Genomic DNA, 144,179 nt, shown 5'->3' with positions numbered 1-144,179 from the left:
CAATCTGGGAATACTTTTCACATGTCCCGTTCCCCCCTCACGTATTTTTATACAACCTTCTCCCACATATATTGCAGCATGGAGGGGCTCAGTGAAGGTGGCAGTGAAGGTGTGGAGGTGTCGGATCGGAATATCCAACTCATAAAAAGAGAGACGCCCCGCCTTATAATCCAGACACACCCTGACTCTGTGCATTGGGATGTTGGCCAATATATCTGATTGTTTGTTATGTTTCCATAACAGATCACCGTTCCTCTCCAGACACCAGGACTTCTCATTACATCCAATCTCTGACGCTTCTCCTGTCCTCTCTATACTGGGGTAACACATCCCGACTCTCCAGTGTGACGATCCCCCAACATCCACATCCCAGTAATGTCTCCCTGAGGAGAAACTCTGACTGCTCATCACCTGAGGAGACATCACATCCTTGTATTGTGGAACATATCCGCGGAGATTATAATTATAAATACTGCCATTTACTACTTGGTAGTCCTGAAATCTCTTTTCTGTAACAGGCCAATTTAGGTTTTTATTTGTCATGTGTGCGGTCTTCCTATCATCCGAGATATTTAGATAATTATTTGCCGTGTCTAAATCCAGTAATATTTCTGCAGGTACCGGTATAATCCCTGTTATTATATCAGATAATCCTGTATATAATATGTGTGAGATTGCGATTACATCCACATCCCCCCCACCATGAAGGAGTTTATCACGTCTCTCTTTGTCCTCCTCATCCTCATCCTCAGTATCACACAAGTCACCTGTGTCTGATTCCTGTAGGAAAGTCAGTGGATCCGTCATGTTACATATCTCCTCGATGTGACGAATCTTCCTGGACAGATCGTCCTTCTTTATCTCCAGCTCCTGAATTAAATCAGAGGCTGGGAATGAGACTTTCTCTACCTGCCTGGATATCTTATTAAGAACTCTCCTCTCCAGGATGTCCAGTTGTCTCCTGATGTCTCTGAATATGGCGGTGACTCTCTTGGTTACACTGTCTGCACCGTCTTGTACTTTTCTCTTGTACTTCTGCAGATTCTTGATGCTTTCCTCCATCTCCTCTCTCTTTTTCACCAACTTCTGCAGAGCATTGGTCAGGTTCTCCTTCCTCTTCTCAGAGGCCTCCTCCAGAGCCTCCACCTGGTGTTCCTGATGGTCTCCATGCAGCCTGCAGGACCCACAGAGACAGGCCGAGTCCTCGGTGCAGTAATACTCCAGGATCTTCTCATGGACGGAGCATTTCCTGTTCTTCTGGGGAGTGGTGAGGTCAGATAGGACATGTTGGGGTGACTTGCTGTGGATTCTCAGATGGTCGTCACACAGAGAAGCTTCACACATCAGACAAGATTTAACAGCGGGTACAGGAGAGTGAATACATTGCGTACAGAGGATCTGGCTCTCCTCCTCCTTCTCTGGCTCCGTAGATCGGAATCTCTCTATTATGTTGCGCAGTGTAATGTTCCTGATAAGTTCAGGCCGCCCCTGGGACTCTCCTCGGCATTCAGGACAGCAATAAACTCCGGACCCCTCCTGTGTATCCAGAACACCTTCTATACAGTCCTGGCAGAAGTTGTGTCCACATCTCAGTGTCACAGGATTGGTATAAATGTTCAGACAGATGGAACAGTCCAGCTCCTTCCTCGCATCAGAGAACGCCATCGCTGACTGCAGAAGAGAGAAACGAAACTAAGTCGATGTGTGTCAGAGGGAGGGAGTCTGAGGGAGGGAATCAGAGGGAGGGGGTCGGAGGGAGGGAGTTGGAGGAAGGGGGTCAGAGGGAGGGAGTCGGAGGGAGGGAGTCGGAGGGAGGGAGTCTGAGGGAGGGAGTCCGAGGGAGGGAGTTGGAGGAAGGAGGTCCGAGGGAGGGAGTTGGAGGAAGGGGGTCAGAGGGAGGGAGTCGGAGGGAGGGAGTCGGAGGGAGGGAGTAGGAGGGAGGGAGTCCGAGGGAGGGAGTCCGAGGGAGGGAGTTGGAGGAAGGGGGTCCGAGGGAGGGAGTTGGAGGAAGGGAGTCGGAGGGAGGGGGTCGGAGGGAGCCAGTCCTCGGAGCGAGGTCTGGCTGCAGACTGGAGCTCAATTTTTGACAGGAAACATGTGACCTCCTCTCCACTTTTTTTTTTTTCTCCATGAACTTTAATGTCACAAACATTAAATAGACACAACTTGTAGAAGTGAAGGCCACATGTTTCCTGTCACATCTGCACTTTCCTACGGGTATCTGGCTGCAGACTGGAGCTCCACTCTCCACAGGAAATATGTGACCTTTTTTTTTTTGTTTGTTTTTATCAAATTTAACCCTTTTGTTGCCAGAGCTGTTTTTGCTAATTTTTGGCCCAAAGATTACATAAACTCACAAAACATAATATATTTTCTGGAAGCAGACACCCTAGAGAATAAAAAAGCGTTAGTTTAAATTTTGATATTACCGTAAAGGTCTAGGAAACACAACATTTCAGTAAAGAACACACTTAGGCCTCGTACAGACGAGCGAACATGTCTGCTGAAACTGGTCCGCGGACCAGTTTCAGCAGACATGTTCGGTCGTCTGTACGGCCGAGCGGACAGGTTTCCAGCGGACATTTGTCCAGCCGACCGTTTTGCGGCGGACAAATGTTTCTTAGCATGCTAAGAAACATGTCCGCTGGAAGCCTGTCCGTCGGATATGTTCGGTCGTCTGTACAGACTCACCGTACATGTCCGAGCGGCCACCATCCCTCGCATGCGTCGAATCACTTCGACGCATGCGTGGAAGCATTGAACTTCCACGTCCACGCGGGGATTTCTGTCTGATGGTGTGTACAACCATCAGACAGAAATCTCTGGCCGGACATGTCCGCTGAAAACGGTCCGGCGAGGCCTAAAGTGAATATAAAGGGGAAACAAATGCAATAATTTACCCCGATTTTTGGTAAAATATAAGGGATGAGCACTAAGTAAATACAACCCCTGGCAAAAAGTATGGAACTTTTGGAAAATGTGCATTCATTTGTTTAATCACCTCAATACAGCGCACTTAAACCACCTTCCTGCCCAGGCCATTTTGGTATAACATGCTTTAAATGAACAGGTTCCATTTTTTTTTTTTAGGGTAACAAACGCTATAACCACTTGCTTACTGGGCACTTTTACCCCCTTCATGCCCAGGCCAATTTTCTGCTTTCTGCTCTGTTTCAGCGCATTTGCACTATAACGCTACACTGTAACCATGTAAAATTATTATCATTTTCTTCACACAAAAAGAGCTTTCTTTTGGTGGTATTTAATCACTCCTAGGTTTTTAATTTTTTCCCCAAAAAATACCAAATTTAAAAAAAAAAAATATTTTTCTTATTTTCTGTCAGTAAATTTTGCAAATAAGTAATTTTTCTCCTTCACTGATGGGCGTTGATGAGGCGGCACTGATAGGCTGCACTGATGGGCACTGCTGATGGGTGGCACTGGGCACATATAGGCGACACTGGTGGGCACAGATAGGCGGCATGGATAGGCGGCACTGATGGGTATTGATGAGTGGCATTGATGGGCAGCAGTGATGAGCATTCATGGGCAGCAGTGATGAGCATTCATGGGCAGCACTAATAGCCAGCACTGACTGGCATCACTTGTGAGCACTGATTGCTGGCACTTATGTACGCAATGCTTACGTCTGTAAATACATGTCACTATTGATTAAAAAAAATGACTGTACAGCAGCTATCGCGCTAGCACAAGTCTGGAGGTTGACACAAGGGCCTCAGGGAAAAGTCCTCCCCAGGAGGGCACAAACATATGTGGGGGTCCCAAAGATTACCTTCAAATATGCTTATGATGGCGTTTCATACCGGTGGTTCCATATTTATTTATAAAATGAAGGATCTGATCACTTGCCACACTACTGGGGTGGTCTATGCATTACAATGCGAGTGTGGACTTGAGTATGTTGGGAGGACGTCCAGACCCCTCCATGTGAGGATCGGTGAACACGTCACCAACATTAAAAAGGGTCTTGTTAGGCCGAGTACTCACGGCAGGACATGTCCGATGAAAACGGTCTGCAGACCGTTTCCATCGGACATGTCTGGCCGGGGACTGCCCGGGGACTTCTGTTCGATGGCTATACACACCATCGAACAGAAGCCCGCGCGTAAACATTACGCGGGGCGTGTCCGCGGTGTCGCCGCGTCGATGATGCGGTGTCGCCGCGACAATGACGCGGCGACGTGGGCGGGCCGCCTTAAAAATGCTTCCACGCATGCGTCGAAGTCATTCGACGCATGCGAGGGATGCGGGCGGCAGGACATGTACGGTAGGTCTGTACAGACGACCGTACATGTCCGGGCGGACAGGTTTCCAGCGGACTGTTTTAAAACAAGTCCGGGAAACAGTTGTCCGCTGGAAACCTGTCCGATCCGCCCGAAAATGGTCCGCTCGGGCCTACACACGGCCAAACATGTCTGCTGAAACTGGTCTGCGGACCAGTTTCAGCAGACATGTTTGGTCGTGAGTACGGGGCCTAACACATAATGTATCAGTGTAGAAAAAATGTAGCGCCAAAAATTTAAAATGATCATAAATCTCCTGAAAGGATGATGTGAAAGTGCTTATGACAATCAAACGACTGAGGACACTGAATGCTCTAGTGACACAAAAATTATATATACAAAACCTGTGAGGTAAGATCAAAACAGATGCCACTCAGTTATAAATACCAATGTGAATGGTGCAAAATAACATGATAAGTGATCTGATCAAATATAAAAATGAGATAGAGCATCTAGTCTCTCATAAACACCCACTGGGTGTTGGATGAAAAAATGCAGGTGCAAAATCCATACAAATGTGAACTAAAAAGTCCTTTGGAAGTACATGTAAGTTTCTTCAGATATTGGGGTGGAGCATGCGATCTTCAACACAGATAACTCTCTTCAAACTTGGACAACAATTATAAAGATGGGTACTCTTACCAGAAAAGGTGGACCCTCAGCCTCACCATACGGTGGGAGGGTCGTCAAGGCTTTAACAGACTACCGTCTGAATCTGGGAGTCTCCCCTTGGGATGATACGATCCAAAGATGACCATACAAAGTCTTGATTGTCCGGAGAGAGTGTTGTAGATGAAAGTCAGCCCGTCAAGGTTGCTCCAAACACCCCGATTGTTATGCAAAAAGAGAACAATATAGAGGTGCTCCTCATAGTGTAAAAAGTAATTTATCACCCGACCGGTTTCGTCACGAGAGGACTTCAACTGGGGTTTTGAAGTCCTCTCGTGACGAAACCGGTCGGGTGATAGCTCTCTTACTCTACGGCTGACTTTTTTGGAAATTCTCCTTTACCTTTCAAGGTGGGAGCGCTTGCTGCTTTTTTCATTTGTTGTGTTTTTTTACTGAATTTTTTTTAGTTTGCTGTTGTTTTACAACTGTTCACTTAAGTGTGGCTTTGCTAGCTTTTCACTTTCATTTTTATTTCATTTTATTTTTTGCCACTGTGTGTGCAATTTTTGAAAAAGTTTTTAAATAAATTACTTTATAAATAAATAAATAAATAAATAAATAAATTACACCTCTATATTGTTCTCTTTTTGCATAACAATCGGGGTGTTTGGAGCAACCTTGACGGGCTGACTTTCATCTACAACACTCTCTCCGGACAATCAAGACTTTGTATGGTCATCTTTGGATCGTATCATCCCAAGGGGAGACTCCCAGATTCAGACGGTAGTCTGTTAAAGCCTTGACGACCCTCCCACCGTATGGTGAGGCTGAGGGTCCACCTTTTCTGGTAAGAGTACCCATCTTTATAATTGTTGTCCAAGTTTGAAGAGAGTTATCTGTGTTGAAGATCGCATGCTCCACCCCAATATCTGAAGAAACTTACATGTACTTCCAAAGGACTTTTTAGTTCACATTTGTATGGATTTTGCACCTGCATTTTTTCATCCAACACCCAGTGGGTGTTTATGAGAGACTAGATGCTCTATCTCATTTTTATATTTGATCAGATCACTTATCATGTTATTTTGCACCATTCACATTGGTATTTATAACTGAGTGGCATCTGTTTTGATCTTACCTCACAGGTTTTGTATATATCATTTTTGTGTCACTAGAGCATTTAGTGTCATCAGTCGTTTGATTGTCATAAGCACTTTCACATCATCCTTTCAGGAGATTTATGATCATTTTAAATTTTTGGCGCTACATTTTTTCTACACTGTTTTTTCACGAAGTATCCTGCTTTGTTATGTTGGCAGCCTGATCCACGACCACTTGTGGTTTGCGCAATATTTTTTTGCTACACATAATGTATCAAAACACTTCAGGCTCGTCCTTAACCGTAAGCCCGCAGGGTTGCAGTTCTGGGCGATCGAGAAGGTTGCGAATCATTGGCTAGGCACCCTAGCCAACGTGAATCATTTTGGGTCTATGAACTCAAAGTAGGGGTACCATTGGGGTTGAACGTCGAGTCCGACCTTAAAGCATACCTCCCAACTTTTCAACTTCAGAATGAGGGACAAATGAGCATACCCCCCCAAATGAAGTTGTTGAGCAGGGGGGGGGGGGGTTCCGGGTCCGCGGATCAAAGTTGGTGAGCGGGGGGGAAATTCTATGAATCGGAGTTGTTGAGTGGAAGGGGGGGCGCAGATCAACGTTTTTGAGGAGGGGGAATCTGTGGATCGGAGTTGTTGAGCGAGGGGGGGGGGGGGTTGTCGCCAATCACGGGACCGCGGGACACCGTGATTCGCGGGGGGCGTGAAATCGAGGGACAATAGTACTGCTCGTGGGACCGTGGGAATTACCGCGAATCGCGGGACATTCCAGCAAAATCCGGGACGGTTGGGAGGTATGCTTAAAGGGGTTGTAAAGGAAATTTTTTTTTTTTTTTTACATAAGCGTCCTTTACCTGCAGACAATCCTCTTTCACTTCCTCATTGTTCGTTTTTGCTCAGAAGTTGCTCTATTTCTTCTCTGTTCTGTTCACTTCCTGCTTGTCTGATTTTACTGACCACCGTGATGGGAGGCTTTACTGCGGTGGTCAGCAATGTGCTCACCCCCTCCTGGGAACTACATCTGTGCGGCAGGACGCTCTCTACGTGTTAGAGACTTCAAGGAGGTGTGGATTACTGGGCGTGCCGCAATGCATACTGGGAAATGCAGTTCTTACATGAACGAGCGCCGCAAACCAGGAAGTGAATGAGAGAACAGAAACTAGAACACCGGAGGTGATATAGATGAAGGAATTTTATAGGTATTTACTCGTTTTTTAACAGAATCATTACACTATTACACTAGACGTTAATTTTAGGCAAAAAAATGTTTTCCTTTACAACTCCTTTAATTGTTTTATTTCAGATCGACGATTTCTTCTTCTTTCTATGTTTCCTATTCAGATTATGTATTTATATTGTTTATGTATTTGTTTATTGTAGACAGGTTGGGTGGCTGTGCTGACGGTCATTTGCATTTTTATTTTTAGGCTTTTTGGCCTTCTGTCTTTTAGAGAATTCACTTACCTTGGGTCCTATGTGCAGGTTCGCATTGTACTATATTAGCCGGATTCAGGTAGGGGCGCGTAACTTTCAGGCGGCGCAGCGTATCGTATTTACGCTACGCCGCCTTAAGTCAGAGAGGCAAGTACTGTATTCACAAAGCACTTGCCTCCTAACTTACGGCGGCGTAGCGTAAATGGGGCCGGTGTAAGCGCGCCTAATTCAAATGAGGATGGGGGCGTGTTTTATGTTAATTACTCGTGACCCGACGTGATTGACGTCTTTTACGAACGGCGCATGCGCCGTCCGTGTACATATCCCACTGTGCATTGCTCCAAAGTACGCCTCAAGGACGTATTGGTTTCGACGTGAACGTAAATTACGTCCAGCCCCATTCACGGACGACTTACGCAAACAACTTAAAAACTTTCAAATTTCGATGCGGGAACGACGGCCATACTTAACATTGACTACGCCTCCTAGGGGCAGCTTTATCTTTACGTGGCGTATCTCTTACGGAAACGGCGCATCTTTACTGCGACGGGCGCACGTACGTTCGTGAATCGGCGTATCTAGTCATTTACATATTCTACGCCGAACTCAACGGAAGCGCCACCTAGCGGCCAGCCTAAAAATTACACTTTAAGATACGACGGCGTAGGAGACTTACGCCGCTCGTATCTGAGGCCCCATACACACGAGAGGATCCATCCGCTGGAATTGATCCGGGGACCGGCTCCAGCGGATAGATCCCCTGGTGTGTACGATCCAGCGGATCTGTTTCCGCGGATTTTTATCCCCTGGGATGGATTTCCAGCGGATAAAAATTTGAAGACATGCTTTCAAATCTATCCGCTTGAATCCATCCCATCGGATTGATCCGCTGGTCTGTACAGACTCACCGGATCAATCCGTCCGAATCAATCCCCCGCATGCGTCGTAATGATTCGACGCATGCGTGGAATTCCTTATATGACCGCGTCTCGCACGTCGCCGCGTCGTCATCGCGGCGACGGCGCGACACGTCATCGCGATGGGATTTCGGCGCGGATTTCGATCCGATGGTGAGTACACTCCATCGGATCAAAATCCTCGAGAGGATTTATCCGCGGAAACGGTCCGGTGGACCGTATCCGCGGATAAATCCTCTCGTGTGTATGGGGCCTTAGCCTAATTTAAGCGTATCTGGTTTCCAGAATACGCTTAAATTAACGCAAACGTAGATTCAGAGTTACGACGGCGTATCTACTTATACGCCAGCGTAACTCTCTATGAATCCGGCTATATATGCTGATTTTTTGCTTGCTGTGCCCGTGATTTGCAACTATCAGTATATGACCATTAGTATTGATTGGAATCATTTGGCCTATGTTATTATTTTACTGATCTATGTACTTTAGTCCCCCTTTTTTTGCCCATTAGCTGTTAGAGCTTTTATTTTGATCCCTTCTATGGTGGGTGGGCGGTTTTGCATTGCCAGGCTGAAAGGGTTGCGCCTGCATGAAAATCTGTTTCTCCTCTCAGTGTTGCTCTCCCATGTTATCAATGCTCTATTGCAGGGGTCTTGAATTAAAATTCAAGGAGGTCCGGTCACTAAAATTTTCTTTGGGCCGAGGTCCGAATCTCAAGTCCCCATTTGTCCCCATCACAGTGGATCTTTACATCAGGTGTCGCTATCACAGCACCCCTTTACAACAGGTGTCCCTATCACAGCGCCCCTTTACATCAGGTGTTCCCATTACAGCGCCCCTTTACATCAGGTGTCCCCATCACAGCACCCCTTTAAATCAGGTGTCCCCATGACAGCACTCCTTTACATTAGGTGTCCTCATCACAGCGCTCCTTTACATCAGGTGTCCCCATCAGAGTCCCCCTTAACATAAAATGTGCCCATCAGCATGCCCCTTAACATAAAATAAGGGTCACGCTGATGGGCACATTTTATGTTAAGGGACACTCTGATGGGCAAATTTTATGTTAAGGGGCACCCTTATGGGCACATTTTATATTAAGGGGCACTCCAGAACGTGTCCCTTAACATAAAATTTGCCCATCAGAGTGCCCCTTAACATAAAATTTGCCCATGAGAGTGCCCCTTAACATAAAATATGTCCAACAGCATGCCCCTTGACATAAAATGTGCCCATGGGCACATTTTATATTGAGGGACACTCTGATGGGCACATTTTATGTTAAGGGACACCCTGAAAGGGGAAAAATTTATATTAAGGGGCACTCTGATGGGCACAACAAAACATGGCCCTTAACATAAAATCGGCCATTTAGAGTGCCCTTTAATACAAAATGTGCCCATCAGTGTTGCTCTTAAAATAAAATATGCCCATCAGAGTGCCCCTTAACAAAAAATGTCCCCATCAGCAATGTCCCTTAACATAAAATAAGGGTCACGCTGATGGGCACCTTTTATGTTAATGGACACTCTGATGGACACATTTTATTTTAAGGGGCACGCTGATGGGTATATTTTTAATGTGTACACAGATGGGCATATTTTATGTTAAGGGGCACTCTGATGGGCACAACAAAATGTGTCCATCAGTGTGCAGATTAAAAATATACCCATCAGAGTGCCCCTTAAAATAAAATTTGTCCATCAGAGTGCCCCTTAACATAAAAAAGGTGCCCAATAGCGTGACCTTTAAACATATGACCAGCAGTGATCACTAAGAAACATGTCACATACCTTGAATGCAATGCTGCGAGATAAGGAGCCCGGGACCGCGAGTAGCAAGGGGGCAGGGCGCGCATGTGACAACGTGCTCATACTCGTAAGGAGAGCCAGGAGTGGACCCGCGAGCAGCAGGGGGCGGGGCGCGCATGTGACGTCAAGCCCCTACTCGCGGTCCGTGAGTGCAAGCTGGTCAACTCCGAGACCTGCGGTGCGCTCACAGCGTCACTGGTTGCTGGGGAAACCCGCGGCCCCAGCAAACCAACGCTGACATTAAAATTATACTGGCGGCATTGCGGTCCGGGCAGAAGCATCACTCGGGCCGGACTCGGACCGCGGGCCGCCATTTAGTGACGGCTGCTCTATTGTGATGGGTGTCATGTGACCGCTTGTCCACTAGTTGGCGTGCGGTTCACGCTTCTAAGACGGTGATGTGAGAAGCACTTCCTGTATTTTTGTTTGCTCACCATGGTGACGGCTGATCATGTGACTGTGTCCAGTCACGTGGTGTGTGGTATGAATAGTGTGTACATCATGCTGCTGTACAGTGGAGGTGCAGAGTTCAGACAACCTGCGGTGAGTAATAAGATATGATGAGTGAGTGACCTTCCCTAGTCACGGCTTTTTATGGACACACTGCTCCCTGGGATGGATCACATATGGTTTGCACTTCTGGTGGAGGAGATTTGTGGTGATTGGTTTCAGCTCTCCCACCACCGATAACGGTGATCTTGCGGCGAATCCGCCGCGGAGACCACCGTTATCGTTAACAGGACCGCTCACAGGAAAGATGGATACCTCGGTTGTGGCAGCAGCTCCCTGACCCGTTAACCCCGTCCCACAGCTCACCACCGTCTGCCGCTGCCTGACCTGCCACCAAGATGGGGTAAGTGCCAGTCAGACAGGGAGTGGGCAGGGGGGTGCTGGTTAAATGCCGCCGGGAGTCACAGTGTCTGCAATTGATGGCACAGCGCAGCTGCAATTCATGGGCACAGTGAAGCTGACATTCATGGGCACAGTGAAGCTGACATTCATGGGCACAGTGAAGCTGACATTCATGGGCACAGTGAAGCTGACATTCATGGGCACAGTGAAACCGACATCTATGGGCACAGTGAAGCTGACATTCATGGGCACAGTGAAGCTGACATTCATGGGCACAGTGAAGCTGACATTCATGGGCACAGTGAAACCGACATCCATGGGCACAGTGAATATGGCATTCATGGCACAGTGAGACTGGCATTCATGGGCACAGTAAAGCTGACATTCATGGACACAGTGAGGCTGGCATCACTGAGCACAGTGAGGCTGGCATTCATGGGCACAGTGAGGCTGGCATCACTGGGCACAGTGAGGCTGGCATTCATGGGCACAGTGAGGCTGGCATTACTGGGCACAGTGAGGCTGGCATTACTGGGCACAGTGAGGCTGGGATTACTGGGCACAGTGAGGCTGGCATTACTGGGCACAGTGAGGCTGGCATTACTGGGCACAGTGAAGCTGACATTCATGGGCACAGTGAAGCTGACATTCATGGGCACAGTGAGGCTGACATTCATGGGCACAGTGAGGCTGACATTCATGGGCACAGTGAAGCTGACATTCATGGGCACAGTGAAGCTGACATTCATGGGCACAGTGAAGATGGCATTCATGGGCACAGTGAAGCTGACATTCATGAGCACAGTGAAACCGACATTCATGGGCACAGTGAAACCGACATTCATGGGCACAGTAAAACCGACATTCATGGGCACAGTAAAACCGACATCTATGGGCACAGTGAAGATGGCATTCATGGCACAGTGAGACTGGCATTCATGGGCACAGTAAAGCTGACATTCATGGACACAGTGAGGCTGGCATTAATGGACACAGTGAGGCTGGCATCACTGGGCACAGTGAGGCTGGCATCACTGGGCACAGTGAAGCTGGCATTCATGGGCACAGTGAGGCTGGCATTCATGGGCAAAGTGAGGCTGGCATTCATGGACACAGTGAGGCTGGCATTACTGGGCACAGTGAGGCTGGCATTACTGGGCACAATGAAGCTGACATTCATGGGCACAGTGAAGCTGACATTCATGGGCACAGTGAAGCTGACATTCATGGGCACAGTGAAGATGGCATTCATGGGCACAGTGAAGCTTACATTCATGGGCACAGTGAAACCGACATTCATGGGCACAGTGAAACTGACATTCATGGGCACAGTGAACCCGACATTCATGGGCACAGTAAAACCGACATTCATGGGCACAGTAAAACCGACATCCATGGGCACAGTGAAGATGGCATTCATGGCACAGTGAGACTGGCATTCATGGGCACAGTAAAGCTGACATTCATGGACACAGTGAGGCTGGCATTAATGGACACAGTGAGGCTGGCATCACTGGGCACAGTGAGGCTGGCATTCATGGGCGCAGTGAGGCTGGCATCACTGGGCACAGTGAGGCTGGCATTCATGGGCAAAGTGAGGCTGGCATTCATGGACACAGTGAGGCTGGCATTACTGGGCACAGTGAGGCTGGCATTACTGGGCACAATGAAGCTGACATTCATGGGCACAGTGAAGCTGACATTCATGGGCATAGTGAAGCTGACATTCATGGGCACAGTGAAGATGGCATTCATGGGCACAGTGAAGCTTACATTCATGGGCACAGTGAAACCGACATTCATGGGCACAGTGAAACTGACATTCATGGGCACAGTGAAACCGACATTCATGGGCACAGTGAACCCGACATTCATGGGCACAGTAAAACCGACATTCATGGGCACAGTAAAACCGACATCCATGGGCACAGTGAAGATGGCATTCATGGCACAGTGAGACTGGCATTCATGGGCACAGTAAAGCTGACATTCATGGACACAGTGAGGCTGGCATTAATGGACACAGTGAGGCTGGCATCACTGGGCACAGTGAGGCTGGCATTCATGGGCACAGTGAGGCTGGCATTCATGGACACAGTGAGGCTGGCATTAATGGACACAGTGAGGCTGGCATTAATGGACACAGTGAGGCTGGCATTACTGGACACAGTGAGGCTGGCATTACTGGGCACAGTGAGGCTGGTATTCATAGACACAGTAAAGCTGACATTCATGGGCACAGTGAGGCTGGCATTAATGGGCACAGTGAAGCTGGCATTAATGGGCACAGTGAGGCTGGCATTCATGGGCACAGTGAGGCTGGCATTCATGGGCACAGTGAGGCTGGCATTACTGGGCACAGTGAGGCTGGCATTACTGGGCACAGTGAGGCTGGCATTCATGGGCACAGTGAAGCTGGCATTCATGGGCACAGTGAGGCTGGCATTACTGGGCAGTGAGGCTGGCATTAATGGACACAGTGATGCTGGCATTACTGGGCAGTAAGGCTGACATTTATGGGCACAGTGAGGCTGGCATTCATGGGCACAGGGAGAAAGGGGGCGGGACGAGGCAGAACGGATCCGCCCCCTTCCATTCGGCTTTGCTGGACACAGACTGTCCGCTCAGAAGCAGGGAAGAGCGCAGCCCTGTGATTGGACAGCACTAATGTTCCTGCGCACCTCTGGGCCGTTACCCGGCCCTGCCAGTGTCCCTCCGCACATCGGCCGTTTTTACAAGTAATGAGAGCGGCCTGACACTGGGGGTGTCAGGCCGGCGCCCCCCCCCCCCCGTGACTGAAGCAGCGCCGCCGCCCCCTCCATGACTTTAGGCAGTGGCAACTACGGTAAGAGCTGCACGCAGATACAAAGGGGGAGGGGTGACACCGCGGCTGCACTCCTCCTTCCCTCCTCTCACGGCCGCGGTGACACCGAGCGGAGTTCGGCACTTCAGAACACCTGACGTCACACAGCCGAGTGTGTACCGAGGGGGAGGGGACCTTCTGTGCAATGTGCCCGCCCGCTCACTGATCTGAGGTACTGAATGGGGGGGGGGGGGTGTACTACTGAGGAGATTTTGCACTGGGGGGTTTGTACTGAGGAGTTTTTGCACTGGGGGGTTTGTGCTGAGGAGTTTTTGCACTGGGGGGTTTGTACTGAGGAGTTTTTGCACTGGGGGGTTTGTACTGAGGAGTTTTTGCACTGGGGGGCTTGTACTGAGGAGATTTTGCACTGGGGGGTTTGTACTGAGGAGATTTTGCACTGGGGGGGTTTGTACTGAGGAGTTTTTGCACTGGGGGGTTTGTGCTGAGGAGATTTTGCACTGGGGGGTTTGTACTGAGGAGATTTTGCACTGGGGGGTTTGTACTGAGGAGATTTTGCACTGGGGGGTTTGTGCTGAGGAGATTTTGCACTGGGGGGTTTGTGCTGAGGAGATTTTGCACTGGGGGGTTTGTACTGAGGAGATTTTGCACTGGGGGGGTTGTACTGAGGAGATTTTGCACTGGGGGGTTTGTGCTGAGGAGATTTTGCACTGGGGGGTTTGTACTGAGGAGATTTTGCACTGGGGGGTTTGTACTGAGGAGATTTTGCACTGGGGGGTTTGTACTGAGGAGATTTTGCACTGGGGGGTTTGTACTGAGGAGTTTTTGCACTGGGGGGTTTGTACTGAGGAGATTTTGCACTGGGGGGTTTGTACTGAGGAGTTTTTGCACTGGGGGGTTTGTACTGAGGAGATTTTGCACTGGGGGGTTTGTACTGAGGAGTTTTTGCACTGGGGGGTTTGTACTGAGGAGATTTTGCACTGGGGGGTTTGTACTGAGGAGATTTTGCACTGGGGGGTTTGTACTGAGGAGTTTTTGCACTGGGGGGTGTACTACTGAGGAGATTATGCACTGGGGGGTTTGTGCTGAGGAGATTTTGCACTGGGGGGTTTGTACTGAGGAGATTTTGCACTGGGGGGTTTGTACTGAGGAGTTTTTGCACTGGGGGGTTTGTGCTGAGGAGATTTTGCACTGGGGGGTTTGTACTGAGGAGATTTTGCACTGGGGGGTTTGTACTGAGGAGATTTTGCACTGGGGGGTTTGTACTGAGGAGTTTTTGCACTGGGGGGTTTGTACTGAGGAGATTTTGCACTGGGGGGTTTGTACTGAGGAGATTTTGCACTGGGGGGTTTGTACTGAGGAGATTTTGCACTGGGGGGTTTGTGCTGAGGAGATTTTGCACTGGGGGGTTTGTACTGAGGAGATTTTGCACTGGGGGGTTTGTACTGAGGAGTTTTTGCACTGGGGGGTTTGTGCTGAGGAGATTTTGCACTGGGGGGTTTGTACTGAGGAGATTTTGCACTGGGGGGTTTGTACTGAGGAGATTTTGCACTGGGGGGTTTGTACTGAGGAGTTTTTGCACTGGGGGGTTTGTACTGAGGAGATTTTGCACTGGGGGGTTTGTACTGAGGAGATTTTGCACTGGGGGGTTTGTACTGAGGAGTTTTTGCACTGAGGAGGGTTTGTACTGAGGAGATTTTGCACTGGGGGGTTTGTACTGAGGAGATTTTGCACTGGGGGGTTTGTACTGAGGAGATTTTGCACTGGGGGGTTTGTACTGAGGAGTTTTTGCACTGGGGGGGTTTGTACTGAGGAGATTTTGCAATGGGGGGGTTTGTACTGAGGAGATTTTGCAATGGGGGGGGTTTGTACTGAGGAGATTTTGCACTGGGGGGGTTGTACTGAGGAGTTTTTGCACTGAGGAGGGTTTGTACTGAGGAGTTTATGCACTGGGGGGTTTGTACTGAGGAGTTTTTGCACTGAGGAGGGTTTGTACTGAGGAGATTTTGCACTGGGGGGTTTGTACTGAGGAGTTTTTGCACTGGGGGGTTTGTACTGAGGAGATTTTGCACTGGGGGGTTTGTACTGAGGAGATTTTGCACTGGGGGGTTTGTACTGAGGAGATTTTGCAATGGGGGGGTTTGTACTGAGGAGATTTTGCACTGGGGGGTTTGTACTGAGGAGATTTTGCACTGGGGGGTTTGTACTGAGGAGTTTTTGCACTGGGGGGTTTGTACTGAGGAGATTTTGCACTGGGGGGTTTGTACTGAGGAGATTTTGCACTGGGGGGTTTGTACTGAGGAGATTTTGCACTGGGGGGTTTGTACTGAGGAGATTTTGCACTGGGGGGTTTGTACTGAGGAGTTTTTGCACTGGGGGGGTTTGTACTGAGGAGTTTATGCACTGGGGGGTTTGTACTGAGGAGTTTTTGCACTGAGGAGGGTTTGTACTGAGGAGATTTTGCACTGGGGGGTTTGTACTGAGGAGTTTTTGCACTGGGGGGTTTGTACTGAGGAGATTTTGCACTGGGGGGTTTGTACTGAGGAGATTTTGCACTGGGGGGTTTGTACTGAGGAGATTTTGCAATGGGGGGGTTTGTACTGAGGAGATTTTGCACTGGGGGGTTTGTACTGAGGAGATTTTGCACTGGGGGGTTTGTACTGAGGAGTTTTTGCACTGGGGGGTTTGTACTGAGGAGTTTTTGCACTGGGGGGTTTGTACTGAGGAGTTTTTGCACTGGGGGGTTTGTACTGAGGAGATTTTGCACTGGGGGGTTTGTACTGAGGAGATTTTGCACTGGGGGGTTTGTACTGAGGAGTTTTTGCACTGGGGGGTGTACTACTGAGGAGATTATGCACTGGGGGGTTTGTGCTGAGGAGATTTTGCACTGGGGGGTTTGTACTGAGGAGATTTTGCACTGGGGGGTTTGTACTGAGGAGTTTTTGCACTGGGGGGTTTGTGCTGAGGAGATTTTGCACTGGGGGGTTTGTACTGAGGAGATTTTGCACTGGGGGGTTTGTACTGAGGAGATTTTGCACTGGGGGGTTTGTACTGAGGAGTTTTTGCACTGGGGGGTTTGTACTGAGGAGATTTTGCACTGGGGGGTTTGTACTGAGGAGTTTTTGCACTGGGGGGTTTGTACTGAGGAGATTTTGCACTGGGGGGTTTGTACTGAGGAGATTTTGCACTGGGGGGTTTGTACTGAGGAGTTTTTGCACTGGGGGGTTTGTACTGAGGAGATTTTGCACTGGGGGGTTTGTACTGAGGAGATTTTGCACTGGGGGGTTTGTACTGAGGAGATTTTGCACTGGGGGGTTTGTACTGAGGAGTTTTTGCACTGGGGGGTTTGTACTGAGGAGATTTTGCACTGGGGGGTTTGTACTGAGGAGATTTTGCACTGGGGGGTTTGTACTGAGGAGTTTTTGCACTGAGGAGGGTTTGTACTGAGGAGATTTTGCACTGGGGGGTTTGTACTGAGGAGATTTTGCACTGGGGGGTTTGTACTGAGGAGATTTTGCACTGGGGGGTTTGTACTGAGGAGTTTTTGCACTGGGGGGGGTTTGTACTGAGGAGATTTTGCAATGGGGGGGTTTGTACTGAGGAGATTTTGCAATGGGGGGGGTTTGTACTGAGGAGATTTTGCACTGGGGGGGTTGTACTGAGGAGTTTTTGCACTGAGGAGGGTTTGTACTGAGGAGTTTATGCACTGGGGGGTTTGTACTGAGGAGTTTTTGCACTGAGGAGGGTTTGTACTGAGGAGATTTTGCACTGGGGGGTTTGTACTGAGGAGTTTTTGCACTGGGGGGTTTGTACTGAGGAGATTTTGCACTGGGGGGTTTGTACTGAGGAGATTTTGCACTGGGGGGTTTGTACTGAGGAGATTTTGCACTGGGGGGTTTGTACTGAGGAGATTTTGCACTGGGGGGTTTGTACTGAGGAGATTTTGCACTGGGGGGTTTGTACTGAGGAGTTTTTGCACTGGGGGGGTTTGTACTGAGGAGTTTATGCACTGGGGGGTTTGTACTGAGGAGTTTTTGCACTGAGGAGGGTTTGTACTGAGGAGATTTTGCACTGGGGGGTTTGTACTGAGGAGTTTTTGCACTGGGGGGTTTGTACTGAGGAGATTTTGTTTGCACTGGGGGGTTTGTACTGAGGAGATTTTGCACTGGGGGGTTTGTACTGAGGAGATTTTGCAATGGGGGGGTTTGTACTGAGGAGATTTTGCACTGGGGGGTTTGTACTGAGGAGATTTTGCACTGGGGGGTTTGTACTGAGGAGTTTTTGCACTGGGGGGTTTGTACTGAGGAGATTTTGCACTGGGGGGTTTGTACTGAGGAGTTTTTGCACTGGGGGGTTTGTACTGAGGAGATTTTGCACTGGGGGGTTTGTACTGAGGAGATTTTGCACTGGGGGGTTTGTACTGAGGAGTTTTTGCACTGGGGGGTGTACTACTGAGGAGATTATGCACTGGGGGGTTTGTGCTGAGGAGATTTTGCACTGGGGGGTTTGTACTGAGGAGATTTTGCACTGGGGGGTTTGTACTGAGGAGTTTTTGCACTGGGGGGTTTGTGCTGAGGAGATTTTGCACTGGGGGGTTTGTACTGAGGAGATTTTGCACTGGGGGGTTTGTACTGAGGAGATTTTGCACTGGGGGGTTTGTACTGAGGAGTTTTTGCACTGGGGGGTTTGTACTGAGGAGATTTTGCACTGGGGGGTTTGTACTGAGGAGTTTTTGCACTGGGGGGTTTGTACTGAGGAGATTTTGCACTGGGGGGTTTGTACTGAGGAGATTTTGCACTGGGGGGTTTGTACTGAGGAGTTTTTGCACTGGGGGGTGTACTACTGAGGAGATTATGCACTGGGGGGTTTGTGCTGAGGAGATTTTGCACTGGGGGGTTTGTACTGAGGAGATTTTGCACTGGGGGGTTTGTACTGAGGAGTTTTTGCACTGGGGGGTTTGTGCTGAGGAGATTTTGCACTGGGGGGTTTGTACTGAGGAGATTTTGCACTGGGGGGTTTGTACTGAGGAGATTTTGCACTGGGGGGTTTGTACTGAGGAGTTTTTGCACTGGGGGGGTTGTACTGAGGAGATTTTGCACTGGGGGGTTTGTACTGAGGAGATTTTGCACTGGGGGGTTTGTACTGAGGAGATTTTGCACTGGGGGGTTTGTACTGAGGAGTTTTTGCACTGGGGGGTTTGTACTGAGGAGATTTTGCACTGGGGGGTTTGTACTGAGGAGATTTTGCACTGGGGGGTTTGTACTGAGGAGATTTTGCACTGGGGGGTTTGTGCTGAGGAGATTTTGCACTGGGGGGTTTGTACTGAGGAGATTTTGCACTGGGGGGTTTGTACTGAGGAGTTTTTGCACTGGGGGGTTTGTGCTGAGGAGATTTTGCACTGGGGGGTTTGTACTGAGGAGATTTTGCACTGGGGGGTTTGTACTGAGGAGATTTTGCACTGGGGGGTTTGTACTGAGGAGTTTTTGCACTGGGGGGTTTGTACTGAGGAGATTTTGCACTGGGGGGGTTGTACTGAGGAGTTTTTGCACTGAGGAGGGTTTGTACTGAGGAGTTTATGCACTGGGGGGTTTGTACTGAGGAGTTTTTGCACTGAGGAGGGTTTGTACTGAGGAGATTTTGCACTGGGGGGTTTGTACTGAGGAGTTTTTGCACTCGGGGGGTTTGTACTGAGGAGTTTATGCACTGGGGGGTTTGTACTGAGGAGTTTTTGCACTGAGGAGGGTTTGTACTGAGGAGATTTTGCACTGGGGGGTTTGTACTGAGGAGATTTTGCACTGGGGGTTTGTACTGAGGAGATTTTGCACTGGGGGGTTTGTACTGAGGAGATTTTGCACTGGGGGGGTTTGTACTGAGGAGTTTTTGCACTGGGGGGCTTGTACTGAGGAGATTTTGCACTGGGGGGTTTGTACTGAGGAGATTTTGCACTGGGGGGTTTGTACTGAGGAGATTTTGCACTGGGGGGTTTGTACTGAGGAGATTTTGCACTGGGGGGTTTGTACTGAGGAGATTTTGCACTGGGGGGTTTGTACTGAGGAGATTTTGCACTGGGGGGTTTGTACTGAGGAGATTTTGCACTGGGGGGTTGTACTGAGGAGATTTTGCACTGGGGGGTTTGTACTGAGGAGTTTTTGCACTGGGGGGTTTGTACTGAGGAGTTTTTGCACTGGGGGGGTTTGTACTGAGGAGATTTTGCACTGGGGGTTTGTACTGAGGAGATTTTGCACTGGGGGGTTTGTACTGAGGAGATTTTGCACTGGGGGGGTTTGTACTGAGGAGTTTTTGCACTGGGGGGTTTGTACTGAGGAGATTTTGCACTGGGGGGGGTTTGTACTGAGGAGTTTTTGCACTGGGGGGTTTGTACTGAGGAGATTTTGCACTGGGGGGGTTTGTACTGAGGAGATTTTGCACTGGGGGGGGTCGTTGCACTGAGGAGGGTTTGCGCCGACGAGTTTTTGTGCTGTTGGGGTTTGCACTGAGGGGGGGACGGGACGGGACTGCACTGGGGGGGTTTGCACTGAGGTTTTTTTTCACGGGGGGGGGGGAGTGTCACTGCACTGAGGGGGGTTTGCATGGGTACTGAATGGTTTTTTTTTGCACTGAGCAGGGTTTGTACTAGGGGGGGGGGGGATTGCACTGAGGAGTTTTTGCACTGGGGGAGTCTGCACTGAGGAAGGTCTGATGTAAAGGGGTCCAGAGGTGCAGGGGGCTGTGTAATGTAAAGGGGTCCAGAGGTGCAGGGGGCTGTGTAATGTAAAGGGGTCCAGAGGTGCAGGGGGCTGTGTAATGTAAAGGGGTCCAGTGGTGCAGGGTGCTGTGTAATGTAAAGGGGTCCAGAGGTGCAGGGTGCTGTGTAATGTAAAGGGGTCCAACACCCTGCACATTTGTCTAATGTAAAGAGGTGCAGGGGGCTGTGTACTGTAAAGGGGTGCAGGGGGCTGTGTACTGTAAAGGGGTGCAGGGGGCTGTGTACTGTAAAGGGGTGCAGGGGGATGTGTGATGTAAAGGGGTCCAGAGGTGCAGGGGGATGTGTGATGTAAAGGGGTCCAGAGGTGCAGGGGGCTGTGTGATGTAAAGGGGTCCAGAGGGCTGTGTGATTGTAAAGGGGTCCAGAGGTGCAGCAGGCTGTGTGATGTGAAGGGGTGCAGGGGGATGTGTGATGTGAAGGGGTGCAGAGGTGCAGGGGGATGTGTGATGTGAAGGGGTGCAGAGGTGCAGGAGGCTGTGTGATGTGAAGGGGTGCAGAGGTGCAGGGGGCTGTGTGATGTGAAGGGGTGCAGGGGGCTGTGTGATGTGAAGGGGTGCAGGGGGATGTGTGATGTGAAGGGGTGCAGAGGTGCAGGGGGCTGTGTGATGTGAAGGGGTGCAGAGGTGCAGGGGGCTGTGTGATGTAAAGGGGTGCAGAGGTGCAGGGTGCTGTGTGATGTGAAGGGGTGCAGAGGTGCAGGGGGCTGTGTGATGTGAAGGGGTGCAGGGGGCTGTGTGATGTGAAGGGGTGCAGAGGTGCAGGGGGATGTGTGATGTAAAGGGGTCCAGAGGTGCAGGGTGCTGTGTGATGTGAAGGGGTGCAGGGGGCTGTGTGATGTGAAGGGGTGCAGAGGTGCAGGGGGATGTGTGATGTAAAGGGGTCCAGAGGTGCAGGGTGCTGTGTGATGTGAAGGGGTGCAGGGGGCTGTGTGATGTGAAGGGGTGCAGAGGTGCAGGGGGATGTGTGATGTGAAGGGGTGCAGAGGTGCAGGAGGCTGTGTGATGTGAAGGGATGCAGAGGTGCAGGGTGCTGTGTGATGTAAAGGGGTGCAGAGGTGCAGGGGGATGTGTGATGTAAAGGGGTGCAGAGGTGCAGGGGGCTGTGTGATGTGAAGGGGTGCAGAGGTGCAGGGGGATGTGTGATGTAAAGGGGTGCAGAGGTGCAGGGTGCTGTGTGATGTGAAGGGGTGCAGAGGTGCAGGGGGATGTGTGATGTAAAGGGGTGCAGAGGTGCAGGGTGCTGTGTGATGTGAAGGGGTGCAGAGGTGCAGGGTGCTGTGTGATGTGAAGGGGTCCAGAGGTGCAGGGGGCTGTGTGATGTGAAGGGGTGCAGGGGGCTGTGTGATGTGAAGGGGTCCAGAGGTGCAGGGGGCTGTGTGATGTGAAGGGGTGCAGGGGGCTGTGTGATGTGAAGGGGTGCAGGAGGCTGTGTGATGTGAAGGGGTGCAGAGGTGCAGGGTGCTGTGTGATGTGAAGGGGTGCAGAGGTGCAGGGGGATGTGTGATGTAAAGGGGTCCAGAGGTGCAGGGGGCTGTGTGATGTGAAGGGGTGCACGGGGCTGTGTGATGTGAAGGGGTGCAGGGGGCTGTGTGATGTGAAGGGGTGCAGGAGGCTGTGTGATGTGAAGGGGTGCAGAGGTGCAGGGTCTGCACCCCTTCACATCACACATGAATGAATGAATGAAAACTTATATAGCGCAGCACATGCAAATTTAATCCCCCTCGCCGCGTGTCCTCGCCGTCTGTCCTCGCCGTCTGTCCTCGCCGTCTGTCCTCGCCGCGTGTCCTCACCATGTACATAGCGAGGACACACGGTGAGGACATAAACACCTATTACACGTCCCTACACACACCAGAAGTGGAAGAAGTAGCCATAGAGCCCCTTCCAGCCTTGCAAATGTGGCCTGGGCATCCAAGTGGTAATGAGTCCTGGTCATGAAAGGATTAAATAAAAGAGGAAACAATTCAAATATACCAAATCTTTATTGTGTGTTTATGAAAGTAGAATTATGGATCTATACACATTTTTTCCCTTTTCTAACTATATATACCGTATTTTTCGCCGTATAAGACGCACCGGAATATAAGACGCACCCAATTTTAAAGGAGGAAAATCTAGGAAAAAAAAGATTCTGACCCAAATACTAATAAAGAAGAACTGTCTGAACTAATCTATCGAGGAAGAGAAAGAGGTATTCTCAACAAAAGAGAGGAAAAATACCTGATTCCAGAAGTATGCAGGGTTCCAATCATATACACAATACCAAAAATTCATAAGGATCAAACTAGACCACCTGGGAGACCCATTATAAATGGGATACAATCTATAAACTCCCGTCTGGGAGAATATGTTGATAAGTTTATTCAGCCCTTAGTTCCTCTCACCAAGGCTTATCTGAGAGATACTAAGCATCTTATTCAGATCCTTGACTCATTAGTGATAAATACAAGTGAGAAATATTTGTTAGCCACAGCGGATGTGGCATCACTTTATACCATAATTAATCACGAAGAGGCAATTGGGGCAACTAAGTGGGCCCTCAATAAGTATGGTTCTTTAATTTCCAAACAGAGACGGTTTGTCCTGAGGTGCTTGGCCTATGGCCTTCAGCATAATTATTTCTGGTATAGATCCGATTTTTATCGACAACTAAATGGAATAGGGATGGGCGCAAAATATGCGCCAAGTGTCGCAAATGTGTTCATGTCCGAATGGGAGGAAATGGCTGTCTATGAAAATATGCCGCATCACCTAGTTCTGTACAGAAGATACATAGATGATTGCATCATCATCTGGAGTGGTGATGAAGCCTCCCTTATACAATTTTTTGACAATCTAAACCAGAATCAGAAGAACATCAACCTTTCATACTCAATTAGTGATAAATCTATTCAATTTCTGGATTTGGAAATCACTTTGGAACCCCAAAAAATAACTACAAAAACATATTTCAAACCAGTAGAAAGAAACAGCTATATACCAACAGATAGCTGTCATCATGATCCTTGGTTGATCAATATCCCTAAAGGACAAATGACAAGGATCCGGAGAAATTGTTCAGACCCTAATATCTTCTTAGAACAAGCTAATATGCTGGGGAAGAAATTTGTGAATAAGGGATATGATGAAGAATTTATCCAAACACAAATCTCAAAAGTATATGATACTCCTAGAGAATCCCTCATACAGGATAAGATTAAAAATCAGGCAGTTGGAATGGAACTACCCATTATTTTTAACCACTTAAGGACCACCCCATGTACATATACGTCCACAATATGGCACGTACAGGCACATGGGCGTATAGGTACGTCCTCGCCTATTAGCGGGTGGGGGGTCCGATCGGGACCCCCCCCGCTACATGCGGAGGTCGGGTCCGCTCAGGGAGCGATCCGGGACCACGGCGCGGCTATTTGTTTATAGCCGCTCCGTCGCGATCGCTCCCCGGAGCTGAAGAACGAGGAGAGCCGTGTGTAAACACGGCTTCCCCGTCCTTCACTATGGCGGCGCATCGATCGCGTCATTCCCTTTATAGGGAAGACACGATCGATGACGTCATTCCTACAGCCACACCCCCAAACAGTTGTAAACACACACTAGGTGCACCCTAACTCCTACAGCGCCACCTGTGGTTAACTCCCAAACTGCAACTGTCATTTTCACAATAAAGAATGCAATTTAAATGCATTTTTTGCTGTGAAAATGACAATGGTCCCAAAAATGTGTCAAAATTGTCCGAAGTGTCCGCCATAATGTCGCAGTCACGAAAAAAATTGCTGATCGCCGCCATTAGTAGTAAAAAAAAAATAAAAAATAAAAATGCAATAAAACTATCCCCTATTTTGTAAACACTATAAATTTTGCGCAAACCAATCGATAAACGCTTATTGCGATTTTTTTTACTAAAAATAGGTAGAAGAATACGTATCGGCCTAAACTGAGGAAAAAAAATGTTTTTATATATGTTTTTGGGGGATATTTATTACAGCAAAAAGTAAAAAATATTGCTTTTTTTTCAAAATTGTCGCTCTATTTTTGTTTATAGCGCAAAAACTAAAAACCGCAGATGTGATCAAATACCACCAAAAGAAAGCTCTATTTGTGGGGAAAAAAGGACGCCAATTTTGTTTGGGAGCCACGTCGCACGACCGCGCAATTGTCTGTTAAAGCGACGCAGTCCCGAACTGTAAAAACACCTTGGGTCTTTAGGCTGCATATTGGTCCGGGGCTTAAGTGGTTAATTATAGTGTCCAGCATAAACAGTTAGAAAAGATTTTTCGAAAATACTGGCCTATTTTACAAGCTGACAGGCAACTACAAGGTATACTTCCAAGTATTCCTAAGATGATATATAGAAGAGCTCCTACCTTACGGGATCTGGTAGCGAAAAATGTTCCGGACCCCCCAACAAAACATAATCAATTAACCTTCTATCAGGGTAAGGGGTTTTTCCCCTGCAAGCGTTGTTACGCATGCAAAAAAACGAACCTTAACGGACAAAAATGTTCAAAATTCGTGTCCCATGTTACCCAAAAAGAATATGAGATCAAAGATCTTATTACCTGTCGAACAGAAGGTGTGGTGTATGCCCTTCAGTGTTCTTGTTCACTCCAATATATAGGTCGCACAAAAAGACCAATGTGGAAACGCATAAGAGAACATGTGCAAAATATTGAAAAGGGGTATCCCGATCACAATGTTTCGCGTCACTTCGCATTATGTCATAATAAAGACCCTAAACAACTTAAGTTCTGGGCCTTGGAGAAATATAAACCCCATTGGAGAGGCAGCCACAAAATTCGCGAGCTTAGTAAAAGCGAATCCAGATGGATACACGAAATGCGCTCTTTAGTGCCAAATGGGCTCAATGTAGAATTTGATTTGAATTGTTTTATTTCAGATTTTTAGTTTTTTTATCTTATATGTTCCGATTGTGTAGTGATCGGATTGATTCAGGGATAAGAAGAATTTTTTATATAAATTATTTTTGTGTAAATAATTTGTGCATTTTTTGGTTATCACCTTGCATCTTGAATGGGTGTCTTCCTCCCCTTTATGGTGGCTTATGTTTTTATGTTGTTATGTGAGTGTGTTTAAACAGACACAAGAACTCACTTTTTGCAACTTATTCTTATTATTAATACATTTTTTAACGTAGATTAAATTTTTTACAAAATGCAGCACACTTGGTATTTCTTTATGACACCCCCTCAGGATGCATGAATGTATAGAGTATGGGCCAGATTCTCAAAGGCGTTACGACGGCGCAACACCATTTGCGCCGTCGTAACACCTCATCTGGCCCCGGGTATCTATGCGACTGATTCTCAGAATCAGTTGCGCATAGGTACCCATTAGATCTGACATGCGTAAGGCTCTTACGCTGTCAGATCTTAAAAGTAATTTTTTTTCCCGCCGCTAGGTGTCGCATCGTCGCTTTTCCCCGTCGTCTATGCAAATGAGGTAAGTACGGCGATTCCCGAACATACGCGAGGTCGACGCAGCGAATTAACGTCGTTTGCGTAGCGTACCCGACGCGTAAGGTTGCCCCTGCTAATTAGCAGGCGCAACCAATGTTAACTATGGCCGTCGTTCCCGCGTCGAATTGAATAAAAATAACGTCGTTTGCGTAAGACGTCCGTGAATGGCGCTGGACGCCATTTACGTATACATCTAGGCAAATGACGTCGGGGCGACGTCATTTAGCGCAATGCACGTCGGGTAATTTACCCGACGGAGCATGCGCAGTACGCTCGGCGCGGGAGCGCGCCTAATTTAAATGGTGCCCGCCCCATTTGAATTGGGCGGGCTTGCGCCGAGCAATCTAACGCTACACCGCCGCAAGTTTACAGGTAAGTGTTCTGAGAATCAGGATTTAAACCTGTAGACCTGCGGCAGTGTAACGTAGAGCTCATACATTACGCTGCCCAGGAGCAGCGCTAATGTATGAGAATCTGGGCCTATGTTTTTTACGTCTCTATAGTATATCTTTTGCATGCAGTATGTATTTACCATATGAAGGGGGCGATGTGGTTGCTTTTTAAACTTACTAAGAAGGCAGGTCCTCCTTTTTTAATGGTTCTAGATATTTTAAAACATTATTTTAAATATTCTGTTTGTTTTTTATCAACAAGATAGTCTAATTGAGTCTGTGTTGATAGATTATATATATATTTTTTCCCTGTATTAAAATACTATTGTATTGCACAATGTTGCCAAATGTAGCGAGTGCTATAATCTGCTATTTTTTGCACAGTGCTCGAGGTTGTTACCTGCAATGATGTAGATGTCAACCCCCTCTCCTTTCTGTGGTTTCACTTCCTGTTTGAATGACACGCAACGGCTCTGTTATAAGCTCAGCCATCTCCCATAGTCATTCAGAGACCCATGACTAAGTCACGTGCCTAGTGACGGAACGCGTGGGGGAGGAGCCTATGTTTGACGGGACTTCGATCCTAGTGAGGAGATCAACATACTGAGCGGCAATCTATCTCAGAGCCTGTTTTGTGAGTTCATTACCGTCGGTGTAGTCTCTTGTCCATTGTCCTCTGTTATACAGTATTGTGCTATGAGGCTTGTCCTCTTTCTTTTTTCTTCCCTTATATTGAGGTTTTCTGCTTGGATCTCTTAATGGGAAAGGTCATTGTCTGTCTAATGAGGAGGAAACGCCAGCTGATCACCATAGGGCTGCATATGGGTGTTAACCCATAAGGAACTCATTCCAACATCTCATTGGACTTAATAGTAATTTTTCATAAGTGTTGCTATTTACACTCACTATGTATGTTTTATATTACTAATATTTGCACTGTACTCACTCAGCACTAGTTAACACTAGCGCTATCACTTACTCATTTCATTGACCCAAATACTGTAGTAAAATATTTGCCCCCCACTGGTCATCACCATCACACCACCCCCACATAGTAATAGCCAGTAACATTGCCCCCACATAATATTAGCCAGTAACATTGCCCCCCACATAATATTAGCCAGTAACATTGCCCCCACATAGTAATAGCCAGTAACATTGCCCCCACATAATATTAGCCAGTAACATTGCCCCCACATAGTAATAGCCAGTAACATTGCCCCCACATAGTAATAGCCAGTAACATTGCCCCCACATAATATTAGCCAGTAACATTGCCCCCACATAATATTAGCCAGTAACATTGCCCCCACATAGTAATAGCCAGTAACATTGCCCCCACATAATAATAGCCAGTAACATTGCCCCCACATAGTAATAGCCAGTAACATTGCCCCCACATAGTAATAGCCAGTAACATTGCCCCCACATAGTAATAGCCAGTAACATTGCCCCCACATGCCAGCCAGTAACATTGCCCCCACATGCCAGCCAGTAACATTGCCCCCACATGCCAGCCAGTAACATTGCCCCCACATAGTAATAGCCAGTAACATTGCCCCCACATAATATTAGCCAGTAACATTGCCCCCCACATAATATTAGCCAGTAACATTGCCCCCACATAGTAATAGCCAGTAACATTGCCCCCACATAGTAATAGCCAGTAACATTGCCCCCACATAGTAATAGCCAGTAACATTGCCCCCCACATAGTAATAGCCAGTAACATTGCCCCCACATAGTAATAGCCAGTAACATTGCCCCCACATAATATTAGCCAGTAACATTGCCCCCACATAATATTAGCCAGTAACATTGCCCCCACATAGTAATAGCCAGTAACATTGCCCCCACATAATAATAGCCAGTAACATTGCCCCCACATAGTAATAGCCAGTAACATTGCCCCCACATAGTAATAGCCAGTAACATTGCCCCCACATAGTAATAGCCAGTAACATTGCCCCCACATGCCAGCCAGTAACATTGCCCCCACATGCCAGCCAGTAACATTGCCCCCACATGCCAGCCAGTAACATTGCCCCCACATAATATTAGCCAGTAACATTGCCCCCCACATAATATTAGCCAGTAACATTGCCCCCACATAGTAATAGCCAGTAACATTGCCCCCACATAATATTAGCCAGTAACATTGCCCCCACATAATATTAGCCAGTAACATTGCCCCCACATAATATTAGCCAGTAACATTGCCCCCACATAATATTAGCCAGTAACATTGCCCCCACATAGTAATAGCCAGTAACATTGCCCCCACATAGTAATAGCCAGTAACATTGCCCCCACATGCCAGCCAGTAACATTGCCCCCACATGCCAGCCAGTAACATTGCCCCCACATGCCAGCCAGTAACATTGCCCCCACATGCCAGCCAGTAACATTGCCCCCACATGCCAGCCAGTAACATTGCCCCCACATGCCAGCCAGTAACATTGCCCCCACATGCCAGCCAGTAACATTGCCCCCAACTCACTGTTGCAGATCGCTCTGGTAGGAGCCCCCACGCGAGCCCTCTGCTCTGCTCTGCGCGCACCGCCGCCGGGTGTACCAAGATGGCCGACCGCTCCGGAGCTAGGCCAAAGCCGCGGCCTTTCCTAAGACCGCAGCGGCGGTGCGCTGATCGGATCGGTCGGATCGGTGAGTAAAAAAATGGTATCTTCGTCTTATAAGACGCACCAACTTCCCCCCCCAGTTTTGGGGAAGAAAAAGTGCGTCTTATAAGGCGAAAAATACGATACTCTGATTAAACCAAGAGTCCTTTGGTAAAATCTATTGGTCAGAAGTGAAGATCTAGTGATCCTCTCGCCCATTCGCTGACACACTTTTGACCAAGAGATTCCAAGCCTGCCCACCACGGCAAGGTAGACTCTTCTAGGGCAGGACCTACACTGACCACACTAAGCTACCCTACTGGATGCTAGTCATCCTTTCTCTAATGTTGGGTGTATGTTTGTAGTACGGCCTCATCCTATAATCTGTGTGTGCGATCTACTCTCTCCTAATGTGGTTGTGTATGTGTGTGTACATCTATCTAAAGTATGGAGCGGTCAGTTTATGTACCCCCCCCCCCTTCACTCCCTGATTCCCCCAAATCCCTCCTCCCTGCACAAAACCCTCCTAACTCAACCCCCCCTCCCCTCCTAACTCAAATCCCCCTATATGCCCAAATCTCCCCACCCTCTCCTAGGTGAAATCTCCCTTCTTAGCCCAATTCCCCCTAAATCCCCCCCTCCCTGCACAAATCCATCCTCCTAACTCAAATTCCCCTATTAGCCCAAATCACCCCACCCTCCCCTAGCTCAAATCCACCCCCCCTCTTACCCCAATTCCCCCTATATGCCCAAATCTCCCCACCCTCTCCTAGCTCAAATCCACCCCCCCCCTTACCCCAATTCCCCCTATATGCCCAAATCACCCCACCCTCTTGTAGCTCAAATCCCCCCCCTCTTACCCCAATTCCCCCTATATGCCCAAATCTCCCCACCCTCTCCTAGCTCAAATCCCCCCCCTTACCCCAATTCCCCCTATATGCCCAAATCTCCCCACCCTCTCCTAGCTCAAATCCCCCCCCTCTTACCCCAATTCCCCCTATATGCCCAAATCTCCCCACCCTCTCCTAGCTCAAATCCCCCCCCCTCTTACCCCAATTCCCCCTATATGCCCAAATCTCCCCACCCTCTCCTAGCTCAAATCCCCCCTCTTACCCCAATTCCCCCTATATGCCCAAATCACCCCACCCTCTCCTAGCTCAAATCCACCCTCTTATGGGGAGATTTGGGATAAACAGGTGGATTTGAATTAGGAGGAGGATTTGTGCAGGGAGGGGGGATTCCCCCAAATCCCCCCTCCCTGCACAAATCCATCCTCCTAACTCAAATTCCCCTATTAGCCCAAATCACCCCACCCTCCCCTAGCTCAAATCCACCCCCCCTCTTACCCCAATTCCCCCTATATGCCCAAATCTCCCCACCCTCTCCTAGCTCAAATCCCCCCCCCTCTTACCCCAATTCCCCCTATATGCCCAAATCTCCCCACCCTCTCCTAGCTCAAATCCACCCCCCCTCTTACCCCAATTCCCCCTATTAGCCCAAACCACTCCACCCTCCCCTAGCTCAAATCCCACCAAACCCCCCCTCCCTGCACAAATCCCTCCTAACTCAAATCCCCCCCATTAGCCAAAATCTCCCCACCCTCTCCTAGCTCAAATCCCCCCCCCTCTTACCCCAATTCCCCCTATATGCCCAAATCACCCCACCCTCTCCTAGCTCAAATCCCCCCCCCTCTTACCCCAATTCCCCCTATATGCCCAAATCTCCCCACCCTCTCCTAGCTCAAATCCCCCCCTCTTACCCCAATTCCCCCTATATGCCCAAATCTCCCCACCCTCTCCTAGCTCAAATCCCCCCCCCCCTCTTACCCCAATTCCCCCTATATGCCCAAATCTCCCCACCCTCTCCTAGCTCAAATCCCCCCCCTCTCTTACCCCAATTCCCCCTATATGCCCAAATCACCCCACCCTCTTGTAGCTCAAATCCACCCTCTTATGGGGAGATTTGGGATAAAAAGGTGGATTTGAATTAGGAGGAGGATTTGTGCAGGGAGGGGGGGATTCCCCTAAATCCCCCCTCCCTGCACAAATCCATCCTCCTGACTCAAATCCCCCCTATATGCCCAAACCACCCCACCCTCTCCTAGCTCAAATCCACCCCCCCTCTTACCCCAATTCCCCCTATATACCCAAACCACCCCACCCTCTCCTAGCTCAAATCCACCCTCTTATGGGGAGATTTGGGATAAACAGGTGGATTTGAATTAGGAGGAGGATTTGTGCAGGGAGGGGGGATTCCCCTAAATCCCCCCTCCCTGCACAAATCCATCCTCCTAACTCAAATCCCCCTATTAGCCCAAATCTCCCCACCCTCTCCTAGCTCAAATCCCCCCCCCCTCTTACCCCAATTCCCCCTATATGCCCAAATCACCCCACCCTCTCCTAGCTCAAATCCCACAAAATCCCCCCTCCCTGCACAAATCCCTTCTAACTCAAACCCCCCCTCCTAACTCAAATCCCCCTATTGGCCCAAATCTCCCCACCCTCTCCTAGGTGAAATCTCCCTGCTTAGCCCAATTCCCCCTAAATCCCTCCTCCCTGCACAAATCCATCCTCCTAACTCAAATTCCCCTATTAGCTCAAATCCCCCCCCCCCCTCTTACCCCAATTCCCCCTATATGCCCAAATCACCCCACCCTCTTGTAGCTCAAATCCACCCTCTTTGGGGAGATTTGGGATAAAAAGGTGGATTTGAATTAGGAGGAGGATTTGTGCAGGGAGGGGGGGATTCCCCAAAATCCCCCCTCCCTGCACAAATCCATCCTCCTAACTCAAATCCCCCTATTAGCCCAAATCTCCCCACCCTCTCCTAGGTGAAATCTCCCTTCTTAGCCCAATTCCCCCTAAATCCCCCCCTCCCTGCACAAATCCATCCTCCTAACTCAAATTCCCCTATTAGCCCAAATCACCCCACCCTCCCCTAGCTCAAATCCACCCCCCCCCCTTACCCCAATTCCCCCTAAATCCCCCCCTCCCTGCACAAATCCATCCTCCTAACTCAAATTCCCCTATATGCCCAAATCTCCCCACCCTCTCCTAGCTCAAATCCACCCCCCCTCTTACCCCAATTCCCCCTATTAGCCCAAACCACTCCACCCTCCCCTAGCTCAAATCCCACCAAACCCCCCCTCCCTGCACAAATCCCTCCTAACTCAAATCCCCCCCATTAGCCAAAATCTCCCCACCCTCTCCTAGCTCAAATCCCCCCCTCTTACCCCAATTCCCCCTATATGCCCAAATCTCCCCACCCTCTCCTAGCTCAAATCCCCCCCCCCCTCTTACCCCAATTCCCCCTATATGCCCAAATCACCCCACCCTCTCCTAGCTCAAATCCCCCCCCCTCTTACCCCAATTCCCCCTATATGCCCAAATCTCCCCACCCTCTCCTAGCTCAAATCCCCCCCTCTTACCCCAATTCCCCCTATATGCCCAAATCTCCCCACCCTCTCCTAGCTCAAATCCCCCCCCCCCCCTCTTACCCCAATTCCCCCTATATGCCCAAATCTCCCCACCCTCTCCTAGCTCAAATCCCCCCCCCCTCTTACCCCAATTCCCCCTATATGCCCAAATCACCCCACCCTCTTGTAGCTCAAATCCACCCTCTTATGGGGAGATTTGGGATAAAAAGGTGGATTTGAATTAGGAGGAGGATTTGTGCAGGGAGGGGGGGATTCCCCTAAATCCCCCCTCCCTGCACAAATCCATCCTCCTGACTCAAATCCCCCCTATATGCCCAAACCACCCCACCCTCTCCTAGCTCAAATCCCCCCCCCCTCTTACCCCAATTCCCCCTATATACCCAAACCACCCCACCCTCTCCTAGCTCAAATCCACCCTCTTATGGGGAGATTTGGGATAAACAGGTGGATTTGAATTAGGAGGAGGATTTGTGCAGGGAGGGGGGATTCCCCTAAATCCCCCCTCCCTGCACAAATCCATCCTCCTAACTCAAATCCCCCTATTAGCCCAAATCTCCCCACCCTCTCCTAGCTCAAATCCCCCCCCCCTCTTACCCCAATTCCCCCTATATGCCCAAATCACCCCACCCTCTCCTAGCTCAAATCCCACAAAATCCCCCCTCCCTGCACAAATCCCTTCTAACTCAAACCCCCCCTCCTAACTCAAATCCCCCTATTGGCCCAAATCTCCCCACCCTCTCCTAGGTGAAATCTCCCTGCTTAGCCCAATTCCCCCTAAATCCCTCCTCCCTGCACAAATCCATCCTCCTAACTCAAATTCCCCTATTAGCTCAAATCCCCCCCCCCTCTTACCCCAATTCCCCCTATATGCCCAAATCACCCCACCCTCTTGTAGCTCAAATCCACCCTCTTTGGGGAGATTTGGGATAAAAAGGTGGATTTGAATTAGGAGGAGGATTTGTGCAGGGAGGGGGGGATTCCCCAAAATCCCCCCTCCCTGCACAAATCCATCCTCCTAACTCAAATCCCCCTATTAGCCCAAATCTCCCCACCCTCTCCTAGGTGAAATCTCCCTTCTTAGCCCAATTCCCCCTAAATCCCCCCCTCCCTGCACAAATCCATCCTCCTAACTCAAATTCCCCTATTAGCCCAAATCACCCCACCCTCCCCTAGCTCAAATCCACCCCCCCCTCTTACCCCAATTCCCCCTAAATCCCCCCCTCCCTGCACAAATCCATCCTCCTAACTCAAATTCCCCTATATGCCCAAACCACCCCACCCTCTCCTAGCTCAAATCCCCCTCCTCTTACCCCAATTCCCCCTATATGCCCAAATCTCCCCACCCTCTCCTAGCTCAAATCCACCCCCCCTCTTACCCCAATTCCCCCTATTAGCCCAAACCACTCCACCCTCTCCTAGCTCAAATCCCACCAAACCCCCCCTCCCTGCACAAATCCCTCCTAACTCAAATCCCCCCCATTAGCCAAAATCTCCCCACCCTCTCCTAGCTCAAATCCCCCCCCTCTTACCCCAATTCCCCCTATATGCCCAAATCACCCCACCCTCTCCTAGCTCAAATCCCACAAAATCCCCCCTCCCTGCACAAATCCCTTCTAACTCAAACCCCCCCTCCTAACTCAAATCCCCCTATTGGCCCAAATCTCCCCACCCTCTCCTAGGTGAAATCTCCCTGCTTAGCCAAATTCCCCCTAAATCCCTCCTCCCTGCACAAATCCCTCCTCCTAGCTCAAATCCCCCCCTCTTACCCCAATTCCCCCTATATGCCCAAATCTCCCCACCCTCTCCTAGCTCAAATCCCCCCCCCTCTTACCCCAATTCCCCCTATATACCCAAACCACCCCACCCTCTCCTAGCTCAAATCCACCCTCTTATGGGGAGATTTGGGATAAACAGGTGGATTTGAATTAGGAGGAGGATTTGTGCAGGGAGGGGGGATTCCCCAAAATCCCCCCTCCCTGCACAAATCCATCCTCCTAACTCAAATCCCCCTATTAGCCCAAATCTCCCCACCCTCTCCTAGCTCAAATCCCACCAAATCCCCCCTCCCTGCACAAACCCCTCCTAACTCAAATCCCCCCTATTAGCCAAAATCTCCCCACCCTCTCCTAGCTCAAATCCCCCCCCTCTTACCCCAATTCCCCCTATATGCCCAAATCTCCCCACCCTCTCCTAGCTCAAACCCCCCCCCTCTTACCCCAATTCCCCCTAAATACTTCTAACTCAAATCCCCCCTATATGCCCAAATCCCCCCACCCTCTCCTAGGTGAAATCTCCCTTCTTAGCCCAATTCCCCCTAAATCCCCCCCTCCCTGCACAAATCCCTCTTCCTAGCTCAAATTCCCCCCCTCTTACCCCAATTCCCCCTAAATACTTCTAACTCAAATCGCCCCACCCTCTCGTAGCTCAAATCCACCCTCTTATGGGGAGATTTGGGATACAAAGGGGGATTTGAATTAGGAGGAGGATTTGTGCAGGGAGGGGGGGATTCCCCAAAATCCCCCCTCCCTGCACAAATCCATCCTCCTAACTCAAATCCCCCCTATTAGCCCAACTCTCCCCACCCTCTCCTAACTCGAATCCCCCCCCCCCTCTTACCCCAATTCCCCCTATATGCCCAAATCACCCCACCCTCTCCTAGCTCAAATCCCCCCCCCTCTTACCCCAATTCCCCCTATATGCCCAAATCACCCCACCCTCTCCTAGGTGAAATCTCCCTTCTTAGCCCAATTCCCCCTAAATCCCTCCTCCCTGCACAAATCCCTCTTCCTAGCTCAAATTCCCCCATTAGCCAAAATCACCCCACCCTCTCCTAGCTCAAATCCCCCCCCCCCCTTACCCCAATTCCCCCTATATGCCCAAATCTCCCCACCCTCTCCTAGCTCAAATCCACCCTCTTATGGGGAGATTTGGGATAAACAGGTGGATTTGAATTAGGAGGAGGATTTGTGCAGGGAGGGGGGGATTCCCCTAAATCCCCCCCTCCCTGCACAAATCCATCCTCCTAACTCAAATCCCCCTATTAGCCCAAATCTCCCCACCCTCTCCTAGCTCAAATCCCACCAAATCCCCCCTCCCTGCACAAATCCCTCCTAACTCAAATCCCCCCTATTAGCCAAAATCTCCCCACCCTCTCCTAGCTCAAACCCCCCCCTCTTACCCCAATTCCCCCTATATGCCCAAATCTCCCCACCCTCTCCTAGCTCAAATCCCCCCCCCCTCTTACCCCAATTCCCCCTAAATACTTCTAACTCAAATCCCCCCACCCTCTCCTAGGTGAAATCTCCCTGCTTAGCCCAATTCTCCCTAAATCCCTCCTCCCTGCACAAATCCCTCCTCCTAGCTCAAATCCCCCCATTAGCCAAAATCTCCCCACCCTCTCCTAGCTCAAATTCCCCCCCCCTCTTACCCCAATTCCCCCTATATGCCCAAATCACCCCACCCTCTCGTAGCTCAAATCCACCCTCTTATGGGGAGATTTGGGATACAAAGGGGGATTTGAATTAGGAGGAGGATTTGTGCAGGGAGGGGGGGGATTCCCCAAAATCCCCCCTCCCTGCACAAATCCATCCTCCTAACTCAAATCCCCCCTATTAGCCCAACTCTCCACACCCTCTCCTAACTCGAATCCCCCCTATATGCCCAAATCACCCCACCCTCTCCTAGCTCAAATCCCCCCCCCCCTCTTACCCCAATTCCCCCTATATGCCCAAATCACCCCACCCTCTCCTAGCTCAAATCCACCCCCCCTCTTACCCCAATTCCCCCTATATGCCCAAATCTCCCCACCCTCTCCTAGCTCAAATCCCCCCCCCTCTTACCCCAATTCCCCCTATATGCCCAAATCTCCCCACCCTCTCCTAGCTCAAATCCCACCAAATCCCCCCTCCCTGCACAAACCCCTCCTAACTCAAATCCCCCCCATTAGCCAAAATCTCCCCACCCTCTCCTAGCTCAAATCCCCCCCCTCTTACCCCAATTCCCCCTATATGCCCAAATCTCCCCACCCTCTCCTAGCTCAAATCCCCCCCCCTCTTACCCCAATTCCCCCTATATGCCCAAATCTCCCCACCCTCTCCTAGCTCAAATCCCCCCCCTCTTACCCCAATTCCCCCTATATGCCCAAATCTCCCCACCCTCTCCTAGCTCAAATCCCCCCCCCCTTACCCCAATTCCCCCTATATGCCCAAACCACCCCACCCTCTCCTAGCTCAAATCCCCCCCCCTCTTACCCCAATTCCCCCTATATGCCCAAATCTCCCCACCCTCTCCTAGCTCAAATCCCCCCCCCCCTCTTACCCCAATTCCCCCTATATGCCCAAATCACCCCACCCTCTCCTAGCTCAAATCCACCCCCCCTCTTACCCCAATTCCCCCTATATGCCCAAATCTCCCCACCCTCTCCTAGCTCAAATCCCCCCCCTCTTACCCCAATTCCCCCTATATGCCCAAATCTCCCCACCCTCTCCTAGCTCAAATCCCCCCCCTCTTACCCCAATTCCCCCTATATGCCCAAACCACCCCACCCTCTCCTAGCTCAAATCCCCCCCCCTCTTACCCCAATTCCCCCTATATGCCCAAATCACCCCACCCTCTCCTAGCTCAAATCCCCCCCCCTTACCCCAATTCCCCCTATATGCCCAAACCACCCCACCCTCTCCTAGCTCAAATCCCCCCCCCTCTTACCCCAATTCCCCCTATATGCCCAAATCACCCCACCCTCTCCTAGCTCAAATCCCCCCCCTCTTACCCCAATTCCCCCTATATGCCCAAATCACCCCACCCTCTCCTAGCTCAAATCCCCCTCCCTCTTACCCCAATTCCCCCTATATGCCCAAACCACCCCACCCTCTCCTAGCTCAAATCCCCCTCCTCTTACCCCAATTCCCCTTATATGCCCAAATCTCCCCACCCTCTCCTAGCTCAAATCCACCCTCTTATGGGGAGATTTGGGATAAAAAGGTGGATTTGAATTAGGAGGAGGATTTGTGCAGGGAGGGGGGGATTCCCCTAAATCCCCCCTCCCTGCACAAATCCATCCTCCTAACTCAAATCCCCCTATAAGCCCAAATCTCCCCACCCTCTCCTAGCTCAAATCCCACCAAATCCCCCCTCCCTGCACAAACCCCTCCTAACTCAAATCCCCCCCATTATCCAAAATCTCCCCACCCTCTCCTAGCTCAAACCCCCCCCCCCCTCTTACCCCAATTCCCCCTAAATACTTCTAACTCAAATCCCCCCTATATGCCCAAATCACCCCACCCTCTCCTAGCTCAAATTCCCCCCCTCTTACCCCAACCCCTAAATACTTCTAACTCAAATCGCCCCACCCTCTCGTAGCTCAAATCCACCCTCTTATGGGGAGATTTGGGATAAAAAGGGGGATTTGAATTAGGAGGAGGATTTGTGCAGGGAGGGGGGGATTCCCCCAAAATCCCCCCTCCCTGCACAAATCCCTCCTCCTAACTCAAATCCCCCCTATTAGCCCAAATCTTCCCACCCTCTCCTAGCTCTAATCCCCCTTCTTACCCAAATTCCCTCCTCCTAACTCAAATCCCCCCTATTAGCCCAAATCTTCCCACCCTCCCCTAGCTCTAATCCCCCTTCTTACCCAAATTCCCTCCTCCTAACTCAAATCCCCCCCCCCCCTCTATTAGCCCAACTCTCCCCATCCTCTCCTAGCTCGAATCCCCCCTATATGCCCAAATCGCCCCACCCTCTCGTAGCTCAAATCCACCCTCTTATGGGGAGATTTGGGATACAAAGGGGTATTTGAATTAGGAGGAGGATTTGTGCAGGGAGGGGGGGATTCCCCCAAATCCCCCCCTCCCTGCACAAATCCATCCTCCTAACTCGAATCCCCCCTATATGCCCAAATCTTCCCACCCTCTCCTAGCTCAAATCCCCCCCTCCGCCCTGCACAAATCCCTTCTTCTTACTCAAATCTCCCCCCCCCCCCCCTCCCAGCTCAGGATGTGGTGGAGGAATCGGCATAAGGGAGGAGTGCCGCCGCCTCTTTCTCCAATTCGTTTGCTTTCTTCCATTGAGTAATGTTCATATTAAAGACGACGTTATCCCCTTGAGCCAGTTTGCCGCAAACCATAAACATAAACATTCCCACGTCGATGTCATATTGGAGAATCTTCATGATTGGCTTGTCGCTGTGATGGGCGTACAATAGGTCCATAAGTGAGACCTTTTGACATAATTCCTGTGTTTGGACTTGCAAGTGTTCACCAGAGGATTTTACAGAAAAGCTTTCTTTTTTCATCGCCTTTTTTTTCCCGTAGGTCTTCTTGATGACGCCTGTCTCATAGAGCTCCCTTGCCGTGTATATAAGGTCATCTTCGGCAAAATGGATCCTGTCGATCACTCCATCAAGGCTTGGCCTTTCACTGAGCAAGTTGTTAATACAGTTTTTCTTGAACCTCTTGAAAGCGTCTATCCTCTTCCGGAGCTCTTCGATGATCCTCTTGACCTCGGGCACCGCCCGCGCGGTGGTTTTTACCTCCGATTTTCTTTTGAAACCTAGTTGATGTTTTTTTCTGATTTGTTCCAAAAGTAGGTCGAAGAACTCTTGCTCGTTCTTTGCCGTCGGGAAGTAACCGGCCTTTTGTAAAATGTTCAGGCGTTCATCGCGAAGTTGCTCTTCATCGTGGTATTTGCGATCTCTAGACGAAACGTATTTTTTCCTCTTTTTGCGTCTTTCTTGCTTTTCCTTTAGAAGACGCAGAATTGTGTCTTCACTTTGTTTAACCGTAAGATTCAGGGCTATTTGTTCAGAGAAAATCCTAGCATTCGCCTCTTTGATGTCGAAATCTTTCAGTGGAGAAATGTTGCTAAGTAAACATAGCGAGAATACCGTTTTTTCCATCATCTCGTCGTACAAGGCTCCAGGGGTGTCCTCGAGATCCTTAAGAAGCGGCGCCGGCCCGATAGCCTTAAAGATGCGGTGCAAAGAGTATGTGGTTGGCAAATCTCCGTGGAGGCGAAATGCAAATTTACAATATTTAGAAAGCAGAGAATGTATTTTGATGATGTCCTCTGCGGCCACGCTTCGCCTAAGAATCTGTGAGGCGTCGGAGTGCTGGGTTATGTTGAATTCCATCTCCGGATCTTGAGGATCCATAAGTTTCCTAAAGAGTGCCCTGAGTTTTTGGAAGGTTTTCCTCCCAGATGGAGAAGGTCTAAGGGGAGCAAAGGAGGTTAACATCTGTTGTAACATATTAGCCGCAAGCAATAAGTTCTTCTCCTGGTACGGTAGTTTATTTACAGTGGGGTCAAATTTTTCTGGTTCCTCTATGCCTTTGCGGAGGTACTGCGAGAGGAAATGTCCAACAGGCCACAACAGTGAATCTTTACTTGCGTCCGGAAACTTTTTCTGCAAAGATTGGTATAGGACTTTTGTTAGGTATCTCATCCCATAAGGAATCATGTAGACATTAATCAATATGGTGTCTACGAATGTGATTATCAGGTTATCTAAATAGGCTTGTGATCTACAGTCGGACATCTTGAAAAACTTTTTAATTTTGCCCGTTATAGTTTTACGCTCCTCTGTGTGGCCCATTTCGCTATTGACTGTCATTACACGATTTATTGGTGCACCCATTGCCCAGACTACTTCCTGGTACTTTGGTTTCTGGGTGTAGTAATGTTTGACGATCTGTAAAACCACCAAGCCTCTCTCGCTTATCTCCTTAATGTGATCAACGCTTTCCTCCACTTCCTTACGAAGAGCAAATTCCATCGCTTTAATGAAATGGTACTCTTCTCGTTGAGTTTCACCGCAATTAAAGAGCGGCATGGCCATTTCTTCTGTGAAGGCTTTGATTTCCTCAGGGGTTATCAACTCTCTAATGATTCCAAGCAGGTAAACTGGTTGTGTCTGAAGATAGTAGAAGAGCTGTCCATAGGAATTCAGAATCTCTTTCTGCTTTACGGCCTTAGCAGCCTTCAGCCTGTGCTTGACTATGGCCTTTCTAATCCTCCTCGTGTTATCGTAACGTTTTATTTTTTTGAATTTGTTCACGAGAGCCTGTTGAGCCCTATGGTACCTGAGCAGAGCCGCGATGTCTTTGTCTACGTCGCGGTACTCCTGCCACAGTTCACGGAGGGTTTTACTGTGAGCCGTTAAAGCCACGTTGAGTTTGTTCAGATGAGCCTGCTGATCGAAGGTCGGGTCACTGGGGTTCAGACAACGAGCAAACTTGGTGATCAATTCCTCAGACGGCTCATTGGTTGTCATGAAATCATCTAAAAGCTTTTTGGCCATTACGTTTGCGACCGTCATCCGGAAATGTAATAGGACTTGAGGTTTCCGATGCATCCTTTCTTTTTCTCTCTGAAACCTTTGCTCATCAGGATTCATTACGCGTAAATTTTTTTTATGCTCCTCGGAATCCGTCACTCTGCCCATCCTCCTGGCTCTTTCCCCTTCCGTTTCTAGAAATGTAGCCATCCAATCAAGGCATGGAGACTCGAAAAGGAGACACCTCTCCAGCAGCCCCTGCCTCGGTTTTTGTTCTTCGGTGTCTTGCTCCGTTGTTTCCATCAGATGGTAGAATACACCAAGAATTGATATGAATTGTATATACTCTATAAATAAAGTATCACACTAGTATATAGTGTAGATAAGTGTACAGATGATCTAAAAATAGGAACACGAAAGATTTCTGTCGTGTCAGACCAATTCAAAACACGTCTGTTCACTTCAACTGCCAGCTGCAGAGTGATCCCAGCTCCCTCCCACCTTCTACTTATGCTCTTGGCTCCTCCCACCTTCTGATGTCACAATGTCTGGTATGGAGCCAGTCAAGCTGTGGCTCCGCCCACATTCTATCTTTAGTGGTGGATCGTAGTGTGAGCTGATTGGCTGCTGCAGTTTTTTTTTTTTTTTACTAACTGACATTCACGGTGAATGTCAGGGGAGGGGGAGGGGGGAGGAGGGGAGGGGGAGGGGGGAGGGGGGGAGGGGAATCATCAGGAGATATGAGGATGGAGAAGCACTATTTTGTAGAACTAGAAAAGCTACAATTTCAGGGGAAATTGTGTGAAGTGTTCTTACCCCCACCAGTATTCTACAAGTGGGTGGGGTAGCTTGAGTAACTGTTACCGTGTTGGAGTAACTGTGTAAACCCGTAAAAGAAAAAGCTGAAGAAGTGAGAATAGTTGGAAAATTAGCAATGTTTTTTTTTTTTCAAAAATGTTTTTTTTTATTTTTTTTATTTTTTTTCCCCAAAATAATTTCTTTTTTTTTTAAATGATTTTTTTTGAAAAAAAAAATTTAATTTCTTAAAATTTTTTTTTTTTTATTATTTAAAAAAAAAAAGATTTTTACCAAAAAAAATTTTTTTCAATTTTTTTTTTTTTTTTTCAAAAACGATTAGTAGTGGTGTCTTTATGTATTAGTAATTGACTGCAGTTCTCAGCGGGGGACCATAGCTGATTACAGTAGCTGTCAGTAGTGATATCGTTATGGACTGCAGTTCTCAGCGGGGGACCATAGGTGGCGGTGTTGTACACAGAGCTGATTACAGTAGCTGTCAGTAGTGATATCGTTATGTAATAGTAATGGGGACTGCAGTTCTCAGCGGGGGACCATAGGTGGCAGTGTTGTACACAGAGCTGATTACAGTAGCTGTCAGTAGTGATATCGTTATGTAATAGTAATGGACTGCAGTTCTCAGGGGGGGACCATAGGTGGCAGTGTTGTACACAGAGCTGATTACAGTAGCTGTCAGTAGTGATATCGTTATGTAATAGTAATGGGGACTGCAGTTCTCAGGGGGGGGACCATAGGTGGCAGTGTTGTACACAGAGCTGATTACAGTAGCTGTCAGTAGTGATATCGTTATGTAATAGTAATGGACTGCAGTTCTCAGCGGGGGACCATAGGTGGCAGTGTTGTACACAGAGCTGATTACAGTAGCTGTCAGTAGTGATATCGTTATGTAATAGTAATGGGGACTGCAGTTCTCAGCGGGGGACCATAGGTGGCAGTGTTGTACACAGAGCTGATTACAGTAGCTGTCAGTAGTGATATCGTTATGTAATAGTAATGGGGACTGCAGTTCTCAGCGGGGGACCATAGGTGGCAGTGTTGTACACAGAGCTGATTACAGTAGCTGTCAGTAGTGATGACCAAAATGCCCCCACATTCATTGTTTTATATCATAATATCTAAAGTGGACCTGCCATGGCTCTATACATGTATAGGAGTATAAAGAGGACCTGTCATGGCTCTATACATGTATAGGAGTATAAAGAGGACCTGTCATGGCTCTATACATGTATAGGAGTATAAAGAGGACCTGTCATGGCTCTATACATGTATAGGAGTATAAAGAGGACCTGTCATGGCTCTATACATGTATAGGAGTATAAAGAGGACCTGTCACGGGTCTATACATGTATAGGAGTATAAAGAGGACCTGTCATGGCTCTATACATGTATAGGAGTATAAAGAGGACCTGTCACGGCTCTATACATGTATAAAGAGGACCTGTCACCGCTCTATACATGTATAGGAGTATAAAGAGGACCTGTCATGGCTCTATACATGTATAGGAGTATAAAGAGGACCTGTCACGGGTCTATACATGTATAGGAGTATAAAGAGGACCTGTCACGGCTCTATACATGTATAAGAGTATGAAAAGGACCTGTCATGGCTCTATACATGTATAGGAGTATAAAGAGGACCTGTCACGGCTCTATACATGTATATAGGAGTATAAAGAGGACCTGTCATGGCTCTATACATGTATAGGAGTATAAAGAGGACCTGTCATGGCTCTATACATGTATAGGAGTATAAAGAGGACCTGTCATGGCTCTATACATGTATAGGAGTATAAAGAGGACCTGTCATGGCTCTATACATGTATAGGAGTATGAAGAGGACCTGTCATGGCTCTATACATGTATAGGAGTATAAAGAGGACCTGTCATGGCTCTATACATGTATAGGAGTATGAAGAGGACCTGTCATGGCTCTATACATGTACAAAGAGGACCTGTTACGTCTCTATACATGTAAAGGAGTATAGAGAGGACCTGTCGTGGCTCTATACATGTATATAGGAGTATAAAGAGGACCGCTACATTGGAAGTTCCGACCATGTTCAGCCGGATACAGAGGGGTGTCGAGGATATTCGGAGTTTTGTTCACATTTTAATTTTTCATTACCCTTTAACCCCTTTGTGCCCAGCCTTGGCATCTCTTCAACTGGGGTCTTGCGTCCTAGAGGGGCAGGAAGGTCTGACGCATCTGTTGAGCCTTCCAGAAATCCAGTGTACCCTGCAGTGTTATCTCATGTCATTGTGATGTATTATTTTTATTTTGTTTTTGTGGGTTTCCAATAGAGGTCGACCGATATGGGTTTTTCTCTGGCCGAGGCCGATGGCCGATTATATGATTATATGATTTTTGCGGCCAATATTTTAGATTGATTTTTTTTATTTTTCTTGGTGGCACTGGATGGCACTTATTTGCACTGGAAGATGGTACTTGCAGAAGACACTTATTGGCACTGGCAGGTTGCACTGGATGGCACTGAAAGATGGTACTAGCAGATGGCACTGATTGGCAGGTGGCACTTATTGGCACTGGCAGGTGGCACTAATTGACTCTGGCAGGTGACACTGGTGGGCACTGGCACGTGGCACTGGAAGGTAGCACTAACAGGTGACACTGGCAAGTGGCACTGACTGGCAGGTGGCACTAATTGGCACTGGCAGGTGGCACTGGGTGGCAATAGTTAGCACTGGTTGGCATTGGCAGGTGGCACTGATGGCTTTAGTTGGCACTGGTAGGTGGCACTAGATCGCACTGGCAGGTGGCACTATTTGGCACTGTATGGTGGCACTGGCAGGTGGCATTGGCAGATGGCACTGGATGGAAGGTGGCACTAATTGGCACTGGATGGCAAGTGGCACTAATTGGCACTGGCAGGTGGCACTGGTGCAAAAAAAAATGGTGTCACCCCCCTCAGTACAGACCCCCTCTCCCTCCAGTATAGACACCCCCCCCCCCCCGCTGCAGACACCAGAGAGCGGTGTGTGTCCCACGAGCGCGGGCCCCTCCTCCTCTGTGGGCGTAAACCGAGAGGAGGGCCGCCGCGAGGGGTGTAACAAGATGGCCGCGGCTCCGGATCTAGGCCGAAGCTGCGGTCTTTCCTGATGCTGTGAGCCTGTGACCGCGGCGGCAATCCGCGGTCACAGCATCAGGAAAGCCTGCGGCTTCGGCCTACACCCGGATCCGTGGCACCACTAGCGGCCATGTTAAATATCGGCCTAATTTGGATAAAAATCGGCCGATGCCGATTTCTCCAAAACGGCCAAATATCGGCCGATATATCTGTCGACCTCTAGTTTCCAACCAAAAACCAGACCGAGTAGATGGACCAATCATGGAGAAGGAGTAGATTTTCTTTATATAAGATTTACCATGAGAGTAAAGAACACCAACAACGGTTGGTAACCAAATAATTTCTTCTCTACTGTCTTCAAGGTCCTTTAAAGTGGTTGTAAACCCTTTACCACCACGTTTACCTCCAGGTAAGCCTAGATCAAGGCTTCCCTGTGGGTGCTTGAAATATCTCCGAAACCTCCACAGTTTAGGAGATATTTTCAAAAGAGACGTGCGTCGATGTCTACGACGCATGCACCATAGACAACGGCGCAGGCGCAGTTTAGAAACCTTTTAGAAATGACGATCGTGCTTTTTTTTTTAAAGGAGGTCGTGCCGTGATTGGCGGCTCCCGCGATACCTGGAAGGAAGAGGTTGAAAGATGGACGCTTCATGGAGGCGAGGAAATCGGGGACATCGCAAGCTTCGGTTTCAGGTAAGTGACACATAATGCCCATTATGCTATACCGTGGCAGGGAAATAAAGAGAAAGTAAAACCCGTCAGTTTGCTTCCTCTTTAATGCATAACCAGAACAACCAGGAGAAGATCCTGTACCTCTTCCAACATTGGTCCCACCTCTACCCTGACCCTCCAACAGACCCTGCTACTAGGGTTGCCACCTGTCCAGGATTAACTTTTTTATGGAATTTTATTTTTTTACTAGTAATGGTGGTGATCAGCGACTTATAGCGGGACTGCGACATTATGGCGGACATTCAGACACCTAACTGATACTTTTTGGGGAGCAGTGACACTAATACAGTGATCTGTGCTAAAAAATATGCACTGTCACTGTACTAATGACAATGGCTGAGAAGGCGTTAACATCAGGGGCGATCAAAGGGTTAAATGTGTGCCTAGCCAGGGTTTATGTACTGTGTGGGAGGAGCTTTTACTAGGGGAAGAAATACTGTAGGGCCCGGATTCTCGTAGCACTTACGCCGACGTATCTCTAGATACGGCGCGTAAGTGCACAGATGCGCCGTCGTATCTATGCGCCTGACTCTTAATGCAAGATACGCCTGAAATTTGGCTTCATCCGACCGACGTAAGTTTCCTACGCCGTCGGAGCCTGTGCGCATATTTACGCTGGCCGCAAGGGGCACTCCCATTGATTTACGCGTAGAATATGCAAATGACCAAGATACACCGATTCACGAACGTACTTGCGCCCGTCGCAGTAGTATACGCCGTTTACGTAAGGCGTACGTCCGGCGTAAAGTTATTCCACATATAGGAGGCGCATCCCATGCAAAGGTATGGACGACAGAACAGCCGTCGTATTTTACGTCGTTTACGTAGTACTACGTGAATAAGGCTGTGCGTAGGTTATGTTTAGTGATTCGACGTATCTTAGGCGTTCGGTCCGACGTGATTCTGAGCATGCGCACTGGGAAGCGTCCACGGGGCGGCGCATGCGCCGTTCGTTCGGACATTCATTTGCATGGGGTCTCGGTTCATTTACATGTAGCACGCCCACCTTCCACCTACTTTGAATTAGGCGGGCTTACGCCGACAGATTTACGTTACGCCGGCGCAACGCAGGGAGCGAGTGCTTTGTGAATACTGCTCTTGTCTCTCTGAGTTACGTCGGCGTAGCGCATATGAGATGCGCTACGCCGGCCGAAATATGCGCCGTTCTACGAGAATCCGGGCCTAGATCTGTGTCCCTGCTTATCAGAGATACAGGATCAAAGTCTTCCCTACTGACAGAATGGCAATCTGCCTTGTTTACATAGGCAGATCGCCATTCTGCCTCTGTACTGAACAATCAGCGGCGGACATTGAGTCCATGGTACCCGCTGATGGGGTCCTGTTCTGTGTGTGTGTGTGTGATTACAGTAGGAGCTGGTCGCCGGCGGTGCGAGTGTGTGCCCCAGACCACGGAAGCATCAGATTACGTAGTAGGTAAGTGATCTGGCGCAGAGTGGCCCTCCTGCTGCAATATTTCTACTGGGAAGTCATATAGCGAATATTCACTGTGTGCCTAGCCTATGGTTACTAACTGTGGGGGAAGTTCTTTGACTACGAGAATGGCAAAGATCAGTGTTCCTGCTTAGCAGAGACACAGGATCCATGGCTTCCCTTATGACAGAACAGCGGCCTGCCTTGTGTACTGAACAATTGGTGGGTGGCGGCGGACATAAAGTCCATGGTACCTGCTGGTGGCACGCGTGCACGAAAGTGTCAGATTATATACTAGGTACGTGATCTGGCGCAGAGCGGCCATCCTGCCTACGGTGGGTGGTCATAAAGTGGATATTCACTGTGTGCCTAGCCTATGGTTACTAAGTGTATGTGAGGTGCTTTGACTAGGGGAAGGCAAAGATCCGTGTTCCTGCTTACCAGAGGCACAGAATCCATGTCTTCCCTTCTGACACAATGGCGGTCTGCCTTGTGTACTGAACAATCGGCGGGTGGTGGCGGACATGAAGTCCGTGGTACCCGCCGCTGGGCTCCCACTGTGTGTGATCACAGTGGGAGTGGGCTGCCGGCTGCGCGCCCCAGACCCGGAAGTGTCAGATTACATACTAGGTACGTGATCTGGCGCAGAACGACAATCCTGCCTATGGTGACTGATCATAAAGCAGATATTTACTGTGTGCCTAGCCTGTGCTTACTAACTGTGGGGGAGGTGCTTTGACTAGGGGAAAGCAAAGAGCCGTGCTCCTGCTTAGCAGAGACACAGGATCACAGCCTTCCCTTCTTACAGAACAGCGGTGTGCTTTGTTTACATAGGCACACTTCCATTCTGCTTGTGTCTCGAATGATCGCCAGATCCCGGAGGGGACATCGAGTTCAATGGACCTGCTGATTGGTTCCCGCTGTGTCCAATTACAATGAGAGCAGGCCGTCGGCGGCGCGCACCCCAGAACTGCAGGATCATGTACCAGTGCATGATTCTGAGCAGAGCATCGAGTTCAATGGACCTGCTGATTGGTTCCCGCTGTGTCCAATCACAATGAGAGCAGGCCATCGGCGGCGCGCACCCCAGAACTGCAGGATCATGTACCAGTGCGTGATTCTGAGCAGAGCATCAAGTTCAATGGACCTGTTGATTGGTTCCCGCTGTGTCCAATTACAATGAGAGCGGTCGCCCGGTGGCACACACTTCTCCCCCCCCAGACCCAGAACTGCAGGATCACGTACCATTGCGTGATTCTGCGCAGAGCATCGAGTTCAATGGACCTGCTGATTGATTCCCGCTGATTGATTCCCGCTCTGTCCAATCACAATAAAGACAGGCCGACGGCGGCACGTGAGTGCGCCCCAGACCCAGAACTGCAGGATCACATACCAGTGCTGGATTCTGCACAGAGTATCGAGTTCAATGGACCTGCTGATTGGTTCCTGCTGTGTCCAATCACAATAAAGACAGGCCTACGGCGGCACGTGAGTGTGCCCCAGACCCAGAACTGCAGGATCACGTACCAGTGCGTGATTCTGCGCAAAGCGACCACCCCACTGCGGTAAATGTATATGGGATGGTCGGAAAATGGTTAAACAGCCTGCCTAGGAACACCCACTTCTTCAGGCTGACATCTATCCATCAAGGTATGTTAATATTTGCATAACTCCTCCCTAGAGCCAGCCCACTGCTTCCATCAGGGTTGAGGTCTCTTGAGAGGAGTCGGGTGCTGTGATGTTGTCAGGAAGTGATGTACAGCACCCTTCTGGCCCCTCCCACCAGCTATGATCTGCCTGCATTGCATAGAGAAGCACAGTAATGTAATGAAAAGGGAAAGGTTGTATTTAAAACTTTCATTAGCAGGTTGATGAGGAGGAGGGAGGAACCAGGGAAGGAAACATTTAAGCAGATTTAACAGTTTTAAAGAATGCACCAGCTTGTCCAACAAAAATCTGAGTACACACCAATCCTTGTCATGTATTTTATTGATGGAAACACACAATGCACAACGGGAATTACACCTGAGACACCCACATTTCATGTTATACACTCAACTGGGAATTATCTGGAGGAGCCGTGTCTTCCCATATTGGTCTGCAGCCAAATCTGCAAAAAACAGAAATATATAATAAGCAGATGGGAATATTAGGCAAATACAAGAGGGCCTAGCATCAAATACAATTTTCATGTACAGTGCAGCATGCTCAGTAATATATCAACGTAAATGCCTCCTCCAGCTTGCAGCAGACTGATGACACATCTCAGTCTAGCCCTCTTTTTTTTGTATAGCTTAAAGCCTCGTACACACGCTTAGATTTTCGGCACGTCTGTTTTTTATGGCATGCTAGTCTCATGTCGAAAGTGAAGAGGTTACTCGCAATACGAAAATAATACAACTTAAGAAGTGGCGTTGAATAGTTTTGTATGTGTGCTTTCGTTTCTGATCATGCGTAGTCTTGCTCTTATGATTTTTTTTCATAAGAAAACCATACCAATGAAACGAAAATCGGACTTTGAGTTCACATCGGGCAAAAATTTTATAGTCTGCACATCCATATTTTGTCTGATGAAAAAAAGCGAAATCGGCTGTCGAAAACACCGAAATAACGATCCGAAAAAAACGTCAAACAGATCGTCGTACCAATTTTTCCGTCTGATTTTGGTATCGTGTGTACGGGCCTTAAGGAACCTCATTGGGTCCCAAGCCCTACCCCATAGAAGCCATGGAGGTTTTGTACATTAGAGCCTATCATCTAATTGGGAACAGGCCTATCATCTAATAGGGAACAGGCGGAATAGGGAACAGGCTGGACAAGTAGCCTGTGCATTAGAGCCTATCATCTAATAGAGAACAGGAGATATGAGGGTCCTTTACATTAGAGACTATCATCTAATAGGGAACTGGAGGTATGAGGGTCCTTTACATTAGAGACTATCATCTAATAGAGAACAGGAGGTATGAAGGTCCTTTACATTAGTCTATAATCTAATAGAGAACCAGACGTATGAGCGTCCTGTACATTAGAGCCTATCATCTAATAGGGAACAGGCGGGATGAGTATCTTGTGCATTAGGGCCTATCATCTAATAGGGAACCAGGGGTATGAGGATCCTATCATCTAATAGAGAAAAGGTGGGATGAGTATCCTGTACATTAAAGCCCATTATCTAATTGGGAACAGGTGGGATGAGTATCCTGTACATATAGGAGCCTATCATCTAATAGGGAACATACGGGAAGAGTGTCCTGTAAATTAGTGTCCTGTAAATTAGAGCCTATCATCTAATATGGAACAGTAGGTATGAGGGTCCTGTACATTAGAGCCTATCATCTAATAGGGAACTGGAGGTATGAGGGTCCTTTACATTAGAGACTATCATCTAATAGAGAACAGGAGGTATGAAGGTCCTTTACATTAGTCTATAATCTAATAGAGAACCAGACGTATGAGCGTCCTGTACATTAGAGCCTATCATCTAATAGGGAACAGGCGGGATGAGTATCTTGTGCATTAGGGCCTATCATCTAATAGGGAACCAGGGGTATGAGGATCCTATCATCTAATAGAGAAAAGGTGGGATGAGTATCCTGTACATTAGAGCCTATCATCTAATAGGGAACAGGTGGGATGAGTGTCCTGTACATTAGAGCCTATCATCTAATAGGGAATAGGAGATATGAGTGTCCTGTACATAGGAGCCTATCATCTAATAGGGAACAGGTGGGATGAGTATCTTGTGCATTAGGGCCTATCATCTAATAGGGAACCAGGGGTATGAGGATCCTATCATCTAATAGAGAAAAGGTGGGATGAGTATCCTGTACATTAAAGCCCATTATCTAATTGGGAACAGGTGGGATGAGTATCCTGTACATATAGGAGCCTATCATCTAATAGGGAACATACGGGAAGAGTGTCCTGTAAATTAGTGTCCTGTAAATTAGAGCCTATCATCTAATATGGAACAGTAGGTATGAGGGTCCTGTACATTAGAGCCTATCATCTAATAGGGAACAGTAGATATGAGGGTCCTGTACATTAGAGCCTATCATCTAGTAGGGAACAGGTGGGATGAGCATTCTGTACCATGGAGCCTATGATCTCATCAGGGTAGGGATGAGTCTTTGGTTGCTAGGACACTGGCGGGTACCAGCTCCCTGACAACCAGCAGCTCCGAGCTGGAACTGTAACATGTAGCAATTGTAGGAATACCACTGACAAACAATTCACTTTCTACTGCAGCCGGATGTCCGGTCAGCGGTTAAATAAGGTGTAAAACAATGTGGAAAACACCACAATATAAAAAACTGAATGCATGTGCTATTAAACGCATGTTTTTTAAGTGATTTGCCTGTTCCAGAGATATAAACTGCATGAAATACTTTAAACAGAAAAATTCATGCAGAATTTATCTATTGAGCCCTTAATTTCCTTGCTGTGCTCCCAACTTGGCATTGTTACCTTAGACTTTCTTGCAGGCTTTATTGCAGGGGGTCTCGCAGCATTTTTTGCCCGGGCCGCACTGATGGTCGAAGCTGCATTCTGATTTAACCCACGGGGTCTGACATCTTATCCTGGGAACCGGTGGACAAGCTCTGTAAGCTGCAACCCAAATGTAGAAGAACTTTAATTGGTTTTACCCGGCCTAGCAGAATGCATTTCCTCGTTCCCAGCACCATGTGTGTCTTATAAAGAGGTTGGTTCCTTTATCACCATATAATACACAGAAAACATTTGATTTGGCCATATCTTCCCCCCGCCTATCAGGACGTATAAACAACTAATTTACTCCAGCCTAAACTTGCTTTGTTTTATCTAAAGTGTCTTGAAGATGGAGCATGGCATCATCTTTCTTTTCTCCTTCCAGAAACTGTAGTCATTTTGAGCTTATTTGAGTCCATTTTTTAAGTGTACACTTTTTTACATTACTGTATATATTTAATTATTGTTTTGTAAATCAACATAAAAAAAAACAATACGTATTACTTGACAAAGGATTTCCAGAGCACTGCAGGTTAGCAAAATAGACAACACAGCAGATGAAGCTTGCTTTGCAGCTCCCTGTCTGATTGAAACCTCATCATAAACCTTTTGATAAGGGAAAAGTCATTGCTGTGATGATTTAATGAAGTGAAAATGAGAGGATCTCTCTCTCTCTCTCTCTCTCCGGTTCTTATCTATATATATTTCTTGACTGTTTTTTTGGAGGCCTCATACCTGGCACTACTGGAGGTAAGCTCCATGAATCATATCCCCCAGGTTGCCCCTTTTCTTTTTATCTTTATATATGTCTTGGCCTTTTTATTGGAGACATGTGAACCTTGTCCCCGGCTCTATTGGAGGGAAGGTCCATGGGTCCCACACTCGAGGTTGCCCCATGTGAGGTCACCAGCTCTTCTTATCCTTATATACTCCTTGACTGTTTTGCTGGAGACATGTGAACCTTATCCCTTGCTCTACTGGAGGGAAGCTCCATGGGTCATACCCTCGAGGTTGCCCCATGTCAGGTTACCCCCTCTTCTTAACTGTATATACTTCTTAACCATTTTCTTGTAGAAACCAGAACATCATATCTGGCTCTGCTGGTTGAAAGCTCCATAGAGTATACCCTTGAGGTTGTCCCCTGTGACCTCACCCCCTGTTCTTATCTTTATCTACTTCTTGACCTTTTTATTGGAGACACGTGAACCTTGTCTCCGGCTCTACTAGAGGGAGATTCCATGAGTCATACACTTGAGGTTGCCTCATGTGCGGTCACCCCCTCTTCTTATCTTTAAAAACGTCTGGACTGTTTTCCTGGAGACATGTGATCCTTATCCCTGGCTCTACTGGAGGGACGCTCCATATGTCTAACCTTGGAGGTTGCCCACTGTGAGGTCACTCTCTCTTCTTATCTTTATATACTTCTTGACCGTTTTCTTGGAGACATGTTAACCTCTTTCCCGGCTCTACTGGAGGGAAGCTCCATAGGCCTAACTTTGGAGGTTGCCCCCTGTGAAGTCACCCCTCTTATCTTTATATACTTCATGACTGTTTTCATTGAGACATGTTAACCTCATCCCCAACTCTACTGGAGGGAAGCTCCATAGGTCATATCCACGAGGTTGCCCCTTGTGAGGTCACCCCCTCTTCCTATCTTTAAAAACTTCTGGACTGTTTTAATGGAGACATGTGATCCTTATCCCTGGCTCTACTAGAGGGAGGCTCCATAGGTCTAACCTTGGAGGTTGTCCCAAGGTGAGGTCACCCTCTCTTCTTATCTTTATATACTTTGTGACTGTTTTCATGGAGACATGTTAACCTCATCCCCAGCTCTACTGGAGGGAAGCTCCATAGGTCATATTCATGAGGTTGCCCCTTGTGAGGTTACCCCCTCTTCTTATCTTTATATACTTGACCGTTTTCTTGTAGACACCCGAACCTCATATCTGGCTGTACTGAATGGAAACTCCATAGAGCATACCCCTGAGGTTGCCCCCTGTGACCTCACCCCTATTCTTATCTTTATGTACTTCTTGCCCTTGTTCTTGGAGATACATGAACAATATTACTTCTACTGAATGAATGAATGAATGAATGAATGACTTGTATAGCGCTACACATGCGAACTGAATCGCCTCTGGACGCTTTTTCCAGCCAGTGTCTGCATGGCTGGTGCGGTCATTTTACCCCGTAGGATCTCGACACGCTAGGGACACAGTCATACACATATATATACTGGGCCAATTTTTGGACAGGATCCAATTTACCTACCAGCATGTCTACTACTACTACTACTACTAATACAATAAGGAGAAGGATGTATGTTGTTAAACCTGAGTGACTAACTTAAAATGTATCTAAAGGAAAAAATATAGTATTGCATCTTACAAAATAATTTCAGAAATAGGTAAATAAATAATAATATTCATAATAAACAAATAATAATGAGAACGTATGTTTTTAAACCTTGGTTACTAACTTAAAACGTATCTAAAGAAAAAAATTATAGTATTGCACCTTACAAAATAATTACATAAATAAGTAAATAAATAATAATAATAAATAATAAGGAGAATGTATGGTTTTTAAACCTCGGTGTCTAACTTAAAACGTATCTAAAGAAAAAAATGATAGTATTGCACCTTACAAAATAATTACATAAATAAGTAAATAAATAATAATAATAAATAATAAGGAGAATGTATGGTTTTTAAACCTCAGTGTCTAACTTAAAACGTATCTAAAGAAAAAAATGATAGTATTCCATCTTACAAAAAATAATAATACAGCTTTTATTAATAATAATAATAATAACAATAATAAATGAATAAAACAAAGAAACAAAATTGCATCTTACAAAATAAATACATAAATAGGTAAATGAGTAAATAAATATTAATAATAATAAATAATAAGGAGAATGTATGTTTTTAAACCTCAGTGACTATCTTAAAACATATCTAAAGAAAAATGTATAGTATTGCATCTTACAAAAAATAATACATTTTTTATTAATAATAAATAAAAATAATAAATGAATAAAACAAAGAATAATAATAATTAACAAAAAAAATCAAGGCAACACGATATTGCTAGAACTGGATGTGAAATTTTTTCCCCAATTAATAAATCTCCTTACCAAGTACCGACATAGTCCACCAATTCTTGGGGGAGGGAATACTATAGGGCCAGCATTAGCCACTGTCCCTTGTCCCTTTGCCCCCACCCCCTTTTTTGTCTCAATAAGTCTCCCAAGTTGGATATTTCACTTTTAGATAAAGACAGATTGAATCACCTGAATCTTTTATCTTCAGTACGGGAAACTTTGCACCGCAGTCCCCATTTTTTAAATAAAAAAATGGAACATCTATACATCCCCCTATTCTGGGCCTGGGTGCACCAAACTGGTATGGTACTCAGAAAGGGGCAAATTCACTAATATTTCTAAATGTGTTAATACTGCTTATTTAATAAGAGGGCGGTATTAAATTTTCGCTTTTGCCAAAGCATTTTTTTTTAATCCCCCCACCCGGGCCAAAGCATTTTTAATTGTAGTGGAAGTGAGAGATACCCAAGCTTCTGTTAAGTGGAATCTTATCTCTAATGCATTTTATTCATAGATTTCTAATTGTTTTTAATGGTGTACAAGCGATGAACTGAGGGTGTCATGCCAAATATCAATATATTTAATTGGAAGCAGCAATCATAGGATGGGGATAATTTATCTTTCGTCAGCATTGCCCTTGACACCCATACAGAAAGCAGAAGGGAAGCCCCTCCTCTTTGCTTGCCATAAGAGGGAACACAAACTCCCCCTACAGTTGGATCTGTGGTGGATCGATATCAAAAGATGGTTGGTAGGGGACTGGGAATGATATGTTGCCTTCTCAGTGCCCACTTTAACCCTTTATAGCTACACCACTGAGAAGCAGGGTGGCTGGAGTGTGGTCTTATTAATTTCAATAGGTTGTATACAGGGCCGTCTTAATACTGTAGCATCATGGGCCCCCGGGCAAAGTAATGCACTGGGCCCCTACCAGCAGGTCCCATTTTACGCACCTACACTCAAAAATTGAAGTATAAATAGTTGATATAATTAAACATATGTTTATAAGTACTTTCAATAAAAATCAATTTTAAACAATATTAAAAGCCTTCCATAAATCAAAGACTAATCAACACAAAGGGCACAGCACAGGGAGGTCAGGAGGGCACAATACTGGGATCAGGAGGGCACAGCCATCCTGGGACAGCTTAGTAAAAAGCGTGACTGTCCTGGAAAATCTGGGATAGTTGGCAAGTATGATGTAATGCGAGACAATCATGGGGCCCCCATGCCCCTGGGCAATGCCCAGGAGTGCTTATGCAATAAGACAGCCCTGGTTGTATATGGCAGGCAGTCACAGGGGGTCAAATTTTGGATGCACCTGGAAAGCAAAGCATCAAAGCCGCGGTATGTGTACAACCCCATCCAGCTACCTTTGCAGCTTGAGGGGGGCGATCAGGGAAGGTAAAATCGGGACAATGCCTATTTTTATGCCCCCCCCCAATGCTAATGTAAATCAGCTCTAAATGTAATGAATTCTCTTACACAATCCCCAATTCTGAGCATATCATATGAATAAAAAGGACAAGCCAGGAACAGTCTGGCTAGGAAGGAAAGACTAGATCAGTGGTCTCCAAACTGCGGCCCGGGGGCCAGATGCGGCCCTTTGCTTGATTTTATCCGGCCCTTAGGGCATAATTTCTCCCCCGTAATACCAAAGGTGGGGCACCCAATAACACCAACAATTGGGCCCAATGACACCAACGATGGGGCACAATTCCTCCCAATGACACCAACAATTGGGACCAATGATGGTGCACAATTCCTCCCAATAAAACCAACAATTGTACCCAATGACACCAATGATGGGGAACAATTCCTCCCAATGACACCAACAATTGGGACCAATGATGGTGCACAATTCCTCCCAATGACACCAACGATGCGGCACAATTCCTCACGCTGTTGTGGGGACCCTTTTCTACTCCCAATGGCAACAGTCTGGCCCCCTTAAAGTCTGAAGGACAGTAAACTGGCCCCCTCATTAGAAAGTTTGGAGACCCCTGGACTAGATGATGCTGGACATCCTCCAGCCAGGAAATGAGGCAGGCTCAACCTGACTTACTGCAACTCCTAATGCACATTATGAGAAGCTCAAAGTGTGCAGTGAAATAGGAGTAAGCCATTTCAGTCCAGAAGGCGGGGAGCGTGCAAGACTAAAGAGAAGTCTGGGGATCAAATTTAAAGTAAAATTTACACAACCAAATAAAATAACACAACAAACTAATAATAAGTAAAGTTGGCCCCTAAGTTCTTCCATTTTTTGAGTGTTGGACCCCTGTTGGGTGACTCACCTATGTTGTTCGGAGGTGGAGGAGGTGGATTGTTGGGTCGAATAGGTGGAGGAGCTGGATAGTGGGGTTGAATATGTGGAGGAGGTGGTGGCTTGTGGGGTGGAGGATCTGGATGGTGGGGTTGGTTGTCCGCATAGATGGCTGCACAGCTCAGGAGGAGGAGGAGGAAGACGCCGGTGTAAGGAGACATGGTGGAGTCTACAGAGTCTATGAGATTCGGGATGTACGCGACGTGTTATATAGGACTCGCTACAGGAGGAGATCAGGGAGGAGGTGGAATGTTAGAGAAGAAGATATTATGTTATCCAGAGTTCCATCCTACAAATTATAGCCTAGTAGGATATTTTGGTTTTTAATATACACTTTACCTCGTATGACATTAATAATGACGGGACGCCACTATAATTATATTCTTACGAAAAATAAAACTTTCCTCTCACATGGCAGAGAAGTCCTCAGATATGGAAGATAGTGAAAACAATGCTATTTCTTCTTTACATTGTTATAGCAGGAAGAGTACACCTGATGAGGATGAAGATGACCCCCCCCAACAATAGATCCACATACCGGACCGGAGAAGTAGATGAATAAGAGGACCTAAATGGAATTATTCAATCACACGTTAAACACTTGTTCTGCCCCACGTGTATGTATTTTTTTATCTCTTGTATGTCTGTTTTATGCACCTCATTAGACCCGATCTTTTTGGACAGTATGGTCACTGTTAACCACTTAACCGGCCCCGGAGGATTTGACTGCCAAATGACCGGGCCACTTTTTTGCGATTCGGCACTGCATCGCTTTAACTGACAATTGCGCGGACGTGCGACGTTGTATCCAAACTAAATTGACGTCCTTTTTTCCCCACAAATAGAGCTTTCTTTAGGTGGTATTTGATCACCTCTTGCGGTTTTGATTTTTTGCTCTATAAACAAAAAAATGAGCGTCAATTTATAACAAAAAGTTATATTGTTTACTTTTTGCTATAATAAATATCCCCCCCCCCCCCCTCCCAAAAAAAAATATAAAAAGAAAACAAATTTCTTCCTCAGTTTAGGCCGATATATATTCTTCTACATATTTTTGGTAAAAAAAAAAACGTATATTGATTGGTTTACGCAAAAGTTATAGGGCCAGATCCACAAAGAACTTATGATACGCCGCGTAAGTTCTAGGATGCGCCGTCGTATCTTTGTTTTGTATCCACAAAACAAGATACGCCGGAATGTGGGCTAGATCCGACTGACGTACGTGTTAGTACGCCGTCGGATCTAAGGTGCATATTTACGCTGGCTGCTAGGTGGCGCTTCCGTTGATTTCCGCGTAGAGTATGCAAATTAGCTAGATACGCCGATCCTCAAACGCCTCAACCGAGGCGCCAAACTCAAACACCACACAACGCTGCAACCCCCGGCAGACGGACAAGGCCGCAGACGGAAGCCGGGCAAGACAGCAGACGGACACCGACAAGGCTGGACGGACCCCGCGCAAGGCCGCAGATGGACGCCGGGCAAGACGGACACCGACAAGGCTGGACGGACCCCGCGCAAGGCCGCAAACGGACAACGGATAAGGCCGCCGATGGACGCCGGGCAAGACATCCAAAATTACATTTTTTTCCTTAAACTTCCCTTCTAAGCTTGGGGTGCGCGTTATACGCCGGCGCGCGGTATACGCAGATAAATACGGTATTTGAAATAAAAAAAAAAACATTTTGTTTTTTCTCTCCTTAGCAATGTGTCTCTTATAATCTATTTTAGCTGCCTTGATAACACTCTTGCATTCTTTGTTGTTTTCGAATGCCGATGGTGACCCTTCAGTCTTATATTTTTTAAAGGACAGTTTTCCTTAATGTGCCTTTTTACCGGGCAGTGAAGCCGCATAGCTTCACTTCCCGATTCCCTTACCGAGGATGGTGGCGGGGGAAGCCGAAAGCCGAGCTACCGCTCGGCTTCGGCTGCCGACGTCGCCGGCGACTCGGACAGGTAAGTGTTCATTTTTTAAAAGTCAGCAGCTGCTGTATTTTGTAGCTGGTGGCTTTTAACATTTTTTTCAGGTGAACCCCCGCTTTAAGTGAACTTATCCTTCCCTTGTGTCCTCCTTTACCATAATTTACAACAAATATAATTACTCTGTGATTGCTATTGCCTAAAACATCCATCACTTTCACATATATAATCAGCTCTGTGTTGTCTGTAATTAGCAGGTCCAGTAGAGTATATGTCTAGTTGTAGTAATTTTCCTGCATTACATTCAAAAAACAATGGGCCAAATTCTCAAAAGAGATACGCAGACTTAACTGCTGTTCAGCCTGCGTATCTCTGTGCCTAACTTTGGAAACGATTCTCAAAAGGCTTTTTCCAAAGTTAGGCAGAAAATCTGACATGTGTAAGACACTTACACGGTCAGATTTTAGGATGCAGTACCGCATCCGCCACTGGGGGCATTTCTCATTGAAATCCAGCTTTGCGTATGCAAATGAGGACTTAAGCAGATTTTCAAAGCATTTCAGCACTGTGATTTCTGCGTAAGTTCCGAATTTGCCGGCGCAAAATTAGGGCTGGTTTTACAATGTGGAAAGTTAGCCAAACCTTGTAAAGGCCCATTCCAGCGACGGCATTTGGTATGCATTCCTGAGGGAGAACTCCACGGCAATTTTTAAATTCAAAACCGGCATGGGTTCCCCCCCAGGAGCATACCAGGCCCTTAGGTCTGGTATGGGTTGTAAGGAGACCCCCCCACGCCGAAAAATTGACGTAGGGGGTCCCCCTACAATCCATACCAGACCCGTATCCAAAGCACGCTACCCGGCCGGCCAGGAATGGGAGTGGGGACGAGCGAGCGCCCCCCCCCCCTCCTGAGCCGTGCCAGGCCGCATGCCCTCAACATGGGGGGGTTGGGTGCTCTGGGGCAGGGGGGCGCACTGCGGGCCCCCCCACCCCAGAGCACCCTGTCCCCATGTCGATGAGGACAGGACCTCTTCCCGACAACCCTTGCCATTGGTTGTCGGGGTCTGCGGGCGGAGGCTTATCGGAATCTGGGAGTCCCCTCAAATAAGGGGGCCCCCAGATACCGGCCCCCCACCCTAAGTGAATGGATATGGGGTACATCGTACCCCTATCCATTCACCTGTAGGCAAAAAGTAAAATGTAGTAAACACACAACACAAGGCTTTTTAAAATATTTTATTATTCTGCTCCGGAGGCACCCCCCTGTCTTCGTTATTAGCTCAATTAGCAGGGGGGGCTTCTTCTTCCACTCTCCGGGGGTCTTCCGCTCTCCGGGGGTCTTCTCCGCTCTCCGGGGGTCTTCTCCGCTCTCCGGGGGGGCTTCTCCGGACTCCGGGGGGCTTCTTCCATCTTCTCCCCTCTTCCGCTCTTGACTCGGCGAACCCCGGTTCTTCTGCAGCTCTCCGGTGCCTTCTTCTTCAGCGCTGGCTGCCTGCTATGTTTGTGTGTTAGCTCGATTTCAAACAGGCAGCCGGCGCGGTCTTCTGTGACGCCAGGGTCTTCTGGTCTTCTGTTCTTCCGATGTTGCCTCGTCGCCTGTTGTCGCTGTAATGATGGAAGCGCGCCTTGCATCACATTTATATAGGCATCACCGTCCCATCATGCTCCGGTAGGTACCCACGTGGTGGGTGCCTACCCACGTGCACCCACCACGTGGGTACCTACCGGAGCATGATGGGACGGTGATGCCTATATAAATGGGATGCAAGGCGCGCTTCCATCATTACAGCGACAACAGGCGACGAGGCAACATCGGAAGAACAGAAGACCAGAAGACCCTGGCGTCACAGAAGACCGCGCCGGCTGCCTGTTTGAAATCGAGCTAACACACAAACATAGCAGGCAGCCAGCGCTGAAGAAGAAGGCACCGGAGAGCTGCAGAAGAACCGGGGTTCGCCGAGTCAAGAGCGGAAGAGGGGAGAAGATGGAAGAAGCCCCCCGGAGTCCGGAGAAGCCCCCCCGGAGAGCGGAGAAGACCCCCGGAGAGCGGAGAAGACCCCCGGAGAGCGGAAGAAGAAGCCCCCCCTGGTAATTGAGCTAATAACGAAGACAGGGGGGTGCCTCCGGAGCAGAATAATAAAATATTTTAAAAAGCCTTGTGTTGTGTGTTTACTACATTTTACTTTTTGCCTACAGGTGAATGGATAGGGGTACGATGTACCCCATATCCATTCACTTAGGGTGGGGGGCCGGTATCTGGGGGCCCCCTTATTTGAGGGGACTCCCAGATTCCGATAAGCCTCCGCCCGCAGACCCCGACAACCAATGGCAAGGGTTGTCGGGAAGAGGTCCTGTCCTCATCGACATGGGGACAGGGTGCTCTGGGGTGGGGGGGCCCGCAGTGCGCCCCCCTGCCCCAGAGCACCCAACCCCCCCATGTTGAGGGCATGCGGCCTGGCACGGCTCAGGAGGGGGGGGGGGGCGCTCGCTCGTCCCCACTCCCATTCCTGGCCGGCCGGGTAGCGTGCTTTGGATACGGGTCTGGTATGGATTGTAGGGGGACCCCCTACGTCAATTTTTCGGCGTGGGGGGGTCTCCTTACAACCCATACCAGACCTAAGGGCCTGGTATGCTCCTGGGGGGGGAACCCATGCCGTTTTTTTCTTTGAAAATTGGCATGGAGTTCTCCCTCTCAGGAATGCATGCTGAGCGACGCTGTCATTTTTTTTTAGAATTATTTGTTTTCCCGGCGCGTCTTTTTTTTTCACCCGTCGCAACTTTAGTGTCCCGTCGAAATTCTCAAAGCCGACCGGCGTTAATTACGTTCGCGCGCTGCACGTCGGGAAAATGACGTCACACGCATGCGCAGTACGGCCGGCGCGGGAGCGCGCCTCATTTAAATTTTAAACGCCCCCAGGAGAGGAGGACCGCCTTACGACGGCGGCACTTAAGTTACACAGCGTGTAATTTCTACCTAAGTGCTTTGACGATCAGGCACTTAGGTAGAAATTTTAAGTCAGTGTAACTTAACTGCTGAAATTTAAGTTACGCAGAGTTTTTGAGAATTTGGCCCTATGGGCCTGATTCTCAAAAGAGATACGCAGACTTAACTGCTGTTCAGTCTGTGCCTAACTTTGGAAACGATTCTCAAAAGGCTTTTTCCAAAGTTAGGCAGAAAATCTGACATGTGTAAGACACTTACACGGTCAGATCTTAGGATGCAGTACCGCATCCGCCACTGGGGGCATTTCTCATTGAAATGCAGCTTTGCGTATGCAAATGAGGACTTAAGCAGATTTTCAAAGCATTTCATCATTGTGATTTCTGCGTAAGTTCCGAATTTGCCTGCGCAAAACTAGGGCTGGTTTTACAATGTGGAAAGTTAGTCACACCTTGTAAAGGCCCATTCAAGCGACGGCATTTGGTATGCATTCCTGAGGGAGAACTCCACGGCAATTTTTAAATTCAAAACCGGCATGGGTTCCCCCCCCAGGAGCATACCAGGCCCTTAGGTCTGGTATGGGTTGTAAGGAGACCCCCCCTACGCCGAAAAATCGACGTAGGGGGTCCCCCTACAATCCATACCAGACCCGTATCCAAAGCACGCTACCCGGCCGGTCAGGAAGGGAGTGGGGACGAGCGAGCGCCCCCCCCCCCCCTCCTGAGCCGTGCCAGGCCGCATGCCCTCAACATGGGGGGGTTGGGTGCTCTGGGGCAGGGGGGCGCACTGCGGGCCCCCCCACCCCAGAGCACCCTGTCCCCATGTTGATGAGGACAGGACCTCTTCCCGACAACCCTTGCCGTTGGTTGTCGGGGTCTGCGGGCGGGGGCTTATCGGAATCTGGGAGTCCCCTCAAGTAAAAGTTAGTAAACACACAACACAAGGCATTTTAAAATAATTTATTATTCTGCTCCGGATGCCCCCCCTGTCTTCTTTATTAGCTCTATTACCAGGGGGGGCTTCTTCTTCCACTCTCCGGGGGTCTTCTTCCACTCTCCGGGGGGGGTTTCTTCTTCCGCTCTCCGGGGGGGGGCTTCTCTGCTCTCCGGGGGTCTTCTTCCATCTTCTCCCCTCTTCCGCTGTTGACTCGGCGAACCCCGGTTCTTCTGCAGATGTCCGGTGCCTTCTTCAGCGCTGGCTGCCTGCTATCTTCGTGTGTTAGCTCAATTACTAGCAGGCAGCCATCGCGGTCTTCTGTGACGTCACCTTCTTCTCTTCTGTTCTTCTCCCCTCTTCCGATGTTGACACATCACCTCTTCTCACTGCAATGATGGAAGCGCGCCTTGCATCCCATTTATATAGGCATCACCGTCCCATCATGCTCCGGCAGGTACCCACGTGGTGGGTGCCTACCCACGTGCACCCACCACGTGGGTACCTACCGGAGCATGATGGGACGGTGATGCCTATATAAATGGGATGCAAGGCGCGCTTCCATCATTACAGTGACAAGAGGCGACGAGGCAACATCGGAAGAGGGGAGAAGAACAGAAGAGAAGAAGGTGACGTCACAGAAGACTGCGATGGCTGCCTGCTAGTAATTGAGCTAACACACGAAGAAAGCAGGCAGCCAGCGCTGAAGAAGAAGGCACCGGACATCTGCAGAAGAACCGGGGTTCGCCGAGTCAACAGCGGAAGAGGGGAGAAGATGGAAGAAGCCCCCCGGAGTCCGGAGAAGCCCCCCCCCGGAGAGCGGAGAAGCCCCCCCCCGGAGAGCGGAAGAAGAAACCCCCCCCGGAGAGTGGAAGAAGACCCCCGGAGAGTGGAAGAAGAAGCCCCCCCTGGTAATAGAGCTAATAAAGAAGACAGGGGGGGGCATCCGGAGCAGAATAATAAATTATTTTAAAAACCCTTGTGTTGTGTGTTTACTAACTTTTACTTTTTGCCTCCAGGTGAATGGGTAGGGGTACGATGTACCCCATATCCATTCACTTAGGGTGGGGGCCGGTATCTGGGGGCCCCCTTATTTGAGGGGACTCCCAGATTCTGATAAGCCCCCGCCCGCATACCCCGACAACCAACGGCAAGGGTTGTCGGGAAGAGGTCCTGTCCTCATCAACATGGGGACAGGGTGCTCTGGGGTGGGGGGGCCCGCAGTGCGCCCCCCCTGCCCCAGAGCACCCAACCCCCCCATGTTGAGGGCATGCGGCCTGGCACGGCTCAGGAGGGGGGCGCTCGCTCGTCCCCACTCCCTTCCTGACCGGCCGGGTAGCGTGCTTTGGATACGGGTCTGCTATGGATTGTAGGGGGACCCCCTACGTCGATTTTTCGGCTTGGGGGATCTCCTTACAACCCATACCAGACCTAAGGGCCTGGTATGCTCCTGGGGGGGGGAACCCATGCCGGTTTTTTCTTTGAAAATTGGCATGGAGTTCTCCCTCTCAGGAATGCATGCTGAGCGACGCTGTCATTTTTTTTTATAATTATTTGTTTTCCCGGCGCGTCTTTTTTTTTTCACCCGTCGCAACTTTAGTGTCCCGTCGAAATTCTCAAAGCCGCCCGGCGTTAATTACGTTCGCGCGCTGCACGTCGGAAAAATTACGTCACACGCATGCGCAGTACGGCCGGCGTGGGAGCGCGCCTCATTTAAATTTTAAACGCCCCCAGGAGAGGAGGACCGCCTTACGACGGCGGCACTTAAGTTACACGGCCTGAAATTTCTAGGTAAGTGCTTTGAAGATCGGGCACTTAGGTAGAAATTTTAAGTCAGTGTAACTTAACTATAAAAATGGTACTACAGCGCTAATTAAATATTTAAAAAAATGTCATTAACAAAATTACCAAATAATAAACGCAGCAATAAGGTGATGTATGTCAAACAAAATAGTGCAAAAATTATATAATATATATTGCGCTGAATATTAACTAAGATAATGTGAAAACCAAATAATACGTGATTCAATATGTACACTAGTGTTGAGCAGAATATGCCATATTCGATTTCGCGATATATCTCGAATATATATTCGAATATTCGAGATATATTCGCTAAATTCGAATATTCGTGATATTTTATCGAAATTAATTGAATGCGATTTTTCGCTATTGCGAATGCGAAAATAATTGCGATTTTTTAATAACTGCGGTAGGAGCGCTCTGATTGGCTTAGAATATTCGTGATATTTTATCGAAATATCGCAACATGCGAATGCGATATTTATTGCGCAATTTCGAGATATGCTGGAGGAGCGCTCTGATTGGCTCAGAATATTCGTGATATTTTATCGAAATATCGCAACATGCGAATGCGATATTTATTGCGCAATTTCGAGATATGCTGGAGGAGCGCTCTGATTGGCTCAGAATATTCGTGATATTTTATCGAAATATCGCAACATGCGAATGCGATATTTATTGCGCAATTTCGAGATATGCTGGAGGAGCGCTCTGATTGGCTCAGAATATTCCTGATATTTTATCGAAATATCGCAACATGCGAATGCGAAATTTATTGCAGATATTTCGAAAACTGCTGTAGCAGCACTCTGAAATCGAATATGTATGATATTTTAACCAAAATACATATTGCGATTGCGATTTTTCGATCGCGCATGCGCAATTGCGCGAACAACACGCGACCATTTCCTGGAGCCTTGCCAGTTTCCCAATATTACAGCAACATGGTGGGAAGCAATTTCTCAAAGTCTGAGGAAAAGTTGCTGATTTGTGTAAGTATTTTGACCACTGTTATTTCATCATCTTCAACTGCATTTAAGTCTAGTTTAAAAGTTAGTATATATGATCAGATATTAGTATTTAACCAAAAATGTGTCTCCTGCTTTTACAAAACTACAAGTCCCAGCATGCCTGGACAGCTGCAGACACCCTGGTTGGCAAATGTGTATTTAGGCACTTTTCCTTGTTATTTAGCATAATGAATTTAAAATTTTTTTGGACATAGGACGTATGCGAACGTCCTGACTTCAGTGTCCTCAAGGCCCAAGGACGTTCGAATACATATTGCCCTTTAGATGTTGCAGAACTACAACTTCCAGCATGCCTGGGAATGCTGGCACTTCTAGTATTGTAAGTTCTGCAGGCCCACATTTTTCAGGCCTTTATGCACGGGTCTCTAAACTGTGGCACCCTAGATGCAGCAAAAGTAAAATTCTTAGCATGCACTGAAAGACCGTGGCTGATGGGAGTAGTAGTTTTGCAACAGCTGGAGGTGGACTGGTCTTGAAACCCAGAGTTAGGTAACAAACCCGTAGTGTTTTGCAACCATTCTGCCTCCAGCTGGTTATTTTCTGTTGAAAAGCCTGTGGCGTGCAAAACACAACCCAAAAACTCCACCCGGTGCAAGGAAAAATTTGCACACACCTAAAGAGTGACATCACAAAAAACTGCGACGGTTGCATACGTCAGTGGTCCTCCGAAAAGGTCCCGTCTCTGACCCCCCGGGGCGTTAGGCTCCTGACAGGGAAAAGAGTTACTGTGGTCCATACAGCCGAAGCCATATGGACCCATCTCGGTCCAAGCAGCGCAATCAACACGCGAACAACACGCGACCATTTCCTGGACCCTTGCCAGTTTCCAACTTTATGATCGCAACGCAATCGCAGAGCAAGATGGTTGGAAGTAATTTCACTGTATCTGAGGAAAAGTTGCTGATTTGTGTAAGTATTTTGACCACTGTTATTTCATTATCTTCAACTGCATTTTAGTCTAGTTTAAAAGTTAGTATATATTCATAATTATGCAAATGATAATGGCTGCTATATTTATGTAAAAAAGGTGGCGACGGAAATGGCAGTATATAAAATCTGTCATGTTACCCCTGTCATTGATTAATAAGGCGAGAATGCTTCCAATTGTTGAATAGCATACATTTATGTCATATATCCATAAGGCTGTCAACAAAAGTATTACAATATACTTTGTTCTTCATCTTGCAGAAGTTCCTGGAAACAGGATACGATGAGCTGCGGAGGCAGCAAGAAAAACAGGGAGTTATAAGCTCCCTGATTGAGGAACTAGGCGAAGAACACACTCGCATGGCGATCCTCAAAAAGTGGTCCGACCTGAAGAGGCGCCAGATGAACCGGGTCAGGCGTATCCGGAATAAATATCATCCTGGTAAGTTATTGGTCACAGTTATGTTTTTTTTTCCCTAAAGTGTATTTTGTGCGTGTACTCGAGAGAGGAGCCGGACTGCAGGAGTTGGGAGTAGGCAGGCCTCCCCCAGAGGTAATCTGCCACCTTTCTCCATGCCCCGGGTGGCAATGGCGGGTGTGAGGGGGTCCTCCCACACAGACCGTCCTACCTGCTCCGCTTCGAAGCCCCACGGGGCAGAGGGACTCCCTATAAGGGAGTGAGAGGATTTGCCCGCTCAACCAGCCCCGTTAGTCCTTCGCCTCTCTTTTTAGAGACCGCATGGTCAGAGTGCGTGCATGTTAACCCAATTGCGAGTGCGTGTGTAAGTGTGGTGGTTTTTGTGGGAGGGAGGTGGGCATACTAAGCGCAGGCTTACCTCGCATAGCACACCCACCGGGGGCCGAGCTGAGACCACCAAACTCAATTCACATGTAGCCGAGAGCGGGATCCGAACCCCTAGCTGCAGAGGTGAATGGCTTGTCAGCGCAGTGGCAATCGCGTTGAGCCAGCCCGGGTCCCTTGGGGACAGTTATGGAAGGTCATATGTAATTAATGTAAGGTCAGATGTTGTTAACCAAGACGCCATGTTGTTGTAACATATATCACCACCAGCCAAGGTATTCATAGTACTGTTGGAAAAAAACATGGGACAGCAGACAGGAACACAGAAGTTATGTGGGAACATACTTTTCCCATTGCTTTGCATGGGACTTTAAACAAAAAGCCCGACCCTCACCAATGGGGTTAGTTAAGGGATAAATTAACGATCCTATACTTTAAGTGGACGTATAGATAACATGTGACCAAGTGTTATCGAAATATCTACAGCTGTTATGAAATAACATGTATTTCCCATAGAGTTGAATGGGACTTTAAAGAAAAACCCTGACCAAGGCAAATGGGGGTGGGTATGGGTTAAACCACCAATCCTATATTTGTGGCTGACATATAAGTAACCTGTGTGCCAAGTTTCATGTAAATATCTTTAGCCGTTTGGACGTGATGGTGGAACATACATACATACATGCACACACACGTTGAGTTTTATATATATAGATTCCCACTAAATTCCTGTGTTAGGCGTGGGGTTGTTATAGTAATCCTGTGTACTCCATCAAGTACTTTTTTTTAACATGAGATCGTCTGAACAAAACAAAGGAGACAAAAACAGCTCATTTTACCATGGTGGCAGCCCAGCTCACGCTCAGTCCCCTGTAGTGCCCACAAGACCCTTTAATATAACATTGTCCCATTGGTTAACTGTCTATATAAATTAATTTGTATTCATATACAATACAGTAGAGTACACAGAATTTGCATACGTCATTAGAAAACATTTTTATAATATATGAACATTGTGTTATTATAGGAGCTCCGCTACCAACTGTGCGCCCCAAGCGCACAAGGCGACAGGCCGCAGAGGAGGAGCAGGAGGAGGATGTGGAAGAGGAGGAGAGGGATGAGGAGGAGCAGCCAGGGCCATCCACATCACCACCCCCAGTTCCTGTGGAGGAGCAAGAGGAGGAGCTGCACCCCCCCCCCGAAACTTCTGGTGGAGTAGTGGGTGACGAGGAAGAGGAGCAGGATGAGACGGTTAATTATACCGTCAATCAGGAGGGTAAATATGTGCACATATATTAATAAAATTTCAACAATAAAATGTAGCTCTAAAAATGGACAGCATTTAAAGCAGGGCTGTGGAGTCGGTAGATAAATTTTTCGACTCCGACTCCTCAGTTTTATGTACTTCAGACTCCGACTCCCCGACTCCCCGACTCCGACTCCTCTGTATTAATATGCAAATGTATTTTATAGATTCCTTGAGGGAAAGAAACGCAAACTACCACAGGACTACTGGCTGGGAAGCCAACAGTCTACTGTATTGCACAGTTTAAGCAAAAGACAAACACAATGAAAACAATCAAGTGACTGGATAGTAGCAGCAGGCTTAAACATCAGGAACATGATCTTTAACAGTTCAAAAATACAGACCACATTATTTGGCTGTTTTAGAACCAAAACAAAGCTTATCTATAATGAACCCAAAAAAAAAAATATGAAAAACCTAGAAATGGTTTATATTAATCTTGAAATGTAGTTCTAGGCTTAGCAAATGCAAATAAATGCAATGTAGAGTTCTAAGGAAGAGAATTGCCTCTGCCAGATCCTCTTTCATAGAGTCTCTTAAGTCAGACTTTATTATTTTTATGGCTGAAAATAATCTTTCGTAACGGTCTTTGAAATCCAAATGTTTTTTTCTTATATCCTAACAGTTCTAAAAAAGCTAGAGGTGAAGCAAGCTGCCATGAAAAACCTCACGAAGAGAGTAATGGCAAATGAGCAGCAGATACTGTTTTTGATGCGCCAAAATCAACAACTGGTGCAACAACTGGCGAAAAACATGGATGAGGTGACAGAGCTTCAGAAGTTAATGTCCTAATTTTTTTTTTTTTTTTTTTAATAAAAAATGTTATATTTTGCAAAGGTTTCATTTCTTATTGAAATTGTTAGTTTTTTAAACACATCTAACTTCACATCTAACTTCACATCTAACACATCAACATCAACATCAACACATCTAGCTTAATAATAACCGAAAACATTTTATACTATTACTAGCTGAATACCCGGCGTTGCCCGGTCTTCCTATCTTAACCTTTTGGGGAGGAAAATCATAGTAATATAAATATACCCATCTTTTATATAAGGGTGTTGGTAAGGGTTAATTTAACTGTTATATATTTTTATTTGGCATATAAGTAATATGTATAGCGGGTATTATTGAAATATCTCCAGGCGTACAGAAGTTATGTGGGAACATACATTTTCCATTGATTTGCATGGGACTTTAAAGGAAAACCCCGACCCTCACAAATGGGGGTAGTTAAGGGATAAATTAACTATCAGTGGTATCAGTGAACAGCAGTGGTAATAGGAGTATATATAGAGTGGGAATTAACTTTTTACATAGGTGTCTTGACAGAGCAGCAGCAGCAGCAGTAGTAGTAGTAGTAGTAGATACAGAGTCATATCACTTGGGCAGGAGGTGCCATGATGAACAGCAGTGGTAATAGGAGTATATAGAGTGGGAAATTACTTTTGACATAGTTGTCTTGACTGAGCAGCAGCAGCAGCAGCAGCAGCAGTAGTAGTATTAGCAGTAGTAGTTGATACAGAGTCATATCACTTGGGCAGGAGTTGCCATGATGAACAGCAGTAGGAATAAGAGTATATAGAGTGTGAAACAACTGCTGACATAGGTGTATTGACTGGGCGGCAGCAGCAACAGCAGAAGCAGCAGTAGTAGTATTAACAGTAGTAGTTGATACAGAGTCATATCACATGGGCAGGAGTTGCCATGATGTACAGCAGTCTTAATAAGAGTATATAGAGTGTGAAATAACTGCTGACATAGGTGTATTGACTGGGCGGCAGCAGCAGCAGAAGCATCAGTAGTAGTATTAACAGTAGTAGTTGATACAGAGTCATATCACATGGGCAGGAGTTGCCATGATGTACAGCAGTCTTAATAAGAGTATATAGAGTGTGAAATAACTGCTGACATAGGTGTATTGACTGGGCGGCAGCAGCAGCAGCAGAAGCAGCAGTAGTAGTATTAACAGTAGTAGTTGATACAGAGTCATATCACATGGGCAGGAGTTGCCATGATGTACAGCAGTCTTAATAAGAGTATATAGAGTGTGAAATAACTGCTGACATAGGTGTATTGACTGGGCGGCAGCAGCAGCAGAAGCATCAGTAGTAGTATTAACAGTAGTAGTTGATACAGAGTCATATCACATGGGCAGGAGTTGCCATGATGTACAGCAGTCTTAATAAGAGTATATAGAGTGTGAAATAACTGCTGACATAGGTGTATTGACTGGGCGGCAGCAGCAGCAGAAGCATCAGTAGTAGTATTAACAGTAGTAGTTGATACAGAGTCATATCACATGGGCAGGAGTTGCCATGATGTACAGCAGTCTTAATAAGAGTATATAGAGTGTGAAATAACTGCTGACATAGGTGTATTGACTGGGCGGCAGCAGCAGCAGAAGCAGCAGTAGTAGTATTAACAGTAGTAGTTGATACAGAGTCATATCACATGGGCAGGAGTTGCCATGATGTACAGCAGTCTTAATAAGAGTATATAGAGTGTGAAATAACTGCTGACATAGGTGTATTGACTGGGCGGCAGCAGCAGCAGAAGCATCAGTAGTAGTATTAACAGTAGTAGTTGATACAGAGTCATATCACATGGGCAGGAGTTGCCATGATGTACAGCAGTCTTAATAAGAGTATATAGAGTGTGAAATAACTGCTGACATAGGTGTATTGACTGGGCGGCAGCAGCAGCAGCAGAAGCAGCAGTAGTAGTATTAACAGTAGTAGTTGATACAGAGTCATATCACATGGGCAGGAGTTGCCATGATGTACAGCAGTCTTAATAAGAGTATATAGAGTGTGAAATAACTGCTGACATAGGTGTATTGACTGGGCGGCAGCAGCAGCAGAAGCAGCAGTAGTAGTATTAACAGTAGTAGTTGATACAGAGTCATATCACATGGGCAGGAGTTGCCATGATGTACAGCAGTCTTAATAAGAGTATATAGAGTGTGAAATAACTGCTGACATAGGTGTATTGACTGGGCGGCAGCAGCAGCAGAAGCATCAGTAGTAGTATTAACAGTAGTAGTTGATACAGAGTCATATCACATGGGCAGGAGTTGCCATGATGTACAGCAGTCTTAATAAGAGTATATAGGGTGTGAAATAACTGCTGACATAATTGTCTTGACTGATCCAAAGGAGTCATGGGAGAAAATCATGTGGTCAGATGAGACTATAATATAATTTTTTGATCATAATTTCACTAACCGTGTTCGGAGGAAGAATAATGATGAGTACCATGCCAAGAACGCCATCCCTAATGTGAAGCATGGGGGTGGTAGCATCATGCTTTGGTGGTGTTTTTCTGCACATGGGACAGGGTGACTGCACTGTATTAAGGAGAGGATGACCGGGGCCATGTATTGCAAGATTTTGGGCAACAACCTCCTTCCCTGAGTTAGAGCTTTGAAGATGGGTCGAGGCTGGGTCTTCCAACATGAGAATGACCCAAAGCACACAGCCAGGATAACCAAGGATTGGCTCTGTAAGGAGCATATCAAGGTTCTGGCGTGGCCTAGCCAGTCTCCAGACCTAAACCCAATAGAGAATCTTTGGAGGGAGCTCAAACTCCGTGTTTCTCAGCGATAGCCCAGAAACATGACTGATGTAGAGAAGATCTGTGTGGAGGAGTGGGCCAAAATCCCTCCTCCAGTGTGTGCAAAGCTGGTGTAAAACTACAAGAAATTTTTGACCGCTGTAATTGCAAAGAAAGCCTACTGTACCAAATATTAACATTGATTTTCTCTGATGTTGAAATAGTTATATTCAGCACTGTAAATACATCAGGTCCGGGGCTTCATCAGGGAATGCATGGCAAGGGACCCTTCAGCGCCCTGAACCGACGACGGGTGCCAGAAAGTCACCGCCGATCCAGGACTCATTCATCTTTATGAATGTGAGTCTGTCCACGGACTCTGTGGACAGACGGGTCCTCTTGTCCGTGACCACCCCACCTGCCGCGCTGAATGTCCGCTCAGATAGTACGCTGGAGGGGGGGCAAGACAATAACTCCAGCGCATACTGAGCGAGCTCGCGGCAGGTGTCCAATCTGGCAACCCAGTACTCCATGGGGTCGTCGGTGCTCATACTGTCAGAAGCACCGACGGACGCCATGTAGTCTGCCACCATGTGGGCCAGCCGCTGGTGGTGACTGCTGCTGCTGCTGCTGGTGGTGGTACTGGGTCGCTCGGTTTGGAAGAACATCCTCATCTCTTCCATTAGGTCCCCTGCTCGGCTGCAGCTGGGTGCAGCCACCTGCTGGGTGAGATGAGGGGGGACAACTGGAGGCCGGGGAGTTGCCTGCTCCAACCGTCTGACAATGGCTGCCTGCAGTTCCTCCATCCGGTGCTGCCTCCGGCTGGCTGGGATGAACTGCTCCAGTTTCCCCTTGCACCTGGGATCCAAAAGGGTGGCCATCCAGAAATCATCCCTCGTCTTGATGGTCTTAACCCGGGGGTCCCTCCTGAGGCATCTGAGCATGTGGGCAGCCATGGGGAAGAGCACAGCCCGCTGTGACTCCTCAATGCTGGCCAGGTGAATGAGGTGCGACTCTTCTTCCCTGAGGCGCTGCTGGTCAAACTCAGACATGCCCAACCCCCGGACTATCGGTGCCCCCAACACCGGCTCTCCCTCCTGACCAGGCCCTGACTCCGGGACGACACCAGCAACCACCTCCTCCTCCTCTTCATCATCATCCTCCTCCTCCTCCTCCTCCTCCTGGTCCTGGCCCTGGTCTCGGTGGAGCATTGCTGACTCCTCCTGCTCCACCAAGGCACTCTCCCCAGCCTCGAGCAGGCGATCTAGTGTCCTCTCCAGCATGAACAGTATTGGCAGCACGCTATTGAGGCCAATTTGCTCACTGCTGACCATCTTGGTCGCCTGCTCGAAGGAGGACAACACTTGGCAGACCTGGTTTATCTGCCCCCACTCCGCACAGGCGATGAAAGGGAGTTGTGGTGAAGCCCTCTGAGTGCCTAGTTCCATCAGGTACTCCCTCACCGCCCTTTGCTGCTCCCACAACCTCTTCAGCATGTGGAGGGTGGAGTTCCACCGCGTCACACTGTCCACAATCAGCCTGTGAAGGGGCAGATTGTACTTCCGCTGCAATTTGGACAGGGACGCGGTAGCGGTTGGGGAGCGCCTGAAGTGGCTGGCAATCCTACGCGCCTTTGCCACAATGTCACTCAACCCTGGATAAGTGCGCAGGAACTTCTGCACCACCAGGTTGAGGACATGTGCCAGACAGGGCACGTGCGTCAGACTGCCAGCATGGAGGGCGGCGAGTAGGTTGCTGCCGTTATCGCAGACAACCATACCTGGCTGGAGCCTTCGGGGTGTCAGCCACTTCTGGACCTGAGCTTGAAGTGCTTTCAGCACTTCTTCTGCAGTGTGTCTCCGGTCCCCTAAACTAACAAGCTGGAGCACGGCCTGACAGCGCACGTGCCCCACACTTGAGTAGCTACGGGGGCGCTTGCTGGGAGGCTCAGCAGCTGCGGAGACAGTGGCTTGAGGGAGACCAGCAGTTCTCCCCTGGACACCCCGGGGCGGCACCACAAGATCGGTTGCCGACGATCCCTCACCGACGCCTCGGAGGGAAACCCAATGGGCCGTGAAGCTGATGTAGCGTCCCTGCCCATGCCTGCTGGTCCAGCCATCCATTGTCAGATGAACCCTGTCGCTGACAGCGTGATCCAGCGACAGGGTTACATTCTGAACAATGTGCTGGTGTAGGGCAGGGACACCAGTCCTGGCAAAGAAATGGCGGCTGGGGACACGCCATTGGGGTTGGGCCTGCTCCAACATCTGCCTGAAGGGGTTGCTGTCAACTATGTTGAAGGGCAGCAGATGTTGGGCAATAACCCTTGCCAGGAGCCCATTGAGGGAACGCACACGTCGGTCTCCAGGGGGGAAGGGAGTGGTGCGGTCAAAGGCGTCTGAAATCGACGCCTGGCGCCGGACGGCAGTGCGGGACACAGACGTGGAGGGTGCTGTGGAAGTAGAGGTCTGGCTGCCGGTACCAGTACCTCTACTAGAGGGAGCGGGGGGGCATGACCTGCTGGAAACAGATGAAGATGTGGCAGGGGCTGCTGTACCCTGCTCACTTGTGGTGGTGGCGCTGCTACCACCACCACGCTTCATCTCCTCATACAACGCCCAGTGGTTTATCCTGAGGTGCTGGTTCAGGGCTGTGGTACCCACCCGAGCCAAACACTTCCCTCTCTTCACCCTCACTTTACAAATCCGGCAGATGGCCACGGTAGGGTTGTCTGCCACCAGGGTAAAGAAATTCCAGACAGGTGACTTCAGCACCGCCCTCCTGTCAGATGGGGTGACGCTTACTTGCACCTGCTGGGATTCGGTGCGCACAGGTGGAGCTGCCTGCTGCTGCTGCTGCTGCTGCTGCTCCTCCTCCTGACACCTCCTGCTGCCATCACCAGTGGAGACCCTGACGATGGTCTCCCTGGTGGTGACCTGGCGCACCGTTTCACCAGGGTGCCTACCTTCCCCGTCGTCACTGACGTAGTGAGCCGACGCGTCAGATGGCAACCATGATGGGTCACCCTCTTCGCCCCCAGAGATGTCAGACCAAGGGCTGAGATGTGTTGGTCTGAGGGAACCACGTGACATGGAGCCTCTAGCCTGGCTCCGCTGTCCCCTCACCCACGCCTGGGTCTGACTAGGTGCTGCTGTTTCCTGCACCAAAACAGCAGCACCAGTTTGAAGGGATGTCTCTGGGATACTGCCAGCAGGTATCCCATCCTCCTCATCCATCCCTTCAAAAAGGTCCTGACCATCAGGACAGAGCTGGAGGTCTGCCTGATGCATGGCCTCCCCCAAGAGATCCCTATCACTGTCGCTGTCGAACAGTAAGATGCTGGACTCTTGGGGGCTGGGGGGGGGTAGTACAGGCAACGGTGTAATGGTGGTACTACTGTGAGTCGGGACCGACGACTCAGTGGCACTGCTGTGCCCCATGTAGTCCACCACTACTTGAGCCTGAGATGGCAATATCGGGCGGCTGCCCGATGGGAAGAACTCCCGGATCAGGCGTACTCCCCTTGCACCCGATCCTCTACCACTAGTAGGGGCACGAGAGGTACCCCGTGCTGGCAGCGATCCAGCACTGGGAGTAACTCCCCTACCCCTACTGCCACGGCCACGGATGCCGCTCATAATTGCTGATATGTGTGTGGGGGGGTTAAACTTTATTGGGGGGGAAAATGTGAACAAAATGTGTTTTTGTGTTTTTTTTACAAGACAGGCACGCAGACAAAGACGTACACAGACAGCTACTAAACTATAAGAAAAGTAGTACACCAGACAAGGACTACAAAATTAAAGAAAAAAAAAAAAAGCACTAAACAAACACTAACTTTTTTTTTTTTTTTTTTTTTTAAACACAAAACACAGACACTAAACACACACTAAGCTAAGCTAGATGAAATAAATGTACACTAACAGTGTGTACACTTACTACACAAAATTTAACTAAACTGAACACAAAACTTAGCTTTTATAAAAGCTCTTTAGGGAAAACTAAACAAAATTTGAACTGAGATGCCTATCAAATATCACTGAACAGTGAACCTGCAAGATCTGACAGTAACACAAGATGAACAAAACTTAGCTTTTAGAAAAGCTCTTTTATAAAGCTCAGATCAATATGTGTTCTGAAATCTCTTGCAAATATAACTGAACAGGGAGGATTGCAGGATCAAACAGTAACACAAATGAAAAAAACAGCACAAAACAGCACAAAACGTAGCTTTGAAAAAAGCTCTTGGGTCTATTGCTTTGAAAAAAGCAGTTGATATACTGGAAAAGATCCACTGGAATCACTAAATAGCAATGCTGGTGATGATCTAAATCAATCAAGAACAAAGACACAGGAAACCAGGAAACCAGGAACACAGAAACAGCCTCCACACTCTATAGCAAGCTTCTGAATCTGCAATGAAATGGTGCTGGGAGTGAGCTTATATAATGTCCATGCAGGCAGGTTCCTATTGGTTGCTAACCTGTGACGAGTGTGGAAGGAGAACTCTGATTGGCTCTGATGCAAAAGGGCGGAGCAAATAATCGCGCAATATTCCTATTGCCGAATATTCGCATTGCGAATATTCGGCAATATAAAATGATCGCTTCAGCTACTCGGCCCAATGGCTCTAATCATACCAGCAATGCTTTCAGACGTCTATGGAGATCACTAGGATGTGATCTGTTTTAAAAATGAAACTGTAAAAATCGCTCTGATGCGGAAGATCGGGGCGAGGAAAATAATCGCGCGATATTGCGTTTGCCGAATAATCGCATTGCGATCTTTCTGGAAAATTCAATGAACGCTTCAGCTACTCGGCCCAGGGTCTCTAATGATACCAGCAATGCTTTTAGACGTCGATGGAGATATCTAGGATGTGATCTGATTCAAAAAAAAAATTGTAAAAAATCGAATATTCGGAATTGCGAATATTCACTGCGAATTTCGAAATATAGCGCGATTTCTCGAATATGCTATATTCGAGTCGAATATTCGCAATGCGAATATTCGTGAGCAACACTAATGTACACAAATCCACAAACAAAAAGAAAAGACAATTAGTCCAATTGTATGGATACACCAGTGTTTCTTCCGTGAACAACACCCTGTGTGATGATTGAGAGATGTGAGATCTAATCACACTATGTAGACATCTGTTTCATATGTGCAGCACTTCCTCCACACTGATACAGCTCATAGAAAAACAACAAGAGAAAAGATCTTCATAGCGCAAATAGCATGAACAAATATGGGTAAATAATTTCTGATCAGGTCTCACTCACGAATCCGCCGAGTTTAAACAGCGTTTAAGGACAACCTAGCACCAATCCTTCAAATAAGCCGCTCAGCGTCTCTGATGCACTCTCCTCATTTGGATCTGCGATCCGTCCCGCTCGTAACTCCTCCCCCACGCGTTACGTCACTAGACACGTGACTTAGTAATGGGTAATGAGTTACCCATTACTAAGTCACGTGTCTAGTGACGTAACGCGTGGGGGAGGAGTTACGAGCGGGACGGATCGCAGATCCGAATGAGGAGAGTGCATCAGAGACGCTGAGCGGCTTATTTGAAGGATTGGTGCTAGGTTGTCCTTAAACGCTGTTTAAACTCGGCGGATTCGTGAGTGAGACCTGATCAGAAATTATTTACCCATATTTGTTCATGCTATTTGCGCTATGAAGATCTTTTTCTCTTGTTGTTTTTCTATGAGCTGTATCAGTGTGGAGGAAGTGCTGCACATATGAAACAGATGTCTACATAGTGTGATTAGATCTCACATCTCTCAATCATCACACAGGGTGTTGTTCACGGAAGAAACACTGGTGTATCCATACAATTGGACTAATTGTCTTTTCTTTTTGTTTGTGGATTTGTGTACATATTGAATCACGTATTATTTGGTTTTCACATTATCTTAGTTAATATTCAGCGCAATATATATTATATAGTGTAACTTAACTGCTGAAAGTTAAGTTAGGCAGCTTTTTTGAGAATTTGGCCCAATGAGCCTTAGATGACTGCGCTGTTCCCTTTGCCCAATCAATATCAAGATAGTTAAAGTCCCCCATGTTTATATTATTAGCCCAGCTTTCAGCCATTTCTAACTGTGAATAGGGATGGGTCTTCTCCTCTGCCTTAATTTTAGGGAGCCTATAGCATACACCCACAATTAACCTCTTGACCACTGGGCACTTAAACCCCCTTCCTAACCAGATCAATTTCCAGCTTTCGGCGCTCTCACAATTTAAATGACAATTACTCAGTCATACAACATTGTACCCATATGAAATTTTTGTCTTTTTTTCACACAAATAGGGCCAGATCCACAAAGAACTTACGGCGGCGTATCTATTGATACGCCGAGTAAGTTCTACGATGCGCCGTCGTATCTTTGTTTTGTATCCACACAACAAGATACGCCTGAATGTGGGCTTGATCCGACTGACGTACATCTTAGTACGCCGTCGGATCTTAGGTGCATATTTCCGCTGGCCGCTAGGTGGCGCTTCCGTTGATTTCCGCGTAGAGTATGCAAATTAGCTAGATACGCCGATTCTCAAACGTACGTCCGCCCGGCGTAACGTTACCCCTGCCTCTATGAGGTGTACGCAATGTATGGACGTCAGGACAGCGTCAAATTTTCCGTCGTTTGCGTAAATCGTTCGCGAATAGGGCTTTGCGTAAGTTACGTTCACGTCGAAAGCATTGACTATTTGCGACGTGATTTTGCGCATGCGCACTGGGATACGTCCACGGACGGCGCATGTGCCGTTCATAAAAAGCGTCAATTACGGGGGTCATACCAGATTACCATATAACACGCCCACTCCAAGCCTACTTTGAATTACGCGGGCTTACGCCGGCAGGTTTACGTTACGCCGGCGCACATGTGGGAGCAAGTTCTTTGGGGATACCGTAGGAGCCACTCTGATTTACGGCGACGTAGCGCATATGAGATGCACTACGCCCGCCTAAATATACGCCCGTTTTTGTGGATCTGGCCCATAGAGCTTTCTTTTGGTGGTATTTAATCACCGTTGGGTTTTTTATTTTTTGCGCTATAAAATAAAAAAGACTGAAAATTCTGTAACAAAAAAATATATATATTTTCTCGTTTCTGGTATAAAATTTTGAAAATTAGTATTTTTTCTTCATATATTTTGACCAAATTTTATACTGCTATATATCTTTGGTAAAAATAAGTACAAATTGGTGAATATCATTTGGTCTTTGTGAAAGTTAGAGTCCACAAGCTATGGTGCCAATGTCTGAAAATTGATCACACCTGAAGTACTGACGACCTATCTCATTTCTTGAGACCCTAACATGACAGAAAAGTAAAAATACCCCCCAAATGACCCCTTTTTGGAACGAAGACATTCCAAGGTATTTAGAAAGAGGCATGTCATTTTTTCCCACAATTCTTTGCAAAACCAAGATTTTTTTTTTTTTCCTTATATTTTTTTTCCACAAAATTTTCATATTAGCAGGTTATTTCTCACACACAGCATATGCATGCCACAAATTACACCCCAAAACACATTCTCCTATTCCTCCTGAGTATGGCGATACCACATGTGTGAGACTTTTACACAGCGTGGCCACATACAGAGGCCCAACATGCAGGGAGCACCTTCACATGTGTGAGACTTTTACACAGCGTGGCCACATAGAGAGGCCCAACATGCAGGGAGCACCTTCAGGCGTTCTGGAACACCCAGGCCAATTCTGACATTTCTCTCCTACATGTAAAAATCATCATTTATTTGCTAGACAATTACAAAGAACCCCAAAACATTATATATGCTTTTTTAGCAAAGACCCTAGAGATTACAATGGCGGTCATTACTTTTTTATCTCGCACGGTATTTGCGCAGCAATTTTTCGAACGCATTTTTTAAACAAAAACTGTTTTGTGGTTAAAAAAAACAAAACACTAAAGTTAGCCCAATGCATAATATGAAAGATGAAGTTACGCCGAGTAAATAGATGCCCAACATGTCACCCTTAAAAATTGCACAAGCTCGTGGAATAGCGCCAAACTTCGCTACTTAAAAATCCCCATAGGCAACTCTTTAATTTTTTTTATTGGTTACATGTTTTTAGTTAGAGGAGGTCTAGGGCCAAAATTATTGCTCTCGCTCTAACGTTCGCAGCGATACCTCACCTGTGTAGCTTGAACACCGTTTTCATATGTCGGTGGGAATTACATATGAGTTTGCTTCTGCATGCGAGCTCACGGGGACAGGGGCACTTTAAAAAAAAATAATAATAATAATTTATTGTTCATTTTACTTTATTTATTTTAGTTTGACACTTTTCCCCCCAAAAACAAATTTTTTGATCACTTTTATTCCTATTATAAGAAATATAAACATCCCTTGTAATAGGAATATAGCATGACAGGTCCTCTTTACAGTGAGATATGGGGTCAATAAGACCCCACATCTCACCTCTAGGCTGGGAAGCCTGAAATAATAAAAATTAAAAAATGATCCTGGCTTCGATCGTAGCGGTGAGTCGGTAAAAGCACCGGAGGGTGGCAGGAGGGGGGAAACGTATTACAGGATATTGGAGTATTTCGCATATCGCACATGATTAGGTAGATGTAGGTCACCTACCAGGGTAGCGCAATCCTTTTATTACATTAATTATACTTTGGGCGAGCCACCATTGAGTGACTTGCACCATTCTGATTGCAGAAAACCATTCAATATAGAATAAGATTTTTTCCATTTGCGCCAGTAACATCCGTCCCATATATTGGATTATTGCAGGGTATTGCGGAGTATTGCATGGTATTGGAGTATTGCAGGGTATTGGAGTATTGCGGAGTATTGCAGGGTATTGGAGTATTGCGGAGTATTGCAGGGTATTGGAGTATTGCGGAGTATTGCAGGGTATTGGAGTATTGCGGAGTATTGCAGGGTATTGGAGTATTGCGGAGTATTGCAGGGTATTGCAGAGTATTGCACAGGGTATTGCAGAGTATTGCACACTATTGCAGAGTATTGCAGAGTATTGGACAGGGATGGCTGGCTGGATCTGTGACTGCAATTTTCACAGATCCAGCCCACAGCACTGCTGCTACCTCCGCTCTCTCCCCCTCTCCTCTCACACTGTACCGATCGGTACAGAGAGGGGAGGGATGAACCGGCGTCATCACATGACGCTGGTTTGTTTACAAGTGATCGCTCCATCATTTGACGGAGCGATCACGTGGTAAACGGCCGATATCAGCGGCAATTTACCGCGATCCGTGATGTGCCAGGTCTTCTAGACCCGGTGGTCACGGATGATTCCGGGAGCGCACCCCAGGAGGTGCGCGGGAGCAAGATTCTGGGAGGACGTCCCAGAGACGTCCTCCCAGAATAACTTGACCGCGCTGTAAATGTATTTTGTCTATAGCGCGGTCGGCAAGTGGTTAATATAACATCTCCTCACTGGCCCCATTAGGAAAGTTATCCCTCATATCCAGCATCAAATCGCTCTTGGTATATACATACTGCAGATCTTTAGTGTAGCGGCCTGCTCCTGTTGGGCTGGCACTGCTTTAAATTTAGGGGGAAGTCTGAGAGTTAGGACCCTTTCACATTAAGGCGTTTTTCATGCGGTACAGCGCTAAAAATAGTGCTGCTATACCGCATGAAAAAACCTGCCCTGTAGTGTTCAATGTGAAAGCCCGAAGGCTTTCACACTGAAGCGATGCGCTAGCAGGAGCGCTCCAAAAGTCCTGCTAGCCGCATCTTTACTGCTCCTATACCGCGCCTTCCCATTGAAATCAATGGGAAAGCGCGGTATTGACCCTTTTTCGGCCGCTAGCGGGGGTTAAAACCTCACCGCTAGCGCCCGAATATCGCGGTAAATACAACGGTATAGCCGCGCTACAAATAGCGCGGCTATACCGTCACCGCGGCTCCACGCCTCAATGTGAAAGAGGTCTTAGTTCACTCAGACATGTATGATTTTGAGCAAATTTGGCCTCTGTTCCAGCTGTGCTGTGAGTGACCACTATTGTTCGCCTGGGGTGTTGTTATCACTCCAGGCCAAGGGTAGTAGGTCAAGGTGATTTGGGTGTTACCCCTCGGCAGCCAATCAGTGGGGGTTAGTCGCCCCGCTGTGCATGCTGGGAGGGGTACTTAAAGGGTCACTAAAGGAAAACATTTTTTTTGCTGAAATGACTGTTTACAGGGTATAGAGACATAAAAGTTAACTGATTCCTTTTAAAAATGATTAAAAATTGAATTTAATCTATCATATAATGTGCCTCTAGTTTCACGTTCGGTTTTAAAGGTACATACATGAAGTTCCGGGTGAGAGGTGAGTCAGGAAGACTCACAGAACAAAAACAACAAATCCAGGGCAGTGTTTTGTTTTTAAAATGAATCTGAGGAGTTTTAGACACACAGTAATGACAGCTTAGACCACCGTGAAAATCTCCCAGTACCATGGTTATAAGGAAACAGGCAACCAGGAAGTGTGGACATCACAGCAGAATTACAGCAACTTCAAAGCAAAAACGAACAATGAGGACATGAAACCAGTACTGCAGTAAGGTAAAGGAAGCTATTTAGCTATAACATTTTTTTTCCTTTAGTGACCCTTTAAGGGACAGACGTCATTGGAATGAGGTTGTCGATCCTGGGTCCGTCGTCCCACCACCCCGTGTGTGTCCCTCCTGGCCGGGGGTGCATGTTCCCGTAATCCTGGCTCCAGATCACGTTGGTCCGGGGTTGTGATCTGTTGAGTAGGCCCAGTAGGCAGACTGGGTCTACGCTTTCAAGGGTGATCCTGTGCTGTCCATCCTGGAGGGAGGAAGCCGCATGATGAAGGACCTATCTTGGAGAGGCCCGAGCATGAGGCTGGTATCTTGGGAGAGGCCTTGAACTTCATCGAAGGACGCACCATTACTGAAAGGCTTGATGGTGATCGCCTGTCAGTTCTAAGTTCTGCAAGAAGCTAGTCTGGAGAGATCCGGGTGCTGAATCCTGTGCTACAAGGATTTTGGACCGAAAGTGTCTCCATCTGTGGGAAGGTCTGTGGCAGAGACGGTACCATATTTTGTGCGCCATTCCAGCTGCTAGGCTAGTGAGAGAAACCTATCCGGGTGCGCAAAACCCACTCTGGCTAGAGTGGCGACTAAAGCTGTGTCACTGGAAGCAGGAGTGTTTCCTGATTAAAAACTACGCACCTGAACCTATTTACCTATTACCCTTCCACCTCTTCAATCACTTATTTTATTTCTTTACCAAGTTCAGCAAATAAATCTTAGAAAAATGGAAGTGTAAAGTGTGGACATTGAACTTTCTCTACTCTCATTCATTACCCTGGACGGCGAGGAAATAGAGGTAACGTGCCGCCCGAAAATATCCAGCAGCTCCTTCGGGGGTAGTGCTACATTAGTTATCACCAGAGGTATCACCAGCTGGAGAAAAAAGCTCCAGATTCCTCTATATAGATCTTTATCTATCACTAGAGGGGTCACCAGCTGGAGAAAAAAGCTCCAGATTCCTCTATATAGATCTTTATCTATCACTAGAGGGGTCACCAGCTGGGAAAAGAAGCTCCTGATTCCTCTATATAGATCTTTATATCACTAGACGGTTAACTAGCAGTAGGAAAAAGGTCCTGATTCCTCTATATAGATGTAACACCTTCCTAGGTAGGCGCTAGAGAGTGTATATCGTTTTTGTCTTTTCTGCTTAACAGAGGACATCGATGGGCACTGATAGGCTGTGCTGATAAACACTGAAAGGCAGCACTGATGAGGCGCAGCAATGGGCATTGATGGGCACAGATAGACTGCGCTGATGAGGCGGCACTGGTGGGCACTGATAGGTGGCATTGATGGGAACTGATAGGCATCACTGATGGGCACTTATTGGCAGCACTGGTGGGCACAGATTGGTAACACTGGTGGGCACTTTTTGGCAGCACTGTTGAGCCTGCACAGATAATCTGTGTATATGTCCCTTTTAGAGAAGATGGTAAGCAGCTCTCTTCCTCATGCTGTCAGCATCAGGAAAGGATTGCCGATAACCGGCTTCTATTTACATCCATGATCACTGTTATTGGACACAGCTGATCATGTGGTAAAGAGCCACTGATTGACTCTTTACCAGAATCTGTGATCAGCAATGTCCTCCAGACATTGATCACAGAGAACGCCGCCCGCGCCCTGCAGTGGCCACGCGTCAAGCATGATCACGAGAGGCCGTTACATGGCGGCCTCCCAGAACTAGCCGTTTGTTCTGTAGCCATCATTTGGCTATAGCACGGTTGGCAAGTGGTTAAGCATCGCCAGGAGGACCCAAGAGTGTATTGCAGGGCGCACTGTGAAAGTAGCTGGGTAGTGCAGAGTGGTACCTGGGGCAGCCAGAGTGTTGCATAGTTGACACCAGGAAGCAGCTGTCACTAGGGGGAATACACTGCAGAGCAAGTATGGAGTGAACACCATGGTCAGATGTTCAAATAGTGAGTCCAGTTCTGTGGGAGCGGTTGACGTCAGATGCAAGGGGTGTGGATATACGTTTCAGGCAGGGCCAGATTCCCAACAAGGCCATCGAGACCAGGCCTCGGGCAGCAGTGGCTGCAGGGGCAGCGCCGGTTGTTACACACAGCAAGAGACTGCTGTGTCACGGAGCTCACTGTGAAAAGTTTGGGCGCGCTGTAATAAAAGTCCCGCCCTCCTCCTAGACCAGCTTGTGTGATAGAGGCAGTGTTCTGTCTATCACACAAGCTGGTCTAGGAGGAGGGCGGGACTTTTTTCACAGCGCGCCCAAACTTTTCACAGTGAGCTCCCTGACACAGCAGGAGCAGGAGATGCCCAAAGTGCGTAATGCACACACTGACTGGTGAGGCTACATTGTTTGGCACAGTAAGGCTGCAATGATGGTGAGGGGGGCTGTAATGTTGGTGAGGGGGGGTGCAATGATGATGAGGGGGGCTGCAATGAGGGCACAGTAAGGCAGCAGTGATGGTGAGGCTGCAATAAGGGCACGTTAAGGCTGCAATGATGGTGAGGAGGGCTGCAATGATGGTGAGGGGGGCTGCAATGATGATGCGGGGGGCTGCAATGAGGGCACAGTAAGGCAGCAGTGATGGTGAGGCTGCAATAAGGGCACGTTAAAGCTGCAATGATGGTGAGGAGGGCTACAATGATGGTGAGGGGGGCTGCAATGATGGTGAGGGGGGCTGTAATGATGGTGAAGGGGGCTGCAATGATGGTGAGGGGGGCTGCAATGATGGTGAGGGGGGGCTGTAATAATGGTGAGTGGGGCTGCAATGAGGGCACAGTAAGGCAGCAGTGATGGTGAGGCTGCAATGAGGGCACGTTAAGGCTGCAATGATGGTGAGGAGGGCTGCAATGATGATGAGGGGGGCTGCAATGATGGTGAGGGGGGCTGCAATGATGGTGAGGGGGGCTGCAATGATGGTGAGGGGGGGCTGAAATGATGGTGAGGGGGGATGTAATGATGGTGAGGGGGGATGTAATGTTGGTGAGGGGGGCTGCAATGAGGGCACAGTAAGGCAGCAGTGATGGTGAGGCTGCAATGAGGACACGTTAAGGCTGTAATGATGGTGAGGCGGCAATGATGGGCACGGCTTGGGGGACTTTCAGTTTTTTTTTGGGTTGGGCGGCATTGAAGGACCCGGCCTTGGGGCGGCAAAGGGAGTAAATCCTGGCCTGGTTTTCGGGGCCAGGTATGCCCCTTTCTAAAGCTGGGAACAATAGGGGAATTATTAGGAAGAGTTTGCAACATGTGGGACCAGCATATCAAAGCAAAAGGTTATACACATTAGATATGTAAATAATAACATGAGACTAAACTAATCAAAGGGCACGGAATAAAAAAATAAAAATAAATACCGCAAGCAAGAAAAAAAATAAGAATATTAACCCAAACATAATTAAAAAGCAGTAATATAGAAAGCAACATAAAAATCACAAGAATAAATAATAAAAAAAAAAAAACACAAATATATCACACTGTGCAAAGCAAAAAACAAATAGCAGTATCATCTAAATGAAATACAATTAAAAATGCAAAAAAAATGTGAGAATAATAAAAGTAAATAAATAAAATATATAAATGCTGATGTTGATATGCTTGACTAACTCAATATTTGGAAATGCTAATTATTTGAAAGGGCTCGCCTGTTTCTGGTGGGAACGTCAGTTGCAGCGCTGTTCCTTCAAAGCAGGGAGCGTCCTCATTTTCAGGTAAAATTGATTATTCTCTGAAGCATAAATTTAACTGAGGCAGAGTAAAATGATCTAGTTCATGGTCCTCCTGTGACAAGTAAAACGACCACAGTGTGATCAGAGAACAAGCTGCATGATTGTCGATGTAGGTTTGCAGGAAGATGTTCCCGGCATACAGAGTACATGCGATTTCTGCACTTTGTCATTGCAATGTTAGCCAGAATTATTTTGCAGCAAAACTGCACAGTTTATATGTTTTGTTCTATATACTGTATGATTGTTGTGTCAGTTACACCCCTGAATGTCCTTGATTTCATTGCAGCTACCCCTATTACATTTCCCTAATTTCTACCCCCTTTCCTCCTTCACACTGTGGTGTTTATTAACCATATGTGCAGCAGATGGACTGTATTTATATTTATTAGGTAAGATCTGGGTATCACAATTTGTTTTAAAGGGGTTGTAAAGGTACATGTTTTTGCATTAAATGCATTAAAGTGAAAAAACATCCAAGCATTACCCACTCCCCCCCCCCCCCCTGAGCCCCCGTTTACTTACCTGACCCCTTTGAAAGTCCCGCACCGTGAACGCGCTGGCTTCTCGGTCAGCTTCTCGGCTCATTCATTGGCTCGTGCTGCTGTCAATCATATCCAATGGCACGGGGGCGGGGCCAAGTGATACAGTGAGCGGCTAGGGGTGCAACGGAATAAAAAAACTCACGTTTCGGATCGTTCCCCGGATCAGAGTCATGGATCGGATAATTTTTCGGATCGGCAAAAAAAATTCTCCCCCACTGTAATATCCACATGTTCCCCCCTCCACTGCAATATCCACCTCCCCCCACTGTAATATCCACATCCCCCCCCACTGTAATATCCACATCTCCCCCCCCCCCCACTGTAATATCCATATCTCCCCCACTGCAGTGGGGTTACTAAGGTTGGTGTCGCCCGGTGCAAAAAAAAATGGTGTCACCCCCCCCCCCCACCAACTATAGTCCTCTCTCGGTGCAGACCCCCCCCCCTCGTTGCAGACACCCCCATCGGTACAGACACCCCCACCCCAGTAGTACAGAAAGTAACCCCTCAGTGCAGACTCCCAGTCCCACATACAGACCTCAGACAGTGGTGTGTGTCCCACGAGTGCCGGCTCCTCCTCCTATGTGGGTGTAAACAGAGAGGAGGGCCGCCGCCGGGTGTACCAAGATGGCCACGGCTCCGGAGCTAGGCCGAAGCCACGGCCTTTCCTAATGCTATGGCCGTGGCGGCAATCCGCGGATCACATAGTGTGCCGATCCGAAGGGGGTGACCCGTTCGGATCACGGATCAACGGTGATCAATTGCACCACTACCGCCGGCTATATCGAGGGAGCGCACCCGCAAGAACATACCACCATGCGAGGGCGCTCGCATCAAGGGGGAAAGTTCTTGCGGGGGTGAGCCGAGACAGCCGGCGAGGGACCTCAGAAGACCAGGTTCGGGGCCACTCTGTGCAAAACGAGCTGCACAGTGGAGGTAAGTATAACATGTTTGGTATTTAAAAAAAAAAATCTCTTTAGTGTTCCTTTAATTAAGCACTGGACGTTATTTGCTAAACTATTTGCTAAAGTTCATTGTATGCTTGATATGACTTCTTATGCCATGTCATATACCTGGTGTAAACTATCACATTCAGTCTTAGGACAATTCCCAGACACATATATTCCTGTTTTTTTATGGACTGTATCCACACCCCTAAGATCCCCAGGGATGCCAGTATTTTCCACTTTGGCTATAACAATTCTGGCCTGTCTCCTGACACACCTTGGTGGGAAGTTCCCTTGGCTTAAATGTTTGATAGAGATTGTGTTATAAACTAAGCTTATTTCCCATAGGCCTGTTTAGTATAATTTTTTTATTATGTTCCTGTTTGTGTATTTGCTGATCCCTGTTGTTTTTTTTTTTGGGGGACCAAACACTTTTGATGGGGGGAGTGTATAGCCCCTGGTTGACATAGCTACTATGTCTGACAACAGGGACTGGGCTACTATTCCTGCTGCTGCCCTGTGTGTCCTCTCCTCCTCTCAAGCTGTTATGGGCTATAGGTAGCCACAGAGAAAGACTGAGCACTGGCAAGCTGCAGGACTGTATTCAGCCATAGAGGAAGCTGAATGAAAGCCCCGGTTTACCACCTGAGATTACAGAGGAAAAGTACAGTGAGCGGGTGTGGATTGTGGGAATGACAGTGATACTTTGTAACCCATGTATTGTCAAAATGCCCCTTTGTAACACATATACTGTGCTGGTTGCCTGCATGGTAGGGTGACCACATGTCCCGGATTGCCCGGGACAGTCCCGCGTTTTGCCGGTCTGTCCTGGGCACATTCATTTCAGGACAATATAGTGTCCCGGAATGAAACTGACACAGCCACCCCCGAGTCAAACTGATGCCTCCAAAAAAGGCTGCCAGATGACCGCTTTACTCACTGACAGTACTTATCCTGGCCGGGAATGCCTGGAGGAGCACAGTCCCCGCCCCCTGTTTGTGATTGGAGAAATCATAAATCCCGCCTCTTGTGTCCAATCACTGTGCTGTGATTCGTTACAGCATAAGCTGATTTTTGGGAAGGGAGGGTGTCTTTGAATGGTAGTTTGGAAATGTGGTCACCCTACTGCATGGGCATCCCAAAACTTTTTTCGGGGGAGGGGGGGTATTAAGGTCATCCATGCTCCACCCCTTTTTGACAATGTCATTATCACGGTCAGAGACTGCGGACATAGTACAGATACACCCAGATACAATACACCCCCATACACACAGATTACACCCAGATACATTACGTTCCCTATACATTACACACACACAATCATTAGCATTAGTATTAGTTCTCTCCAATCAATTTGTATATTACAAGCTTCAGATGACATTAGAGAGAATTAAATGGATTACTAACCCCATAAAAGGCAGATGAAAAGCTCCAACAACAGCTGCACATGCCAAGCAGCTCAGATGAGGCTGGGGCCCCATGCGGTGGGTGTTCTTGGGGCCCCTATCTAGAAGCGAGCACCGGGCCTCTCACACGTGTCCAGACAGAGCACACACGCAGCCGGCAGTCCGAGCCGAGGAGGGGAGAGAAATCCTCAGTGATCTGGTCAGGCTGAGCATTAGCAGACGCTGTCCAGGCAGCAGGTGAAAAGGTAACAGGCAAGCTGCGGGAGAGATTTGTATTTCCTGCCTCTGGCCGGGCTGCCTCATCTCAGCTCAGGGGCCACAAACACCATCACTTCCTGACACTCCATGTTGTGTATGTGACTCCCGGCCCTGGAACATGCACTTGCCTATAGGTAGCACCAGCCCTGCAAGGGAGGGCACTTGACCCCCTTGCCCCTACCTGCAGACGCCCATGGTTGCCTGTATTTATTGTCAGGATTGTCCCTTGGCATGCCACATATTGCCCCATTGTAGTTCACATTTTTTTCATAATTGCCCCTTTGTAGCTCACATTTTGTCAGAATTGCCACTTTATAGCCAATGTTTTTTTTTTTAAATGCTTCTTAGTAGCCCATGCATTGTCTAGGTTGCCCATTTGTAGTCTTTGTATTGTCAGGATTGCCCCATTTGTCGTTTTTTAACCACTTAAGCCCCGGACCATTATGCAGGTAAAGTACCTGGCCAGTTTTTGCGATTCGGCACTGCGTTGCTTTCACTGACAATTGCGCGGTCGTGCGACGTGGCTCCCAAAAAAAAATTGGCATCCTTTTTTTCCTACAAATAGAGCTTTCTTTTGGTGGTATTTGATCACCTCTGCGGTTTTTATTTTTTGCGCTATAAACAAAAATAGAGTGACAATTTTGAAAAAAAAACAATATTTTTTACTTTTTGCTATAATAAATATCCTCCAAAAATATATAAAAAAACGCTTTTTTTCCCACAGTTTAGGCCGATACTTGTTCTTCTACATATTTTTGGTAAAAAAAATCGCAATAAGTGTTTATCGATTGGTTTGCGCAAAATTTATAGCGTTTACAAAATAGGGGATAGTTTTATTGCATTTTTATTAATAATTTATTTTTTACTACTAATGGCGGCGATCAGCCTTTTTTTTTTTTTTTTTTTTTTGTGACTGCGACATTATGGGGGACACTTCGGACAATTTTGACACATTTTTGGGACCATTGTCATTTTCACAGCAAAAAGTTCTATAAAAATGCACTGATTACTGTGAAAATTACAATTGCAGTTTAGGAGTTAACCACTAGGGGGCACTGTAGGGGTTAAGTGTGACCTCATATGTGTTTCTAACTGTAGCGGGGCGGGGCTGGACGTGTGACGTCAGTGATTGTCTTTCCCTATATCAGGGAAGAGACGATCACTGCCACTGCCACAATGAAGAAAGGGGAAGGTGTGTTTACACTCACCTCTCCCCGTTCTTCAGCTCCGGTGACCCTTGTAATAGAAAAAAGCATGACAGGTCCTCTTAAATATGAGATCTGGGGTCAAAAAGACCTCAGATCTCATATTTAGACTTAAATGCAAAAAAAGAAAAAAAAAATGGAAATGTTGTCATTTAAAAAAATGACAACAAAAAAAATTCTCTTTAAGACGCTGGGCGGGACTGACGTTTTGGCGTCACTTCCGCCCAGCAATGCTATGAGGACGGGTGGGGGCCACCTTCCCCTCACTCGCATCCTCACACAACAGGCAGCAGCACCCGATCGTCTCCGCCGCTACCGACGGCTCCGGTAAGCGGCGGAGGGCGCGGGAGAGTGGCGGGAGGGGGGGCCCCTCCCGCCACCGATAACGGCGATCTTGCGGCGAATCCGCCGCGGAGAACACCGTTTTCGTTTTCAGGACCGCCCACTGAAGAGATGGATATCTCGGTTGTGGCAGCAGCTGCTGCCGTTACCGAGATATCCATCTTTAAAAACAGGACGTATATATACAGTGGGCGGGCGTTAACCGGTTAACTGGTCCGACACAAGGCGGTCCGACTTTTAAAGGGGACCCCCTTACACCAAAAAAAATGGCTTGGGGGTCCCCCAAAGTCCATACCAGACCCTTATCCAAGCATGCACCCCAGCAGGTAAGGAAAGGGGGTGGGGACGAGCGAGCGCCCCCCTCCTGAACGGTACCAGGCTGCATGCCCTCAATATGGGGTGGTGGGTGCTTTGTCCCCATGTTGATGAGGACAAGGGCCTCTTCTCGACAACCCTGGCCGTTGGTTGAGGGGGAACCCATGCCTTTTTTTTATTTGGTGTGGAGCACTTCCTAAAGATTCATACCCGACACAGTGCCTGGTATTGTGGGGGATCGAAGTTGGATCCCTGGTCATTGAAGTCGGACGCATGTTGGTTGGATTTCAAGTCGCAGGGCAAAGTTGGATCCAAAGTAGTACGATTGTCGTGTCGTACCAGTGTGAACCTGGCTTTCCCCCTAAGCCAATGTCTTGATTTTCGGACAACCATGACTTCTTTATGGCATATAAACTGAACAAAGGACTCCAGAGTGAACCAGGAATTCTACATCACTTTAAATTTGGTGGATTTGGCAAATATTTTTGACTTGTTAGTCAATTTTCCTAGACCAATAACCTAATGACCATTTAAATAATCACTCATTGTTGAGTTACTAACCTATTGTGAAACTGAGAGCTTTATTAAAAAATAAAATTTGTTTCAGATCCTGACCCGTCCTAATCATCTGGTTATAAAATTAATTTGCAGAGCTGATAATCGGAGGTATAGCCCCAGCAGACATGATGGTGATGGTTGCCAATCTCTCCCTTATCATTGGGACAGTCCTGTTTCAAGCCGTGACCACAGGTAAGTGAATGTGTTCCATAACTACTATTCCTTTTCTTAGCCTCTTCTTTTATTCCTCTCTCCTTCTATTTATAAGTGTGTGTTTAATTCTTAGAAATGTATTATAAATAATGACTTAGCAAACTTAGTATGTTTATCTAAAACAGATAAAGTCTAATGCCGTGTACACACCATCACTTTATGTGATGAAAAAAAATGACGTTTTTAAAAACGTCACTTTAATTGACTGTGTGTGGGGGAAAAACGTCGTTTTATGTCTTGTAAAAAACGACACATAAAATTGAAGCATGCTTCAATTTTATGTGTCGTTTTTTCAAAAGTGCACTTTTTACTTCACAGAAATTGACCGTGTGTAGTAAAAAACTTTGTTTTCTAAGACGTTTTTTCATCCACGCATGCCCAGAAGCTACTTATGAAGCGAGCTTCAATGGTAAAACGTGGTGGAACGTAACCTCACTTTGCAAGATCATTGTGAGAAAACGATGGTGTGTAGGCAACTTCGTCTTTGAAAATTGAAGTTTCAAAAACGTCATTTTTTACTTCACAGAAAGTGTCGTTTTTTTTCATCACATAAAGTGATGGTGTGTACGCGGCATAACACTTTAAAGCTTATATTTAAAACAATGAAAAAAAGACAACACAATGGCAATTATAATACCGTAGTTCCGTGTTCATTAGAAATTATTAAAAGTAGAGGTCGGCCCGATATATCGGCAGGCCGATATATCGGGCGATAATATTTGGCTTCATCCAAATTAGGCCGATATTTAACATGGCCGTTAGCGGTGCCTCGGATCCGGAGCTAGGCCGAAGCCGCGTACGCCCAGCCAGACACACGTCCAACGCATAATACGCCAGCTTGTGTTCCCTGGTGCAGACCTGTGCATGTCTGGTGCCGGGTTGCACCACATTTATGGGGAATAACTTTACGCCGGACGTATAACTTGCGCGCATCTCACGTAGCATGCGCCGGGCACACGCACGTTCGTGAATCTGCATATTTCCCTCATTTGCATGTTTGAATGGCTAATCAATGGGAGCAGCACCATGCGCCCAGCCCATATGTGTGCCCACCCTACGCCGGCGTGTGCAAGCTACGTTGGCGGGGTGTAGCCTGTTTTTAGGCGCATTTTGGTTCGTTGGTCTGCCTCACACATATGCCGGCGCACATTGGCACTTACGTCGGCGTAACGTGTTTTACGTTGGCGTAAGTGCTTAGTGAATCTGGGCCTAAGTCCGTGGGTCCCGCTGGCACAGACACATAGCTTTGGGGTGGGCGCGCGCCGACTGCGTGGCGCGTGCGCCCAAATGGTGTGAAGTTCAAAGCAACGTACCTGTACGTTGCTTTGCGCACACCAGCCATTCTGCTGACGTATATATTTACTGACAGCAGTTGGCAAGTGGTTAACTCGCCCCCTCCAGCATCAGTGCAGATAACGTACCCATCAGGTCACTGGTGCTATCACTCACAGGATGTTAGCGGCTCCTAGAGCCCACAAAGCTGGGGAAGCACACCATCTTTGTATGTGGGGAAGAATTCCAACTATCTCTGATCCCTAAGAGGGTCTTGCAAAGCTTCAGGAAACCCCAATTCAGTAGCAAAATTGACGGACCAAAAAGATTATTAAAGCGGAGTTCCGGCCACAATTTCACTTTTTAATATAAAAGGTTTATATATTGCAGAGGTGCAGTGCGGGCGGTATTAACCCTTTATCGGCCGCTAGCAAGGGTTAATAGCGCACCACTAGCGGCCGAATCCTGCGGCAAATCCAGCGGTATAGCGCCGCTATTTTTAGCGACGCTATACCGCCACCTGCGGCTCCCGCCCCAGTTGTGAAAGGGGCCTAAGCTTTGACAATACACTCTAGAAGCTGATTGGGTACCATGCGCCACTGCACCAGATTCTGTGTCTACTAGTTTTAGTAAATCTCCCCCATCATGTCATGTTTTTCTGAAAGTTCAGAAGTATGAAAAATGTTTTCTATTTTTTTTTCGTTGCCCCCCCCTTAGAAGTTATAAACATGACTCATGATGGAGAAAGAAATACTCTGCCCCTGTACAAAGTATTAGTAGGATATCATCTAGACCAGTGATGGTGAACCTTGGCACCCCCAGATGTTTTGGAACTACATTTCCCATGATGTTCATGCACTCTGCAGTGTAGGTGAGCATCATGGGAAATTTTGTTTCCAAAACCTCTGGGGTGCCAAGGTTCAATCACCATCACTGATCTAGACCAGGGGTCTCCAAACTTTCTAAGCAAAGGGCCAGTTTAATGTCCTTCAGAGTTTACGAGGGCCGGACAGTGGTCAGTGGGAGTCAAAAAGGCCCCGACATCAGTGGGAAAAATGAGCGCCCCATTGTTTCAGTGGGAGTAACTGTGCCCCGTTATTGGGTCCCATTGTTGGTGTCATTGAGAAAAACTGTGCCCCATTGTTGGTGTCATTGTGAGGAATTGTGTCCCATTGTTGGTGTTATTAGGAAGAATTGTGACCCATCATGATGTCATTGGACCTTTTTGTTGATGTCGTTGGACCCCATTGTTGGTGTCAGTAGGAGAAACTATGCACCATTGTTGGTATCGGTGAATGAAATAATGCCCCAAGGGCCAGATAAAAGCAAGCAAAGGGCCACATCTACTGTAGCCCCCGGGCCGCAGTTTGGAGACCACTGATCTAGACTATGCAGACCGATTTAGGGCCCCAGTTCACAAAAAGGGATGTTTGGAGGGAGTGCAGAGAGGAGCAACTAAAAGAATACCTCGGACATGTGGAAAGATTAGCTGAACTGAATGTATTTCTTCCTTGAGAAAGGGTGATTGGGGTGATATAATAACCTTGTATAAATATATACATGATCCATATTTACTTGCCGACCAGTCACCTGGTACGTCATCAGTCTTCAAGAGGTTGTATCGTTTTTTTGAACCAGAGGTCGGCTCTCTTGTAATAACAATCAGATCAGCTAACTAGCCACTCGATTGCTATTCCAAGCCTTCCACGGCTTGCTCATGCTCTCCTGTTCCACCAGGAGACCTGAGCTACCAGCCAGCAGATCCACCGGCTGGCCGGACAACCAAAGTCTGGATCGGCTTTGATCAGCTGTTCAGTATAGTAACCTGGAAGCGATGACATTACTTCCGATTTACTGTCAACAGCACCATTTTCAAAAGATTTAAAGCATTCAAAAACACAAATCTTGGTGTCTTGAATGATTTTAAGTGCAGAGGAGGAATTTGGGGGTCTTATAGACCCCAGATCCCTCCATAAAGAGTACCTGACACATGCCTGTTGATGTCACAAGGATGTCTACATTCCTTGTGAGAGCAATAAAAGTGCATTTTGCTTGGGGCACCCAAATTCCTTCAAACGGCCCTGCATAGAGTGACAGCAATATGTGACTCTCTACATCATGGCTATTTTTGTATTTAAAGGATTTTTTTTTAACTCCTGAGCTAGCGTCACATGATCCTCTGAATGAGTTCATGGCAAAAATATTTATTGTTTATTGTTAAGTTGAAAAAAGTAGGCATTGTGCTTATGTGGGGCTGCTGGGTACTGTCATGCTGTATAAATGTCCATCTCTCAACACAACTGCCCGTGTGAATGATGTGGACTGCAAATATCACCAGACGTGCTGCAGCGAGTTTTGCGTCAAGTGTTGGGACCCTGTGGGTGAGCCAACCTTAGATAGATAGGTCTGCCGTGGACCATACAGAAATAAGATGGTCTGTTGATGGGAATATGGTCACAGACTGACTATCATATGTGACCCTTTATCAAAAAGACATTTTGGGGTTTTAAATATTTTTCTAAATTGCAGAGCCAAAATCTTGTGACTCAAGTAACATATCCATGCAAAAAAAATGTTCTGTTTATTTCAGCTGAAAAAAGTGGGCTTTGTCCTCTCTTCGGGCTGCCTGGTGCTATAATGATGTTCAAATGTCCATCTGTTAACACAAACGCCTGTGTCAATGATGTAGACTGTGAAGGTTCCAAGAAGTGCTGCAGTGAGTACTGTGTCAACAAATGCCGGGACCCTGGAGATGAGCTGAGCTAAACTTAAGGTAGGTCTGCCATGTGCCAAACAAAGATTTTTTTACTAGTAATGGCGGCGATCTGCGATTTTATCGTGACTGCGACGTTGCGGCAGACACATTGGACACTTTTGAAGCTATTTTGTGACCATTGTCATCTATACAGCGATCAGTGCTATAAAAATGCACTGATACTGTGTAAATGAGACTGGCAGGGAAGGGGTTAACCACTAGGGGGCAAGGAAGGGGTTAAGTGTGTCCTTGGGAGTGATTCTAACCAGGGCTGGTCTGGGACAAAAATTTGGCCCTGGAATTCATCCAGACTGGCCCACTTTGACAGGTCTCTCCCATGGGCGGCCGGACAACACCCACCGGCCACCCAAGCCCCTCTCTCCCCCTTCACTAGCCACTAGCCGTTCTACTTTATTAGAGTAGAACGGCTGGTACTGGTACTCTTATAGGCAGTACCAGTGGGCAAGCTAGACATTATTTCACCCGGGGCAAAGAATCAGTTTGGTGCCCCCCCTTATGGGACCAGATTAGGCAGAAGTGAGAAACTCCCAGGCCATAGCTGTTGAGTCAGCTGTCTGTCCCCTCCCCCCTGCTCCTCTGGTCCTCCCCCTGCTTCTTTGTCCCCCCCCCCCAGGTGAGCGCTGTGGGGGGGGAGAGGAGGTGAGCGCTGCGGGAAGGGAGAGACAGAGGAGCGGAGGGGGGCGGCAGTCTGCTGTCACTGAAGCCGGCCCACTGAGCCATCGGCCCACCGGGAAACTCCCTGTAGTCCCAATGGCCAGTCCATCCCTGATTCTAACTGTGTGGGGTTGGGCTTACTGCGACATGGACACTGATCACTGCTCCCGATGACAGGGAGCCAGACGATCAGTGTCTTGTCACTGGGCAGGAAAAGGGAGATGCCTTGATTCAATGGCATCCCCCCCGTTCTGCCGCTCGGTGACACCAATCTCGAGACACCGGCGGACAATAAGGTCCATGGGTCCCGCGGGCACAGACACAGAGCTTGTGGTAGGGCGCGCGCCGACCTGCGGGGGGCGCACGCGCCAAATGGGTGAAGTTTCAAAGCAATGTACTGTACGTAGCATTGCGCACACCGAGCCCATTTGCCGACGTTTTTTACTGACAGCGGTTGGCAAGTGGTTAACTCGCCCCCTCCAGCATCAGTGCAGATAACGTGCCCATCAGTCACTGTGCTATCACTGACCGGATGTTAGCGGCTCCTAGAGCCCACAAAGCTGGGACGCACACCATCTTTGTATGTGGGGAAGAATTCCAACTATCTCTGATCCCTAGGGTCTTGCATAGCTTCAGGAAACCCCAATTCATTAGCAAATTGACGGACCGAAAAGATTATTACGATCGGACAAGCCATTTACTTGAGGCAGGGGACTAGTGAGTCGGTTACCAAAGATCTCTATAATGAAGGATCTTTTCATGAGCCTGATTGGTTGTTTTAAACCACACATGAATGTTGTACGTCCTGAGCAAATAAATTGGGAAAATCCTTTCCAAATGATACCATTTTCCCCCAAAGATTGGTTGGCAATGTGATGTCTACAGAGGAGGTACAATATTTTCCTTATATCAAGTTATTGGGTAGCCATAGCGGGAGATTATTAACCAAAACTGGTCTCACAGAATCTGGTGCAGCTGTGCCAATCAACCTATTAGCATTTAACTTCAACTTGTTCTATTAAGCTTTGACAATTTATAGCTAGATTCACAAAGAGTTACGCCGGCGTATCAGTAGATACGCCGTCGTAACTCGGAATCTAAGCCGTCGTATGTTTAAGTGTATTCTCAAACTGAGATACACTAAGGCCTTGTACACACGACCGGACAGTCCGCTGAAAACGGTCCGCCGGACCGTTTTCATCGGACATATCCGGTCGGAGATTTCTGTCTGATGGTTGTACACACCATCAGACAGAAATGAGAGGCAATACGCGCGGACAGACAGCGCGGTGACGTGTCCGCGCCGTCGCCGCGACGATGACGTGGCGACGTGCGCGACGCAGGAAGGTCAATGCTTCCACGCATGCGTGAAAGTCATTCGACGCATGCGAGGGATGGCGGCCGCTCGGACATGTACGGTAGGTCTGTACAGACGACCGAACATGTCCGACGGACAGGATTCCAGCGGGCTGTTTCTAAACAAGTTTGGAAATATTTGCCCGCTGGAAAAAGGCCCGGCGGGCAAATGTACACTGTAATCCTGTCCGCTCGGCTGCACAGACGACCGAACATGTCTGCTGAAACTGGTCCGCGGACCTGTTTCAGCAGACATGTTCGGTCGTCTGTACAGGGCCTTAAACCTAGCTAAGATACGCCGTCGTATCTTAGCTGTCTAGTTCCGCCGGCCGCTAGGGGCGTGAACGCTGATTTACGCCTAGAATGCGTAAATCAGCAAGATACGCGATTCATGAACGTACGCTTGCCCGTCGCAGTAAAGATACGCCGTTTACGTAAGGCGAATCCCGGCATAAAGTTAGTCGAACAAATAGCTGGCCTAGTCAATGTTAAGTATGGCTGTCGTTCCCGCGTCGAAATTTGAAAAATTTACGTCGTTTGCGTAAGTCGTCCGTGAATGGGGATGGACGTAATTTCCGTTCACGTCGAAACTAATACGTCCTTGCGGCGTACTTTGGAGCAATGCACACTGGTATATTCCACGGACGGCGCACGTAAAAAACGTCAATCACGTCGGGTCACGAGTAATTTACATAAAACACGCCCCCTCATCCTCATTTGAATTAGGCGCGCTTACGCCGGCCCATTAACGCTACGCCGCCGTAACTTAGGAGGCAAGTGCTTTGTTAAAACAGCACTTGCCTCTTGACTTACGGCGGCGTAGCGTATATGCGATACGCCGCCTCGAAAGTAAGCCGCCCTACCTGAATCCAGCTAACACTCTAGAAGCTGATTGGGTACCATGCGCCACTGCACCAGATTCTGTGTCTACTAGTTTTAGTAAATCTCCCCCATCATGTCATGTTTTTTCTGGAAATTCAGAAGTATGAAAAATGTTTTCTATTTTTTTTTCGTTGCCCCCCCTTAGAAGTTATAAACATGACTCATGATGGAGAAAGAAATACTCTGCCCCTGTACAAAGTATTAGTAGGATATCATCTAGATCAGTGATGGTGAACCTTGGCACCCCAGATGTTTTGGAACTACATTTCCCATGATGTTCATGCACTCTGCAGTGTAGGTGAGCATCATGGGAAATTTTGTTTCCAAAACCTCTGGGGTGCCAAGGTTCAATCACCATCACTGATCTAGACCAGGGGTCTCCAAACTTTCTAAGCAAAGGGCCAGTTTAATGTCCTTCGGAGTTTACGAGGGCCGGACAGTGGTCAGTGGGAGTCAAAAAGGTCCCGACATCAGTGGGAAAAATGAGCGCCCCATTGTTTCAGTGGGAGTAACTGTGCCCCGTTATTGGGTCCCATTGTTGGTGTCATTGAGAAAAACTGTGCCCCATTGTTGGTGTCATTGTGAGGAATTGTGTCCCATTGTTGGTGTTATTAGGAAGAATTGTGACCCATCATGATGTCATTGGACCTCTTTGTTGATGTCGTTGGACCCCATTGTTGGTGTCAGTAGGAGAAACTATGCACCATTTTTGGTATCGGTGAATGAAATAATGTCCCAAGGGCCAGATAAAAGCAAGCAAAGGGCCACATCTAGCCCCCAGGCCGCAGTTTGGAGACCACTGATCTAGACTATGCAGACCGATTTAGGGCCCCAGTTCACAAAAAGGGATGGAGGGAGTGCAGAGAGGAGCAACTAAAAGAATAATGGGCATGGAGGACCTCGGACATGTGGAAAGATTAGCTGAACTGAATGTATTTCTTCCTTTAGAAAAGGTGATTGGGGTGATATAATAACCTTGTATGAATATATAAATGATCCATATTTACTTGCCGACCAGTCACCTGGTACGTCATCAGTCTTCAAGAGGTTGTATCGTTTTTTTAGCGCCAGAAGTCGGCTCTCTTGTAATAACAATCAGATCAGCTAACTAGCCACTCGATTGCTATTCCAAGCCTTCCACGGCTTGCTCATGCTCTCCTGTTCCACCAGGAGACCTGAGCTACCAGCCAGCACATCCACCGGCTGGCCGGACAACCAAAGTCTGGATCGGCTTTGATCAGCTGTTCAGTATAGTAACCTGGAAGCGATGACATTACTTCCGGTTTACTGTCAACAGCACCATTTTCAAAAGATTTAAAGCATTCAAAAACACAGATCTTGGTGTTTTGAATGATTTTAAGTGCAGAGGAGGAATTTGGGGGTCTTATAGACCCCAGATCCCTCCATAAAGAGTACCTGTCACATGCCTGTTGATGTCACAAGGATGTCTGCATTCCTTGTGAGAGCAATAAAAGTGCTAAAACTAATTTAAAGCAACAGTGTAAAAAAAAAAAAATTAAAGTGCTCCCCCTCCCGCTTGTGCGCAAAGGCGAACGCATCAGTCTCGCATGCATGCAAACAGCGATTGTTCACACATGTGAGGTATCACCGCAAACGGCAGATCTTTGGCAGTAATTATAGCACCAGACCTCCTCTGTATATCCAAAGTGGTAACCTGTAAAGCCTTTTAAAGCATGGATTTACTATGGATAGTAAAATTTAAGTCATTTGTTGCCGCTGCAGAGGTGTGCGCAATTTTAACCACTTGCGGGCCGCCTTCCGTCGTTGTACATTGGCCGTTTGAAGTGGAATACCGTTGTTATGGCAGCAGATAGCTGCCATAACCCCTGTATCTTCTTCAACAGCGGGCGGTCCGCATTCAGATAAAAGTGGTCTCCACCGCGGATTCGCTGCAAGATCACTTTTACTGGGGGCGCCATGCTCCGGTCGTCTCCATCGCTTACCGGAGCCATCAGTAGCGGTGGAGATGATAGTGTCCTCTCCCCTCAAAAAGCCCGGAGCCAAGTGAGGAAAAGATTTAAGTGTAAATGTAAGATCTGAGGTCTTTTTGACCCCAGATCTCACATTTTAGAGGTCCTGTCATGCTTTTTTTTCTCTTACATTCCTTGTAATAGGAATAAAAGTGACTTAAAAATTTTTTTTTAAAGGACAGCGTACAAATAAAAATTAACAAGTAAAATAAATAAGAAAAAAAAATGAAAGCGCCCCATCTCACCGAGCTCAGGCGCAGAAGCAAACGCATACGTTAGTCTCGCCCGCATATGAAAATGGTGTTCAAACCACACATGTGAAGTTTAACCGCAATCGTTAGAGTGAGAGCAATAATTCTAGCCCTAAACCGCCTCTGTAACTCAAATTGGGTAACCTGTAGAATTTTTTAAACGTCGCCTACGGAGATTTTTAAGGGTAAAAGTTTGTCGCCATTCCACGAGCGGGCGTAATTTTGAAGCGTGACATGTTGGGTATCAATTTACCTGGCGTAACATTATCTTTAATCTTTAATATAAAAACAAAATTGGGCTAACTTTACTGTCAAAACAGTGAATTTTTTTCCCCAAAAATTGCGCTAGTAAGACCGATGCGCAAATACGGTGTGACATAAAGTATTGTAACGTTTTTTTATTTTGTAGGGTGTCTATAATGTTTGGGGGTTCTATGTAATTTTCTAGCAAAAAAAAATAACTGATTTAACTTGTAAACACCAAGTCTGAAAAATAGGCCCGAACCTTAGTTAAATAAAGCAGGGCCGATTTTACTATTTTACCAGGGCCTCCCTTACTCAGCCCCCCCCCTTCACCCTTTCTCTCTTCCTCAGTAGGCTTTCAAGGGGCTACGGAAGCACGCAGGCAAAGAAATGCCATGCGTTGCTTGAGCTGGTCTGCTTGGGGTACAGGAGCCACACTGGGGCAGAGGTTCTGTCAGCTCTGCAGGGGCAGGCTCAAAGGTGGTTGACGCCACACCATCTTCAGCCAGGAATGGTGGTTTGCGACAATGGCACCAACCTCTTCTCCGCCCTTCAACAGGGACAGCTGACCCATGTGCCCTGTTTGGCTCACATACTTAACTTGGTGGTGCAGCGGTTCTTGGGCAGGTACCCGGGCTTACAGGATCTCCTGAGGCAGGCCAGGAAAGTCTGTGTGCATTTCCGCCGGTCATATAATGCCAGTGCTCAGCTGACTGACCTCCAAAGGGAATTTAACTTGCCCAAGAACCGCCTAATCTGTGGCACGCATGAGATGGAACTCAACATTGGCCATGCTGCAGAGGGCCATCAATGAGTATCTGTGCGACTATGGCACCAGGACAGGGTCAGGGGAGCTTGTTTTTGTTTTGTTTTTTGCCACGCTAGTGTGTCATGATGAGGGATGCATGCACTGTCCTGTCACCATTTTGAGGAGGCCACGAGGATGGTGAGCAGTGACAGTACATGCATCAGTGAGGCTGTCCCTCTTGTCCACCTGTTGGAGCACACGCTGCGTGGAATAACGGACAGGGCCCTTGAGGCAGAACAGAGGGAGGAAGAGGAGGACTTCCTTACCTCTCAAGGCCCCCTTTATCCAGACTGTGTTCCTGCGGGCCCGCTGATCACACAGGAAGAGGACGAGGAGGAGGAGGATTGTGTCAGCATGGAGGTGGAGCCTAGCACTCAGCATCAGCAGCAGCAGTCTTCAAGGGATCAATTACAGTCCCAAGAAACCCATGGACTTGTACGTGGCTGGGACGAGGTGGCTGCGGATCATGTCATCCTCAGTGACCCAGAGGACTTTGCACTGAATGCCTCAGCAAACCTACGCTGCATGGCCTCCCTGATCCTGCAAAGCCTACGAAAGGATCCTCGTATTCGTGGTATCAAGGAGAGGGATAATTACTGACTGGCAACTCTCCTTGATCCACGTTACAAGGCTAAGGTTGCGGACCTTATCTTGCCTTCGCAGAGGGTGCAGAGGTTGAAACATCGTCGGGAGGCCGTGCAGAAAGGTTTGTGGAGCGCGTTTCCAGAGCCTGGAGGTTACAAATTCCAACGCGTTGCTGAGGCTTCGGTCAGTCAGAGAAGGAGCGGTGGAGAAGGTGGCCGCCTGACCGATGCGTTCAGACAATTTTTTAGTCCACAGCCCCAAGGTATGATCGGTTCCAGCAACCATCGCCAGCATCTGTTTTACATGGTGCAGGAATACCTAGGGGCAAGATCAGACTTGGACACCTTTCCTACTGAAAATCCTCTGGGTTACTGGGTCTTGAGGATGGATCACTGGCCAGAGCTTGCACAGTATGCAATTGAGCTACTGGCCTGTCCTGCATCCAGCGTTCTTTCGGAACGCACATTCAGTGCTGCTGGAGGCTTTGTAACCAATCACAGGGTGCGCCTCTCCACCGACTCGGTCAATCAGCTGACCTTATTTAAAAATGAATCAGGCTTGGATCGACACCAGCTACCAAGCACCTAATGCTGATGTAACCGAAATATTTTTTTTTGAATGTGAGATCCCTTCAAGACTGGCTATGCTAATGCTGAGTGACTATCCTCTTACTCTTCAATGTTCATGTTGATGGCTTGTAAGACAATTTTTTGTTCTGGGCACTGCCACCAGTGGCCAAGGCCCAAATTTTCTGCCCCTGTTTAACAGGGGCGTGTAATTACAATTTTTGCTGTAATTCTTTGCAGCAGGGCCAATTCCTGCGTTCCAAATATAGTATCTGTGAGGGGTTGCAGTGTTGTGGCACCAGTACCAGTGCCTAAGGCCCAATTTGTCTGCCTAATTACAATTCTTGATCTAATATTTCACAGCAGGGCCCGTTCCTGCGCCCACCAAGACTAACTGTGAGGGCTTACAGTGTTGTGGCAACACCACCACCACCAAAGGCCCAATTTTTCTGCAGAGTACATACGGCAGGCCCCTACTTTCAAACATCCGACTTTCAAACGACTCTTACTTACAAACATGGGGAGACATCAGGAAGTGAAAGGAAATCTACCCCTAGGAAGGGAAATTCCATCCTGTAAGAGTTAATATGGGAAAAAGGTGTCTCCTCTCCACTGATGCTTTATCACCAATCCTTGTTTCCCTAAAAAAAAAAAAAAAATTCTAAATCCAATTGTCATTGGGACAGAAAGTGAGGTGAAATCTTCTGAACAGATGCGCACAGACAGCAAAACAAATGTTACAGGGGTGATACCCATTCCCTATGTTTTCCAAAAAGCTTAAAAATAGATTTTTTTGGCTGAAGCTACACTTTAAAAATGTACCAGTTCAAAATTACAAATAGATTCTACTTAAAGCGGAGTTCCGGCCACAATTTTACTTTTTAAATATAAATACCCCTGTAATACACAAGCTTAATGTATTCTAGTAAAGTTAGTCTGTAAACTAAGGTCCGTTTTGTTAGGTTGTTACAGCATTTAGACACTTTATAAAATAGAAATTGACTGGGGCCATCTTAAGTGTGGGCATCATGAAGCCAGACTGTATGACTTCCTGGATTTCAGCCTTGCAAATCTCGCACATGCTCAGTGCTGCACAAGCAGTGTCAGATCAGGTTTCAGCACCTGTGCTGTCCAAGTCACATGATTCTTTTAGACTGGGGAGTGCACAGACTCCTGGAAAGTTACACCCACTACATTCCCAGGAGTCTGTGCGGTGTAGGTTAGGAAGCATTAAGCACCTAGGTGCAGGAAGTGGGAAGATTAACTATTCTGCCTAGCAACAACACTTTGAAGGCATCTAAAAAAAAAAAAATTTTCGTAAAGGACTAATGACATTTTTTTAAAACTACTGATGTAATGTTATATTTATGGGTGGAACTCCACTTTAAGAACAAACCTACAGTCCCTGTCTTGTTTGCACTGCCTGTATACTGCTGTTCAGAATATATAGGGCCTGGGGACCCCACGCCTTTCCTTTTTTTTTATTTGGGTGCAGGGTTCCAGACCCAAATGGGCTGGTAATGGGGGGGGCTACCCATGCCGTTTTTCTCAATGATGTTCATCCATATTGCCAGGACCACACATTACATTAAAGCCGAAAGCAGTTTTAAATTACTTTTATTCCTTTAGAAATGTCATTTTGTGCAGGGACAGTTCTAAACACGGGAAACACGCACCACTATACAGGCATACTATAGACACCCCCCAGGCACGATATTTAAAGGAATATTTCACTTTTATTTTTTCAGGGGTATGTCAGTATATGTATGTCAGGTAGGTGTATGTAGGTAAGCTCACTTGCTGGTTGCTGCCTGGGGCTTACCAGTGCCCATTCATTTTGACCACTAATCTGACCTACCTGACATACATACCTTGACCTCACCTACCTGACATACATACACTTACCTACACACACCTACTGGACCTACATACACTGACCTCACCTACCTGACCTACATACACTGACCTGACCTACATACACTGACCTACCTGACATGCATACACCTACCTGACATACATACACTAACCTCACCTACCTAACATACATACACTGACCTCACCTACCGGACCTACATACACTGACCTACCTGACATACATACACCTACCTGACATACATGCACTGACCTCACCTGTCCAGGTGTCCTGCAGTTCAGTTCAGCCGTAGTCGTAGTGTGCGGTGTGCAGTGCGCCCATCACGTGTCACTGCTGGCAGCCAGAGGAGACAGCTTGAACTTCATCGCCTGGACCTTGGAGCTCCAGGCTTTGTCCTGCACGTAGTTGGTTATACAAAGTAGAGCCCCCTGCCCAGTCCCAGCATGGCCAGCAGGCACAAGGCGGTTTGGAGAAGAAGACTCTTCTGTCTCCTGCTACACACTCATGATCGGACACACCGAGATCCGGAGCTCTTCACTCTGCCATCCGCCCCCAGAACAGCTCAGGTCATCGACACACCCCAGAGCCGCGGGCTCCTCCGGTCATCCTCATCCCCTCCTCTACAATCATCAGTTCAGTCACTGGCAGATCTCGCCCGATCGCTCCTCCGCTACCCTGATCGCTCCGAGAGCCGCCCGCCTGAGCGCCGAGCGGGGATCTCAGTGATGTGGCGCGGCATTGTAATTCCCGCCTTCTGGAGCCTGCAGTGCCTATAATGGACGTCACACGTCCCGTGGTCCCGGCATTGGACCAAAAGGCGGGACCTGCTATGTCACTCGGTCACACTCGGTGGATCAGATCGGTCCCCGCTCAGAGGTGGCCGGCGGTGCTCGGGGCTAACAAATGGACGGTGCCTTCCTGAGACTTGGGGCTTTTTTCGGGGGGACCCATTCGGGGCTCCAGCCCCCCCTTCCGACACCCGTGAGAGAGTAGTAGTTCTGGAGTGATACCTTATGCGTTGCATGACTTTTCTTGAGAAAAGAGAGTCCTCACAATCTGGTAAGCGAGCACTTTATAACCCTTTGGGTAACGGTGGCTGCTGGTGACAGTCTTGGTCTTGAATCTACTTAATGAGCACTTTATTATATTGAACCTATTTATTTGGACTTTATGAGATTTAGTTTTTGTATATCATATGTTCCATATATTATTTTTTTATATGTTCTATGTATCAATTTTGTCACATTTCACTGATAATTGTAATTTGTTGGGTATAGCGCAACACTTTTCACTTTATGGAATATTTTATGTGTTTGCAGCTTCACCAATTAGTTTTTGCATAAGTGCGTGGTTATTTTTCTTTGCTATAGGAGTTGTATACAAACTGTGGCCCCTGGGCCAGATGTGCCCCTTTGCTTGCCTTTATCTGGACCTCGATGCACTATACCAGAGCTATGCAATTAGCGGACCTCCAGATGTTGCAAAACTACAATTCCCATCATGCCTCTGACTTTGGGTGTCATGCTTGTGGCTGTCAGAGTCTTGCTATGCCTCATGGGACTTGTAGTTCTGCAACAGCTGGAGGTCCGCTAATTGCATATCCCTGCACTATACCTTCCACTGATACGGGGTGCTAATCCTCTTATCGATACCAGAAATGAGAAGCTAATTCTCCCACTTAGTAAACCAAAAATGTAGCGCTAACAAACTCAAACTTTAAAATATATTACCATGTGAGGCAACAACATCCATAATATACGTGCATCTACATGAACTACCGACACAAATATAGGTAGCCCAAATGGTGCTAAATATAAAGAAAAAACTTTTCAAAGTCTATATCTTAAAATTAGATGAACATCAATTGAATAATTGGTGCAGAAGACAGGTGGACTGCTATCCAATGATTGGGATACAACAGGTATTCAAGTTGTCTGTAGAGATCTATAGGGATCACAATCACATCAAGGTATGGAGTGGCTATAAATACGCTTACCAGATGGGTTGGACTCTAATACTGTACAGCAGAGAGACAGTCAGACATTGTGGTCTTTGGAAACCGGGACCACTGCAACCGGGGTAGGACTGTTGAAGAGACTGGAACTCCAAATGGCATAGACAGCAGGAACCAGCAGTGCTTGGATGGTGTACTGCATCAACACCGCGAGTTCCGAGTGCAATCCTTGTACCGTCAATCAAGAGGTGCAGGAAAGGACGTGGCTGAAGCTCCAATGGAACCATAGGATGGATAATATAAAGGATAGAAAAAGGAACTCCAATAGTGCAGGTCAATTAAAACCAATAAAGGTTTATTTATAAAAAGTCATAAACAAAATATGACATGGATAAAAGTGATCACGTACAAAAATAGCAATATGGGGTGCTCAATAGCAATACCGAACGCGTTTCGGCCACATAAGCCTTCAACATAAGCTTTCCTGTTGAAGGCTTATGTGGCAGAAACGCGTCGGGTATTGCTATTGAGAACCCCATATTGCTATTTTTGTGTCATATTTTGTTTATGACTTTTTATAAATAAACCTTTATTGGTTTTAATTGACCTGCACTATTGGAGTTCCTTTTTCTATCCTTTATATTATCCATCCTATGGTTCCATTGGAGCTTCAGCCACGTCCTTTCCTGCACCTCTTGATTGAAGGTTCCTGCTGTCCATGCCATTTGGAGTTCCAGTCTCTTCAACGGTCCTACCCCGGTTGCAGTGGTCCCGGTTTCCAAAGACCACAATGTCTGACTGTCTCTCTGCTGTACAGTATTAGAGTCCAACCCATCTGGTAAGCGTATTTATAGCCACTCCATACCTTGATGTGATTGTGATCCCTATAGATCTCTACAGACAACTTGAATACCTGTTGTATCCCAATCATTGGATAGCAGTCCACCTGTCTTCTGCACCAATTATTCAATTGATGTTCATCTAATTTTAAGATATAGACTTTGCAAAGTTTTTTCTTTATATTTAGCACCATTTGGGCTACCTATATTTGTGTCGGTAGTTCATGTAGATGCACGTATATTATGGATGTTGTTGCCTCACATGGTAATATATTTTAAAGTTTGAGTTTGTTAGCGCTACATTTTTGGTTTACTATTTTGCTGGCTTTCTTTGTTTGTATGTAGCAGCTTGGCACTTCCTTTCTGAATCAGCGCAGTTTTTTCTTTATTTTAATTCTCCCACTTACACCAATGATGGGGCACTATTTCTCCCACTGGCACCAATGATGGGGCGCTGTTCCTCCAACTGACACCAATGATGGTGCACTCTTACTCCCACTGACACCAATGATGGGGCGCTGTTCCTCCCACTGACACCAATGATGGGGCTCTTCCTCCCACTGACACCAATGATGGGGCTTTTCCTCCCACTGACACTAATGATGGGTCACTATTCCCCCCACTGACACCAATGATGGTGCACTGTTCCTCCCACTGACACCAATGATGATGGGGCTCTTCCTCCCACTGACACCAATGATGGGGCACTCTTCCCTCCCACTGACAACAATAACGTAATATTTTTTACTACCACTGAGCACCAAACCTATGGCATTGCTTTACTCCCACGATGCCAGGGCATTTTCTACTCCCACTAGCCCCAGTCCCCAGCCCTACTAAAGTATTGAAGGGCAGTAAACTGGCCCTTTGTTTTGAAAGTTTGAAGACCCTGTCCTATGCATTCCCAATATCTAATAACTTCTATAGCATGTCCCTAATTTCTAACAACTCATAGAGAATGTCCCAGACAACTCTTACAGCCTGTCACTGTCTCCAGCAGCCTTCTATAGCATGTCCCCCAGTCGGCAACTGTTCCTATAGCAATTTTGCAGTTTTCAGCAAACTCCTATAGGAGGTCTCCAGTCTTCAGCAACTCCTACAGTATGTTCCACCATCTCCAACAATATCCTGTAGCACTGTCCCCATTGTCCAAACACCCTTCAAAATGTTCTCAATCTCAACAACACTTACATGTTACGTCTACAACGGCTCCTATAGCATATGATCAGACTTACTGAGCTGGACAATTCTAATAAACGAAACATCTCTGAAAGGTTCCTTGTCAAAGAATAGGTGTAGGAATTCAACCATACACACCCGTCCCTAACCCACATGGTGGACGTGGCCAATTTGACAGTTGGAGGGTCTCTTAAGGTGTTGTAAGGTAAAATGTCTTTTCACCTTAATGCATCCTTTCCATTTTATTACCTGACCCCTCGTAAGTCCCACACTCGGCCCCGACATCCTCTTCGCCGCTATGCCTGGCGTTGATTGGCCTACAGTGGATGGTTTGAAAGCAGCGCAGTTATTGGCTTGCTCTGCTGTCAATCACATCCAATGACGAGTCGCGCCGGGGGTGGGGCCGAGAGTGATGCAGTGAGCGGCTATGACCGCTGGCTTTATCCCGGGGAGCGCGCCCGCAAGCACTCAACCATGCGATGGAGCTTGCATAAAGGTGTTGAGTCCTTGTGGAGAGGAGCCGAGACAGCTGCCGGGGGACCCCAGAAGACCAGGTTCCGGGCCACTTTGTGCAAAACGAGCTGCACAGTGGAGGTAGGTATAACAGGTTTGTTGAAAGAATTGTATCAGAAAAAACCTACGGATTATTTGATCCTAGCGCTCAATGGAAAGGATAGTTAAATGAATGATTGTTTTGTGCAGTAGAAAAGCAGCTTTATAATGAAATAGTAACATAAAAAAACGATGTATTATTAAAAGATATTAACAAAACCTTAACAGCGCTAAAATGAGCCTATAATGGCTTATGAGTCCAATACTCATGTACTGCAATGGTAAATTTGAGAAAAAGGTTTGTAGGACTGTATATATCTCACATTAAATTTGCCTATGGATATATAACATGTATTCCCACTCTTTGTGAGTCAATTAATGGTAGTCCATGCAAATTCCTCAGATGTACAGTTCTTTATAGGAGTGATCTCACAGTACAGCTGTTTGTCTGCTCAAATGCTGATAGGGGACTCTCTGTGATTTCCCCCTAAGGTTTTGTACTCACCAGAATGTAGTACTTTAAAATCATTGGATACATCCACTTTAGTGATCACGCATCGGTTCTCCTCCTCTGGTGTGTGGTAATGATCGTGTGCTCTTCAATCAGTGTAGCTTGGCAGTCATGCAGGGAGGCAAGAGAAACTTTGCATAGTGTAAAATCCTTTTATTTAAACAGTAAAACCCCTGCTACCCGCTCATGCTTACACAAAGTAAAGATAAAAAGCGCTTGTCATAAAGGCTGCTGCCTCTGCTCACTCAGGAATATGGCTCCAAATTGCTCAGGCTCAAATTTCCCTTCGTAAGTCCCGGGTAGAAGCTAAGCTGCCTTGCAAGCTGAATCGTCGAGTAGTCACGCCCTGGCGCGTTTCGTGATAGGTCCACGTCTTCAGAGGGCGTGGCTACACGTCTTGGTCTATTTAATTTATAGTGGGGACTCTGCTTTGGGTACCTCCCCTCTGTGGACCCTATTGGACACCATTTGACAGGGCTGTAGGGAACCTCCCCATCAGCTGTGCACCGTTCATCTGGGTTCACTTGCCGTGACGTATACCGCTCACCCCTGATTGGTGCTCGGCGGTCACGTGATCCGAGGGATCGGGATACAGAGTTCCCACCCCTCTGCTATGCTGACTGGACGCACGTCAGCAGCCTTAGTAGAAGTCCTCCCACTATGCTGACCGTGCGTTCCAGTCACTGAAACCAGCCCTCGTTTTGACCATCGCTTGTGTTAGCTGATGTGTCTTGTCGGCTGATGGATACTCGCACTCCAACCATTCTTATGCGATTGTGGAGCCGTGTATCCTTCCTTGTTAACCCCTCTGGCTCAGTTATTCCTCTCGGATTGTCGCTGGTCCTAGTAAGGGAAGTAAGGGGATCATTTAGAATAACTTTTAAACAAATTTGCATTTCTTATTGTTTAAACTGATTATTTGAAAGAATTTTTTAAAAAAAACTTTTTAAAAAACATATGTTATATAAAAAAAACTCTTATTATAATGATTAAGATTTTATAAACAATTTATTGCAAACTATAAATAAATATATACATATCTCGGTGACAATATATATGTGCGGCTGTCACCCTATTACTGTGTGAGCAGACACTTCTGACAGCCGGAAAACATTGAAACCATTATGCATATAGAATAGCATTATTATATAGACAAAAGGCAGCATCCATCATTTGTGTAGCTAAAGTGCAATCTCTGATATTTATCCACAACAATTGTACATAGCTAATTTTACAGTGAGGCAATGATAAGAATCCTCCTCACTGTAATCATTATTATCATCTGATAGATGGATCTGAGTCATTCCAATACTGTTCTATAAATAATATAAATATAACACCTAGACTGTAATACACATTGCATTCCAAATATTTAAAAAAATATTACAAATGTTAAATTATTACAATGTTAAAAAATATATATATTAAAATATTAAAAATGTTGTGTTAGAAGGAGGACCTGAAATTTTGTAATAATAAGGAAAGATTGCCTTAATCTTATTCTGATATCAGTCTTTTCTAGTGGTTGCTAATAAAACAATTGAGGTCCACATCTATATTCAAGCCATTCGGACTGAGAGTGTTGGTCATATACAGCCATTGTGTTTCGCGGTTTTGAGATTTCTCGGACCATGTTGGCACCCCGCCAGTTGGGGCCAACCCGGTCAATCCCCCAAAACTTCAGTCCTATGGGGTTCTTATCATGTTTCTTCAAAAAATGTAGCGAAACACTGTGCTCTCATATCCAATAGTAATATTGTATATGTGTTCAGACACCCTTTTGGACAATTTTCTTTTTGTTTTGTCCTATGTACATTAGGCCACAAGGGCATTCTAAAGCGTAGACCACATGTGTTGTAGCACAAGTTATTGACTCTTTAATTTCAAAAGTTTTGCAATTGGCCGTGGATGTAAAGCTACTTATGCCCCTCAAATGAGTGGATACCTGGCGGCAAGATTTACACTTTCTACAGGCTGTAAAACCTGGTTTGTTCCAAAACATCTGGAGTTTTTTTGGGGGTCTAAAACTTTATGAACTACTTGGTCCCCAAAAGTTGCTGTTTTTCTGTAGATAAACACAGGAGATTCAGGTAACATTGGTTTTAATGTTTTATCCATAGCTAGTATGTTCCAATGCTTTTTGAAAATCATTTCCACTTCACGGTACTGGTCATGATAGTTTGATATAAAGCCCCATTCATGTGTTTGTTCACGTGGGCGTTCTTTGGGTTGTAGAAGGGCTACCTGTGAGCTCTCTCCCACCTGGTGTCTTATCTTATCTAGCAATTCTTCTTTATACCCCTTTTCCACAAAACGCTGTTGAATCAGTGAAGATTGTATTCTGTAATCATCATCTTCCGTGCAGTTTCGCCTGATTCGCATGAACTGGCCTTTAGGTATATTTCGAAGCCAGCGTGGATGGTGTCCACTCTGAATTGGGATGAAGCTGTTTCTATCTGTTGCTTTGAAGTAGGCTTTAGTTGTTAGGTGATCTACTCCTTTAATGACCGTAACGTCTAGGTAATGAATTTCCTGTTTACTCCAAGAGAATTCCAGTTTGATATTATTCTTATTACCATTAAGCCACTCTGAGTATGCAATGAGTGATTCCTCCGTTCCTTGCCATATGATGAAGAGATCATCTATATATCTCTGGTAGAAAATCAACTCTTGCTTCCTATTGTTATATATCCATCTGTCTTCCCATGCACTCATGAATAGGTTGGCTAGGCTGGGTGCAAACTTTGCACCCATAGCCACACCTATCTTCTGAGTGTAGAACTGCCCCCCATACCAGAAATAATTATGGGTAAGGCAGTAATCTAGTGCCATTTTAAGGAATTTCTTTTGGACAAAAGGTAAATCTTCTCTTTTACTCATAGCCCAATTAAGGGCTAGGAGGGCATCATCATGTTGAATGTTGGTATAAAGAGCAGCAACATCCGCTGTTACTAGGAACACTTCTGAATCTTTAGGAAATCTCACTTCTTTTATCTTCTGTATGAAATTGGTGGTATCCTTTAAAAATGCCTTGGTAGTAATAACACTACCTTGCATGAAGTGATCTAGATACTGTCCAATCCTAGCTGTGACGGACTCTATACCATTTACGATAGGTCTCGCTGGTGGTAGTGTTGGGTGTTTGTGTATTTTGGGGACAGTATATATCGTTGGAGTCCTGTTGAAACTTGGGCATAAATATAACTTTTCTTTCTTTGTTATCACCTTCATGTAATACCCATAATCTATCAGATTGTGCAAGTCAACTCTGTATTGTTTCATTGGGTCCTTCTTTAGAAGTTGGTACGTATTTTGGTCATCCAGCATTTCTTTTAATTGTGTGTGATAATATGTTTTGTCCATCACAACCACTCCTCCCCCTTTGTCAGCCGGTCGGACGATGATGTCCTTGCGTTGTTCAAGAGCTTTGATGCCTTCCTCTATATATCTGGGGTTTAGGCTTTTCTTAGCTGGTAAAATTTCAAGATCTTTTAAAACTAGCTGTTTAAAAACCTCTACTTGATGGTTATTCGTTTGTGGTGGGTTAAAGAGTGACTTGTTCTTAAGACCACTGTCTATCCCAACCATCTCAGAGTACTTGTTGCTTTTCACACCAAAACTATTTGATAGGAAATATCTTTTAATGTTTATCTTTCTAATGTATTTCTGTATGTCAATGTATACATTAAACTTATTTATTGATTTTGTGGTGGTGCATTTTAACCCCGCATTTAGTATATTGGATTCCTTCTGTGTCAAGGTTGCTGTTGATAAGTTGTATATTCCACTTAATCGCCCTGTCTTGGCCTTTTTTTGTTGGATACGTTGCCCTGCTCGACATCCTCTCCTGTTGCTGTTCTGTTGTTCCTGGCCGGGCTGTGATGGTTCTCCCGTTGTGGTGGGTTCCACCACTCTCTCGTAAAATTGGGGTTGTGGGATGGTTGTCCTCGTCCTCTCCATGGTCGATTGCCCCTCCCTCGTCCCCGAGAGTTGCCCCTCATGCCTCTCCCTAAAAAAGGGACTGGTCTAGGTGATGGTGCATAATAGGTATTCTCCCTAGTATCCTGTAGAGGATCATATCTATTATGTGTGCTGATTTCATAGTGGTCATCATATCCTTGATTAGATGTACCCTGTCCGTATTGTGGGGGTCCATATCCACCCCTCGTGTATCCTTTATTAGATCCCCTTGTAATCTGTTGATTGCCTCTGCCTCTTTGGTTATTGGGAGCAGGTGCAATTCTTACTTCTCTCTGGGAAGTCGGTGGCCCTCTATTTGTGATGGGAGCGGTGTTCTGAATCAAAGGGGTAGTGATCCCCTGTTGATTCTGTGCACCTGTTTCATCTCCCATTTGCCACAAATACACAGTGCCCTTCTTAAAGTCATTGACATCCCTTCTGTATTTTTTTGCTTTTTTCTTCTGGGTGTCTTTATCGGTTTTTTCCAATTTCTTTTTGATTTCAGCATCAAAATTGGTTAACAATTTTACGAGAGAGTGGTGGAACCCACCACAACGGGAGAACCATCACATAAAAGAAATGCTGGATGACCAAAATACGTACCAACTTCTAAAGAAGGACCCAATGAAACAATACAGAGTTGACTTGCACAATCTGATAGATTATGGGTATTACATGAAGGTGATAACAAAGAAAGAAAAGTTATATTTATGCCCAAGTTTCAACAGGACTCCAACGATATATACTGTCCCCAAAATACACAAACACCCAACACTACCACCAGCGAGACCTATCGTAAATGGTATAGAGTCCGTCACAGCTAGGATTGGACATTATCTAGATCACTTCATGCAAGGTAGTGTTATTACTACCAAGGCATTTTTAAAGGATACCACCAATTTCATACAGAAGATAAAAGAAGTGAGATTTCCTAAAGATTCAGAAGTGTTCCTAGTAACAGCGGATGTTGCTGCTCTTTATACCAACATTCAACATGATGATGCCCTCCTAGCCCTTAATTGGGCTATGAGTAAAAGAGAAGATTTACCTTTTGTCCAAAAGAAATCCCTTAAAATGGCACTAGATTACTGCCTTACCCATAATTATTTCTGGTATGGGGGGCAGTTCTACACTCAGAAGATAGGTGTGGCTATGGGTGCAAAGTTTGCACCCAGCCTAGCCAACCTATTCATGAGTGCATGGGAAGACAGATGGATATATAACAATAGGAAGCAAGAGTTGATTTTTTACCAGAGATATATAGATGATCTCTTCATCATATGGCAAGGAACGGAGGAATCACTCATTGCATATTCAGAGTGGCTCAATGGTAATAAGAATAATATCAAACTGGAATTTTCTTGGAGTAAACAGGAAATTCATTACCTAGACGTTACGGTCATTAAAGGAGTAGATCACCTAACAACTAAAGCCTACTTCAAAGCAACAGATAGAAACAGCTTCATCCCAATTCAGAGTGGACACCATCCACGCTGGCTTCGAAATATACCTAAAGGCCAGTTCATGCGAATCAGGCGAAACTGCACGGAAGATGATGATTACAGAATACAATCTTCACTGATTCAACAGCGTTTTGTGGAAAAGGGGTATAAAGAAGAATTGCTAGATAAGATAAGACACCAGGTGGGAGAGAGCTCACAGGTAGCCCTTCTACAACCCAAAGAACGCCCACGTGAACAAACACATGAATGGGGCTTTATATCAAACTATCATGACCAGTACCGTGAAGTGGAAATGATTTTCAAAAAGCATTGGAACATACTAGCTATGGATAAAACATTAAAACCAATGTTACCTGAATCTCCTGTGTTTATCTACAGAAAAACAGCAACTTTTGGGGACCAAGTAGTTCATAAAGTTTTAGACCCCCCAAAAAAACTCCAGATGTTTTGGAACAAACCAGGTTTTACAGCCTGTAGAAAGTGTAAATCTTGCCGCCAGGTATCCACTCATTTGAGGGGCATAAGTAGCTTTACATCCACGGCCAATGGCAAAACTTTTGAAATTAAAGAGTCAATAACTTGTGCTACAACACATGTGGTCTACGCTTTAGAATGCCCTTGTGGCCTAATGTACATAGGACGAACAAAAAGAAAATTGTCCAAAAGGGTGTCTGAACACATATACAATATTACTATTGGACATGAGGAGCACAGTGTTTCGCTACATTTTTTGAAGAAACATGATAAGAACCCCATAGGACTGAAGTTTTGGGGGATTGACCGGGTTGGCCCCAACTGGCGGGGTGCCAACATGGTCCGAGAAATCTCAAAACGCGAAACACAATGGCTGTATATGACCAACACTCTCAGTCCGAATGGCTTGAATATAGATGTGGACCTCAATTGTTTTATTAGCAACCACTAGAAAGACTGATATCAGAATAAGATTAAGGCAATCTTTCCTTATTATTACAAAATTTCAGGTCCTCCTTCTAACACAACATTTTTAATATTTTTAATATTTTTAATATATATATTTTTTAACATTGTAATAATTTAACATTGTAATATTTTTTTAAATATTTGGAATGCAATGTGTATTACAGTCTAGGTGTTATATTTATATTTATTTATAGAACAGTATTGGAATGACTCAGATCCATCTATCAGATGATAATAATGATTACAGTGAGAGGATTCTTATCATTGCCTCCTGTAAAATTAGCTATGTACAATTGTTGTGGATAAATATCAGAGATTGCACTTTAGCTACACAAATGATGGATGCTGCCTTTTTCTATATATAATGCTATTCTATATGCATAATGGTTTCAATGTTTTCCGGCTGTCAGAAGTGTCTGCTCACACAGTAATAGGGTGACAGCCGCACATATATATTGTCACCGAGATATGTATATATTTATTTATAGTTTGCATAAAATTGTTATAAAATCTTAATCATTATAATAAGAGTTTTTTTTATATAACATATGTTTTTTAAAAAGTTTTTTTAAAAAATTCTTTCAAATAATCAGTTTAAACAATAAGAAATGCAAATTTGTTTAAAAGTTATTCTAAATGATCCCCTTACTTCCCTTACTAGGACCAGCGACAATCCGAGAGGAATAACTGAGCCAGAGGGGTTAACAAGGAAGGATACACGGCTCCACAATCGCATAAGAATGGTTGGAGTGCGAGTATCCATCAGCCGACAAGACACATCAGCTAACACAAGCGATGGTCAAAACGAGGGCTGGTTTCAGTGACTGGAACGCACGGTCAGCATAGTGGAGGACTTCTACTAAGGCTGCTGACGTGCGTCCAGTCAGCATAGCAGAGGGGTGGGAACTCTGTATCCCGATCCCTCGGATCACGTGACCGCCGAGCACCAATCAGGGGTGAGCGGTATACGTCACGGCAAGTGAACCCAGATGAACGGTGCACAGCTGATGGGGAGGTTCCCTACAGCCCTGTCAAATGGTGTCCAATAGGGTCCACAGAGGGGAGGTACCCAAAGCAGAGTCCCCACTATAAATTAAATAGACCAAGACGTGTAGCCACGCCCTCTGAAGACGTGGACCTATCACGAAACGCGCCAGGGCGTGACTACTCGACGATTCAGCTTGCAAGGCAGCTTAGCTTCTACCCGGGACTTACGAAGGGAAATTTGAGCCTGAGCAATTTGGAGCCATATTCCTGAGTGAGCAGAGGCAGCAGCCTTTATGACAAGCGCTTTTTATCTTTACTTTGTGTAAGCATGAGCGGGTAGCAGGGGTTTTACTGTTTAAATAAAAGGATTTTACACTATGCAAAGTTTCTCTTGCCTCCCTGCATGACTGCCAAGCTACACTGATTGAAGAGCACACGGATCATTACCACACACCAGAGGAGGAGAACCGATGCGTGATCACTACAAGTGGATGTATCCAATGATTTTAAAGTACTACATTCTGGTGAGTACAAAACCTTAGGGGGAAATCACAGAGAGTCCCTATCAGCATTTGAGCAGACAAACAGCTGTACTGTGAGATCACTCCTAATAAAGAACTGTACATCTGAGGAATTGCATGGACTACCATTAATTGACTCACAAAGAGTGGGAATACATGTTATATATCCAATAGGCAAATTTAATGTGAGATATATACAGTCCTACAAACCTTTTTCTCAAATTTACCATTGCAGTACATGAGTATTGGACTCATAAGCCATTTATAGGCTCATTTTAGCGCTGTTAATGTTTTGTTAATATCTTTTAATAATACATTGTTTTTTATATAACAGGTTTGTTATTTAAAAAAAATAATTTGTCTTTACTGATCCTTTAAATGGGGCATTAAAGGGATTGTAAAGTTTTTTTTTTTTTTTTTAAATAACAAACATACCATACTTACCTCCACTGTTCAGTTTGTTTTGCACAGAGTGGCCCCAATCCTCGTCTTCTGGGGTCCCTCGGCATAGGATGCATTAAGGTAAAAAAACACAAAGCATTAAACCCCTTTAAAGCAGGGGTTCACCCTAAAAAAAATGTATAACATTACATTGAGCCGAGTTGTGAGAATGACATTATGCGTACCGCGGCTTCCGGGTATGTAATCCTGCAGGACTGGACGTTCCTATTCACATTCTAATTGATTGACATGCTTCCCACCGGCGCATACAGCGCGTCACGAGTTGCCGAAAGAAGCCGAACTGCGAGTCGGCTCTATACGGTGCCTGCGCACCGACGTTCGGCTTCTTTCGGCAACTCGTGACGAGCTGTATGCGCCGGTGGGAAGCATGTCAATCAATTAACATGTGAATAGGAATGCCCTGTCCCGCAGGATTACATACCCGGAAGCCGCGGTGAAAATATAGATAAAACGGTATGTACGGCAAGAATATAAAAAAGGTCAGCATAATGTCATTCTCACAACTCGGCTCAATGTAATGTTAGAATTTTTTTTTAGGGTGAACCCCCGCTTTAAATTCCAGGAGTGCACTATGTACCAAGTGCAAGGTTCAGGGGTGCGCTCCATACAGAGTGCAGGGTTCAGAAGTATGCTCCATATTGAGTGCAGGGTTCCGGGGCATGCTACATACAGAGTGCAGGTTTTAGGGGTACACTACATACAGAGTGCATGGCTCAGGGGTACACTACATACAGAGTGCAGGTTTCAGGGGTATGCTACATACAGAGTGCAGGTTTCAGGGGTACGCTACATACAGAGTGCAGGTTTCAGAAGTACACTACATACAGACCGCAGGGTTCAGGGGTATGCTACATACAGAGTAGAGGGTTCAGGGGTACACTACATACAAGGTTCAGGGGGGGCGCTATGTAGAGTTCAGGAGTGCACTACATACATGGTGCAGGGTTCAGGGGGGCGCTATGTACAGTTCAGGAGTGCACTACATTCAGGGTTCAGAGTTGCACTATGTACATGTTTCAGGGTTGTGCTATGCACAGAGTGTAGGGTCCCGGGCTATGCTACACACAGAGTCCAGGGCTGGAGAGAGTTCGAAAATAGTGCAGCGTTCTAAAAAAAAACGGTGTGAATGAGATAGCATACGACTATCATAAAAAAATGTTGCTATAGCATAAATCTGTAATGTGAAAAACAATGCGCAATCATCATGTGCTTATATATACAAAAAACACAAAGAGAAAAGGCAAAAGCACTTCCATAGTGTAAAACCGTATTTTAAGATTTATTTAAAATATAACATTGAACACAAGAACCAAAAAAGCTTCACAGTGTGTATGGTATAATCCACACTGTGTTCCTATGGGCTGCTTTGGATTCCTCCCGCTCATAAAACTGTACACCTGTGCATGATGACGTCCCTCCCATAAGCCCCAATCGATGCGTTTCGTCATAGGTGACGTCATCAGGGAGATGGGCCACTGGGGGGCCTCATGCACGTCATTTAAATACACACCAAAATGAGCGCTATCATTTCAGCAAGTCCAAAGTGAAGAAAAATATCGGTATACACTGTGCACCATCTAGTATTCCACCAATATCATCAACTCTATAGCTGGTGTCCTGCTGAAAATGTTCCCCCGGCGGATAAGGACCCCTGTTCGGCGCAGGCGCACAGCTTGCGCAGTACGAACTCAACTGAGCCTCCAGAAATAGCCAAAGATGTACAGCTGAGAGTCAGTTCTACACGGCGCTTGCGCACTGACTATGACACATGCCGCACGCTCCCGATGCTAGTGCTACTCTGCAAGGGGTGGGGATGATTTTAGCAATTAATTACACATCTTAGCGGGGCGTGTTACAACAAATGAAGGGCGGGTTTTGCACTGTTGATAGTCGGAATCTACATAAAAAGGTTTGAGAATACTAATAAGCAGGTGTAAGCTTCCACCTATTTGTATTTAACAGTTGTATTGAACGGCATCAGGTTACTATTGTTTGATGTATGTTGACATCTAGTGGTGGTTTAGGGCTACTACAACCGTGTTTACTGATTTGGTATCTCCTTCTGTCTTCTGCTTTTTAATGCTGCTAGTTAGCTCAGCCCCAGCTAGTCACTCCTAGTTTATTGCTTCATTCAGTATTAGTTATTTACAGAGACACCGCTTAGAAAACTCATTGGGCTAGATTCAGTAAGAAGTTACGTCGGCGTATCTATTGATACGCCGCGTAACTTCTAGGATGCGCCGGCGTATCTTTTTTCTGTATTCAGAAAGCAAGATACGCCGGAATTTTGCTAAGATACGACCGACGTAAGTCTCTTACGCCGTCGTATCTTAGGGTGCATATTTAGGCTGGCCGCTAGGTGGCGCTTCCGTTGATTTCGGCGTAGAATATGCAAATGAGCTAGATACGCCGATTCAGAAACGTACGTGCGCCCGACGGATTTTTTTACGTCGTTTACGTAAGGCTTTTTCCGGCGTAAGGTTACTCCTGCTATATGAGGAGTATCCAATGTTAAGTATGGACGTCGGGACAGCGTTGAATTTTGCGTCGTCTGCGTAAGTCGTTCGCGAATAGGGCTTTGCGTAAATTACGTTCACGTCGAAAGCATTGACTATTTGCGGCGTGATTAGGAGCATGCGCACTGGGATACGTTCACGGACGGTCGCATGCGCCGTTCGTTAGAGACGTCATTTACGTGGCGTCATATTTTATTTACATAAAACACGCCCACCTCTTCACAATTTGAATTTGGCGCGCTTACGCCGGCAGATTTACGCTACGCCGCCGTAACTTAGGGCGCAGGTTCTTTGTGAATCCAGCCCCAGCCTCACTAAGTTACGGCGGCGTAGCGTATCTGAGATACACTACGCCCGCACAAACTTACAGCGGGCTATCTGAATCTAGCCCATTGCCTTCATATAGCTGGATTCACGTAGGGCGGCGTATGTTTCAGCCGGCGTAGCGTATCGTATTTACGCTACGCTGCCGTAAGTTAGAGAGGCAAGTGCACTTGCGTCCTAAGTTACGGCGGCATAGCGTAAATGTGCCGACCTAAGCGCGCCTAATTCAAATAAGGAACAGGGGGCGTGTTTTATGTAAATGAATCGTGACCCGACGTGATTGACGTTTTTAACGAACGGCGCATGCGCCGTCCGTGGGCATATCCCAGTGTGCATTGCTCCAAAGTACGCCGCAAGGACTTATTGGTTCCGACGTGAACGTAAATTACATCCAGCCCCATTCAAGGACGACTTACGTAAACAACATAACATTTTCAAAATTTGACACGGGAACGACGTCCATACTTAACATTGGCTAGGCCAGCTTTTTGTTGGACTAACTTTACGCCTGAAAACGCCTTATGTAAACGGCGTATCTTTACTGCGACGGGCAAGCGTACGTTTGTGAATAGGCGTATCTCGCTGATTTACGCATTCTAGGCGTAAATCAGCATTCACGCCCCTAGCGGCCGGTGGAACTAGACAGCTTAGATACGACGGCGCAGGCAGTCGTATCTTGGCTACATTTAAGTGTATCTTAATTTGAGAATACACTTAAATGTATGACGGCGCAGATTCAGAGTTACTTCAAAAGACTGGAAAAACATCCTCTGTAATGCAATTCGCTGAAGTAAAATTGAGTTGGATTCAGTGGCGGCTAGTGCTCAAAATTTTTGAGGGGGCGCAAACAAACTGAAAAAATAAACCGTCAAGCGCAACCACTGTGCCCATAAATTTCCGCCACTGTGCCATCAAAAGCAGCTAGTGTACCCATCAATTGCTGCCAGTGTGCCCCATCAATTGCCGCCAGTGTGCCCCATCAATTGCCGCCACTGTGCCTCATCAATTGCCGCCACTGTGCCTCATCAATTGCCGCCAGTGTGCCCCATCAATTGTCGCCAGTGTGTCGCATCAAATGCTGCCAGTGTGCCCCCCCCCCCGCGCCTGGCGCTCTCCTCCACACTCCAAGTCCTCAATGTCTTCTCCGTCCTCTTCCTGTCATCTCTGCTATGATTGGACGCCTGGTAGGCGTCCAATCACAGCGCCTGTCACTTCAGCCAATCAGGTTTCAGGGTAACCAGACCCGGTGCACCTGATTGGCTGAAAGGCGAGCCAGTGTTAGGGAAGCGATTTATTCGCTTCCCTACACACAGCACTGTGTAAACAGCAAATGCACAGCATTGCACCCGCTGTTTACCAAATTTGGAAGCCTATTAGAGCCCGACGGCTCTAATCAGGCACTTCCAAAACACCCACCTCTGTAATTCAGATGGCCAGCGCCCGACTGGGGGCCGGACATCTGAATAGAGGGCAGCAGCGGCAACAATAGATAGATTCATGCGATGCAGTCAGTCAGTCAGTGTCAGTGGTGGAGTAGGGCGCTCCGGACCTTCCGCTACGAGCCTGCTCTCACCCAGACCTGGCAGTCAGAAGCTAGGCAGGCTCTGCATACCTTGTGCTGCACGAGGAAAACCGCAGCTCTCAGGAACCAGGAACCAGCTCCTCTCTCCCCGTGGACTCCCTCTTCTCCGCAGGTAAGACCCTGTCTCTCAGGGCCTGCCATCCTGGGGAACCATTGACGACCGTCCTTCTCAGGACAGCCGTCACACAGGCCCCTCACTGCGGCTCTCTGCCCCGCTTTATCTCGGCATCGCCGCCCGTACGGCCACCCACGATTGTGGTGGCCCCCAGCCACCCCCCCTGGGTGAATTTTCGGCGCATTTTGGCGTCTTTTACACGCCCGCGCCAGCCTAGTCCTTTTCGCAGCCGCCACGCCTCAGGAAAGTCCGCGGCTTCAGCCGCGGCCTACCGGCGCGCCGACCATACACCCTGCACACGCCACCAAACAGTGCAGATTTCATAGGACTATTTCCCCCGCATCCCTAGAGGTCCCCACCATCCCCCGATCAGCAACCAGATCGGCAAAATCCGCTTTTTACCCAGCTGACAGCCCCCCAAGCCTGGGTCCTGTGTTTTGTCTGGCGGCCATCTTGGTACACCCCAGCAACAGTGACACCCCGCATCCCCCCCTTTTCCCCTCCACAATCTAACAGTGTTTGATCCAGGGATTGATCCGATCACCTTTCAGGGATCAGGAAGGAATTTTTTTCCCTGCCGCAGCACATTGGCCAGCACGGCCAGGGTTTTTTTGCCTTCCTCTGGACCAAAAGCCGAGAGTGAGGATTCAGAGAATCTTCTCTCCATTCTCACGCAACACCTGCACCCCCCGCCCCGGTGACTGGCAACAATGGTTAAAATGCGATACTCTGCAGAAACTATTTGGGGTCTGAGACAATTCGCAACAGTATTACCTGCCGTCACCAAAAAGGCCTTAAAAATAGATCAACTTTTGAGATTCGATCGACGATCGACCATCAAAAATTTCAACCATTCAACACAGCTCAAGCACATATCATGTGCTTTGATTAACACTAGATCGGCAGTAAAACACCGATCAGAAATCCACGATTTCTTACTACACAACGATCTAGACTGCCTCTTTATTACAGAAAGTTGGCTTTCAGACGACTGCAACACCATTCTCAGAGAACTGGTGCCAGAAAATTATCGCATCTTAACGGAAAACAGAATAGGGCAAAGAGGAGGAGGCCTTGCGGTGATTCATAAGTCTCATATTGCAATCACTAAGCCGGTCCTTCAAAATCCTCTACCGTTTATGGAAACCCTTACTCTTCAACTTCAAACTAACTCCCAGGAGACTGTGCACATTCTCCTCTGCTACAGGCCACCTGGACCCAAATCGCAGTTTCTACCATCATTAACGGAGTTCACATCCACTTACTCCCTCAACAGCAAACATCTTTTGCTGCTCGGGGACTTCAATCTGTGGACCAACTCCGCACAGGATCCCATCGCGGATGCCTGCATCGACCACCTGGAAGGATTAGGACTACAGCAACTTATATGCGGACCCACGCATGCTTCAGGTCACACACTCAACCTAATTTTCAGACAAAATCTGAAAATAAACATTTTGGGTAATGAACCTTTGCCATGGACAGACCACCATGCAATTAGTTTCACAATTTCCAAAATTCCACTAGTTATAAAAGCACCCAAGCCGGTGACAATACACTGGGCTAGATCTCAGAAGAAGCTCCACTCGGAACTCTTCAAATCTACCCTGGGAAACCGAATTGTGGCTATTCCTCCTCAGTTAGTAGCCTCAGATACACTGGATGCCATAAATGCAGCTCTGCTACAGTCAGCTGACTTAGTAGCACCAAAACGCAAAGTCCGCATCCGGGAAAAAAAGTCCAGCTGGTTCAATAACCAGCTGTCGCTACTGAAGCAAGAGCGCAGAAGGGCGGAAGCCGCCTGGAAAAGAAGCCCTTCAGAAGATCGCCTCACCATCTACAAGGCAATAACAACACAATATCATAAAGAAATCTTCAAAGCCAAAAAACATAATTTTTCCATGGTGATTAACAGCGCCATGAACCGCCCCCGAGAACTATTCAAGATGGTCACCCAGACCATGAATCCAGGATGTCTTGAAGTCCCCAACTCAGACACCCAAGAGTTCTGCAATGAACGGATTTCTTCATCAACAAAATTGAAAGAATCCGGGTAAGTATTCTGCAAAACAATACTCCCCTCAGCCCCCCCTTCAATCAACTACAAAACACCGACAGAAACCTTCTACAATCAACAAAGTTCATTCTGGAACCAATCTCCGTCAATACCACCAAAAATATCATTGGTGCGTTGCGGAACAGCACAGCACCCAATGACATCATTCCCACCAAGCTACTGAAGGAATGTGCCGACATTCTGGCGCCTCCCATCACACAGCATATAAATCAGTCATTTAAGGAAGGCATAGTGCCATCCCTGCTGAAAGAGGGCACAATCCAGCCCATCTTGAAAAAACCTAATTTGGATCCCATGGACCCAACTCACCGCCGTCCCATAACAGGCCTAAATGTTCTCTCCAAGATAATGGAGAAAGTAGTGGTACAACAGCTGCAACAGCATCTGGATACCCACAACCTACTTGATCCATTTCAATCCGGTTTCCGTCCCGGACACGGGACGGAAACGGCCTTACTGAAAATATGGGACGATGCTCTCGAGGCCGCAGACGAAGGAGAATCCTGTCTCCTGGTTCTGCTGGACCTAAGCGCAGCCTTCGACACAGTAGACCATAAATTGTTACTGAGGCGACTAGCAGAAGTAGCCAGAGTCGCAGAAGGTGATTTACCATGGTTTTCCTCTTTTCTTGGAAACCGATCACAAACAGTGAAACTGGGATCTTTCACGTCGGAAAAACGCACAGTGCCATGTGGGGTCCCCCAAGGATCCCCCCTATCACCGGTGCTGTTCAACATCTATCTTCGTCCTCTTTTTGATATTATCAGTAGCCAAGAACTACTCTATCACTCTTATGCAGACGACACGCAACTGTATTTTCGTATCTGCAACAAAAAGGATCATCATCTCAGTTTAGAGAAATGTCTCTCTTCAATAGAAAACTGGATGACTAAGAGTTATCTTAAACTCAACAGCTCTAAAACAGAACTTTTTATGTTTCACGCCAGTCAGAAGAGTCAACTGGCAACAAACTGGATACCACCGCCCATTCTGGGACAAATCATCTCCCCTAGCTCCAAAGTCAAAAGTCTAGGAGTCACTTTTGACACCTTCATGACAATGGACGCACAAATAGGGTCAGTAGTCAGCGGATCGCACCATTTGATGCGCCTACTACGCAGACTTATTCCATTTATCCCCAAAGAAGACGTAGCAGTCGTGGTGGGAACAATTGTGAATTCCAGACTGGACTATGCAAATGCCCTTTACCTCGGGCTCCCTAAGTACCAAATCGCTCGTCTACAAGTCGTACAGAATACGGCCGCAAGACTTGTGACTGGGAAAAGGACATGGGAATCAATCTCACCTTCACTGAGATCCCTTCACTGGTTGCCAGTAAAAGACAGAATTGCATTCAAAGCACTCTGCCTGACACATAAGTGCATCCATGGGAAGGCGCCGCAATATCTTTGCGACAAGATAAAAGCTCACAATTCCAACCGCATTCTGCGATCCACCGACCAAAATCTGGTCAAGGTTCCAAAAACCAAATACAAGTCCAAAGGAGAAAGAAGGTTTGCTTTTCAAGGTCCGAGACTATGGAATGCTTTACCAACCAGCATTCGGTTGGAGGAAAACCACCTGACTTTCAGAAGACAGATCAAAACTCTGCTCTTCTGATGTCATGAGACACGAACAACTAGCGCCCAGAAGCGATTCAGTTCGCATGTGCCGCGCTATATAAGTTTTTCATTCATTCATTCATTCATTCATTCATGAATCTATCTATTGGTTATAGAGCGGTGCAAGAAGAGAGGGGGTGGCGCTCCTGTGCCCTCTATGGACGCACCGCCACTGGTTGGATTCAACTTTTGTGCCTTGTACAAGAGTTAAGCTTCTGAAAGGGCAGAGAAAATATATCCTCAAAAAAAGGGGTTTGTACCCTCAAGAAGAGAGGAGTAAACTATTGGTAAACATTCACAAAAGATGGCAAGAAGCCCTCTGGCCAAAAGGTCCATGTCCTTTCCCTTACCCCCTTTCCCTTTTTGATACTGAAGAGTTAAGCTGCCTGTGGAAGGTGCCAAGTCAGCAGGTGACCACATTGTAAAGACAGACTGGGTCTAATGCTGGGTACACAAGGAGTTTTTTTTTTCTTCATTCAACCCAGCGGGCTGAAAAAAAAGTTCACCATACTAACTAAGTGATGTTGGTTCAGCGATCTCCCCCATAGTGCTCTGACATGGGGACCCCCCCCTACTTCAGGACTCCCTGCTCATTGCTGAACAAAAAATAAATAATAAACTGCAAGGTCATCATACTAAGCGAGGTTAGTTCAGCGATCTCTCCCCGAGTTTTCTGACAGGGGACCCCCCCGCCAGTACACACTGCTCAGCGCTTACATCCATTGGCTGCCAGCACTGATTGGATGCTGGTTTTCCGGCATGCCCACTCAGCAAAAACCAGTCATTAGTCCGGCTTCTGTTGGACAGGCTGCTTCACATAAAGACCGAATGTCAATCAGTTTCTGTTGAACCGGACAATATTTCACCCTAATGCATCCTATGAAAAAACACCTTGTACTCTCGGGCCACAAAACTCTTGGGATCGTTCCCGCGATGATTTGCCCCTTCTTAAGGCGGCTCGTCTTTGGAGATTGATAGCAGCGCAGTTCTTGGCTCACGCTGCTGTAAATCACATCCAATGACCTGGCGCACCGGGAGGTGGGCCGAGTGAGACAGTCGGCGGCTATAGCCACCGGCTGTATCAGAGGAGCGCGTCCGCAAGCTAACCCCCTTAGGGAGAGAGCTTCCCATGAAGGGGGTTAGCGCTTGTGGGGAGGAGCCGAGACAGCTGCTGAGGGACCCCAGAAGACCAGGACCGGGGGCCACTGTGTGCAAAACAGTGAAGGTAATTTTTTTAAACCAAAGCCATACAACCCCTTTAACCGCTTAACGACCGCCGCATGTATATGTACGTCCACAGAATGGCACGAACAGGCAGATGGGCGTACATGTACGTCCCTGCCTTTCCGCGGGTCGGGGGTCCGATCGGGACCCCCCGCTACATGCGGCGGTTGGAAATCGTCGGGGAGCGATCCGGGATGAGGGCGTGGCTATTCGTTTCTAGCCGCCCCCTCGCGATCGCTCCCCGGAGCTGAAGAACGGGGAGAGCCGTATGTAAACACGGCTTCCCCGTGCTTCACTGTGGCGGCGCATCGATCGTGTCATCCCTTTTATAGGGAGACACAATCGATGACGTCAGACCTACAGCCACACCCCCCTACCGTTGTAAACACACACTAGGTGATCCCTAACTCCTACAGCGCCCCCTGTGGTTAACTCCCAAACTGCAACTGTCATTTTCACAATAAACAATGCAATTTAAATGCATTTTTTGCTGTGAAAATGACAATGGTCCCAAAAATGTGTCAAAATTGTCCGAAGTGTCCGCCATAATGTCGCAGTCACGAAAAAAATCGCTGATCGCCGCCATTAGTAGTAAAAAAAAAAAAATGCAATAAAACTATCCCCTATTTTGTAAACGCTATAAATTTTCCGCAAACCAATCGATAAACACTTATTGCGATTTTTTTTTACCAAAAATAGGTAGAAGAATACGTATCGGCCTAAACTGAGGGAATTTTTTTTTTATATATATATTTTTGGGGGATATTTATTATAACAAAAATTAAATTAAAAAATATTGAATTTTTTTCAAAATTGTCGCTCTATTTTTGTTTATAGCGCAAAAAATAAAAAACGCAGAGGTGATCAAATACCACCAAAAGAAAGCTCTATTTGTGGGGAAAAAAGGGACATCAATTTTGTTTGGGAGCCACGTCGCACAATTGTCTGTTAAAGCGACGCAGTGCCGAATCGCAAAACCTGGCCTGGGCATTTAGCTGCCTAAAGGTCCGGGGCTTAAGTGGTTAAGGACGTATGACAAGAGTATGCGGACAAGAAGATGGCGTTTGACCTGGCATGGTTCAAGAGGAAGGGAACATCCCCTTTTCTTACCATGCCAGGCTGCAAGCTCAGTAATGAAGAAAAAAAAGTTGCTGTTATGGTACATGTCACCAAGGCCAGTGCCCAGCACCTCATTTGTTTGAAAATACCTTGCCTATTAGTATAGAAAATGGCCATTACTGATTTCTAAGATTCAGTTCTTATTGACTCCAATGGGGTTCAAACTCAGCAAGTTCGCCCAATCTGCCCCGAACCCGGACCTAGGTAGGTTCAGCTCATCACTATACATAAATCATGTCTAAATAAATGAAATGTGTCTGCAGCACAGAAGAGATATTTTTATCTGTGAGAAGATCTAATATGTAGGACGGGTATCAGTAGAGGAACGTGACTATTATCAACCTATTACTGGCTGATATCACTCATCTCCTGCTCTACTCTGGACCAATCAATGTGCAGTAACAGAGAAAAGATAATAGAAAAATATATGATGGCTCACCTGTGCTGATCTCTGTAGGAGTGTCCTCCTTGTGGAATGTCCTCGTCATTCCAGCCTTCTCTGTATATTGTATCATCCCTCACATACGTCCAGGGGTGGACTGACAACTCATGGGGCCCCTGGGCAATAGAAGATTATGGGGCCCCCCGGGCTTACAGATGGCCACCACGCCAGGAGGCAGTGCAGAGGCGGGGCAGCTAAAATCTCAGGATTTTCACATCAAAAGCATGTCGGTTTTGGACATATCAGGGACAGATGTAAAAAAAAAACATAGATTTTTACATACTGTCCCTGGTTTTACTGAGCCTGGCAACCCTGATGGGGCCCCCTAGTGGCATGGGGCCCTCGGGCAGTGCCCGAGTGACTCAATGGTCAGTCCGCCCCTGCATACGTCTCTTCTACTTCACCCTCAACGTTCATGTTGATTAGGTCTTCATCCTAAACCAACAGAATGGCAGAAAATACCATTGTTAAGGATGCACACCCATGGCGACTCACTGACCGAAGTGAGGACCTTGTTCAGTGGAGGAAGAATGAGGAGGTAGTTTAGTAGTGTAATCTAGTGCACTCTAATGCACTCCAATACACACGGTCGGAATTTCCAATGGAAAAAGACCGATGGGAGCGTTTCATCGGATATTCCGACCGTGTGTATGCCCCATCTGACTTTTTCTGTCTGAATTTCCGACGAACTTGGATAGAGAGCAGGTTCTCAATTTTTCTGCCGTAAAAAATTCCTATCGGAAAATCCGTTCGTCTGTATGAAATTAAGACGAAAAAAAAAAACCCACGTATGCTCGGAAAAAAATCGACGCGTCCTCAGAAGCATTGAACTTCTTTTTTTTTGCCTCGTCGTAGTGTTGTACGTCACCGCGTTCTTGACAGCCAAAAGTTCAGAGAACTTTTGTGTGACCGTGTGTATGCAAGCCAAGGGTTCTGGAGCCTCCTAGTAATTCCCAGACACTTCTGAGATTCCCCAAGCTATCCAATGAGCTAGAATCTTGGTGTAATCACTTTTCCCAGTGTCCACACACACACCAGATACACAACTTTAGTTTTACACTATCTACAGTCAGCCGACTGGTCTGCTAGTCAACTATACGCACACACCTGGATTCCCATCTGCCAGAAATGGCAGCTTATACACACTGGCCTGGATTCAGAAAAGAGATACGTTGTCGTATCTCTGAGTCCAACCGTCGTATCTATGCACCTGATTCATCTAATCAGGTTCCGCATAGATCCCCCTAAGATCCGACAAGTGTAAGTGACTTACACCGTCGGATCTTAGGCTGCAATTCCTGGCCAGCCGCTAGGTGGCGCTTCGGTTTGTATACGCGACGAATATGCAAATGAGGAGAACCGCCCATTCATAAAACGAATGCCCGCCCGTCGCTTTTTTTCTTGCGTCGCTTGCGTTCGGCTTTTTCCGGCGTATAGTTACCCCTGCTATTTGAGGGGTATCCTATGTTAAGTATGGCCGTCGTTCCCGCGCCGAGTTTTGAATTTTTACGTCGTTTGCGTAAGTCGATTCAGAATACGCCGAAACCAATGACGTCCTTGCGTGCGGAAATTTGAGCATGCGCACTGGGAAACATCGGGGATGGCGCATGCGCCGTTCGATCGGCGCGGGGACGCGCCTGATTTAAATAATACACTCCTCCTAGCCACGGAATTGAATTCCGCTGGGGGATTTAAGATATGCCGCCGCAAATTTTGAGGTAAGTGCTTTCTGAATTTAGCACTAGCCTCAAAAACATGCGCCGGCGGAGCGTAAATCAGATAGGTTAGCGGATCTTTAGATCGGAGTAACCTATCTGAATCTACCCCTGACACTAATCTGTGTGCAGTTTCATACAGATTAATAGAATAACAATAACTCACACCAAACATACAGGCACTGGTAACGCAATGCAACAATCTCTCATTTGGTATGGCATTTTGGGGATTGGAGAAGGTGAAAAGGCACTGGAAAGGAGGCAATTTCATTAGAAAATTAAGTCAAAGCCATGCCATGCTGTGTATCCCCTGATGTGCCCTGTGATGTGCCCCACTGTGTGTCCTGTGATATGCCCCATGCCCTGTGATGTTCTCAGTACACCCTGATGTGCCCTTCTGTGTGCCCTGTGATGTGCCCCATTCCCTGTGTTTTTCCCTGCTGTGTACCCCTTGATGTGCCCTGTGCTCCATGATGTATCCTGCTGTGTACCCCGCTGTGTGCCTTACTGTGTGCCCCATGATTTATGTAGGTGGGGCCTTGTGTAGGTGTGATTTGCATGTGGGCGGGGACACAGGGGGCCCCATGAGTGGTCAGTCCGCCCCTTGAAGCCAGTACAACTGTGAAAGACTGAAGGAAAGGCCGGAGATCGGCTTTAAAGCCAAATTCCAGCTTCTTTGTCCAGTCCTCACCCAAGCTTTAGATGCACTCCCAACATATATATTTGTTTTACTTTATTTTTTATTTCATAGATTTTCTGTGTGTTTTTGTGAAGGATTGCATTAAAATGAACCTGTGATCTGCAGTCCCATCTTTAATTGCAGCTCTAACAGCTTTATCCTCATCTTTCCCTCTCTCCTCCACTCCACCCATCTGGAGAGAATAGAGTATATAGAGAATAGACTGGGCCATTTTTTGCGATTCGGCACTGCGTTGCTTTAACTGACAATTGCGCAGTCGTGCGACGTGGCTCCCAAACAAAATTGACGTCCTTTTTTTCCCCACAAATAGAGCTTTCTTTTGGTGGTATTTGATCACCTCTGCGTTTGTTTGTTTTTTTGTGCTATAAACAAAAAAAAAACGACAATTTTGAAAAAAAATTATATTTTTTACTTTTTGCTATAATATCCCCAAAAAATATATGCATTTTTTTTTTCCTCAGTTTAGGCCGATACGTATTCTTCTTCTTATTTTTGGTAAAAAGAATTGCAATAAGCGTTTATTAATTGGTTTGTGCAAAAGTTATAGCGTCAACAAAATAGGGGGTAGTTTTATTTCATTTTTATTAATATTTTTTTTCACTAGTAATGGCGGCGATCAGCGATTTTTATCGTGACTGCAACATTATGGCGGACACTTTTGACACCGTTTTGGGACCATTGTCATTTTTACAGGGATCAGTGCTATAAAAATGCACTGGTCACTGTAAAAAAAAATACACTGGCAGTGAAGGGGTTAACCTGTAGGGGGCTGAAGGGGTTAACTGTGATCTAGGGAGTGCTTCTAACTGTTAGGGGGCGTGGCTTGCCGTGACACGTCACTGATTGCTGTTCAGGGAACAGACGATCAGTGACATGTCACTAGGCAGAGCGGGGAGATACTGGGCCGGATTCAGAAAAGAGAGTCCGGCCGTCGTATCTATGCGCCTGATTCATAGAATCAAGTTACGCATAGATTTCCCTAAGATCCGACAGATGTAAGTGTCTTACACCGTCGTATCTTGGGCTGCAATTTCACGCTGGCCGCTAGGTGACGCTTCCGTTTGTTTACGCAAGGAATATGAAAATTAGTATTTACGTTGATTCAGAAACGAACGACCGCCCGGCGCTTTTTTTTTACGTAGTTTGCTTTCGGCTTTTTCCGGCGTATAGTTACCCCTGCTATATGAGGCGTAGCTAATGTTAAGTATGGCCGTCGTTCCCGTGACAACATTTTTACGTCGTTTGCGTAAGTCGTTCGCGAATACGGCTGGACGTAATTTACGTTCACGTCGAAAGCATAACGATTTGCCAACGTCATTTGGAGCATGCGCACTGGGATTCAGTCGCGGCCGGAGCATGCGCAGTTCGTTCGGCGCGAGGACGCGTTTCATTTAAATGATACACGCCCCCTACCCACCGAATTTGAATTCCGCCGGGTGATTTACGCTGCGCCGCCGAAACTTTACAGGCAAGTGCTTTGTGAATAAAGCACTTGCCTGAAAAACTTGCCGCGGCGTAACGTAAATGACATACGTTACGCCAGCAGAAAGATCCGCTGATCTTTCTGAATCTGGCCCGTTGTGTTTACACTGACATCTCCCCGTTCTTCAGCTCCGTGACACGATTGCGGGACACCGGTGGACATCGAGTCCGCGGGCACAGTCAAGGAGCTTGCGCGTGACCAGACGGTGCCAATTTAAAGGGGACGTATATATACGCCCTTTTGCCTGTCCGTGCCATTCTGTCAACGTAGCTGTTTGTGCGGTGGTCAGCAAGCGATTAAAGATATGCAAAACCTATGATTTAATGTGAACCCTCAAGTACTTATGTTTAGTGGTCGCCCATGTAGGCTCTGTGGACAGCAGACACAGAGCCCCCCTCCACCCCCGGGTACAGGGCACCAAATAGCTCATGGAGTTGGATGGGCACCCGCACAAAACAAAGCAGGCCTGCACAGGCATAACAGATAACACTGGGCTAGATTCAGGTAGCAATTACGCCTGCGTATCCATAGATACGCAGGGTAATTGCTAATTTGCGCCGGCGTATCGACTTTTCTGCATTCAGAAAGCTCGATACGCCGACTGTAGCCTAAGATATGACTGGCATAAGGCTCTTATGCCGTCGTATCGTAGGCTGCATTCTTACGCTGGCCGCTAGGTGGCGTTCCCGTAGTGGTCAGCGTAGAGTATGCAAATTGCATACTCACGCCGATTCACAACCGTACGCGCGCCTGGCGTTTGCATTTTACGTCGTTTGCGTTCGTCGGTTTCTGCGTAAGGCTGCTCATGCTATTAGCAGGAGCAGCCAATGCTAAGTATACCCGTTGTTCCCGCGTCGCGAATTTTGAAAATTATGTTGTTTGCGTAAGTGAATCGTGAATGGCACTGGACGCCATTTACGTTCACGTTGAAGCAAATGACGTCCTTGCAACGTCATTTACCTCAATGCACATCGGGAAAGTTTCCCGACGGAGCATGCGCACTACGTTCGGCGCGGGAACGCGCCTAATTTAAATAATCCACGCCCCCTAATTTACGGAGGCGTATCGTTAAAACGGTACGCTGCGCCTCCGTAAGAGTGCGCAGCCCTACCTGAATCTAGCCCACTGTGAAGAAGGATTGCACAAGCCAGCGTATATATAAAAAAAGCACATATGCTAGCCAGGCATCCAGGTCATGGAGGCACTGTCCACAGGGAAGGACGTTACGGAATTGACCTCCTGAACTACAGGAGCTGAGAGGAGGAGTTCTAGGAGGTGGATTCAGAACAGGAATTGACTTGTGGGCAGCAAGGTACCATGGGATATATAGTCCTTAGGAGGTAAACAACAGTATCCAAGAACTATAGACTCCCGGGTGCGTGGCCCACCCCTAAGACCAAGCTACACTCAACTGCCCTATAGAGATACATCTGAAAAGTAGATCAATAATTAGCGCACTTCTGATAATATAAAACCATGATGATGTGTAGAGGCCACCCCTAGCCTGACCTAGTGGCACAATGTAGTCAAAACAAGAGAGGCTAAAAGAAAAAAAAAGCAATAATAGGTGTGAATAATCCACAGCCTGAAATATCATCTCTGTCGCTGTCCATGTAGTAGGAAACACTACATGTAGGAAAGCATTATGCCAATTCAACAAATGGAGGTCAATTCCGTACGTACTTCTGTGTGGACAGGTCTTCTTTATGGCGAGCCTTGGGGTCTATGAGACCTCAGATGTCTCCACTGGCCTCCAAAGCAGCAGATTAAACTGAGATTAGTTTGATCTGCTGCTTCACAAGCCATACCCCTCGCCTCGACCCCACTTCTGTACCCCATCATACCTCTGACACTCACACCCCCCCCCCTCTGTATTCCCCCATATCATACACTCCTTATGATCCTCCAGGCAGAAGAACACAGACAGACCTTAGACGGCAAAGCTCACACCAATCATCACTCTACTGCCCCCTACAGGCATTTCTTGGCTTATGTTGCAAGTCCAGTGCCACTGGTATCCAGTGAATTCTCCACCAAGGGACGTCACCAACGTTTAGTCAAGATGTGCTCCTACCCACATGCTGGACCCTCTAATTATGGAGGGTCAAACTCGCTCATGGTATATCTGCTACGCAGGCATATGACGCACGTAATCCCTGTGTCTCCAGACGTTCCTCCCGCACTAGGAATGAACCACCATGGCCGCCCAGCAGTACCCTCCTTTAGCTAAGGTGACCAGATTTTTAAAATGAAATACAGGGACATATTTTTTTTATTGGCAAGTGGTAAACTATTTTATACACTAATAGGTAGATTCACCTAGATCGCCACCTTAAGTCAGAGAGGCAAGTACTGTATTCTCAAAGTACTTGCCTCCTAACTTACGGCGGCGTAGCGTAAATGCGGCGGGCGCAAGCGCGCCTAATTCAAAATAGGCTGAGGGGGGCGTGTTTTATGTTAATGGGGCTTGACCTGACGTTTTTTACGTTTTTTTGGAACGGCGCATGCGCCGTCCGCCTACATTTCCCAGTGTGCATTGCGGCAACGTACGCCGCACGGGCCTATTGATTTAGACGTGGACGTAAATGACGTAAATCTCTATTCACGGACGACTTATGCAAACGACGTAAAAATTTCGAATTTCAACACGGGAACAGCGGCCATACTTAACATTACTATTCCATCTATTTGATGGAATAACTTTAGGCCTGCTAATGCGTTACGTAAACGGCGTAAATGTACTGCGTCAGCCGGGCGTACGTTCGTGAATAGGCGTATCTACTGATTTACATATTCTACGCCGACCGCAATGGAAGCGCCACCTAGCGACCAGCCTAAATATTGCAACCTAAGATAGGACGGCGCAAGCCGTCGTATCTTAGATATGTTTAAGCGTATCTCTGTTTGAGAATACACTTAAACATAGGTCGGCGCAGATTCTGAGTTAGGTCGGCGTATCTACTGATACGCTGACCTAACTCTACCTGAATCTAGCTAATATTTTCCTCAAATTATATATGCAGTCAGTGGTGTAGCGTGGGTTAACAGTGCCCGGGACAAGGCAAGAAATTTGCACCCCCCCCGCCAGACTTTTAGCACTCCCTGAGTCCCCTCCACTAGCACAGTAGTACTGACCAAGTAGATTCCTACACTGACCTACCTGATTCCTACACTGACCTACCTGATTCCTACACTGACCCACCTGAATCCTACACTGACCCACCTGAATCCTATACTGACCACTACACTGACCTACCTGAATCCTACACTGACCACTACACTGACCTACCTGAATTCTACACTGACCTACCTGATTCCCACACTGACCCACCTCAATTCTACACTGACCACTGCACTAATCTACCTGATTCCTACACTGACCACTACACTGACCTACGTGACTACTGCATTAACCTACCTGATTCCTACACTGACCACTACACTGACCCACCCAATTCCTATACTGATCACTACACTGACCTACCTGAGTTCTAAACTGACCACTACACTGACCTACCTGATTCCTGCACTACTCATACCCCCCCTACATGAACAGTGTAGATCGGTTGATTTTTCTCACCTCTCCATGGCCTCCATGATAATCCATTGGAGCAGGGCTCTCCCCAGCACCAGGTACTGTTCCCGACACCCAGCCGCTCCTCAGTATCCCCTGCCAAGAGCTTCTCCAATAGCCTCCATATACTCTGCACCGCCCCTCCCCTCCGCTGTTCTCACACACACGGGCCACCCGCACCAGAGGGAACATGGGGGACAGGCTGGACCATAGGAGTCCCTGGGCGGGGGGTCAACACAGCACACTTGGGGGGCACAGTAATGATTTTGCTCCCTCCTAAATGTTGCACCCAGGGCGAGAGTACCAGATGCCCTCCCCCAAGTCACTGCAATCCGTCTCAGAAAAACTGGCCCTGGGGACAGTGTCCTCAATCCAAGGACTATCCCTGGAAACCGGGGATTCTGTGTCTGTTTTTCCCCAATACAGAGATATATATATATATATATATATATATATATATATATATATATATATAGCGCCTGGTCACTTAAAAGGTACCGGTGCTAGTCAAATTTAGAGGAGTTTCAGAGTGTTAACTGACTCTGATCCAATTATTATGTTCTAAAACTGGTCTCTGTCTCAGCTTGGCTGTGCTGTGGGCTGTCTATTGTTAATGGGGTGTAGTTCCTACCCCAGGACGGTGGGTGCCAGCAGTGGAGTCGAGGTTTGAGTGCTCTTCCCCAGGAGCCAATCGGGAGGGTTGAGCCTCACTGTGCATGCTGTGGGAGGGTATTTATGGGGCAGACGCCATTAGTCTGGGTTCTTCTTCAGAGTGCGGCACCCACCTTTAGGGTGACTGCGCATCACGGCGCTCCAGTGAAATGGCCTTCCAGGCCGGGGTGCGCGTGCCACGCGATATTCCGGGACCAGGTTGGTCCGAAACATTTGAGCTGTGGCAGGGAGCCCAGTGGTCGACTGGGTTCCCAATCCTGAAGATCCCAAGCGGGATAGCTGTTCGGTGGGGAGTCCATCTGAGGAGAGCCATTGAGAGGCTGGCGATCCGATAGGGTCTCGACAAACCACCGGGGATCAAGGTAGCCGGACACTGAGAGATTGTTCACCTCTCAGTCGGTACCTGAAAGTTATCTGAAGGAGTTCCAGACGCAATTCCTTTTACCAGGTGACATGTAGGATCTTCTTTCTCTTTACATTTGGTGGACAGTCCTCAGTGGTGAAAAATGAAAGGCCTCAACTCAACATAGGAAAGCACAATCCGTTATCACAAGGCGCAGTATGAATGAGCCCTGAAAATTAAAGTGGAACTGATTTTATTATTTTTTTATTTCTTTTCTGTGTGATTTTGCAAAGGATTGCACTAAAATGAACCTGTGACTTGCAGCCCCAACTTTAATTGTAGCTCTAACAATAGCTTTATCCTCACCTTTCCCTTACCCAGCTGGAGAGAAGAGAGTCAAAGCGGAAGGAAACCCTCCTATTCCTTTTCAGCCAAGGAAGCCGCCATCTTGGCCTGTGGTTGATCTGCATAGGTGTGGCGCTGTTCTTATGTTCTGGGGTGTGGGTGCTTCCAACTCACTCTCTAATCAGTACTTTATATGTTTAAACAGACTTGAGTGCATTAATTATAAAGTGACTGGTGCCAAAACATAACTCATACGCATAATGTGCAAACAACGTGACTAGCGCTGAGAATCAATTGATATACACGATCATTAAGTAAAAATCCACAAGTGACAAGTGCTCTTCAATCATATGTTGTGACCTCAGTGCTTGAAATACATATGTACAGTCCTTGGAAAGTAAATATATGTAGTCCTTAAAAATATATATACAGTCCTTAAAGGTGTATAAATATTCCAAAAGTGACAGGTGCTCTTCAATCATATCATATCCTTTGTACTGTTGCTCCTTATAGTGCCCCTAGAGCAGGCATGTCCAAAGCCAATTGCGGCCCGTGTTTCGGTTTAATGTGATCCCCCTGGTAATTTGGATATATATATCTTTTGTGGCCCCCAGGGCCACAAAGTATATAGGCCCAGATTCACAGAGAGCACGGCGCACATTACGCCGCCGTAGTGTAACCCATGTACGCTACGCCAAAGCAAGGTGCAGAGAGGCAAGCATGGAATTTAGAAAGCCAGTGCTCCCAACGCTGCGCCGACGTGGGTATCAAAGGCACAGTCCGGCGTAGGTGGAAGTGGGCGTGACCCATGCAAATGAGGCGTGACCACATGCAAATGATGGGCCGAGCGCCAGACAAGTACTTATAACGAACTGCGCATGCGCCGTAACGTGGACGCATCCCTCTGCGTCTGCTCACAACCACGTCATAACAACTGCCTAAGATACGCCGGATCACTGCTTACGCCGTGAACGTAACCTACGCCGTGAACGTAACCTACGCCCAGCCAGACACATGTCCAACGTAAAATGCGCCGGCTTGTGTTCCTTGGTGCAGACCTTTGCATGTCTGCTGCTGGGTTGCACCTCCTTTATGGGGCATAACTTTACGCCGGACGTTCAACTTACGCGCACCTCTCGGGCGCACGCAGGTTCGTGAATCGCCGTATTTCCCTCATTTGCATGTTCGAATGGCTAATCAATGGGAGCGGCACTATGCGCCCAGCCTAAATGTGCGCCCACTCTACGCCGGCGTAAGCAAGTTACGTCGGCAGGGTGAAGCCTATTTTTAGGCGCATCTCTGTTTGTGGGTCTTGCGCAGAGATACGACGGCGCACATTTGCACTTACGTTGGCGTAACTTGATATACGTCGGCATAAGTGCTTTGTGAAACTGGGCCATATTATTTATTTATTTGCGCTGCCTCGGAGGGGACAGGGAGGGGGGGCGAGCGCCATCAGATTACATACAGGAGAATCTCCTGTTTACTTGGAGGCCTCTGTAATAGGAAGTCCCGTCTTATGTGCTGCCATTGGTCGACTGTTCTGTCTATCATAAGAGATGGGACTTTGTATTAAAGAGGCCGCCGTGTAAACAGGAGATTCTGCAGGTGGGCATCGATCAGGCTGCACTGATGGCAATGGTGAGGCTGCATTCATGGCACATGTGAGGCTGCATTTATGGCACATGTGAGGCTGCATTAAGGCAATGGCGAGGCTGCATTCATGGAAATGGTGAGGCTGCAGATGGATAGGCACTGGTTAGGCGGCATTATTGGGCACTGACTATTATTTTGCTTCACAGTTCTTTATTTAAAAAATATTTTTTTTTTTCCTGAAACTTCCTTCTTAGCCACTTCCCGCTTGGCCTATAGCAGAATGACGGGCAGGCGGTGGTTCAGTTATCCTGACTGAGCGTCATATGATGTCCAGCAGGATAACAGCCTCCACGCACCGGTGGGAGCGCACATCGTGGCAATCGGGGGTGCGGCGTGTCAGTCTGACACACCACTAAACCAATCTCGGTAAAGAGCCTCTGACGGAGTCTCTTTACCACGTGATCAGCCGTGTCCAATCATCCGTGTCAGCCGTGTCCAAGTCAATTATTAGGGGCACCCAGCTCCCACTTCCTCCCCGGGCTCCGCTGCTCCGGAAAGAAGTTCATCTCTCCCCCCCTCCCTCCCTGCAATCTTCTGGGACACGTCACAGGTCCCAGAAGATCGCTCGACCATTCAGCAGTGCGCGCCCGGTTATGAAGTCACAGCCAGGCCCCCACAGTTACAATGTCGGTGCTGTGGAGAGGAGCGGGGCTTCGTATACCCACATCGCTGGGCCGTGGGACATGTGTCTGATTAATAAATCAGCAGCTACACTTTTTGTAGCTGCTGACTTTTAATGGGTGGAACTCCACTTTAACATTGTGATATTAGCAGCTAACTAAAATCGGACTTGGCCATTCCTGATCATTCAGCTGCTGTCCACTAGTAAGACGATGTTCAAACCCATATGTGAGCAATGCAAACCAGTTGTCCACCCCAGCCTTCCTACACACAAATGTTTCCACGTTCTGACTGTAGAGCAGTGATGGGGAACCTTGGCACCCCAGATGTTTTGGAACTACATTTCCCATGATGCTCATCCACTCTGCAGTGTGCTTGAGTATCGTGGGAAATGTACTTCCAAAACATCTGGGGTGCCAAGGTTCGCCATCACTGCTGTAGAGCATCTGCGTTCTGACTGCATGGCACCACCCAATGAGAGGATAACTTATTCTTGTTATGTCGTGACATGTATTTTTAAATGTAGAGACCCTGAATCCAGGACTGAAAGGGGAAGGAAGGATTTTATCTCCAACAATGGCTGTGAGCATGGTGGAATCTTGTTTACCATTAGCTAGATTCAGATACGGTGCCGCAACTTTAAGACGGCGTAGCGTATCGTATTTACGCTACGCCGCCTTAAGTCAGAGAGGCAAGTACTGTATTCTCAAAGTACTTGCCTCCTAACTTACGGCGGCATAGCGTAAATGCGGCGGGCGCAAGCGCGCCTAATTCAAAATAGGCTGAGGGGCCGTGTTTTATATGCCTTGACCTTACGTGATTGACTTTTTTTTGAACGGCGCATGCGCCGTCCGCCTACATTTCCCAGTGTGCATTGCGGCAACGTACGCCGCACGGGCCTATTGGTTTCGACGTGGACGTAAATTACGTAAATCCCTATTCAGGGATGACTTACGCAAACGACGTCAAATTTTCGAATTTCGATGCGGGAACGGCGGCCATACTTAACATTACTATTCCATCTATTTGATGGAATAACTTTAGGCCTGCTAATGCGTTACGTAAACGGCGTATCTGTACTGCGTCGGCCGGGCGTACGTTCGTGAATAGGCGTATCTACTGATTTACATATTCTATGCAGACCGCAATGGAAGCGCCACCTAGCGGTCAGCCTAAAAATTACACTTTAGCATACGAGGGTGTAAGACACTTACGCCGCTCGTATCTGAGCCTAATTTAAGCGTATCTGGTTACCAGAATACGCTTAAATTAGCGCCGACGCAAATTCTGACTTAGGCTGGCGTATCTACTGATACGCCAGCCTAAGTCTCTCTGAATCTAGCTACATATATATAATATTTATTTTGTCATGGACAGAGGGCCATATTCTCAAAGAACTTACGCCGGCGTATCAGCAGATACGCCGACGTAAGTCCGATTCTAAGGCCGTCCTATGTTTAAGTGTATTCTCAAACTGAGATACACTTAAACATGCCTAAGATACGACAGCCTGCGCCGTTGTATCTTAGGCTGCAATATCTACGCTGACCGCTAGGTGGCGTTTCCTTTGCGGTCAGCGTAGAATATGCAAATGACTAGTCACGCCGATTCTCTAACGTACGCTTGCCCGTCGTAGTGATTTTACGTCGTTTCCGTAAGCGATACGCGGCGTAAAGATAAACATGCCCCCTAGGTGGCATACTCGATGTTAAGTATGGCCGTCGTTCCCGCGTCGAAATTTGAAAATTTAACGTCGTTTGCATAAGTCGTCCGTGAATGGCGATGGACGCCATTTACGTTACCGTCAAAACAAATGACGTCAGTGAGACTTCATTTAGCGCAATGCACGTCGGGTAATTTACCCGACAGAGCATGCGCATTACGATCGGCGCGGGAGCGCGCCTAATTTAAATGATCCACGCCCCCTACCAGGATCATTTGAATTTGGAGTGCTTGCGCGGGTGGACTTTACGCTACGCCGCCGCAAGTTTACAGGTAAGTGGTTTGGGAATCAGGCACTTGCCAGTTAAACTTGCGGCGGAGTAACGTAAAGGACATACGTTACGCCGCCGGAGATCTCTAAGAATATGGCCCAGAGTACAAGGGACACAAGAGCAAGGGAAGCTGGATAATGTGCAAGGTATTGTCATCCATCGCATGTCCTAGGGAATTGACCAGCACATTGACAAATTATCATGAGATCCTAAAGTTCCCCAACCCCGACACATGTAGTATTGACAGTCCACACACACTAGACCAGTGTTTCTCAACTCCAGTCCTCAAGGCGCCCCAACAGGTCAAGTTTTCAGGCTTTTCATTATTTTGCACAGGTGATTTGATCAGTTTCACTGCCTTTTTGATGCGTACACACGATCGGATTTCCAATGAAATAAAATCCGATGGAATTTCCCGTCGGAATTCCGATGAAGCTGACTTTCATCGTTCTTGACCACACTCGATCAGACTAAATTCCGACCGTCCAAATTGCGGTGACGTAAAACACTACGACGAGCTGAGAAAAATGAAGTTCAATGCTTCCGAGCATGGGTCGACTTGATTCTGAGCATGCATGGATTTTTTCTCTGATGGAATTCCACACAGACGATCGGAATTTCCTATCTGTTTTTTTTTTCCATCGGAAAAATTCAAAACATGTTCTATTTTTTTACACTGATGGAAAAAAGTCACACATGATAGTTTTTTTTTTCGATGAAAAAAGTCCATCTGACTTTTTTCATCGGAAAAAAACGATTGTGTGTACACGCCATTATTAATTACCACAGCCGTTTCATCTGAGGGAAACCCTGAAAACCTGACTTGACCTTTTGGGGCGCCATGAGGACTGGAGTTGAAAAACACTGCACTAGACTAGTGTTTCTCAACCTTTTTTATTTGTGGCACTACTTAAGAGTACCGTATTTTCCGGCGTATAAGACAACCTTTTGGATGCAAAAAAATGCATCCAAAGTCGGGGGTCGTCTTATACGCCGGTACCTGTCTCTGTCCAGCTGCGGGCATCCATGATTTAAAAGCCACGCCTACTCCTCAGACTGTTCCGCGATTGGTGGAACACTCATTTTCCCAGCAGGGCCTCTGTTCCGCCAATCACGGATGCCTTCTCATTCTCGGACGAGAGGACATCCGTGATAGGGGGAACACTGAACAGAGGCCCTGCTGTGAAAATGAGTGTTCCGCCTATAGGCGGAACAGTAGGAGGCGTGGCTTTTGAATCATGGATGCCCGCAGCCTGGAAGCCAAAATCTGAAAAGAAAGTAAGGTAGGGAGATCGTCTTGGCCGGCACAGTGGAGGCATGTGGTGGCACAGTGGAGGCATGTAATGGCACAGTGGAGGCATGTGGTG

The 144,179-nt window shown here is 47.1% G+C and overlaps 2 protein-coding genes and 1 long non-coding RNA gene across 4 annotated transcripts in view; 1 reads left to right on the top strand and 2 right to left on the bottom strand.

Moving 5' to 3' along the window:
• Nucleotides 1–1,665, bottom strand: part of LOC120935566 (E3 ubiquitin/ISG15 ligase TRIM25-like) — a 3,999-nt gene extending 2,334 nt beyond the window's left edge. Inside the window, exons 1-3 of the mRNA XM_040347615.1 lie at nucleotides 1,298–1,665; nucleotides 768–1,174; nucleotides 181–653 (exon numbers count right to left, since the gene is read on the bottom strand). Coding sequence (XP_040203549.1) covers nucleotides 181–653; nucleotides 768–1,174; nucleotides 1,298–1,665 — 1,248 coding nt within the window. The remainder of the gene's footprint in view (nucleotides 1–180; nucleotides 654–767; nucleotides 1,175–1,297) is intronic.
• Nucleotides 1,666–45,316: 43,651 nt separating this feature from the next.
• LOC120936004 (waprin-Phi3-like) lies at nucleotides 45,317–96,101 on the top strand. Of its 2 annotated transcripts, none has more exons than XR_005748570.1 (3): nucleotides 45,317–45,421; nucleotides 91,898–92,040; nucleotides 95,924–96,101. XR_005748570.1 is itself a non-coding variant. In XM_040348078.1 (3 exons), the coding sequence occupies exons 1-3, from the start codon at nucleotides 45,379–45,381 to the stop codon at nucleotides 96,097–96,099; spliced, it is 318 nt and encodes a 105-aa protein (XP_040204012.1). In that variant the 5' UTR covers nucleotides 45,317–45,378; the 3' UTR covers nucleotides 96,100–96,101. The 2 variants fall into 2 exon arrangements, 1 of the variants encoding a protein (XP_040204012.1); XM_040348078.1 differs by having other exon boundaries at nucleotides 91,942–92,040.
• On the bottom strand, nucleotides 48,863–57,037 carry LOC120936005. Its single transcript, XR_005748571.1, has 3 exons — nucleotides 56,780–57,037; nucleotides 51,359–51,499; nucleotides 48,863–49,001 (listed from the first exon to the last, which is right to left on the bottom strand). It is a non-coding gene; the product is annotated as an uncharacterized LOC120936005 (long non-coding RNA).
• Nucleotides 96,102–144,179: the final 48,078 nt, after the last annotated feature.

Source organism: Rana temporaria, chromosome 4, assembly GCF_905171775.1.
Source record: "Rana temporaria chromosome 4, aRanTem1.1, whole genome shotgun sequence".
Lineage (NCBI taxonomy): Eukaryota > Metazoa > Chordata > Amphibia > Anura > Ranidae > Rana > Rana temporaria.
The sequence above is the reverse complement of the archived record's forward strand: the minus strand, read 5'-3'. Positions and strand labels throughout refer to the sequence as shown.

Excerpts from the sequence above, each read along its gene's own strand:
- LOC120936004 (XM_040348078.1), top strand. The coding sequence starts at position 45,379 with ATGGAGGCGAGGAAATCGGGGACATCGCAAGCTTCGGTTTCAG. Across the intron at positions 45,422-91,941 it reads ATCGCAAGCTTCGGTTTCAG|AGCTGATAATCGGAGGTATA; the intron begins GTAAGTGACACA and ends ATTAATTTGCAG. Across the intron at positions 92,041-95,923 it reads GTTTCAAGCCGTGACCACAG|CTGAAAAAAGTGGGCTTTGT; the intron begins GTAAGTGAATGT and ends TGTTTATTTCAG.